This window comes from Anastrepha obliqua, chromosome 1 (assembly GCF_027943255.1).
Source record: "Anastrepha obliqua isolate idAnaObli1 chromosome 1, idAnaObli1_1.0, whole genome shotgun sequence".
In the NCBI taxonomy this organism is placed as follows: Eukaryota; Metazoa; Arthropoda; class Insecta; order Diptera; family Tephritidae; genus Anastrepha; species Anastrepha obliqua.
In genome coordinates, this window is record NC_072892.1 from 146763301 (window position 1) to 146901685 (window position 138385).

Consider the following 138385-nt stretch of genomic DNA (forward strand, 5'->3'; position numbering starts at 1 on the left):
CAAGCATAACAAAATTAATTATAAATCGCTGTTTGAAAGTGTTTAAATTAGCAATAATAAATTCTGTGGGTAAAAACATAAATCGATAATTGAATAAACATATAAATAAAAAGGCGTTTATTGGATAATTGCATACAATCTATATGGAAATGTTTCTATGCAATTAATTGCACCCAGTTTTTATTTTTAAGTTTTGTTTTATTTATTTTATTTCATTGCAAGATCAAATCACTTGTAATTTTGAAGTCGAGGTTATATATAATTTACTAAATAAGAGAAAACATGCAATAAAGCACTTTTTTATAATTTTTACTTATATTAAAATTTTTAAACAACCTCGATTATTTATAATATTAAGATGATAACATTTATGTAAATATATCACTCAGCAACAACATGGCATCAAAATTAAGAAAAAGAAATATGTGTGTGATACGACAAATGTATGACAAATGCTGACGAAGCAGAATACAGATTTGTAGTATGTACGTTGTTCAGTGAGCGCGCGAGCAAGTTGGTTGATTTTATCGGTCGAATGCTACGTCAGCGACTTCCGCAGAACTTCACACAAAGTAAATCCCAAAATATTATTAAAATAATTTTTAGAAGCAGCAAACTAATAAACAACTACAGTATCAATTGGTCAAGAAAAGTACAAACTCAATGCGCGAAAATGATAAAGTGAATCAACCGCTTATGAAATCGCAATAACCACATCAATCCAATTTTAACCATTCGCTGTTGACATTCCTTCACAATATTAATTACCTATAGCGTGCATATATACAAACAAGTTAATACGATATAATAATAGCTTAATGTACAATAACTAACTAATGAATTTGTTGAGGTAGACTTAGTGTCAATATGTGCATACACGGGTATGTACAGTGGTCGTCCGAAATAACGAATATAAAATATTATATTTTGTGCGTATAGTTCATAAAATGTAAAATTTTCGTAAAGCGCATGTTTTTTTCTGCGTAGGGTAATGCAAGGGCTGTCTTTTATATTTTACGCCCAATAATGAAAAACGAAAATAATAATATTAGATGCGCAACTAAGTTCTCGCTGTTTTTTTTTTTTGATGAAAATACAACTTTATTTTGAAAAAATGGTTAGAAGTGAATCATTGAAAGTATTGCCCATCGCTGGCTACTACTTTTTCCCACCTTTTTGGTAGATCTCGTATACCGTCACGGTAAAACTGTTCATCTTTAGAGGCTATCCACGGATCAAGCCATTGTTTGATGTCTTCATATGAATGGAACTGCTGGCCAGCTAGACCATGTGCCATTGATCGGAGCAGGTGATAATTGGGCGGGGCAATATCTAGAGATCTGGAGAATATAGCGGGTGGGGTAGGATTTCCCATTTCAGTGTTTCCAGGTAGGTTTTAACGGGTTTGGCAACGTTAGGCCGAGCGTTGGCATGCTGTAGAATCCCCTTTTCATGCCTCTCCGTGTATTGCGGGCGCTTCTCGCGCTGTGCTCGGCTGAATCGCATCAATTGAAGTCGATACCGATCCCCAGTGATGGTTTCGCTTGATTTTAACAGTTCATAATAAATAACATCAACTTGGTCCCACCAAATACATAGCATAATCTTCGCAGCGTCAATATTCGGGCGAGGCGACGACGTAGAAGCATGACTTTCTTTTCTTTGGATTGCTCTAATGAATCCATTTTTCATCACCCGTCACGATGCGATGAAGAAAACTACTCCTTTTTTGCCGCTGGAGCAGTTGTTCACAGGCGAAAAAACGACGTTCAACATCTCTTGGTTTTAACTCATAAGGAACCCAAGTCCCCTGTTTCTGAATCATTCTCAAAGCATGCAACCGCTTGGAAATGGATTGACGGGTAACTCCTAATACTGAGGCAAGCTTTTCTTGCGTTTGACACGGATCCTCATTGAGCAATGCCTCCAAGGTTTTTGGCCCTCCTTCACGCGGACGGTCGTCAATGTTAAAATCCCCGTCTTTGAAGCGACGAAACCAATCTCGGCACGTTGTCTCACTTAAAGCAGCATCTCCATAAACTTTTTGTAGCTCTCGATGCGCTTCAGCCGCCGTATTTTTCGAATGAAAGAGGAAAATCAACACTTCCCGCAAGTGATGATTATTAGGTACAAAATCAGACATTTTCACAAAACCAAAAGTATTGGTGCTTACACTTCTGTTATGTGTTTGACCGAGCTCTTCCTTCTCTTTGTGGTGTGCATCTTGGTGTTAATCCACAAATGGAGGAACCTAAAGTTTTAAGCCGTCAAATGGTTTTTGTCGGGATTTTTTCATGGCAGAAATACTCGCGGAGGTTTGCCATTGCCTTCCGAGAAGCGATCGCTATAAGAAAAAACTATTTCTATTATTCTATTATTTGATGTTCATGCATGGCGCTAAAACCCATTAAACTATTAATGAAAATCACTTTATTGTTTTTCGAAATATTCTTCTCGGAAGTCAAAGGAAACTTCTGCAATCGCTTGAACCAATTTTCAAAGCACTTTTACCACTCAGAAGTGGATACCTCAAAAACAAACTTTTGAAAGGCTGGACACTCAGTGAGCATTTAAAAAACGTTGGCCTCGCATTTTATTTTTAATGTGAATTCGATGAAAAATCATGGCTGTAAGGCGGATGACCCATTAATTCGATCTTATGAGGAGTCAAAAACTCACTTGTGCGACCCGATACGTGAGAGATCGCATTGTCTTGGTGAAGAATGATTCGTCTTCTCCGAAAACTTCTGGCAGACAAATGGTTGTGTACCACTCAGAATTAACTATTTCAAGTTCGTCTAGTGCTAAAGTTGCGACATGACCAGATTTGCCGGAAAAACATGAGACCATTTGCTTTAAGGTGCTTCTTCCGCGAACAACTTTTGTTAGATTAAGCTCGCCTTGGAACAGCCATACTGTAGATTGCTGTTTTGTTTCCGGTTTATATGCTAAGATCCAAGACTCGGCACTTTTTACGATGTCATAGACGTGCTTTGAACCATCGCGGCTGAATTTCTTTAACATTTCTTTACAACAATCGACATTTTGTACTTTTTTGGGCAACTTTCAAATTATGCGGTATGTAACGAGAACAAATCTTCTCCACCAAATGTGCATGTTATATTAAATTTATGTTGATCTCACTAATGCTTCACACCTCGCGATATGTAACATTGTGATTTTGCGTTACCAATTCACGTAGAGCATCGATTGTTTCTGGCACTACAACCATTTTTGGACGGCCCTCACGAAATTCATCTTGCACGAATCGACGGTCACGTAAGAACTTGTTGTACCAGCGTTTAATAGTGGCTTCAGTGTGGTGCCTCAGCACAAGAAAGTCAAAGTAAGTTGATTAATGTACCCTTGTCCCGATAAGCCACGTCGAAAATCGTAAAAAAGCATGGCACAGAAATTCTCCCAACTTAATTCCATCTCATGGACAAGATGAACTTTTCAACTCACTGAAAAAAAAAAAAAATAAAGCTCGTCAGTGAAAACGTTATTTGTAAGTTTATCCTAAAAAATAAAAGTTTTCTGATAAAAATATCGAATTCCAGCTCATCACAGGTAGTGAAATATTCAATGCAACCCTCGAAATAACACCATTTTTTCAATTAAACAAATCTGTTTGTAGAGAACCTGCTTTATTCCAGGAATTCCACTTTTGTTTATAGATCTGCGCAATTTCGTTTGAGTGTACAAATTACCAGTACACCTCGCTTCTGTAAACAAATTGGAATAGACAAGTTGTTTTTCCTTTATCGTGAGGTTTCTCGCTCTATTTCCTAAGATCCAGAGTCCTCGTAACTACGATTAAGGAATCGACACGTGTTCGGAAAATGTTAGGAGAAGATTCCCAGCACTTCCATTTCTATTAATTTAAGACTCTCATAACATTGAAGAGATAAAGGAAGGTATAATATATTGTATGTGATAATAATTAAATATATAAATACTTAGTCTTGCCATAAATTCTGTGACAAATTTTACAATGCATACGGTGAGAAAAAATTCGCAGATATAAAGAAGAAAGAAGAATTCGTATGAAAGAAACATAAAATATTTCATATCACCTGTCTCTTATTTAATAGCCAAATCTCGAATTCCTCGATTTGAAAAGACGTATGCAACTAAGAGTCTTTGGTATGTTATAGTATTGGTATGTATATATGTATATAGTAAAAGTAGTGGTGATACCCAAACACTCCAGTAGTCTCCATCAGAAGAAAGTTCTTCAAAAAATGTTGGAAAAAGACTCAAATGAAAGGAAAATGAAAGCTAAAAATACGGATACTACGCGAACTTGATATAAGAAGGAGTCAGTTTTTAGAGATCACATAATTGAGGCTTAGATTGATAAATGTCATGTTCTACAACTGAGAAAGTAAGGAAAATTGTGAATTCTGCAGACTGCTACTCCGCCAATAATCGGAATCAGTTCTGGAGGAATCATGAATTGGATCAGCGATTATGTATACAATTTACATAAAGGGCGATGGTCCGGTCTAGAACGCTGCAAAACTGCAAAGTGTTTTGTGACAAGTCCGAAAACTGTAAAACTTTCCACTAAAACTTGGAAGGAAAGACGTTCGGTTAATAATCGGTATTATTACAGGACACAACCTATGGGGTGAGCATATCACCACCATTGAAATTATTAAGGACCCAATGTGCCTGTCTTGCTTAGAGGAGGTGGATAGCACTAAACACTTTTTCTGTAAGTGTCCTGCCTTTGCTAGAGCAAGACAACGAGTTTTGGGTTCCAATGTCGGGAGAATGAGTAATATTCCTTCTCTAAAACTGGAGTATATTTACAGATTTGACAAAGAATCTGGAAAATTTTGAAAGGACTAACAACATTTATCTCTGTCTCTTTCCTATCTCTTTCTCTGATACTTTTCTCCTTCCGTCCTTGACCCTCTTTTCAGAGCTCTTAATACAATGGGATTTTAGCCTGAGTGTTTTAGGAGCCACCAAATCTCTTGGTACTCCTTGGCTCGACCTATTCAAATTTCAATTCCAATTTGAAGTTTACCTAAATTACTACTTAAATTTTCATTTCTCCCTACAAATATCCACTATTTTGACACTCTCTTCTTAGTTCTCTCACGCACCTCTTTTACTATACATTCTCGTTAGAAAAATTTAAAGCTATTTTTTCTACTTCAATCTGTATAATCTTTTATTTTACTATTCTTGGTTAAGATCAGGGGAACAGAACCGATCTCACGAAAAATATTTAAAGTGACTAAATAATTTTAAATTGGTGTAAGATCAAACTTTTTTATACAGATAAAACATAAAAATTGAGCTACCGCTGGCTTAGCTCAAGTAGTGTTCGTTATATCGAATACTAAAAATCATTAGCGTTCGTGCGAGGAAACATCACTTTAATTGTTTGTAAAATCCGTAATTTTTCAAATCGATAATTCGTTATATCGAAAGTTCGTTATGCTAGGCGTTCACTGTACTTGATAGTGGTAATTAGTGTTGATTGATTTTGTCGTTAGCGGGGACAATATTGGAGTATAAACATACAACTACATGTAGAAATCTTAGACTAATTGACGTCTGTGTACAGATGTAGGCATATTTATGTGGTTAACAGAATAAACGTTGATAAAATGTTAATGAATTCTAAAGATATCTTAGAATTCTTTTAATTTGACTGATTATATGACATCCATTTAAGGGGCATCCCTAAATGTGTAGGTGAAAAATAGAACTCATTAACACAGGGTGTTAAAAAGTGTAAAATGTGGACAAGAAGAAGCCAAAACGGTCGTAAACTAACTGTTTTAGAGATAGGGCAAGTTATTCTTTTCTGATAGAAAATCGAAGTAAAAAAGGAGTAATGCAAATTCGAGTATACAAGTAACATAACTATTTATCTTATCCATAATATTAACTCCTTAAATATTTTACGTTTTTTGTTTACTTTTTATCGAGCTTCATTATTCAAAAAAAACAAAAGTTCCAGAAAACGGCTTCAAATTCTTAATTTACTGAGAATTCCAACATAAAGTACGGCCCTATTTTCAGGTTTTGCGATACTATCATATTAATAGAATAGTCATGAATCGCTCTACATGAAAGAGCCTGAGCTATTTCTGCAAACTTCAAAAGAAAAATGTGGGTGCATTGCACTGACTGCATGGCAAAAGAGTGACAAAAGTGCAAGTGAGATTTACGAATTGCTGAAAAAACTTAATATTTCGAGAATGTTTGTTTGCTGCACGATCAATCGTTTTTCCCAAACGTCTGAGGTGACAGAAAAAAAAGAAGTGGTCGGCCGTTCGAGAAAGAATTCGCAAAAATTTCCTTAGAAAGCAGAAAACCATGAATGTATCAACCAAATCCATGTCAAGACTAATTAGAGTTGATCTCCACCTGAAAGTCTTCCGTCGCTCAACTAGTCATATTTTGACAATGTGTTTGCAGAAAATTAGACTCGACAGATGGAAGCAGCTTCTTCGGTGGCACGCGGTCAACGGCCATGAAAATATTATTTTCACAGATGAGAAAACTTTCACTGTTGAATAAGTTTTTAACAAGCAAAACGACAAAATCTATGCTAAAACTTCTAAAGATGCAAAAAATGTTGTACCAAGAGTTCAGCGTGGCCACCATCCAGCCTACGTAATGGTTTGGTGAGGAATGTCTTGTAAAGGCGTTAAGACCGGGACGAAAGTGCACCAAGAGGATGCCTTGGAAGGCGTGATGAAGCAGTTGAGCAGAACTTACTTCAATGGGAGCATTAAATCTTCCAGCAAGATTCCGCTTCAGCTCATAAGGCAAAAGCCACCCAGCAGTGACTAAAAAACAATACTCCTGGGTTCATAGCCGCAGAAGATTAACCGACTGGAAGTCCAGATTTGAATCCATTGGACTACAGTTTGTGATTAGAATTGGAGAAATTTGGAGAGTCTCAAACAATCTTTGGTTCAAGCAGCGACGCCAATATCCATGGAAACCGTGATTGCTGCAATAGCTGAATAGCCTAATGGCTTCAAGGCGTGAGCAAAAACGTCACGCAAAAAATTTAAATTTTTTTTCTAGTATTTACATCATTAAATAAAAATATGTAACTTCATTAAAAAAAGTAATATTTCATATCTATAACGGACTTAACTTGTAACAGAGCTTATGGCAGGACTAAGTATATAAAGAGTTACCGGGAAAATCGTTCTAAATACTTTGAAAATGTTGATGTTGTTCCATAAATTCTATAGGCATGATAGATACTTTAGGACGCGATTATTTATATATTTTCTGATTACTTTCGTTATATGACATGATGTCCAAAGAAAATTAAGATTAGGGGGTCCCGGTGGTCTACAATTTTCCAAAGAGAATAAGAATATACTGTTAAATTTTTGAAAGGATATTCCCAGTATTTTATATTCTGCAGCCGGTTTAACAAGTAGAGTCAGATTGGTCACACAGCTAACAGAATTTTATTATGATTTTAATTATTTCGTATTTTTTTTATTAAAAAACTGAAAAACCCCCAATTTTTAAATGTCAAAATGAAAACCGCGCCATTTTGTCAAATCCTTTTTTTATTCTAGTATCGGGAGCTAGCTACAATTATACTGATTAATAACACCGTCCAGGTCCAACTTTTCGGAAGCGTCAACTTCAGCGCTATTTCTTATATTATTATAATTAAAAAAAAAAAAAAATGTTCATTATTTATGTAAAAAAGCTAAAAAATTTAAAAATCGTTTTTCATGTTTTCTATTGTAAAAAAAAATTCCTGAAAATACCCTCAATTTTCGAACTCTAGACCACAGGGACCCCTTAAGATGTTAAAAACAAAAAAAATAAAATATTTTTTGAATTTACGATTTTTAATTAAGTGATTCCTACTTCACATAACTATAAAGAATTTTTTTTGCAAGGAAACTATTTTGCAAATTATTTTTAAAACGAAATATCGATTCCAAGCACTACCTCTTTGGTACTTGACAAAATTTAAACCATCGAAAGAGGTCGAGTAAAATTTCTTTACGGTCGGATTACCGTACATTGGACATCATGACATAGATATTACCAAGTTAATCAGAAATCCCCGAAATAATAATGCTCTGAAGTATCTAGGATGACTCTCCCGGTAACCCTGTAAGTCCCATATGGGATATTAAATGCAAAAAGGTCAGTTTACTGAATATGAGGCAAACTATACTACTAAAGAAATGCATATTTTGAAATACACTCCAACAAAAAAACCAATTTTTAGCATTTTTTATGCTCAGGTAGAAACATTTACAAAATATGTGGCTTGAATTTAGGTTAGGTTATATGGCTGCCCTGGCTTGGGGCCCAATTGGACAAATATTCAAAATTCTCCCCTTGTGATGCCATACAGGGGCAAGGAGAAACGAGAAGGGAACGAAGAAGGAGCCTTGGGATTAGAGGATGATGACCATGCACTTGCGACGACGCCGACAGTGGCTGATTTACGTTCGTAATTAGCCGCAACAAGCTGCTGATGAACTTCACAAGATGTGTGATATTTAAACCTGCAATATCCTCAGGTGTAGCTAAATATGTGAGCCCAGATGTTTAAACCTTAGCCCAACGAGAGCAGAGCCGCTGAGAAGAAGGTGCTGAGATGATTCCATCTCGCCTTCCAGACAGCTTCTGCAGAAAGAGCTTAAGGCAATCCCAAGTCTCACCGCATGGACACCTAACGGACAATGCCCGATAAGAATACACACCAAATTCGAGAGCTGGGGCTTTATTAGCCTTAGAAGTTCTCTCGAGCGCCCTCGATCTACCCGCGGCCAGAAGGATCTCGCGACCTTGCACGTTTGCGCACTAGCCCAGCGCTCGCTGAGTTGACTCGAGGCCCAACTTTCCAGGAGCAGACCACAGGTTCTTAAGGGAACCCCAATCCTCTCATTTCGCGACGAAACCGTATCCAAAGATCCATGTCTAGCCAGCTCATCAGCTTAGCAGTTTCCCTCTATGCCGCTGTGACCGGGAACCCAAATGAGCCTGATATCGAAGTATTCGGATGCAATCGAGAGAGAAGCCAGACATTCCCCGACCAATCTCGAAAGCACAAACAACGAGCCCAAGGCCCTAATTGTCGCTTGGCTATCGGAGTAAATATTTGCTTCCTTAACGGTAATTACCGAAGTAAGCAACCAATCCACGGCTTCCTTGATTACGGATATCTCCGCTTGGAAAACACTAGAGTGGTCCGGAAGCCCGAATTTGAGCTTGATGGGGAGCTCCTTACAGAATACTCCCCCACCAACCTTTCCATTCAACTTCGAGCCATCTGTGAACATGTTTGCGATGCTTTGCTGCCAAATGTATGGCTTGAATGCATCAACGGCTTTCGTGGACATCAAAAACTTTTGGTCATGAAATCTTTAACGGAGTGCGTGAATAAAAAGAAGTTCTTTGGTACCGAAGTAGTTAAGTAAGCAATTCAATATTTTGGTCCATCAAACTCATAATTGTTTAACTAATGCGTAAGAGTCTATTTTTCATATTTCAACAACTTTTCTGTGGTTGCGTATCATTTAAAATTGACCCTTCTTCATTGCTCTAATGGTACAGTTGCTACATATCATGCTAACCCAATGAAAGAGGTAACCGAAGTACTTTTTATGTAAGCTAGTTTTTTTGTAGTTGGGAACCTGGGAAGGCCCACTAGTAGATTTTTGTTTTGTATCGCATTTATAGGCATAGTCATGATTGATTATCTGTGCGGCAGTAGTAGAATCAACAAAAAAGAGGTACATTTGGGATAAATGTGATGGGTTTTTGATTTAATTAAGTTGCTGAAATAAATACATACAATATTTACATATGACTTCAGTAAATATATTAACATAAAAACATGTATTCATAAATGAAGGGAAACAAGTTTTTGTATTTTTGAAAGTAATGAAAAAAGATATGCCATAGATAAAGTTTCTCCTTTTTTGAATAGCAGCTATTCGTAGCTAAGTCGATAAAAGGTAAGTTACAAATACAAACTTTGCCAAAAAAAAAAATGGTTTTAAAGAAAATATAAAGCCACTTCAAAAATACAACTATGTATAAAATATGTTTCACACTAACTGATGAAGTAAAGCACTTCTCCACTTCACCCTTCCACCCTCTTCTTCCGTTGCTACTTCATATCCATTCGTACGACATGAGTTAATATTAAAAGTCTTTGAAATCAGCAAAGATATAATCTGAAGTCCAATAAGTGCATGGAATGTCGGCTCCCCCAAAATATGTTCGATAGGACTCGCGATGCTCAGAAGACTAATTTCGCGATATTTAGCACACATTGCAGATCCACCTCATTTACGGATTGGGCAGAACTCACTTTTAATCAATAAACTAAATTACTCTTCCAGGATCACATGGCTATTTCGTCACAAGTATTTTTTGCGCCATAAATTTGAAAAAAATGTGCTCTTCATCTTGTGATGTTTAATCAAAAAAACGGATATGTGCATACAAGCTGTACTCGTAGAACGTTTCTGTCAAAAGTCGATACAAATTTTGAATATAATGACATCACATGGATTCAATCCTAACAGCTCACTCAAAGAAACAAAAAATTGTTCTGTAAATTTTAATCGACAAAGTGTAGAACAGTGAGAGAAATGGTATGACAATCGACAAGGAATGTTTGAAATCAAGTCAACAAGTCATATGGCTGTGAACTGCGGACGCTGAAAGCTAGCGAGACAGCTAATGTGGTTTGAAAGAAGAGTGCTATAGATGTGCTGGCAGATGGCACTTACCGCATTAGGCACAATGCCGAACTGAAAGACAGAGTTAAGAAAGAAACTATAATAAGATTTATTAAGTCTCAACGACTTAGATGGCTGGGGCATGTGGCTATAATGCCAAGGGAACGATCAACGAGAAAGGCACTAGAACTTCGCCCAATTGGAGAAAGAAAAAGGGGACGCCCGAGGAAAAAGTGGTTAGAAGATGCGGAAGCTGATCTTAGGAAAAAACGTGTGCAATGCTTCAGGGAAGTGGCTGTAAATCGAGATCGATGGCAAGAAGCTGTGAACGGTGCAATGGTTCACCTATGACTGTGACATTAAGAAGAAGAACATTCGATCAGTGGCAACGTACGGATGCGAAACGTGGTCATTGAAAGCGAATACAATTAAACAATCTGGAAAGAAGAATACTGAGGAGAAAACTGGGTCCAGGACGAGAAGAATATGGGGTATATCGCATCAGATATAACAGCGAGATAGAGGAATTCGTGCAACCCGAAATCGTTGTGCGGCTTGCCAAATAGCAGAGCATTCGATGGCTAGGGCACGTTTGCATAATGCAAGATGAAAGAATACCTCGCAAAGTTCTAGATGCGCGCATGATTGATAAAAAGCGAAGAAGACGGTCGCGGAAACGGTGGTTAGACGGCGTTGAGGATGATCTCAGAAGCATAGGAGTGACCAACTATCGTAGTCTGGCTATGGACCGAGATGCATGGAGAAGAATTGTGGAGGAAGCTAACGCTCACAACGAGCTGTGATGCTATGAATGATGATGATGGCACGGTGGCCTTCTCAACAAAATAAAAGAGCTATTACAAACTCAATAATAAAATATTTTAAAATCCTATTTATCCGATCGCTTCTTTCGAATTAAATACGGCGCCACGTATTCTGACCTGAACGAAATTAAAGCTGGTGTCCCACAGGTATCCCATCATAACTGCGTCACAGCAACGTTTGCGGACCACACCGCTATCTTGTCAGTTGGAAATACACAGATTGAGTCAATTGCAGATCTTCAAAGACATTTGAACAGAATCAATGAGTGGAGAGTTACTTGACACATGAAGTTAAATTAAACAAATTTCGTTCATATTGACTTCACGTACAATAAAATGGGATATCTTACACTAAATAGAAAAAAAAACAGAAATGGAAATTGGATGATCCCAATTTACGCAAAGAAGTCGATAACATAGCGCAGAAGGCTATGGAATGGAACCCACTAACAGTGAGAGGAACAGTGCCTGGCAGGTCAAAGGAAACCTGGAAAAGAGCTGGGCGCGCAAGACGGCCACGGAACAACTCGGGTTAAGCTGGAAGCAGCTCAAGACATTATCCAGTAATCGGACTAGATGGCGCGTAGGTTGTTGGTGCCCTATGTCCCGCTAGGAATTTAAATGCAATGCAAGTCCGGTATTATATATATATATATATGTATATATATTATATATAATTGGCGCGTACACCCTTTTTGGGTATTTTACCGAGCTCCTCCTCCTATTTGTGGTGTGCGTCTCGATGTTGTTACACAAATGGAGGGACCTACATTTTCAAGCCGACTCCGAACGGCAAATATTTTTATGAGGAGCTTTTTTAATGGCAGAAATACACTCGGAGGTTTGCTATTGCCTGCCAAGGGGCGACCGCTATTAGAAAAATGTTTTTCTTAATTTTGGTGTTTCACCGAGATTCGAACCAACGTTCTCTCTGTGAATTCCGAATGGTAATCACGCACCAACCCATTCGGCTACGGCGGCCACAGTCCGGTATCATAAGACGGTTAAATATATGGGTATGACACCAAGCTCAGAAGAAGTGCTCACGTAGAGAAGACAAGGGAAGCATTTGATATGAAATTCAGAAACATGTATTGACTTATGGGTAATCGATCCGCTTTATCCACTTACAATAAAATACTCCTCTATAAGCATATGCTAAAACCAATTTGGGCGTATGGTATCTAACTAAGGGGGTGCTCCAGCTCCAGAAACATACTTCAAATCCAAAGGCTCCACAATAACGTCTTGCCGTGCGATGCTAATGCATCAGCGACCTTGAACGTGATCGTAATTAGAAAAAATATCTTATGTCATATGAATAGGCTATATCAGTATGTCAACAGCGAAGTCGAGCGCTGGTTTGAAATGTTTAAACGCAAAAAGCCGCACCACCTCATGCAGTAATCAACTCCTTTGCAAGTCTTGTGCAAAGCATCATCATATTAATTGCATTATAAAAAACCAAAGCTAATAGTTCGTTATTTAATTTATTGTTATTTAGTTACAATGTAAACAAAATGCATATTTGAAATTTAGTTAAACATGAGTTTTTTTTACCACAATAGTCAATAGTCAGCAAGCAAGTTCTTTACAATCTAACAATAAAATATTCACTTATGTATATATTACAGTTATACATGTGTGTATGCTATGCATATATACATACATATATTAACATCAACTCTGACGTTTATCGTATTCAAATAGTAATAAATACTTAATACTAATAATTATGTATTTATGCATCACAAAATACAGAAAAAATTGAATCAAATTAACTTAATATTTATTGTCACCACCTCAAAGCCAAGTGAGAACAATAATCGACAATATTTCACTTCATTTGGTTACAGAAACCCCTTCAACCGAGTATTCGTACTGAAATGGAATGGAACTCGCCAGTTGGCTACGCTTGACGGTTGACTTTTGTCGATCAATTTGACTTTTTTTATAATTTCTTTTAGTTTTTGCAGAAACGCAACAAGTGTGAGTGGCGTCATTGTGTCATCAAATCGACTATTTCAGTCGAAGACTTGATCGAGAATGATTATAGAAACGGACTACAGATCAGACAATTTACAATGGTAGCCATTTTTCCAAAACTCTTTTGCGAAAAAGCTGAGATAAACTACTACTTAAGGAGAATCATTGTGGAGATGTGGAGATTACAATCCAGGTTATCATAACTACGGTCAAACAACCGCCTTTTGACCAACCAATAGGGGTTAGATCCAAATGAGTTTATATTTGTTTTGAGGGGTAAAAATACTACGGCACTGAATTCAAACACAGTCGCGAAGGTGTTACGTGTGGCGTATTTTTAGAAGAAAAATTATAAACCACTTGATAAATATTAATTTCATTACTTTGTCGTAAAAGTCTGATACATAAATACTTGTTCGCGTTATAAATAAAAACATCTTAGCGTCACCGTCACCGAACGAAAGAGTTGTTTTGTGCAAGTTTTTATAAATAAGTTGAGGATGTGTGTTTTTTCAGTTGCATTCATACAATGTAATAAAGAATTTAACATAATAAAAAAAGTAAAATATGCAAGAAAATCCACTAGTGCTAAACTGCTTCTCTTCTAAGCAGAACCAACACTAGTACGCGCCCGTTTTCCCTTCCATGCAGACAAAAGCTGAATGTTACGCGATGAAGCCGCAATAAATTCGAATTATTCACCACTACGTCCCTTTCTCAATAATTGGGCAATGGTAATAATTTTGGCATATAGTTTGTCAAGAATGACTTTTGACACACAAAATAAATTTAATTTTTCAACTTCATAAGCACTCTTCAAAAAATAGCACTCTTTATTTATCTTTCACTTCTTTTTTGTACTGATTCATATTTATTCACAGCATCTAAAGGGAATTAATAACAAAAAACTTCAAATTCTTTGTGAAAACAACAACTAAAGAAACAAAAACAAAGAACGCAGTATTTCGACACTGTCGCTTTCATCTTCATATTCGATATCTTTATCAAAAGGAAGTTACAATACTACTTTATTCGAACCATTTTTTTTTTTAACTAGGGACTTTAGATAAAGACGATATCACGATATCAGACTAATTGTCGAAGCAACTAAAAAGAAAGCTATCTAACCCACACAACACTTGTTATGATAGAAAGCTCACAGCTGTGCGAATATGCAAAGTAAAAAATAGGCAGCGCCAATCCCTGCAGTTTAATATTTTTGTTAGGAAAGGAAAAACAATTTTGGCGGCATTTCACTCATCATCACTCATTTCGACCACTGTGCAGGGTAGCTACATATCATCGTTTAAAGTACAAAACCGCGTATGTGAGGTTACCAAAATTTCGCAGAAGAGCGTAAAAACTGTCTTATTTCAAAATTGGTGTCTGCTTTATAAATTATTTCTTATGAACAAATGAATAAGATTGGATGCCAGGATCTTCCAAGAAGCAAATCTCTTTTTTGACACAAATACTATTTACGAGGCTTTGCTTTTTAAGGAGTTAGGGGTACTCAAAGGCCCGAAAAAATGATGATTTTCAATAATTTTGTTTTGATTTTGATCAATTGCTTTATTTTACAAAAATAAAGACACAGCATTAACACATCATGTTTCGACTTGACTTTAGCAAAATTTCAAAAAAAAAAAAAGAATTAATAATTGGAAAAGTTATCACTGTTTGTGTGGAGCCAGCTTCTCCAGAAGTCCGTTGCGGTGATCCTCACAAGTCCTTGGAGATTCATCCAAAATCAGTCGGAAAAGAGAAATTAGTTTTACTAATAGATAATCTTGTGCCTGATCGTTCGATCAGGCACGAGTTTTTTATGTTTTCCAAAAGCAGTATAAATTTTATTGAAATCTACCAAGCGGTTTTTAAGTTACTGTGATCACCAGTTCAACAAACATAGTTTTGCAAAAGACGCATTTAAAGTTTTGGTATCGATTTATAGTATGTAGAGTTATACGAATTATTTAATTATCATTCTTACACTGTGTCACCCATTCCTGGGCCATATAATAGTTCTTCAGCCGTCATAACTGCTTCCAAAATATCGATTTGCTGTTGCCTACGTAACACTCTACATTCATAACAATAAAACCCGAGAAGTCGGTTGCTTGTAGCTGCTGCTAGCTACCTGCTCTCGAACGCTCCGGAGTGCCCGAGCGTCCTTTGTTAATTGTTCAATAACTCGAAAAGTATTTGTCGGATTCACTTCAAATTTTCACACAATACTTTATATTTTAAGAAAATGCAAAAACAAAAACAAAATTTTGGAAAAGTCTGATTACCTCTAACCAGGGCCGTAGAGAGAGTATTCGGGCCCCGGGGGAAACTTGAGATGCGAGCCCCTTCAAGTTTTTTTATTTATCAAAATGCGTATTATGTTATAGTGATATAACATTTAAACATTGAAAAACTCATTGATAAAATTTTTGATAGAATTAATTATGAAATATTGATTAAAATGAATTTTAGAAAACTCTTCAGTAGATCGGAAATAAGAAACGCAGCTGAAAAAAGTTAAAATTTTTTATTCATTTTGTGAGCCTTACAAATATTTGAAAATGACTGCCACGATGCTTAGAATTTTACTGTTCTTGCTTTAGCTGAGGCAAAAGCTCTTATAATATCATCGAAGTCGAGTTTCCTTGCTAACTCAGATTCCAAATACAAAGTTGCCAATCCTGTTACTCGACTCTGAGTGCAGATATTCGGGAATACAGTATCCAAGTTTTTAGCTGTGATGGCATTCAACAAGTCGAACGGAGGCATACAACATTCCGAATTTCCAGTAAAATTCGCCTTGTACACACTCTTCAAGTGACCATCTCAATTGAGATTTCTTCCAACACATCAGAAGGGTCTTTTTTAGCAAAATTAAGAGCTGCTTTTTCAAATTTAGGAAATAGCCACAGGAATGAGAAAATGTTGTTTATGTTTTTAATTCCAGTAAACCGATTTTCAATACTAGTGATAACTGAGTCCATGATGACGAGAAATGTGTTCCTCTTGAAATCAATGTTCAAAATAACTTGTTTTATGAAGTATCTAAAATGCGAAAAGTGTTCACTTGTTCAGAAAGTATATGTTTTAAACTCAAAATAATTGACAAGATTACCAGAATGTAACGTTATTTCACACAGCAAACTTTTCTTGAAAGGGGCCACGCATTAGTTGCCGAAACATACAAAAATAAAATAAAAGTGTGAAATTGACTGGGGAAACGAATTTAAAAAATTATTTATATAACAACATACCCAGCGAAAAATCAAAAATTTCTAGTCTATAAAAAGTATTATTGCTATCTCTACATTTAATTCTTTATCAACGTAAGGACAAATTGCTTTAAGGAATAACTACGTTTCAAAATCGGTCTTCATTTAAAACACAACTATCTAAATTTAATCTAATCATCACTATAATTATTAATTACCTTATAAATCAGTAGCATAAAATGTTCCATTTCAATAAGAGCTCAATAATATACACTTTTGTATCACTATATTATATTTATTCTTCGTAATCGTGATCATAACATTCGATATGGTGACACCAAAAAAAGTCTGTGACGGAACTCTGGTAGAAGTATTATTTACTATATATTTTCAAGCAGGAAATTTCTTGGAATTACCCTCGAGTCCGGGCCCCTCTGAAAACTCCGGGCCCGGGGGAAAAAGTAACCGATCCCCCCCCTCTAGTCGGGCCTGCCTCTAACCCCTTAACCGACGGCATGTATGTTTGTATATATATACGCAGTGAGTTTTGTTGTGTGCATACAACTACTTTCATACGCGTATTTAAAGGGTGTTTTTTTAGAGGTTAGGTTTTCAAGATGAAATAAAACGTATATAATTTAATGTTATGGCCAAGAATTTAGCTTTATTATAAAGATAAGGGTTTGCCATTATGTTTTAAAAATGATTTCGGGCAAGTGGCCGCCGCGGCTGGCTCGAATAAATTCCAGCCGAGAGGCCCAATTTTCGACCACTTTTTGCAGCAATTGGGGCCGTATGTCAGCAATAACGCGCCGAATATTCTCTTCCAAGACGTCAATCGTCTCGGGCTTATCTGCGTAGACAAGCGACTTCACATAGCCCCACAAGAAATAGTCCAGCGGTGTTATATCGCACGATCTTGGAGGCCACGCCACAGGTCCACGGCGCGAGATAATGCGCTCACCAAAAGATTCCTTCAATAAATCGATTGTTGCGTTGGCTGTATGGCATGTAGCGCCGTCTTGTTGGAACCAAAGGTCGTCCACATCAACATCGTCCAATTCAGGCACGAAAAAGTCATTAATCATGGCTCTATAGCGCTCTCCATTGACTGTAACATTATGGCCGTCTTCATTTTTAAAGAAATATGGACCAATGATTCCCTCTGCCCATAGAGCACACCAAACAGTGACTTTTTGAGGATGTAATGGCGTCTCAGCAATGGCTTGTGGATTATGTTCACTCCAAATGCGACAATTTTGCTTATTGACATACCCATTCAACCAAAAGTGAGCTTCATCGCTGAACAAAATTTTCTTCGATGCGTCGCGCGAACCGAACCATTATTTTCGTAATAAATTTGCACGATTTGCAAACGTTGTTCAGGTGTAAATCTATTCATTATGAAATGGCAAACCAAACTGAGCATAAATCAAGTGGCAGCTGTCAAAAAGACCATCTACGAAAAAAGTAGTGCCAACTTGAAAACCTAACCTCTAAAAAAAACACCCTTTACTATATTTCACGTGCTGCATGTGAGTCGAAGCAACAATCTCAAATATTGGAGCACTAAAGAGAAATTTGTTGACGATGAGCCATGTAAACCGTAAGTTCTGTTTAAACTCATTCATTTTCCGGTTTTTGTTTTGGTTTTTGTTTTCATCAATCAAGAAAGATTTGCCGGGGGAATTCCAATTTGTGGCTGCTTGCGTAGAAAGATGAGTACGATTTCGCGAAACTCGTTGCTCACACTTATTCGGCAGCAGGTGGTTCACGCGCTCAGACACAAAAAAAAGAATTACAATGCGAGAACAAATATACTCGTATAGAAACATATGTACATACATATGCCGATTATTTATAAACAACAAGTGTTGCCTTAGCGATTCTTTCATTATAAATATGCAAATTAAATACTGCGGATGCATACGAGTAAGTATGTATGCAGGCACAAATGCAAAAAAGTTGAAAATACAAATGCAAATCGTGCTAATGAATTCATACAGACATACATTTTACGCATGAAAGAAAATAAGTATATTACACAACTATAAGTTTGTTGAACTTTATTGTTTAAGCGTTTCAAATTATTTCCTTCAACACGACCTAAATTCAATTAAGGAGTGGTTATTTGCGAATTAAAAAAAATAAAGTTCGTACTTATTGACAGATGCAACAAAGTAAGTATTTAATGGGAAAATTTTCCAATACAGACAATCTGAAGGAGAAAGTTGGCCAAGAAATTTTCCCATTAACAAATACGTATATATATATATTTATCAACATTATATATACAGCTGTTGTCAGCTAATTAGAAACGCTCCCTTTTGATAAACGCTTGATGAGCATAATATTAAACTGTTTAAATTTACCGTTATTTTTTCTCTTAAAATCATTTGCATTGCTTTTGTTACTCTTGTTACTACCCAATGCGCCTAGTTTTGTAGTTGTGTAATTGAAGTACCGTTAATATATACTATCCAACGCAGTGCATGGGTTACTTAGTTCCAAGAATGATGGAAACAAGATTGCGCCCATCAGAGCGTAGGTGACGTCACGTTTGCTGAGTTGTGCAGTATTGCCAACCATTTGCTCTTCGCAATAAATTTAGTGCTTTTTTATACCGAAAATGCGACAATTTTTAAGTTTGGTGTTTGTTTCTTTTTGTTTTTAATTTAAGGCTAGCGAAACTTTAGGTTAAAAAAAAACTGTATTATTATACAAAAGAAATTTAAAAAAGGCCACTCTGAGAAGATTTTAGTGCTAATGAAAATTTTTTTACTCCTATAAAATTTGATAATTTGAAAGTGCAAATTTAATTTTTAATTTAAAGTTATGCAAGAATATTAAATACCCCTCTCTCAACTCTTCTTAAGATTGAAAACCTTTTTACACATTTTAAAAAGCCTTTGAATTTATTGAATGCGAATTAAAACCATAGAGGTGTAATCGTTTCTTCCGGTCATCAATCCTTAGTGAGACATAGAGCATTAAGAGGTGTATTCATAGTAAAAATAAGCAACAAAATACCAGAAAATACTAAAGAAACCATACTGATATTTTTACAAAAAGAGTACCTTATCTAGTTACATAACTTCAAATATAGTAAAAAAGTCGTTCCCTTAATAAAAGAGTCTCGCTTAACAAAAAAAACTCATAAATTAAATTCTACATAAGCATAAAACATTTATTTAAAAAAAAAACGCACATTCTACAGACAATTTGTCACGCATACAAAGTTCTTTAAGTAACACAATAAAAATTTCGTGTTTTATTTTCTTTAAATGGGCATTTAGTGCGTTTTTATATCCAAAGCTAGGCAACTCTGCAGTAGCGAGAGAGCGATTTGACTGCCGAAAGCAGAAGAACACCAACAACACCGGCAATCGCGGGCAATGCCACCAGATGTTAAAAAAAAGTAAAGCTAAATAAAACTGAGTGAATTATTTAAATAATTATTAAAAAATGTATATTTTACAAAATTCTATGGATAAGTTCGTGCGGTTTTACAACAGATGGCGTAACTTGATTATTATTCCATCGATCCACATTTCCAAACATTCATTGGAGAGCTACTGTCGTAAGGCACAAACGTCAGTATAAGTTTTTTATTTGAAGCGTAAACAACAATATTTTTACCACACTTGAAAATGTCGAATTTCGTGCCAAATAATGTGTTTTTGCGGGGAATTCTTCTTCATTATTTTAATATGAAGAAAAAAGCAGCCGAAAGTCATCGTATCTTGGTGGAAGTTTATGGTGAGCATGCTCTAGCTGAGCGAACGTGCCAGAAGTGGTTTGCACGCTTTAAAAGTGGTGATTTTGGCCGCGCCGCCAAAGTTCATGGATACCGAATTGGAGGAATTGCTCGATCAAGATCCGGCTCAAACGCAAGAAGAGGTTGCAAAAACTTTGGGAGTTGATCAATCAACCATTTCCAAACGTTTAAAAGCCATGGGAATGATCCGAAATTCAAATTTCGAAAAAAAACCGCACGAACTTATTCATAGACCTATTATAAACATTACTTTTAATTAGAATAGGCCAGAAAAATGTCATGTGGAATGAACTAAAATTCCGAGACAAAAAATAATAAAAATAACAAAAAAAAAATGCTAAATCAAGTTACGAAAATGGTAATCTGGCCATACTGGAGCTAAATCAACATCTAATCCACGAGTAACAGCAAGCCAAATTTCAAAAGACATAGAAGTAAAATACCAAAAGGAAGTACATCCAGATACAGTAAGAAAAATTCTAAAAAGAATCGAATTTCACGGCAGAGTGGCCCGAAAAAAACCCTTCATATCGCGAGTAAATCGACTTAAGCGGATGGCTTTCGCCAAGGAATACGTAAACAAGCCACCTGGAATAGTGTGATTTTTTCAGATGAAAGCAAGTTTTGCATTTTCGGGATAAAAGGTCGTAAAATTATTTGGAGGAAAAACGGAACGGCACTTGGAAAGCAAAATCTGGTACCTACGGTAAAGCATGGGGGAGGAGGTGCCATGATATGGGGGTGTATGGCTAGTTCGGGCGTTGGAAATATACAGTTTATTGAGTCGATAATGAACAGACATGATTATCTCGATATTTTAGGTTGTGGTTGTTGTATAATGTTCCAAAACAACTTCGCACACCCCCACAATCACCTGACCTTAACCCCATTGAGCTCTTATGGGACGTTCTAGAAAAAAAAAATACGAGAGCGTACAATAACTAGCAAGGAAATGCTTAAGAACGCGCTTAAAGAGGAATGGGAAGCCATAAGTCCAGAAATAACAGCCAAACTAGTTGGAACAATGAAAAGACGCCTTCTAGAAGACGTAAAAAGGCGTGGATATCCAACTAGCTATTAATTTTAAAACATTTCTATGATCTTAAGCCTTTTATTTTATTATTATTGAAGTGAACGCAAACTTTTTCCGTTTAGTTTGAATGGCCTTTTTAATTTTATGTGATCTCATTTTAAATTTGATTTTGTTATTGGTAGCGAAATATGTGTGATAGTTACATTTAAGTGAACTAAATAAAACTCGTTAAAAAAAATTTCTGAAATATTTATTGTTTTGAACTTTTTCTAATGCAAAGTATATTTGCATAGGTGAACGCAGACTTTTTCTACTATGTGTATATATTTTAAATTGGTTGTTTAAAAGCAACTAAAATACTCGTCTTCAAGATGTGTAATGGGAAAAAGCAGCAGCTGTACACCTGCCCTGCGCAGCTCCATTTTTGACCTTCGTAAAGCTGGAAAGTCGTTCAGTGAAATTTCTAAGCAAGTCAAATGCTCAAAAAAAAATGGGTTTTAACGCCTTAAAGCATATCCAACTTTTTAAGACTGTTGACAATGTTCCACGTAAGAAAAGGCCCCGGAAAACTTCAACAGAAATTGACCGCAAGATAGCAATCATCTCCAAAAGAGACCCAAAAAAGACTTCCATTGACATCCAACGGGAAATTCAGGATCAATATAATTTCGAAATATCCAAGAGGACAATTGCTCGGCGTCTGGTCGAATCTGGACTGCATGGCAGAGCAGCACGCAAGAAGCCCCTTCTAACCAAGATACAAAGGAGACGGCGAGTAGTCTTTGCGAGATCCCATTGGTCATGGACTCCAAATCAATGGAAATATATCGTTTGGAGTGATGAAACTAAGATAAATCGCATAGGCCCAGATGGTAGAAGGTATGTTCGATGGCCAATCAACCAAGAATTCAATCCTCGCTACGTTTCACGGGTAGTGAAGCATTGTGGAGGATCAATCATGGTGTGGGGATGTTTCTGGTAGAATGGTGTTGGCCCAATCCATAGGATTTATGGAATTCTAAATAAGGAGAAATACGTCGATATACTAAAAAATGTAATGTTACCGTAGGCTGAGGAAAATTTGCCTGTTATATGGAAGTTTCAACAGGATATTGATCCAAGGCACACGGCAAAGTTGACGAAACAGTTTTTCGACGAAAATTCCATCAATGTTTTGGAATGGCCATCATCCAGTCCGGACTTAAACAAAATAGAGCAGCTCTGGGGTGACGTTAAAAAAGCCGTGAGTGCCAAAAATATCCCAAATATGGATGTCCTTTTTGCCGAAGTAAAAACGGCATGGCAAGCAATACCTGTGGCGCGCTGTCAGAATCTCATTACATCAATGCGCAATCGATGTGAGGCAGTGTTGAAGCAAAAGGGTTATGGAACCAAATACTAACATAATCTTTATGTTGATCTGATAATACATTACTGTTTCTAATTAGTTGCCCTATCCAAATCGTGCATTTCACATGTTTTAAAAAAAAAATATATATTTAATAAAGAATTGCGATTAAATTGTTTTCCACTAGTTTTTAAAGTTATCATATGTTTAAATAAAATTGGCAAAAAGTTATGAAAATACGTGTTTAAAAGGAAAATGGAAAATTTATTTTGAAATAAGTGTCGTTTCTAATTAGCTGTCAACAGCTGTATATATATAGTATATATGCGCTTACACGTTTTATTGGATTTTTGGAGTATAATGCGTTTTTTGTTTTGTTTTTAATTGAATTTATTTGTGGCAGCAAGGATGAGGGCCCCTTTTGTGTTTATGTGTTCACTCAGTATCTCTTTATAATAATTGGCTATCTTCTTTATTGTATCTGTAACTGAGGCAAGTGCAAGGTCACATTCGGGATCAGCGCTACGAATGAGGAGCAAGGAGCACCAACGGCACATTCTAGCACTTTACTCTGAAATCTTTGAATTAATTGAATATTGCTTTGGCTGGAACAACCCCATATCTGAGCACCGGTACAAAATTATCTTGTTTCGGGTAAATAGTAGTAATTGCTTACGCATAAGCCAATACATAATTCTATATTTAAATTCAAACTCTTCTTTTTTTTCTTTACTGTATTTGAGTACGGAATTTGTATCCTATTTACGTATTGTAACGGATGATCAGACTACAGGCACTTTTCCCAATAGGGATTTTTGACAGATCACGCATGACTACTGTCAAACCAAATACATATTTTTTCAGTATTCATAGCATTTCATGATCTGGGTTCCAGGACACAGGAGCATAGAGAGAAATGAAATTGCTGATGAGCTTGGCAAGAAGGGTACTGAATTTGTCTCAGAGACTACCTACTTCGTTATCGGCATCCCCTTTACAACAGTCAGGGGAATTGCAGGAAAGCATAGGAAAGATGGAGCTACATTTCTTCATGTGCTATTTCGAAAACCCTTTGGCCCCAATACGATATACGAAGGACTCAAAAAGTCCTTTGGACTCCTCGCCATTTAATTTCCAAACTCGCAGCTGTGTTTACCAGTCACTATACGATCGGCACACTCGCGGAAAAGCTAGGGTTACCATTTAACCCCCATTGCAGAAGCTGTGCAGACCTTTCAGAGAAGGAGGCTGTAGCGGATTTTCTCTGTAAATGTCCGGGTTTGGCAGTTAGACGACTAAGGTCACTGGGCACTTCTTTCTTCGACAGCCTGGGGCAGTGCGCCAACCTAAATCCAATCAATCTCCTTCATTATATCAACAGCTCTGGCTGGGTGTAGATATCTGCCTGTTAGAGGTCTCATAATGGTATCAAAAGGACGCTTTAGTGCTACTTGAATAGTGCCAGACCGGCAGTTCAACCATTTCACCTACCTACCTACCATAGCATTTCATCATGGAAATACTTACGCCTCAACAACGCTTACATTTCGGACAATTATGTTACGGTAATCGACGCTCTGCGAAAAAAGAGTTCATTGCGCGCTCACGCCAACTTGTGGTGTACAACGATGAGGCCCATTTCTGGCTTAATAACTACGTCAATAAGTAAAATTGCCGTATTTGGGCCGAAGAGCAACCCGAAGCCATTCAAAAACCAACCGACGACTATTACATCCATTGAAAACAACCGTTTGGTACGGCCTATGGGCTGGAGGAATCATTGGCCCATATTTCTTCAGAGACGAGGCTGGCACCAGTGTAACAGTGAATGGCGAACCCTTTAAAAATATGTTGGCCGAGAATAATTAGCAACGAGCAACTCTGAAGAAGAAATAGGAAGGAAGGAGAAATAGGGGTCGGCCGAAAACAGCATGGAGAAGGACAATCAACAGAGAGATAAGCAAATCATTCTAAAAGCAAACAACTAAAAGCTTTAGCACTCGATAGAAATAGTTGGAAATCATTTGTGACCAGACTAAGTTCCTAAATAAGTAACAGTTTATATTTTTTGGAAATGTTAATAATAATCTCTACTAATATTATAAAGAGGAAAACCTTGGTTTGTTTGTTTGTTTGTTTTTTTTTTTGCTTGTTTGGTTGTAATGAATAGGCTCAAAAACTACTTGACCGATTTTAAAAATTCTTTCACCATTCGAAAGCTACATCATCCACGAGTAACATGGATTATATTTTATTTTGGAAATAGGGTTCGAGATATAGGTCAAAACGTGAACCCGGGTAACCTTCGGATGTGTATGTACAATATGGGTATCAAATGGAAGCTGTTGGTGAATGCTTTAGTCCAGAGTATTTTTCATGCCGCTCCGTGACTAGGGTCTCGAGATATAGACCAAAACGTGGACCCTAGAATGTGTTTGTACAATATGGATATCAAATTGTAGCTGTTGGTGAATGCTTTAATACAGAGTATTTTTCATGCCGCTCCGTGACTGGGGTCTCGAGATATAGGTCAAAACGTGGACCCGGGTAACCTTTGGTTGTGTATATACAATATGGGTATCAAATGAAAGTGCTTTAATACGGGGTAATTTTCATACCTATTGATGACTAGGGTCTGGAAATATATGCCAAAACGTGGACCCGCCGTGTCTTTGCACCGAATTAAACCAAACTTACACACATTGTTAAGTAGGTATTGAAGATGGTTTACGTATAGTTTGGATACCTATTGGTAGATATGGTCTCGAGATATAGGTCAAAACGTGGACCCGGGTAACCTTCGGATGTGTATGTACAATATGGGTATCAAATGGAAGCTGTTGGTGAATGCTTTAGTTCAGAGTATTTCCATCCGCTCCGTGACTAGGGTCTCGAGATAGAGACCAAAACGTGGACCCTAGAATGTGTTTGTACAATATGGATATCGAATGAAAGCTGTTGATAAGTGCTTTAATACGGGGTAATTTTCATACCTATTGATGACTAGGGTCTCGAAATATATGCCAAAACGTGGACCCGCCGTGTCTTTGAACCGAATTAAACCAAACTTACACACATTGTTAAGTAGGTATTGAAGATGATTTCCGTATAGTTTGAATACTTATTGGTAGATAGGGTCTCGAGATATAGGTCAAAACGTGGACCCGGGTAACCTTCGGATGTGTATGTACAATATGGGTATCAAATGGAAGCTGTTGGTGAATGCTTTAGTTCAGAGTATTTCCATCCGCTCCGTGACTAGGGTCTCTAGATAGGGACCAAAACGTGGACCCTAGAATGTGTTTGTACAATATGGATATCAAATGAAAGCTGTTGGTGAATGCTTTAGTACAGAGTATTTTTCATGCCGCTCCGTGACTGGGGTCTCGAGATATAGGTCAAAACGTGGACCCGGGTAACCTTTGGTTGTGTATGTACAATATGGGTATCAAATGAAAGCTGTTGATAAGTGCTTTAATACGGGGTAATTCTCATACCTATTGATGACTAGGGTCTCGAAATATATGCCAAAACGTGGACCCGCCGTGTCTTTGCACCGAATTAAACCAAACTTACGCACATTGTTAAGTAAGTATTGAAAATGGGTTTTGTAAAGTTTGGTTGTAATTCGGAGCACTGGCAACGGATACAGCGTTCTTTTGAACCAGCCATAATGTCGCTTACTTTTTCAACGCTTTGGGCGGAACTGAACTGTCAAATTGACAGTGTGAGTTACAATGTGTCAATATTTCTTTCTGATTTGGATGCCATAAGGAAAAAACGTAAATGCAACATGTAAAAATTGTTTGTGAATTTTTTTGGAGTGGATTTAGGAACAGTGAATAATTTCTTACGAAATTTGAGAATTTAATGTGAAATCCGAATGAAATTATGTGTTCGTGTAAAAAAAATTTTTTTTCGTTTTTTTTTTTTTGAAAAATATAAGTGGATATAATGGACATAAATTGAAACGAAAAATTCATGGATGATCAGGAAAAAAGACGATTGTTTCTTAGTTATTCATATGCGTTGATTTGAAATTTAAAAACAATCTTCTTTTTTCCTGATTTTCAATTTATATTTTATATTTACTCAAAAACAAATAGAAAAACAAAATATATTGTTTATGCCAAAGCGCTTGAATAAAGAATAAAGAAAAAATAATATGAAAATCATATATTTTCTGTTCTAAACCATATCTATTCTATTTTAGTGTGCCCAGCGAAGGGGGCCGGGTTTGCTAGTAAATAATAATTTTATAAAATGGAATAATTTCATAGCCTAATAAAAAAACACCATGAAAACGTAAAACTGTAATGTTTTGTAATTTTTTTAGATCCGGACATGTAAAGTGTTGACTTTATCAAATCATTTATGTTTTATTACTGCAAACACCCGTTAAATTAACACTTGCATGATACCGGTTTAAAATTACAACTGACAAATCTGGCAAGAAAACTAGAAAGCTCAAGTGGCTGTCTTATTAGGAAATAAAAAGTGTATTCCAAGAAAGTTTGTTACATATATTTAGGCTATTTAATGCAAGGTCTGTACAAATTAAAACTGATTTATGAATATTGAATAGGAACTAACGGCATTGTTTGAATGCACCTTACTTTACATTGCAGCTCATTCTTTAATCAGTTGAGCTGTAAAATTGATTACATTCAAAGAACATGAAAGTGACACGAGGAAGTGAATAAATTAAATAATAACTACGTATTTTGTGCTAAAAACTAATATTGCACTAATTAAATGTTGACTCATGTAAGCAGTTTCATTTTGAGTTCACTTGTTTTTAGTAAATTGTGCAAATGAGATAATTTTTTTCTCATAAAATTGATGCAAACAAAAAATTTACAACCGAATAGCGAGCGAACCTTACCGTTTGTGATTTAAACTAGAACAAAAAGCAAAAAACTATAAATGGGCTAAAACGATCTTGAAATCAAGCAAGCGTAATTGTGTTTTCTTAAAATGTTTTTTATAACGAATGCAGCAACAACAATGCATTGTTACTAGAATACATACATTTTGACATTATCCCAATTTATAACACCTTGTATTTGTACGAGTACCATAATATTATTAATATTTTTTCTTTTTTTCTTTTCGAATACCATAACCGGTTTTCGTTTTTATTTATTTATTTTTTTTTTTTTTTGGTACTATAAAGTGTACAAGTGTAAACTGTGCAAGAAGTAGTTCTTTTTTATCATGTAAAACGAGTTCCGGTATTAATGTTGACCAAAGTGCTTTTAGTTGTGCTAATGTAAGAGTTAGTACACAACCATTCAAACTAAAGCATTTCCTGCAACATAAATATGGTGCGCACTGACCCCCGAATGGAACAATAAATAATGTCAAATGTGATTATAGTTGTTAAAACACAGCACACATATATTGGAAAAATTGCTATAAATGCTTGTAAGCTATAGCAGCCAAATTATCTAATATTCCAGCAATGGCAGTTTTTTACCAAAATGTTAAAATGAATGCTTAGGTTTTGATATAACAGCAACAATCACACTGTGCGACCAAATCACACTTTTTGGCTCGATATTGAGCCTATAATACTAGGCTAATGGCTTTTTTCGAGTTTAGCTCAAATAGGAAAGATATCATGAATTTAATTTTGCCACACTACTTATTACTTAATTAGATATTCTCAAAAAATACTTATGTGTCTCTTTATATGTCATGTCTACGCTCAATGGCGTTTCGGCTAATTTTATGGAATTTTATAATTTTGGCGATTTTTGTTCTTTCAAATTAGTACTGGGTAAGACTCCGTCAGAAAATATGAGATTTGCAAGTGGTCTTTCGATTACTTTGAAACTTTGGGCCAGTTTTTTAGATTTTCTGTTATACACGTAACGATTCCTTATGATTTAAGCGTTATTTTGAAAAAAAAAAATTATGGTGTCTATAATAGTTCTCGAGATATTGCGATTTTAGTGGAAGCGCGCACGCACGGTTCGCGCTGCGTTATATGTTCCTGTATGAAGTGACTGGAGCAGACTGCTGCAGGTCTGTGCGCGTTTTTCTGCTCCCGCGCTGCGTAACCGCGAACTTCACGGTACGCGCTTCCACTAAAATCGCAATATCTCGAGAACTATTATAGACACCATAAAATTTTTTTTTTTCTAAAAAACTGGCCAAATCAACTAAAAATTGATTAAAAAAATTTTTTTGACTTTTTTTTGGTCAAAATTTCGAATTTTTTTTTTTAACATAATACTTATTTAAACTACTTATTTGTTTCTATATTGTCTGTAAATTGCATTGAAATCCATCCAACGGTTCAAGAAATATTGATTTTTGAAAAAAACACGGTCCCGATTTTCAACATGGCGTAGATGACTCAATTTTGAAAACTTTTCAAAATCCTTTTAGGCTCGAATGTATCTTACCTAGAACTAATATTTCCCAAAGTTTCAAAGAAATCGAAAGACCACTTGCAAATCTCATATTTTCTGACGGAGTCTTACCCTACTATAAATTATTACTGGTTTTTAGTAAAAAAAATCAGTGGCGATGTTAAATTTATATTAGTCGTATTGCAAATCGTAATCGTAATACACTCCGGCAGGCAATGGCAAAACTCCGAGTGCATTTCTGCCTTGAAGAAACTCCTCATAAAAAAATATCTGCCGTCGGAGTCGGCTTGAAGCTGTAGGTCCCTCCATTTGTGGAACTACATCAAGACGCACGCCACAAATAGGAGGAGGAGCTCGGCCAAGCACCCAAAAAGGGTGTAAGCGTCAATTATATATACAAGGTGAAGACCAAAATAAACAAGAGTGGCGTCATAGAAATATTTTTGATGGTGCCATCTTTTTAATGAGTTTGTGCGATGGAAGTTACATCCCTAGCTGAAAGCTTGGTGACACTCGGTTCAGTGGAAGCGAAATTATTGCGTCTGAAGTGTCAGTATGTTTGTGTCATCGGTACAAAAATGAGTTTCAAACAAACAGCAAATATCGAATTTTGTTTTAAAATCGGTAAAACGTTTACCGAAGCATTTGAATTGATGAAAAAAGTTTATGGCGATGATTGTATATTTCGTGCCAGAGTTCATGAGAGGTTTACACGTTGCAGAGATGGTTGTGAGGACATAAATGACAATGAACATACGGACCGCCCAAAATCAGTAATCACCGAAAATTCCATAGTAATTGTTCGTCAATTTATCAAAAAAGAACCGAAATCATCGTTGAAATTTATCGAATTGGAATTGAATATCTCCAAAACATCGATTTATCGCATTTTAACTGATAATTTGGGTCTGTACACATTTCATTCCGCACAACTTAACTGAGAACCAAAAATTGCTTAGAATTCAATATTCGAAAGAACTCATTAAAGAGGCGAGAAAAGACGAGAACTTCCTTTATAACATTGTAACTGGTGGTGAAACGTGGTGTTTCCAACATGAACCTGAAACTCAGCGACAAAGTGCGGAATGGAAGGCGCAGCCGAGCCACCACCCAAAAAATCGCGTTTGGAGAAGTCAAAAATCAAGTCGACGTTCATTTGTTTTTTCCATTCCAGGGAATTGTCAACAAGGAGTTCATGCCAATGGGGCTATGCAATTTTCTATATTCTATATTCTTCATCGATTCACTCTACTGATTGATTTTTTGACTAGAAATCGCAGTTCAATCATCAATCACTGATCGTATTCGCCTGATATGCCTCCCTGCGATTTCTACCTATTCGGAAAATTGCATTTGGTCATGGAAGGAAAACATTTTGCGTCCACAGAGGCCATCCAAGAGGCTTATATCGACATCCTGAAGCACATTCCGGTCAATGACCTGAAACACTCTTTCGAAAAGCATGTAGATCGCGCAAAACAGTGTATCGAGGCTAGAGGAAACTATTTTGAATAAATAAACTCTAAGTTATCAGAACACAACTCCTGTCATTCCTATTTTAGCTCAGACTTGTTTATTTTGGACTTCACCTTGTATATACATATATAATCGATATTGATTGTGCGGGCCGCAGAACTAAATCGATCAGGCAACAAGTATTTTATGAGCGTACAATTGCAGGCATTTGCCGATAATATTGACTAATGCACAGTTAGTTCTGACTTTTTTAAGATGGATTAAGAAACAAATCGAGCGTGGTCTAATTAAACATTAAAGGCATATTTCCTGTGAAATATCCTTTTTAGTAAGCAAATTCAATACTTTATAGGTAGCTCTTAGAAGAGCTGAATTGGTGTTTTAATTTTCAACCTTAAAAAGACACGAAAGTTACATAAGCCAACCAATTATAGGCATGTTTGCCGCTTTTTTAGCTAGCCTTGTCATGTCCTTCGTGTCCAAAAATCGAACCTAATATTGTGTTAAAGTTCTCTAACATATTGATAAGGTTCAGGCAGTCAAGTATCATTTTTGGGATGATTGTAGTTGACAGAAGGATTTTCAAAGCCGCCTGACTTTCTGAAAGTATGTATGGCATGTATTTCTGCCTTGAAAGATTGTTGGGTAGAGACCCATTGGAATCGATTTTTGGAATTAGGCCCATTGATTACCGCTCTTCTACCATATCCTTATTTCGACCCATCAGTATACGATATCTTGGATCCAGGTTTGAAGGTGATAGAATTATTTATCCAGGTCGTACGTTAATTAATAAGAACTAACTTAAAAGTTCCTGAAGAGAATGGGTTTGATAAATAATGTATCCACCCTATAAAGAATAGGAGTATGTTGGAAGTCTTCTAAGATCTTTAAATGTCCCTTTACATCTCCATATTTAGATCGGAGATGGCTTTTAGTCTTAAAGCGCTCAAACGAGCTTCTTTTTCAATTATAATGGGAGGCGGTGGTATGCATAGGAGCACACCTAATGCGTCAGCTGGGCTTGTTTTCATTGCTCCTGTTATACAGACACGGATAAGATGGTGCCATTTGTTGAGATCATTTACGGCGTTTCGTTGCTTAATTTTAGGTCACCATGCTTTGGAAGCGTAAGTGACTATAGGTTTAACAACTGTAATGAATGTCCAATAAATCATTAAGTCAAAAACATTAGTTAGACTAGGCATTCATGAATCGCTGTGCTCAGGGTGGGCATTTAAATGGTGTAGGTTAGGTTAGGTTGGAGTGGTTGTCCTGTGGACACGCTCAGGCTTATAGCACATTGTGATGCCGCGCGGGGAGCTTGTCCCTATCTGTCCTAAAACCAGTGTGTGCTTTTCAAAAATTTTAAAAATCTGTGATTTCTGCAGATCTCAGATCTTCCAACTCATCAAAAAATTGCTCACCCAGAATAGTAAACCTGCGTTGGACAGTAGGTGCGAGACTGTCTCTTCCTCGTCCTCATCTAGACAACTTCTACAGAAGTCATGTGTGTGCACACCCATCCTTTGGGCGTGTCTACCTATTAGGCAGTGCCCCGTTATGGCTGAGATAAATGTGCTAAGACTGTGTTTATTTTGGCTTAGCAGAGATTCTGTGCGTTTTGCATTTAGAGTCGGCCACAGTTGACGGTCGATTTTGCAGGTGACTTTATTATGCCATCTTTCGTTTGCTTTCCTTACAATTTCTTCAAGGATGAGTAGCTTACATTGCATTACATAAGGGTATCCCTATACCTATAGATAATAACATCTATGTACTCATCGGTCAATTTGGTGCCGAGTCTCGCTTCGGTAGTTCATCGGCTCTACAGTTACCCTCAATGTCGCAATGGCCAGGAACACATGTTACCTTTAGGTGAAATGACTCACCCATCTCTTTAAGAGATGTGCGGCATTTCATGGCTACCTTGGAGGTTGTCGACTGCTTTGTGAAGGATTTTATCGCCGCTTGGCTATCAGTGAAAATGTAGATACCATTTCCGGATATCGCATCACACTGTATCAGTGTCGCGGCTTTTATTATTGCCATCAGTTCAGCCTGAAAGACACTACAGTAGTCGGCAAGCCGAAAACTGAAGGCGGTCCACAGATGTTCGGAGTATACACCTCCGCCCACCCTTCCCTCGAGCTTTGAGCCATCTGTGTATATATGGATGGACTCGCCCTGTCTTACACCGCCCCGTTCTCACTCTTCCCTTGAGCGTTGGAGGGTCGTAAACGCTGTTATGGCAAGTATAGGCAGGAGTGCATAGTCCACCAGTCCAGGAAGCCCCAAAGTGCCAGCCAGGATTTACCGTGACCATAATCCGTGTTTGACCACTTAGGGGGCGTCCATAAATTACGTGAGGTGTTTTTTTTAATTTTCTGTACCCCCCTCGCCCCCTGGTGAGATGTCGTGAGATTTTATTCAACCCCCTCCCCCATCCCCCAATCTCACGTGAGATTTTTCAAAATTTGGGTTTCTTATGTAAAGGCGTTGGATTGTTATTGTAAAAAGAAAGAAAAATTGCTCCGTGCTTTTATTTACGACTAGATAAGACTAGTAATCAATATTGCTGAGAGTTATAAGTGTAATAAAAATTTAACAATAGAAGATTTAAATCGTAACTACTGCGATTAAAAAAAAGAATATCTACTCTAATTCAGTCCATGGAGAATCATGCGCGGTTTCAAGAGAGACTATTGGGACCAACATGTCCATATGATTTTCAGTAAAATCATCTGCTCCTTCAACTTCGTTCTGATCTAGCCACTCTAAGCCGCCACGTATACTTGGGCAATAGAGAATCATAAGGCGTGCTGACGAAGGCATTCAGCGGTTGAATCGGTACGCGTATTAGAAATGGAGCAAATGACTTTCCGTCATGTTCTTTAAAGTCCAGAATTGTCAAACGTCCATCAACCTGAGTGATAGGGTATGGAGGTGGCAGAAAACGGTCGTGAAGAATCATAAGCAGATTACTCCGGCGTGGGCTGCAGCACTTCTGGTCATCGCATTTCACAACCTAAAAAAAATTAAAAACAATTTCCCTTTGTAACTCTTAATAAAAATTTGTTGACATTCGCGCTCGTTAAAAAACTAAAAAAAAAATAAAATAGGCACGCATAAAAATTTGATATGAATCAACTGTACTGGAGTAAATATTCGCTCTCTCTAACGTGCTCAGTGTACCATTCTTCGGCAGGCAGGTCTGGAACGCTGGAAGTGTCATTATTCGGGTCTATATATTTAGCGACTACTTTGTGTCCGTCAATGCACACTGCAGACCATATTTCAGCCAAAATATCTCCTGCCTTTTTGAAATTATGCTTTTCCAGACTTTCGTCTAATGTTCTGCCGCTGGAGTCAAGATGTGTCCCAAAAGAATCATGGGGAAGAACAACGCCTGTTAGCTCTCGACTGAGTGGAGCCATGCGATTAAATTGAGATATTTGGTATAAAACAAATATGGTTGTAATGTAATGTATAACGTCGAAGTATGATTGAAATTATTTTCTTTCGAACGAATTAGTGAATGATCTTAATCATACTACGATTACGCTTAAGATTAAATCTTAAGCGTGTACAATCTGGATAATGGACCAAAATAGTTAATTTTTTTTTTGTTTCAATCAGAAAAAAAATTGCGTGATATTTGCCGAGACCCCCCTCTCTCCAACGTGAGATTAGATGAGATTTGACTAGACCCCCTCCCCCCTTAAACATCTCACGTAATTTATGGACGCCCCCTTACTTAGAGTGCTCAACCTTATTGCCGCACTGCGTGTGTTATATATTGCCTGCAGATCTACCGGAAGGAAATTTAATGTCACATATAATGCTTTCGATGGTGTGGTTGACATCTCACCGGTTATCGGCCTTTGAACGTTTTCCAGTTGTTTGATGTTCACACCCTTCTCAAGGTCATTCCACCATTTTACAATACCATAATAGAGAATTGGCTTACCACTGCTGTGTAGAGCCAATGTATCATTCTGGGTTCCAATCCCCATGTTAAGAGCCGTATTTGCAATATAAATTGTGAAACTTCAAAGAATTTAAATTTGTTGCTTTTTTCAACATCTAGACGCGTCTTTTGAAAGCCCCTTTATATTTATATATTTATCATGTAAGTTTATACCACAAATATCGTACATACAACAAATTTGAATGCTTACATACATACATAGAATCCAGTCTTGAAAATTGCCAAATTATATTGTAGTAATGTTTACAACAAAGTTGGCGTTGAGATGACAGCGAATGTTAAAAAAGCGAACTACACACAAAAAACCTAGTAATAAGTAAAAGAACGTATTGAGGCTTAAAGCAACAAGACGCACTAACATACAAACCAACGCATTATATTTATTCACTAAAAAGTCGTGAGCATTAATTCATGCGCTCGCATATACACATATACATATACATACACTTGTGTACATACATATGTATATATAAGTATTACATGCTTACCTGAATTCCATTCAAGTTCACTGCAATTAAATTCCACAAAAATGAAGGTACGTTGCTGCTGCAGCTGCTGCCAATTGGCAGCGATATCTGGCAGCCACTATGCGTTAAAAAATTATTAACGGATTAACGTATACAAATGTAGCTAAGTAAATTTATTGCTATGTACTAGGCTGTTCAATAAGTTTTGTGGTTTGATGAGAAAAATTGTGTTTTTCTGGTTATCGTTTGAAATACACTTCATTATTCAGTATAGTATCCTTCAACATCAATACTCTTGATCCAACGAGATTTCAATTTATAAATTCCATTCCTGAAGTAAGAATCAGGAAGGGCTGCAAAATACGGTTCCACAGCAGTTACGAGCTGATTATTTGATGAAAAACATTTTCCACGCATTTTTTTCTTAGGTCTGGAAACAGACTGAAGTCGGTATGAGCCAAATCTGGCCAATACGGTGGATACTTATAATTCATTGTTTTTTAAATCATTTTCAAAATGCTCTTGTGACACGGGCATTGTCTTGATGTAAAATGATTTTTTTTCTTAGCAAACCGGGTCTTTTTTCACGAATTTGTTCCTTCAACTGGTCTAAAAGATTACAATAATACTCAAAATTTATTGTTTTACCAGTTTGTAAGTAATACACAAATAAAATTCCTTTCGCATCCCAAAAACTGATACTAACACCTTCTTGACAGATTTGTGGACACGAACTCGCTTCGGAGCCGAAGAACCAGGCTCACACCACTCTTCAACCGCTTGTTTTAATTTAGAATCATGGTGATGGGAAGCCATAGAGAGACCAGCCGCAGACAGACGGCTGCATCTCTATTGGGTACCCGGACATAAGGGCATTGCAGAAAATGAAATTGTAGATTAGATTGCCAAAATCGCTGTTTACATACAAGAAAACGACATACTGAAACCTTTAAATACGGTATACAATGGCATGGCTGTAAACAAAGAATGAATTGACATATTGTAATGAGACTTCACATATGTACATTCATATGAAGAGTGTACCAACATAACAAAAAATTGAGGCTAGTAGCAACGCCCTCTGTCACCGAGCCGCAAATCTAATTGAACAACCTGGTATGTATATATATTATACATAACTATGTAAATATGTATGCAAATAAGTATGGTGTTGTAAAAAATGGAATAAATTATTATTATCTATTGTTTAAGAACGTTGATGTGTGAATTCGCATAATTATTTATCTGTTGGTAAATTTTACAGACATACACATATTTACAGACATGCATATATTTGCATATATTACGTATATATAATCATACAGCTGCAGTGATAACAATCATATTATGCCTAGAGGAAAGCTAAAGAAGCAGAAATAAATGCATCTATTAAACTTTTTGAAAAATTAATTTAGATGAAAATAAAATAACCGATTTATTGATATGCATCTAAACTTTTTAAAATTACATGGCAGCAAAACACAAAAATAAAAACAAAAAAAAAAATTGGAGAGGTAAAACTATTTAAAAATTTCGAAAACAAAAAAACTCATTTCAAGGTGACACTCATTATATTACTCATTTATTACAGCAACTGTACACACATACGAGGTGTGTTCAAGAAGTATCCCGAATTTTGTGTTTTTTCACAAATTATTTATTTATTCATTAATACCTATCTATTTTGTCTCCTTCAAAGTAATCCCCATGAGATATTATGCATTTGTGCCAACGTTTTTTCCAGTCTTCGAAGCACTTCAAAAAATCATTTTGTTTATCTTGTTCAGCTCCTCCTTCGATGCCGTCTCTATCTCGTCAATCGTAGCGTAGCGTCGTTCTTTCATGGGCCTCTTCAGTTTGGAAAACAAGAAAAAGTCACGGGGGTGCAGATCTGGGGAATACGAGTACGGTGGCTGTGGCATCATTAGTGTGTTGTTTTTGGCCAAAAAGTCGCGCACAAGCAACGACGCACAGGGGCGTTATCGTAATGCAAGAGCCAATTTTTGTTCTTCCACAAATCCGGGCGTTTCTGGCGAATTACGGGGGGTGCCTTTTATATGTCGGGATTTGGCAACCCTGGTGTTGCAATCTGGCAACTGACAGCTGTATCGCAAAGTTTGACATTTTTTGGCTTTTACGTACTCAGAACGTTTTGAAATACCAGCGCTATTTGTGTTGTTTACAGTAACTTAAAAGATTCATCTCGGTCCAAAAATGGAATTAAATCGTGAACATTTTCGTGCGATTATTTTTTACAACTTTCGACGTGGATTAACTCAGCAACATTGCATGGATGAACTTAATTCATTTTTTGAAGCTCCATCAAGGACCAGTGTTTATCGATGGTATGGTGAATTCAATCGTGGTCGTAGTTCACTCCAAGACGAATTTCGTGAAGGTCGTCCAAAATCAGATGTTGTTCCGAAAACCATTGACGCTGTGCGCGAACTGATATTGCAAGATCGTCATGTGACCTATCGTGAGATTGAGACAATCTTAGGCATTAGTGGGACCAGCTTACATTCAATATTGCATAAACATTTGACTGTCAAAAAAATTTGTTCGCGTTGGATCCCACACAATTTGTCAATCGCTCAAAAAAAGGCTCGGGTCGATTGGTCGAAGGAAATGCTCAAAAAATACGATCGCGGTGCTTCGAAACACGTCTATGACATCGTGACAAGTGATGAATCATGGATTTACGCGTATGAGCCCAAAAGCAAACAGCAGTCGACTGTATGGGTGTTTCAAGATGAGCCAAATCCAACAAAAGTTGTTCGCGCACGAAACACTTCCAAGCAAATGGTCGCCTGTTTTTTCGGAAAAACTGGACATGTCGCAACCGTACCACTAGAACAGCGTAGAACAGTAAATTCTGAGTGGTACACAACCATTTGTTTGCCAGTTGTCTTCCAAGAAATTAAGAAAACCAATCGCCAAAGACGGATCACTCTTCACCAGGACAATGCGAGCTCTCACACATCGGCTCAAACAACTGCATTTTTGAGCACCCAAAAAATCGAATTAATGGGTCATCCACCGTATAGTCGAGACTTGGCACCGAATGACTTCTTTTTATTCCCGTACGTAAAAAACAAACTGAGAGGCCAACGTTTTTCGACACCTAAGAAAGCGGTTGCGGCATTCAGAATGCATGTTTTGGAGGTACCTCATTCAGAGTGGCAAAAGTGCTTCGACAATTGCTTCAAACGCATGCAAAAGTGTATAGATCTTCATGAAGAATGTTTTGAAAAACAATAAAGTGATTTTCGATGATTAAAATTTGTTTTTGTTCTCTAATCCCGACATATATAATAATATAAAAGGCACCCCTCGTACTTTGCGTTAATTGCACATAACTTGCAGGTAATATTCCTTATTGAGCGTTTTACCCTGTGGCAAGAACGGTAAGCAAAACTTTTACATTCGACCGAACGTGGCATACTTTTTTCGGTCTTGGTTCGTGCGGCAGCTTCCATTGAGATGATTGAGCTTTGGTTTCCACGGCATAACAATAAACCCACGATTCGTCACCAGTTATGACCCTCTGGAGCAAATTTGGGTCGTCGCGGACAGAGTCCAACATCTCATTAGCAATGTCATGCGATGCTGTTTTTGGTCGAAATTGAGCAGTTTTGATACGAGTTTTGCGGTGACCCGTCTCATGCACAAATCATTGAAAAAAATCGAATGGCACGAGCCAATCGATATGTCTAGGTCCTCAGCAATTTATCTAACGGTGATTCGACGATTGGCCAATACCATTTTCTTCACTTCGTAAAATTTTTCGTCTGTTATTGAAGTGCTCGGGCGTCCGGCACACTTTTCGTCGTTCACATCTTCTCGGCCTTCTGAGAACATTTTGTACCGCCGATAAAGGTTGCTTTGGTCCAAAGTAGCTTCTCCGTATGACACAGTCAACATTCGGAATGCATCCGCGCACTTAATTTCGTTTTTCACACAAAATTTGATACAGGTTCTTCGATCCATCTTTTTGAAAAGGTAAAAATCGAAGACGAGCCGAAACACGAGCAAGCAAAGCAGCTATCAACAATTAACTGAACTCGTCGGCATTAGTGAGAGACATGAGTACCAACATATCGCCACAGAAAAATCGAAATTCGAATATACGTAACCTGCGAAAATTCAAAATTCGCGATACTTTTTGAACACACCTCGTTCATGCATGTCATATATCAGGTGTACGTATATTTTTGAGTATTTATTCCACAGTTTCTTCTTCTTCTTCTTAATTGGCGCGATAACCGCTTACGCGATTTTGGCCGAGTTTAACAAAGCGCGCCAGTCGTTTCTTTCTCGTGCTAACCGGCGCCAATTGGACACACCAAGTGAAGCCAAGTCCTTCTCCACCTGATCTTTCCAACGCAGAGGAGGCCTTCCTCTTCCTCTACTACCACCAGCTGGTACCGCATCGAATACTTTCAAAGCCGGAGCGTTTGTATCCATTCGGACGACATGACCCAGCCAACGTAGCCGCTGGATCTTTATTCGCTGCGCTATGTCTATGTCGTCGTAAAGCTCATACAGCTCATCGTTCCATCGTCTACGATATTCGCCGTTGCCAACGTGCAAAGGTCCAAAAATCTTACGCAGAATCTTTCTCTCGAACACTCCAAGCGTCGCTTCATCGGATGTTGTCATCGTCCAAGCTTCTGCGCCATACGTCAGGACGGGCATGATGAGAGCCTTGTAGAGTGTTAGTTTTGTTCGTCGAGAGAGGACTTTACTGCTCAGTTGCCTACTTAGTCCGAAGTAGCACTTGTTGGCAAGAGAGATTCTACGTTGGATTTCAAGGCTGACATTGTTATCGGTGTTAATGCTGGTTCCTAAATAAACGAAGTCTTTTACAACCTCGAAATTATAACTGTCTACAGTGACGTGGGAGCCGATACGCGAGTGCGCCGACTGTTTGTTTGAAGACAGGAGGTACTTCGTTTTGTCCTCGTTCACCACCAAACCCATTCGCTTTGCCTCTTTATCCAGTTTGGAGAAGGCAGAACTAACAGCGCGGTTGTTAAGGCCGATGATGTCAATATCATCGGCATACGCCAACAATTGTACGCTCTTATAAAAAATTGTGCCTGAGCGATTAAGTTCTGCGGCTCGTACGATGCTCTCCAACATCAGGTTAAAGAAGTCACACGACAGCGAGTCACCCTGTCTGAAACCTCGTTTGGTATCAAACGGCTCGGAGAGGTCCTTCCCAATTCTGACGGCGCTGCTGGTGTTGAGCAACGTCATCTTACATAGCCGTATTAGTTTTGCGGGGATACCAAATTCAGACATCGCGGCATACAGGTAACTCCTTTCCGTACTGTCGAATGCAGCTTTGAAGTCGACGAAAAGATGGTGTGTGTCGATTCTCCTTTCATGGGTCTTCTCCAAGATTTGGCGTATTGTGAATATTTGGTCGATGGTAGACTTTCCAGGTCTGAAGCCACACTGATAAGGTCCAATCAGTTGGTTGACGGTGGGCTTCAGCCTTTCACACAATACGCTCGCTAGAACCTTATAGGCGATATTTAGAAGACTTATCCCGCGGTAATTGGCACAAATTGCAGGATCGCCCTTCTTATGGATTGGGCAGAGCACACTTAAATTCCAATCGGCAGGCATGCTTTCATCCGACCATATTTTGCATAGGAGCTGATGCATGCACCTTACCAGCTCCTCGCCGCCATGTTTGAATAGCTCAGCCGGCAGTCCGTCGGCGCCCGCGGCTTTGTTGTTCTTTAGCCGTGATATTGCTATTCTCACCTCGTCATGGTCGGGTAACGGAACTACAATTCCGTCGTCATCGATTGGGGTATCGGGATCTTCACATTCTCTACGACATGCGCAGCTGTCACTGTTTAACAGGTTCGAGAAGTGTTCCCTCCATAATTTAAGATTGCTCTGTACGTCAGTCACCAGATCGCCGTCTTTGTTCTTACAGGAAAACGCCCCGGTCTTAAAACCTACTGTAAGCCGCCGAACTTTCTGGTAGAATTTTCGTGCGTTGTTCCTGTTGGCCAGCATCTCAAGCTCTTCGCACTCACGTATTTCGGCCTCTCGTTTCTTCTGTCGGATAATACGTCTCTCTTCCTTTTTCAGCTCTCTGTAGCGATCCCACATGGCTCGCGTTGCGCCCGATCGCAGCGTAGCTCTATAGGCGGCATCCTTTCTTTCTGCGGCAGCATGACATTCCTCGTCGTACCAATTGTTTTTTCGGGCTCGCCGGAATCCGATTTCTTCTTCGGCGGCGGTACGTAGGGAACGAGAAATGTTGCTCCATTGCTCGTGCATGCCGGTTTGTTGGGAAGTGCTCTCTGAGAGCAGGAGTGAGAGTCGAGTGGCGAATCTTCTGGCTGTCTGTTGTGATTGCAGCTTTTCGATGTCGAACATTCTTTGCGTAGGTAGATGTACGTTTTTTGCTGCACAGAGGCGTGTGCGCAGTTTGGCTGCAACAAGGTAATGATCCGAGTCAATGTTGGGTCCTCGGATCGTACGTACATCTAATACACTAGAAGCGTGTCTTCCATCTATCACAACATGATCGATCTGGTTTCGCGTTTTTCGATCAGGAGACAGCCAGGTAACTTGGTGTATCTTTTTATGCTGGAATCTGGTGCTGCAGACTACCATGTTTCGGGCCCCGGCGAAGTCGATCAGCCTCTGTCCGTTACCGGATGTTTCATTGTGCAGGCTGAATTTTCCGACTGTGGGACCAAAAATTCCTTCCTTGCCCACCCTGGCGTTGAAGTCGCCAATCACGATTTTTATGTCGTGGCGGGGGCAGTGCTCATACGAACGCTCCAAGCGCTCATAGAAGGAATCTTTGGTCGCATCGTCCTTCTCTTCCGTCGGGGCGTGGGCGCAAATTAGCGATATGTTAAAAAAACGTGCTTTGATGCGGATTATTGCGAGACGCTCGTCCACCGGAGTGAACGACAGTACTTGGCGACGAAGTCTCTCTCCCACAACAAATCCGACACCGAATTTGCGCTCCTTTACATGGCAGCTGTAGTAGACGTCGCAAGGTCCTATGGTTTTCTTGCCTTGCCCCGTCCATCGCATCTCTTGGATGGCAGTGATGTCAGCCTTTGCTCTTACGAGGACATCAACCAGCCGGGCAGAGGCACCTTCCCCATTAAGGGACCGGACATTCCAGGTGCATGCCCTCAAATCGTATTCCTTATTTCGTTTGCAGGGGTCGTCATCAGTGTTGGAAGTTCTCATCCGAGGCTTTGTTGCTGTTTTCATTGGGGGGGATTTTTAAGTGGCGGGTCCCAAACCCAGCGCACAACCAGCTATGCTGGGATGCTTCGCCTTCTCACGTTAGCTCACTCCCGAACGGGTGTTCGAAAGCTAACCAGAGGATACGTGGGCTAATCCCGGACGTTGTGAGCTGCTTGAACCATATGTAGAAGAATCGTCCTGGCCACTCCCAAGTGAATGGCGATCAGTAACTTTCCCCACTTGCGTGGACTTCTACACATGGAACCATCCTCCTTATTCCACAGTTTACCATATGCAAATTTACGTAATCTAAGCATTTTTTTGCCATTCCAATAGTTTTACATTGTGAGCTTGCGCAGCATCATCCCAGTGCATTGCAATGCATTCAAGCACTACACCACTCACATCCGTAACTTAGATGGATTGGATTAATGAAATCCACACTGGTTTAATTTACGAGGGGTGCCTTTTATATGTCGGGATTAGAGAACAAAAACGAATTTTAATCATCGAAAATCACTTTATTGTTTTTCAAAACATTCTCCATGAAGATCTATACACTTTTGCATGCGTTTGAACTAATTTTCGAAGCACTTTTGCCACTCTGAATGAGGTACCTCCAAAACATGCATTCTGAATGCCGCAACCGCTTCTTCAGGTGTCGAAAAACGTTGACCTCTCAGTTTGTTTTTTACGTACAGGAATAAAAAGAAGTCATTCGGTGCCAAGTCAGGACTATACGGCGGATGACTCATTAATTCGATGTTTTGGGTGCTCAAAAATGCAGTTGTTTGAGCCGATATGTGAGAGCTCGCATTGTCCTGGTGAAGAGTGATCCGTCTTTGGCGATTGGTTTTCCTAATTTCTTGGACAACTTGCAAGCAAATGGTTGTGTACCAATCAGAATTTTCTGTCCTGCGTTGTTCTAGTGGTACGGTTGCGACATGTCCAGTTTTTCCGAAAAAACAGGCGACCATTTGCTTGGAAGTGCTTCGTGCGCGAACAACTTTTGTTGGATTTGGCTCATCTTGAAACACCCATACAGTCGACTGCTGTTTACTTTCGGGCTCATACGCGTAAATCCATGATTCATAACCTGTCACGATGTCATAGACGTGTTTCGAAGCACCGCGATCGTATTTTTTGAGCATTTCCTTCGACCAATCGACACGAGCCTTTTTTTGAGCGATTCACAAATTGTGAGGGATCCAACGCGAACAAATTTTTTGACAGTCAAATGTTTATGCAATATTGAATGTATGCTGGTCCCACTAATGCCTAAGATTGTCTCAATCTCACGATAGGTCACCTGACGATCTTGCAATATCAGTTCGCGCACAGCATCAATGGTTTTCGGAACAACATCTGATTTTGGACGACCTTCACGAAATTCGTCTTGGTGTGAACTACGACCACGATTGAATTCACTACACCATCGATAAATACATCGCCAAAAAATGAATTAAGTTCATCCATGCAATGTTGCTGAGTTAATCCACGTCGAAAGTTGTAAAAAATAATCGCACGAAAATGTTCACGATTTAATTCCATTTTTGGACCGAGATGAATCTTTTAAGTTACTGTAAACAACACAAATAGCGCTGGTATTTCAAAACGTTCTGAGTACGTAAAAGCCAAAAAATGTCAAACTTTGCGATACAGCTGTCAGTTGCCAGATTGCAACACCAGGGTTGCCAAATCCCGACATATAAAAGGCACCCCTCGTATTGCTGCGTGCAAAGTGTGCTTTGTAGTGTAATGCGCATGCGTAACAAGTAGCACCGGCAGGTGTACAGGGGAATGTGAATAAACTGCGAGATTAGCATACATTAAGGCGGGTAAATTTTTTTAGTGATTAGGTGAATACGGTGCTTGCGATGGTATTTACTTGGTGTTTGATCAAATAGCACAATTTGGGCCCGATGGAAGGTACTCATGGTGCACTACGCCTCGACAATCGAAGAAAACAGTCAATTAAAAATTCCGGGTGGTTTTTGATCATAGGGTGTAGGTTAATATATTTACTTGAGTACCCTAAGCGAAATATCTCTTTTCTAAAATAGCTGCAAAGTATTTTCTTGAGCTGCCCTTTAATGTGTTTAAAATTTAAACTTGGCTTATATATGTGTATTAGAAATTCTCGAATCTGCACTTCAAATAAACTAAAAATATATGATGACTGCTCAAGGTCAAAATTGGCGTGTCTAAAAAAATTAATTTTTTTGCCACCAAATACTCCGAATTATAATATATGATTCACATCGAAACAAATTTTCTTCCGCAATATCTGCACACACTCCGAGCACATACATTGCGTGAAAAAAATATCGGGAACTGTTCATTTAAAAGCGCGCGTTACACTTACATACATATGTCTAAATTTTTTTTGCTAGAATGTTAGTACAACTGTCCACTATAATGTCGCAGAGTCTGAGGGTGACCTGTCAATTAGCTTGTTTTTGGCACTTAATTATATCAGTCAACCGCAGGTGTGCTTTGCGATTTTCACTATGGATAAAAATTTCGAACAAAGAATTTGTCTTAAATTTTTGTGTGTTTGGGCGGGATTTCGTATGCCGAATCGTAGAAAATGTTGCAGAAAGCCTATGGCGAGTGTGCTTTATCAAGAACACGGTACACGGATCTACTAGTGGTATAAGGATTTTGCAGAGGTCCGAGAATTCATGGAAGATTTACCCCAATCCGGTCGCCCATCAACGTCTTCAACGAATGAAAACGTCGACAAAGTCAAGGAAATGGTGCTGGAAAAACATAATTTAAGTTTGAGGGAGATATCTCGTGACCTAAGCGTGTCTCATGAATCAATGAGCAACATTTTACACCATCAATTGGGCATGAGACGTGTGGCTGCTCGACCCGTTCCAAGAGACTGGAATTTGTTTCAAAAAAATCATCGGAAGAAGGTGGCTCAAGACATGCTTGAGCAAGTGAATTCGGATCCAACGTTTATCCGGCGCATCATAACAGGTTATGAGACGTAGGTATAAGAGTTTGACATGCAAACCAGTCAACAGGTGACTGAATGGCGCTGTCCACATGAGTCGAAACCCAAAAAACCACGTCAAAGTCGGTCAAAAGTGAAAGTCATGCTACTTGTTTTCTTTGATTATCATGGTGTTGTACATTCGAAATTCATTCCAAATGGCTCTACGGTAAATAAAGAATATTATTTGGAAATTACGCGACGTTTGAGAGAGAATGTGCGTAGGAAACGACCCAATTTGTGGAAAGAAAACTCATGGATTTTGCACCATGATAAGACACCGTCTCACAAGGCTCATATTGTGAACACTTTTTTGACCAAAAACTCGAGAAATATCATCGAACAACCACCGTATTCACCGGATTTAGCCCCCTGTGATTTTTTCCTTTTCCCAAAACTCAAATTCCTGCTGCGCGGACACCGCTTTGAGACGATTGAGGCCATTAAGGGGAATTCGCTGAAGGAGCTGAAGAAGGTCTCTTCAAACGCGTTAAAAAGGTACTTTGATGTCTAGACATATGTGGGTCGTTGGCATATGTGTATTGCTTCGAATGGAGTCTATTTTAAAGGCGACAAAATAAATTTTGATGATTAAACAATTATTTTGATGTTTTATTGAACAATTCCCTGTACTTTTTTGACAGAATTTGTATACTTTGTCTCGCCGTGTTTTATTCCGCCAAGTCACAAGTGCACGCCTTGGCGCTTATTGGGTAAAAGAGTGGAAGGATTATCACTGCCGTTAAATATGGAGCCTCTTAATGCTTTTACTTCTGACTCCTTATCTGTGTTCATATAGTATCTTCGTTTTTAGATATAATCTTAAGAATAAAAAACTTTCGACTTTTCTGGGCTCTGCTGTCAAATAGAATCACACGATTTAGAGATATTAAATATTTCAGTGATGATTATTCTGCCTACTCTAAATTTTTACATTAAAAGATTGAAAAAAAATGCTTTAACATGTTTTATTCTAACGGTTGTTCTCTTTCCCTTATTCTGAAAGGTGAAAAGACTTAACCTCTGTTTATTTTATCCAGTGTCCATATAGTTATTTCGCTTAGTGTATGTACTATGAATGTTATTTTGTTTCAACAAACTTGTACTTGGGGGTTGTTTGTTACAAAAAATTTACTTTTAATTTATTTATTTTTTATTTATTTATTTAGGTGGCCATAACAACCCGTTACCGAGTTACAGCCGAACTCACTAGCTCTCTCCAGGCGCCTCTGCTCCGCGCGCGCCTTCTCCAATTCTGTACACCAAGCGAGCATAGGGTTTCCTCCACCTGGTCTTTCCACCGGAGCAATGGTCTTCCTCTGCGTCGGCTCCCTTGGACTTCGCCCTCGAACACCTTTGTGACACTACCCATGCCTCTGCGCCATAAAGCAACACGGGTATGATGAGCGTCTTGTAAAGTGTCAGTTTGGTCATGCGAGAGAGGGCTCGACTACTCAATTTCTTACTTAGCCCATAGCAACACCTATTAGCAAGAGTGATTCTCCGTTTGATCTCCAGGCTGATATCGTTGTTGCTGTTAACGGCGGTGCCAAGATAAATAAATTCTGGCACAACTTCGAAAGTATAGTTGTCCGCAATGACGGCAATGAGGCATATACTTCGTTTTACAAGGGATTTATGGGATTTAGCAATACATGGCAACGGCCTTGACTGGGTTTAACATGGCAAACTCCAGGGATCTATCCTTGTCACTTGCTTTATCCAAGTCGACACACAGCCCCCTGGATTTGATCCTGTCTTTTCCTTGGCCATCCTGGATAGCTGCTGAGCACCCGCCGGGCAGTGAACAAATGTGTGAGACGAATGTCCCCCCAGGACATTAAATTTGGGTTGTGCGCTGGGGTTTTAAAGCTGCCCACTTTTGTTGCGTTGAATACATACAATTCTGGACCTCCAACTATTCCAACTTGCTTTTCAACTCTGTAAATTTTCCACTCCACAAAGCTTTACTTTTTAAATCAATCAACTACAATTCTAAAGATCCAGTATCAATTCCAAATGACTCAATGTGAGTAGATTTTCTACGAACGCTAGAGTGGTTTTTTGGTTTTGAATTGCTCAAATTGTCAGCAAATTCATCTTTAATTCTATTTTATAACTGTGCTGAAGTGATTCGAGTCAATAGTTGCACTGATTTTATTTCGTTATTGCTTTAGAAATTGGAAATATCTGAATTTCTTCTGCAAAAAGAATTAATTTGTTTTCAAAACCAACCAATTCCTCTAGAAAAACGTAGGCTAGGTTTCCCTTTCCTTGCAGTTTTAGATTCAGCTCATTTAATTTCGCTATGATATCCATCATAAAGTAAAATTTTTGCATTTTTTATTTATTTCATTGAAGCCTAAAACAAAACATTTCAACACCTTAGCTTTGGAGAGCCATGTCACTTTAATGTGAAGAAGAAGGTCGGAACGCTGAGTCTCCATTTCGTTTAAGTATTATTTAACGTCAGCGAGAACAAGTGGCTGAGAGATAAAATCGATGTATAATCCTTATTAATCGATTCAAACCGATTTTTAATTTTTTTGTTTTTATAAAATAAATAATATTTGCGTATGGATTCAAAGCGCCCCAGCTTCACGCTAGAGCCGCTACAAGTTGCTACAAGTCGCCGACCACTGTCTCAGATCGAAGAGGGTCAGAAGCAATACTGAGCATAAATTGGATTTAGAGGAATAAAATATTGAAGTAATATATAATATACTACTTGTCTAGTTGCCTGATCTCCCATCGGGCGCGCCCCAGGTGGTGGATAGGGAAGCCCTGGCATCACAAGAGTGTCCTTCCCTGTTGGGGTGGGTTCAACACTCGTGTGATGACTCAAAGTTGGCATAGAATCAGGGTGCCATCCGCGAACCAAACTGGCTAGGGAGGAGTCCCGAAAAAAACCAAAAAAGGTAATGGAAAACAAAGGAAGAAGCAAGGAAATCGAAGAAGCAGGGAAATCGAAGAGCGCGGCAAGGAGGAAGAGAAGAAAGCGACGGGCAAGGCTCATGCGGGAGAAATCCTCATGTGGCTCTGCCGGCCCTTCTGCGTCTGTGTCTTCCAAAAGACCTCGGTCAGCGGAAGTGACACCCACGGAAGCTACCGAATTCTCGGTGGGCACGGGCACTCCCAAGTTGTCTCGCTCTCGAGGTAAGCGGAGAAAGACGGTGGCTGAAAGCGGCACACCTCCCTGCCCTGCGGTTGCCGCCAATGGCCGAGCCACGACCCCCCAAGGTACGAGCGCGGTCTTGGCGCCAGTCAATGTGGCGGGAAAAGGTTCTGCTGAGCCACGTCCCTATCGGCGCCTCGACAAAATGTCCAGCACAGTTGTCTGCCCGGCGAAATCTTCGTCAGTGGAGGATAGGGAGCGGGACCTTCGCCCAAGCACATCCATCCAAGGGTGCGGCCAAGCCATCCTATAGCGAGAAGGCTGCAGAAGGAGAAAGCTTGATGGACTCGCTCTGCCAAAGCTAAAAGGAGTCACAATCCAGCTATCCAAGGAAATTAAATACCTTGGAGTAATCCTCGATAGTAAGCTCCTATGGAAATCACACGTTGAAACAAAGGCATACAAAGCGCTAACAGCTTTCTGACAGTGCAAAGGTGTCTTTGGGAAAACGTGGGGTCTCTCTCCTAGCAAGGTCCTATGGATCTACACGGCTATGATAAGACCCATTATCACCTATGCATCAGTGGTCTGAATGAGTAGACTCTCTCTAGTGGGAGTCAGCAGGACCTTATCGAGACTACAACGCACTGTGGCCATCTGTTGCACCGGAGCTTTTCCGACTACTTCAGGCCCGGCACTAGATGCTCTGATTGGTTTACCACCACTTGATGCTTTCATCCAAGGAGAGGCCTTGAAGGCCATCTGCAGACTGAAACACAGTGGGAACTGGTACGGCCCTTGTCCGGCATTGGAACACAGAGAAGGCATGGGCATCGATCCAACGATTCTCTTCATGCCCCTTGACTCCATGCCATCAAGGGTCGTACTTGAAAAGAGATACAGTGTAGTGTTACCAGAGGCTCAGTTGTGGGGAGACTCAGAAAATGAGCCCGGCAAACACTGTTTTCGTATTTTTACGGATGGCTCCAGGACCGAGCATGGCTCCGGCTCTGGGGTCTACGTGGAATCCAGCGGGACAAAACTGCACTTTGCTCTTGGAATGCATGCATCTGTGTTTCAAGCGGAGGTGTATGCAGTTCAAGAAGCGATGAACTTTGTTGTGGAAAAACGATGGAGAGGCAGATCTATATGTGTCTGCAGCGACAGCCAAGCTGCGCTTATGGCCTTAGACAGCCCTCCAACCACATCAGGGGTAGTCAAGTCCTGTAAATCCAGGCTGAACCAAGTCGGCAGACATAATAGCCTGATGCTAACATGGGTCCCGGGACACGTGGATATCGCGGGTAACGAGACCTCTGACTCCGCAGCTAAGATGGGCTCTGAGGCCAACTTCTTTGGCCCAGAGCCCGTTTTGCCACTCCCCTCTGCGGCCATCACGGCCACGGTTAGCAAATGGGTAACTACCACCCACAAGCGAGCTTGGAGAGAGGCTGCAGATGGACAAAACTGATGTTACCTGTCATGTCCGATCGACTGTCGCAAACCCTTCTGTCATTAGGCAGAGGGAAGTGTAGACGGCTGGTTGGACTGATGACGGGCCACTTTCTGTGGGCAAAGCACATGGAAAGGTTGGGCATCTCAGACAGAAAGATAGAAAGAAAATTAAAAGGGAATCCAAGTGTAGTACAATGGACTCAATTAATGTCTGAGTGCTGCACTTGCTAGTTGTCCCGACAAAAAAAAAAAAAACTACTTGTCTAACCTTATATTGGAAGTTCTATCGATGTTAAAAAACATTTCTGATTCAAAATCCTTTATTCAGTGATTGATGTGATATTCTTGAATGTTCTAAGAATATTTTCTCTTTTAAACCATATATGGGTAAACAGCAAATAAAAAAGAATTATAAAACACCGAAGTCTCTCGAAGCTGATGAAACCTGCGTCCTATAAATCTAAGCGAATGGTTAAATTGGGGGCGGAAGACAGGCTCAAAACATCATTCATTACCTTTCTGATGAGGTCCGAGAAATGTTGCAGGCTGGCAGATAACCCTCTAACCACCGAAACAGCAGGAATGAATTTACCAGAACGCAAAGCTAATACAATGCAAAGTCACTGAGGCGTATATTCGTATTAAATTCTCCACCACACCCATCCACTTCGGATATTCAAGTAATCTTAATAATTCTGTTTCTCTACTCTATAGTTTCTCATATATTAAAGCATTCATTAGAGTTATTCAAGGGTTACACATTTTTATTTTATTTACTCATTCTTATAATGTGTATTTCTGGAAGAAGCGTATGTGCCTAATTATCGCCCAATCGCAATCGGCTATTAAGGCTTGCACGCAAGCATATTTACATAGTGGAATTTATACGTAGTTTCAATTATTTTGTATTGTGTATATTTGTGAGACGAGTACTTTTACATTATGGGAATATTCATATTCCACTCCGCTTTGGCTAATAAATATAAACTAAATACATCTAATGATTATCCATACAATTTTGAAATTCAAAGCAATTAAAATTGAAGTGTTCACACATCGAGTGAATGTTGGATGCTGCCGGCCTTGCCGATTGCACTACTCGTACATACTTAAATATATACCTATGTATGTATGTATATATTCGCCAGCACACTTCCATTAACGTCGAAGTATAGGGGTTTCCTATAGGGCCATAACATAACTTTTGCAGAGCTTGAACGAAGAACTTTCGGCGCTTCAGATATTCATCGATTCTGTGGACGGCATGAAATCGGCTAATCGACCAATACTCGAGCTTGTCTGCTATGTGACTCTAGGGTCAAGATAGTTCAAAAAATATTTTGGTTCTTGCGATTCTTACTTTACTCTTTACGAGGAGTAAAAACAATTACGTCTGGAGGCTGTCGTGCACAATAAGCTCAATCATCATTTACATTTGTCCGCTGTTCGTCTTGCTGCATTTTATCAATACGTCAGTTATTCTTGCTGCTGCGTTCCAATCAATGTTGCGAAGTTCCACGATAATTCGTGTTGCAAACGCTTGCACCGCTCTGTACTTTTCATCCGACTCCAACATTTGTGGGAGTAGATTATTGGACGTTAAAGACTCAACAGTTGTGCTTGCTAAGTCGTCGCGTTCCTTATTGAACCTGCTATAAGAAAAGGCAAAATTGCCCGGCAGTCTCCGCTTCGTCCAAGCATTCTGGGCAATAAGGTCTACCAGCAAAGTTTAGGCAATGCAGATATTTTTGGAAGCATCCGTGTGCGCTTAAAACCTGCGTCTGGAAAAAATAAACGCCTCCGTACAAAGCTTGCGTGTTGATTGCAAGCATTGGGGTGACAATCTGACTAAAGTAAGTATTAGTGTCTGTCTACGTCACTTGGTGGCTATTCTAAATTTTCCAGCCATAAATGGAAAGCGAATACATCAAAAGAGAAGGAAGTAAACCTTAGCTTGCGTGCAACTTGCAAATGGTGTGTCCGAAATGTAATGGAAAAAAATTGCAACTAATCATAAACAAAGCACATGACTGGCCTTGCATGTTACGCGTATGAACTTTCCGCACAGTTGCTTTTCACACAGCCTGCGCTACCTGGCTCTTTCCCGCGTTAGTAAGACGAAAAATTTAATTTCTTAATATCTCAAATAATTATGCATCAAACACAATATAGAAAGAAAGATAAAGAATTAATAAATTTTCTTTTACTAAACCTGTAATCTATTAGCTTTCTTATAATCTGTATTGCAACATCTTCTATATATCTATCTACACTAAAGGGAGTCAGTCAGTCGCTTCCTCAGAATATTACTTAATGGGATTTATGTATGATCTATATTTCATAAAGTGTCATAAAATAAGAAGTTTTGGTGTGTAAATGTTTCAAAACACAAATTTTCACACTCAGCAGCGCTGTTTCCATTTTTGTTAGAAGCAGTGCAACATTTAAATGCTGAGAACCCATATGTAATTTTTCACAACAAAAAGTGTCACACATGGTTTGTGAATCTCGCCTTTGACACTGCCAGATAATTACAAAAGAAAGCAACAAAAACAATAAGGATGCAATTATATTTAAATACAAAATTGCTTTGTCCTTATTTGAAAACCCCTTTCTATCGTTCGTAATGCATTGCAATCTGGAGTTGCCGAATGAGGAATTCTCAACATTAAAAAAAAAAATGAGTAATAGACTCGGACAAATTACTGACTAACTTGTTTTTTCTTTTGCCGGCTGGTGTTAAATACATACATATCTATGAATGAATGTAGTTAGATCATAGACATTAGGAATACTAATGAAACTGGTTACATAACTTTCATAATTGCTAAGTGCTTTATTTATGTGCTAATTAGCCATTTTTTCTGCTGCTGCATTTAATAATTATATTGTGAAAAGTTTTTATAAAAACAAGTTCCAGATTAGTGAGATGTCTTATTCTATTGTTTTAAAGGACTTGAGAAAATTTTTATAATTTCAAATGTGCACTCAAACCTAATATAACAAAGGAGATGCTAGAATGGCTAATATATTTTAATAACCCAAGCTTCCTACGGTTTTTGAAAACACTGCATAAATGTAATTATACAAAATGATAGGAAAATAGATAAATGGGTGAATTAAATGTATATAAAGTTCATTAAAATAATTAATAAAAAGAGGTTGTCTGTAAAGTCGGTTTACTGCCGATAGTTTAACGTGACTACGTTATTAGAAAATATTGATGGAATGGTTGCAATTTTCAAAACAAAATTTTAATTTTATTTGTTTGATAGATATTTTGTATGGATATAAAGGAGGAGGTCAAGTTACATTTACACAAACGTGAAAAATAACGAAACATTTATCAAATTCATGAAGGATTTCTTCAATTTCGATTGTGCATCAGACGTTAATAAGTCAACAACACTAAGAGGCACCATCATCGATTTGTCTTTTTCAAGACACTTTACACTCGAAACACTCCCTCTCATTTCCTACTTTTTCTATCATCGTCCTATTCTCAACAGAGAAATGGTTCATTACCATGCACACAGCAAGAAGGCATATGCAAATACAAGTATGTGAATTTATATACAAATGCGCATATACATACATATACATACATATATATGCTCACTCAAGTAGAACAGAGCCAGATGTCGAACGTTGCCGAACGCGGGGGCCGATTCGCGCTCTCGCTTGCAGTTCAAGCACATTAGCTTACATTTGCTTGCGTACGGAATAGATTCGTATATTTGATATGTCCATATGACTTGTATGCATCTTTACATATAGATTTGTTCTTTTTGAAAATTGCGCGAAATTGTATAATATATGTATATGCATGTTTATATACATATATTAGTATACAACATATCTTATTATATAAGGTATATGGTAAATATTACCATACATTTTTTCCTTCATATATAATAAAAAAATTAATAACAATAACATTAAAACAACAGGTATTATTAACAAACTTGGTTTTATTTTAAATTCTTCAAGTAAACCAAATTAATAATAATCAATAAGAAGCCATATGCAAATACAAATACGTGAATTTATATATGTACGTATGCGCATATACATACATATATACGCTCACTTAAGTAGGAGAGAGCAAGATGTCGAACGTTGCCGTTCGTTTGCTTTGTTTGCTTTGTCGTTCGTTCCGCGCTTTCGCTTGCAGTTCATTCAAGGTAACGACAATGAGCAAGGTAACGGCAAATAAGCAAGGTAACGACAAATGAGCAAGGTAACGACAAGTGAGCAAGGTAACACTAATGAGCAAGGTAACACTAATGAGCAAGGTAACGACACATTTTTTCGTGCGTGCAGCCGGCTAAATCGAATTATAAGACGTTATCACGTCAAAAACATATTAAAAAATTTAGATAATGCTTGCATATCAATTCAATTCGAAAAAAGAAAACATTTGCCGGTATCGAATGTCAAATTGAGCAAACACATTTTAGACAGTTTTATAATCTGTTTTTGTATTTTGTATTGTATTTGTATGATAATGTGAAAGTGATAATATTTTTCTCGTACGCCTTGGCAAATAAAACAAGAAGCAAAGTATGAAATTTGCCAAACACCTCCAAAATCTTGCTTTAAGGTAGTCGTGAAATTTCGCCAGCAACAAGCAGGGTGCGGCACGCGAACTGTAACCAATTAAAAAGGACATAAATTTAGTTTGGAAAATTACTTTTATTCAATTCAAAGTAAAAAAATGTGTGAACATAATGCAAAATTAAGAATCAATTTACTTTTACTCGATATGACCACCTTTCGCCCTGACTCATGGCCATCATGAGGCGGTCCAGAAATGAATCGCAAGCTGCCCGAATATGAGTTGCAGGTATTTTGGCTCACTCGCGAACAATGGCTTTTTTCAGCGCTTCGAGACTGGTAAATCATTTAGTTCGGACCTTGCGCTCCATAATGGCTCAAAGAAAATAATTTGCGTGTAGGGAATTTGACAGCCATTGTGCGGATGTTATGAAGTTCGGAACGTTGTTTTTTAGTCATTCTTGGTTCACTCGAGCTTTGTGAGATGGTGCCGAGTCCTGTTGAAACGTCCATGGTCTGCCACCAAAATATTTGTCTGCCCATGGCTTCGAAACAACCACCAGAATTCTTTCCCAATAATACGTCGCATTTACCTTGACGCCAGGCTCGATGAAAACGATTGGAGAGCGCCCATCTGCGGTTAGAGCAGCCCAAGCCATTACCTGTGACGGGTGCTGCCTCCTGGTGGTCAATCAATGACTCAAATTCTCGTATGAATGGTCGGTCAAATAAACCTCGTCGTTTTGGGAGTTTACGAATTGCTCAATTTGAAAAATTTCTTCCTCAGAAAACACAATGTGCGGAAATTGAATCGGCCAAGCAAAGGAAATCCTACGCTCTCTCAAGTCTGACTTGTTGCTGTTTTAGCGTGAGATCATGCGTATTTTGGATCTTGTAAGGCTTGACTTTGAGATCATTTTTCAGTATGCGGTGGATACTGCGGTCAGATATTTTCAGTTCTTTCGCCATTTGATTGACACTTCGTCGGGGATTTCGCTGAGTCGCTTCTTTATTTTTTGAACTATTTCACGAGGCGTTGCAGTCTTTTGATGACGTTTCGCAATGTTACCAACATCATTGTAACGAGTAATGGTGCGATAAACCAAAACCTTTGCATGCATCAGCTGTGCGAGCGGTCTGAAGTTGGTTACACTTCTTACTTTGCTCCCCTTGGATACTTAATATACAGCACCAATCAATAAAAGCAATGTGAAGACTCCATAAATATGGTTTCGGAACAGAGATAAATCTTTAAGATGCTATCTGAGGAGTACCATAACTTCATTTGGAAGAAAATTCAATGTAAAATTTGGAGTAATCCAGAGTACATTCAAAGAAATTTGACAGATATTTCCGATGGGTTCAAGAATGAAATAGGTTCTGGAGCCGGATGTTACTTAAACGATAGTAATAAGTATTACTACGCTATGGGAGGAATGGCAACTGTTTTCCGAACGGAAATTTTTCCCATTCTCAAAGTAGCAGAATAGATAATTGAAAGGAGATTGAGTTTTTTGTGGCAGTCAGGCTGCACTGAAGGCCCTGGAGAGCGCAAAACAAACCTCAAAGGTTGTTCAAAAATGTACCCTATGATCAAAAGGTACCGGGAATATTTAATTTAAACAAATTGCGCACGTGGGAACCGGTTAATATTTTTTTCTTATGTTGATAGAGACATACATCTGTCATTTTTTAGCGCCATCGGATCATTAGTGTCTGCCTGGCCGACCGGAAATGTGGGCAAACAGTTCTTGAATTTTGCATGATGATAGCGCCATCGCACCGAGCCCAGGATTATTTGACCAAACACCAAGTAAATATCATCGTGCAAGCACCATGCTCACCTGATATGGCCACGTGCGACTTCTTTTTGTATCCCAAGTTGAAGTTGCCACTTCGAGGAACGAAATTTCTGTCGATAGAGGAGATCAAAGAGAATGCGACGAGGGAGCTGAAGGTCATCCCTTCGTCGGCCTACCAGGGGTGCATGGAGGACTGGGTTAAACGTTGGGGCATGCCAGTTGCTTCAGACGGGTCATATTTTGAAGGAGATAAAATAAATTTGCCTGAAATTTAACTCTACTTTGAATATTTAAACATTTCCGGTACTTTCAGATCATCGGGTAAGAACGCAAAAGTACGCAAAACCCATTTTATAACTGTGAGTCAATATTTTTGAGATGTTTGGCAAATTTCTTATTTTAGTTCTTGTTTTACTCCATAAGACCTACAATAAATTTAACATCACTTTTCAAGTATTTCGACTTCATACTTTTTTGTATAACTGTGCAGTTTATTTAGATTTGGTCACAGTAGTGGCGGAAAAAATTTATTGAATTTATTTATATAATTCTTTTTATTTTTCAAAGACCTATGAGAGAAAATGTTCCATTTGTGGAACAACATCAAGACACACGCCGCAAGTAGGTATTAATAACAAGTTTATTTAACTTTTTTACACATTAAATACATTTTATGGGAATGAAGGCATTGCATACCTGGATGTGAATCCCAAAGCGGCCATAAAAGTTCATCAAATTTTTCTAATAACGATAATTCATCGCCTTTTATTAAATAACTGCTTTCGATTCACCGCTTCTCTGCTAACTAGAGAATTCCGTTGCTTGCCAAGCCGAACATTTGTGAAAAACAACACCAGCTTAGCGATATTTAAGCAACCTTGTTTTTAGCCTCTTAGTTCGTACTTAGGCCAGTGCTAAGTAAAAGTAGGGATGTGCATGTGCAAAAACTCATTAAACAATCGATCCTAGGGGCACGAATATAGGTATCGATAATCGAAGCGCTGAAATCAGACCCCGTTAGACTTTTGGGAACTGTCTTCTGTTTCATAGCCAATCCAGAAACTAGTCAAACTCTTGTGATGAATATAAAGCTTCTCGTGAGATAGATTCAGAAACCGTCAAAATGGTATTGAAAAATTTGACGGGCAGAACTGTTGCTGGAACAGCCGGGATAGTTATTTGAATAAAGTTATAAAAAAAAATTAGTTTGGGGAAAAATAAACCCATTAGTTTTGCGTAAATGTTTTATGGTAGATCTTTAGCTCCTGGGAGATGCCACGACTACTAGCACGCCGGTCAACTGCGATTATTTTTGTGATTTTATCGACGTTTTCGACATTATCGATATTTTTTTTTAACTTCAAAAATCCCATCATTCACAATTTCAGCAGCCTGGCTTGCATTTTCGCCTTTATCAAAGAAAAACTGTATAATGTACAGAATTTTTTATTTGTTGACTTCCATTCTTAATACCCTGTAACTCACAACTGAATAGAACAAACAAAAAACAGCAAACGAATTTTTTAGTGTGAAATGCCATCTTGACAAAGAGCATAAACTTTAAAATGTTCGATCGATACTTTAGGTGCTATCGATCACTACAGCCTTCTACAGAGAAAATAATATAAAGCAAATATCATTGCGAACTTTCCACCGGCATTTTACAGCATTTTTAAACAGAGCTCAGGCATTAGAGTTTTATGGATTCGCTACTTGTTTACTTACATACGTCAATAAATATTTGTTTTGCGCGAGAAACTCATTCCAATTTTACTGCCTTTTAATTGCTGCATAAAATATTTAATTTAGTCCTCTTTAATTTAAGACTTGCACCTTAAGTTGATAAAACTCGAATGATTAATTGAATTTTTCTGATTATCACTATAACTTTCTTCGATGTATCACAGTGCCATAGAAAATATTTACTAACAAAAATAATAATTAAAAACACGTGCATATAGAGCCGGCGTTCCAAGCAAAAATTACCCACACGTAAATAGTAGTGTAAATAATATTAATGCGTCATCTTGTCGTTATGAATTATATTCCCTAGTATTTGTGTGATTTTTTATTACTGCATGCACATCAAATTGATTCGCAAAGAAACTTTGGCAGGGATTTCCATGTGCATACATACATACATCATTAAAAGCCATTTCACACAAATTCCCTTCTATCATACTTCGACTAAGCGGTCCAACAATCGTGCATACATACTTGCGTAGGTGCATGAATACTTAAGTTAAATTAATATGGGAATGTTCATAGGTATGTATGTGTGTGCTCGTATTTGTCACTCGTCATACACAAGCAAGCCTCTCTGTGAGGGCGAATCAGAGCCATCAGCTTTATATTTACAATCATAAGTGCACGCGAACTTATTGGCACGTATTTTTTTATATTTATAGCACTGGGCATTTCTTAAAAAACAAGTTAAAAATAAACCAACAAATTAAAACAAAAAGAGATCCTTTTCGTTAATGTGTTTTACGCTTCCTGTTCAAGTATTTTCGAAACAAACGTGGACTCTGTTGCGGAGCATTGAGTGAGAAAACCTGCCCCCTTTTCACTCAGACCGCTCACGTTTCACTCTCTTGCTCTTGCCCTTAGAAATGTTAACTGTGGTATTGTGGTAATCTGGCGTTTACGAACCTGCTTACTCACTTAGAGACATACACACGTTCATATAATACTCATATTCATACCTGACATACTCGTATACGTCACGGATTGAGTAAGCGCCAGTTTCAAACCGCACACATCACAGCAGAGCATAGCGATGTACAATGGAGCAAAATAACGATCTCGTACGATGAATTAAAAAATTAAAATGAAAGTTTTATAAAAAATGTTCGTCATTTTAAAATTTCATCTTTCATATGAAAACACAAAAATTTTATTGCGAACTATCACTATCGCGGCCTCGGCGGCACACCTCCAAAACCATCAAATGCAAATAGTTACTTATCTAAAGGGTGGTTAAGTTGTAAGGGCCGGTGTTGATTTTGAATAAAATTCAAGTTTTTTAAGAAATTATTGTCATTTCTCTTTATTATGATAATATTGGTGTAGCTCAATTACGTGTGGAAGAAAATATTGGCAAAATAGCCGCCGCGGCTTCGGCGACACACCTCCAAATTTTCGATGACGCTGAGGCATAATTGAAGTTCTATGCCGTTAATGTGCCGAATTAGCTCATCCTTTAGCTCTTGAACTGTTGCTGACTTATCGACGTACACCTTTTCTTTCAAATAACCCCAAAGAAAAAAGTCCAACGGTGTCGTTGACGTTTAGGTGTGGTTCACATTCAACATCGGCCCTTGAAATTTAACCACCCTTTATAAACAATTTAAGGCCGAAAGTTTGGTCAAAAATCGATTTCTTTTTAAGAAACCGCAATTTTGTCCTTGTTTTTGCTTATTCCCTGGATTAATAACTAGATTTAACGTTACTTTTACGAAATCTGTCTGCTTTTTTATAGTCATAATTTTTAATTTCAAAGAGCCTAGTTCAGAGATTTTGTGGTTACCGTAAAACGTCTTTTTTGAGAGGAGCTCCCGCAGAAATAAATAATTTTTTGCCACTAAAACTCTTATCTGGAAAATATAGTTAAACATTTTGCCCTTCAAGTTCCATTGTGCAACACCTGAAACAGCTCCAAGCCCCACCAACAACAATAACAATACGTGGCGAAGAAGAGACTTAAGCGCAGCCTTGCCTCGCTCTAATCAATTAAATGAAATGAAATCAATTCAAAGGCAAAAAACCATCGGCCTGCTTGTATGAGAGCATCCAATGGTTAATTGCACTCTCTTGTGCTCACTGGTCACTTCCAGCAGCGATTGCTTCCACCATGGCTCCCTGCTCGCTGCAGCAGTTAAAAATGGTTAATTGACAGTTCGTCTGGCTATTAATCGTTTGTTTTTCTTTCCGAATTGCGTATACGAGTACAGGCTTGAAACACATACAAACTAACATACAGCTGCCACTGCTATTGGTGCTGTTGCTGTGACTGTTGCTGTTGCTGCTGCTGCTGCTGCGAATAATATTCGGTTCGGCGATCCATTCTTCATCCTCACGAATTGCCGTTTCTGCTACTGCTGCTGCTGATGTTTGTGTTGCTGATATTGTTGGTTGTTGTCTTTTTATGCGGTGCGCTGCTGGGCTCACAATTGACGGCTCTTGTGGATTCTAGCTTTTATAACTGCTGTGGTCGTTGTCATGCTGATCGTGTATAAAAGTTGATTCGCGTTCGACGTTCTGATTAGTATTTGCGCGTCGTCGACTTTGTAACGTTCGGAAAACCTTTTGGAAGAATTCCAAGTTCGCTTGAAAATTTAAAAATTGCAATTTTGCAAGAGCAACAATTTAGTGTACACAACTACAGCAAATAAACTGAGTTGAAAATTTTTATTGTGAAAGTGTGCAAACCGATATAAGGAAACGCTATTGAACAGGAAAAACCACGCCAACAATAACAGCAGACAAGTCTTAAAGTAAACTCGCATTCAGTTGATAAAGCAAATAGAAAAGTACGTAACGATTTAAAAAGAATTTAAATTAGCTAATATTTTGTGTGTGATAACATAACATTTTTTTCATAACATTTTTAACACTCAACCTTAAAGAAGTGAATGAAAATGAAAAAATTAAAATATTGGCAAATATGAACTATCAGATAAAAATATTTGTGAAATGTTATATACTCGTATAAATGCATAATTAGAAATTTATTGTATTATATAGTCATAATTTTGCTTTATTTGCACTTTTTGGAATATTCGTACTCGTTGGATTGAATGCTTTTTCAAGAACAATAAACCTAACAAATCAAAAGCTTAAAAGCAAAATATTATTGCAGGCTTAGTAAGCAACTAATTTGGTGTTCGATTTTCAAATAGAGTGTCTCTTCGTATGCTTTTCGTATGAAAAGCACTAGATTCCCAACTCTTAAATAAAAAGAAGTACTCATATGTAGAATTTTTAAAATTAAATTTTGTTGTGCAATAATAAGAATGATTTAGTTAAGCGTTAATTTGGTGCTTTAAATGCCTTCAGCACATACTAATTTGCCTTCCGAGGGCTGCATAAAACTGGAAGCTCCCTTTTGTGAAAATTTTGAAACTTTCTGTTTACAGTGCGCCTCAAAAGCAAAAAAAAAATAACGTTCTAAAACTATTTTTACGGCAATCTTTTTAAATTTTTTCTGTCGAAGCTTTTGCGATAAATTTATGAAATGAATAAAATTGTACTACATTTTTTAGAAAATTTTCGTCAAATTTTTTTTGCATAAAATAACATAATAAAATAAAAAGAGATTTCTCAAAAAAAATTACAAAATTCAGACTTTTATAAAGATTAGTTTATATTAAATTAAAAAAAAAAAAATTTATTTTTCAAAAATGTTAGACAACGTCAAAAGCAAACATCCCACAGATTAAATAAAAACTGGTTATTCTTTTACAATATTTTATTTTATGAAGGTTGTGTTAAAAATAAAATCAACTTCTATTTTTAATTCCGCTTTGATTGAAAAACTCAGATAATATATGTGTAAGACCCACGAAGATTTTTTTATTATAAAAATATGTACAAATGTTGGAAAATTTTCAGTGTAATCAGTCATTCATGATTTTTTTACTAAGTGAAAGTACTAAAGCCTCAAAAGTAATTATTGTGCACAATATGTGGACGGAAGTAAATTGAAAGAGAAATAATACTTGGAATAGTTATTGAGACAAATTCAAACTTTGTAAGCAAATATTTCAAAATTCAAGCAATAAATCCGCTTAAAATATTATTCTAAAAGAATGGAAAAATTTTCAACTAGAATAATTGAAAAGTTTTAGTGCAAAAAGATTTTGAAAATTATATTTCCAGAAAAAGTGCTTTGAGGAGGAGCAGCTGGAAGTCCCATTGAGTTAACCTTTTAATTTTATGCGAAAGTAATGGATTTGCTTTTCTCCAACCCAATATATAATATACAACATATGTCATATATAAGTATATTATTTTTTATAAATCCGTAAACGCAATCAAAGTCTTGAGCCATCAGTTAGGTACTTCTCAAACCTTAAAAATATCCAAATACTTGTACATTATTTTTTATTTTTATTTTAATAAAATTATTATAATTACATATTTTTTTTATTAACCACATACATATTTCGTCTCTAAATGTCATTTAATCCTATTTTACTTTTGTTTTAATTTTAAATATAATTTAATTTCGTTTAATTTTATTTTTGTTTAAATTTGTTGATTTATTTTAGTTTTTCAAAAGTTTTTGTTTTTTGCTATTTTTTTATTTTATTTATACTATTTGTTTTATTTTATTTTGTTTTGTTTTTCATGAAAATCAACGAAGCGCAATAAAAATTAAGAGTTATTTATATTTATTATTCACATGTTTATTTCGATTGATCTTATTTTATTCTAATTTTCTTTTTATTTACTTGTTTTATTTTAATTATTTAAATTTAGTTTTACTTTTATTTTCATTTTATTTATTTATTTGATTTTATTAATCGTTTTATTTCATTTTAATTTTATTTTATTTTTGTTTTCATTTTATTTACTTTTTTATTGTATTGTGGCCTTTATTTGCAAAAACTGAACTTGAACTGAACTGCGATTTCATAGCCTCGTCATTGCCGAAAGTTTTACCATTTAAAGAGTTCTGCAAAGACCGAAACAAACAAATGGTAGTCTGACGGTGCAAGGTCAGGGTTATATGCTGGATGCATCGAAAGTTCCCAGCCAAGCTCTCTCAGTTTTTGGCGAGTGACCAAAAACGTATGCGGTCTAGCGTTGTCCTGAAGGAATATGACATCTTCACCGCAATTCTGGTCGCTTCTCGTTGATGGCAATTGTTGGCAGTAGACATCCATATAATCGTTTAGTTCCTCTAAAGCAGCTCAAAATATACCACATCCTTCCAGCCCCACCAAACTGACAGCATAATCTTCTTTTGGTGAATGTCAGCCTTTAAAGTGGTTTGTGGTCGGGCCATGATCGTTTTCGATTGACGTTATTGTAAACAATCCATTTTTCATTACCAGTGATAATCCGTTTCAAAAACGGACCGACTTCATTGCGTTTAAGATGCATATCAGCAGGCGTTGATTCGATTTGTTAAATGAATTTCTTTGAATCATGTCATTTTTACCAGTCCAAGACTCTTTATACGCTCATGAACGGTTGATTTTGGTGTATTTAACTTCTTTTCGACCTCACGCAAAGTTACATGACGATCCAATTCGATTAAAGCCTTGATAACGTCTTCAACGACATCACTTGGCCGACCTGAACGTAGCTTATCTTTAAGTGAAAAATCTCCAGAACGGAATTTGATAAACCAATTTCGACACTGTCTTCCTTTTAGGGCTTTATCATCATACAAATCACGCAACGTTTTAGCAACCTTCTCTGCGCTTTTTCCTTTGTGGAAATAATACAGTAAAATATGGCCAAAATGCTCATTTGTGGGCTCCAATTATCATCGCCGTCTATATGTAAAATCAGCGATTAATTTCCGGGCAACCCAATATTTATTCATCTTTTTATTTAATTTTAATTGTATTTTATTTTTATTTTCATTTTATTTACTTTTTATTGTATTTTATAAATATTTTTATTTTATTTTATTTTATTTCAAAATAATTTTTCTTTGCTTCATTTAGTTTATTTGGTGTTATTTTATTTATTTTTTATTTATTTATTTATATGAAATATAATTATAAGTTATTACATTACAGTAGTAAGGCATCTGGGGCAAAAAAATGCAGAGGATATAATCCTTTTATTTATTATTCATTATTTTTATCTCAATCATATTTATTCAAATATAAATTTGGTCTATGAAAAAACAAGTTCTCACAGATTATAGACAAATAAAAGGTTTATTACTCAAAGCACTAAAAACTACAAATCGCAGAAACTTAGAAAAGTAAAAGATTAAAAATAAGAGTTCAAAGATTTAGCAAATTCATATTTCCCTAAAAAAAATCAATTGATATAGAACTCGAGATCTTATTTAAGTCCTTAAGTGCACGCACATTTGGGGCACTACATGCACACTCAGCATTCAAATTGGCAACATAAAAAGAGCGTAATGCACTTTTTCGAAAGAAAAAATGTTCACATTTGAAAGGGAGAATAAAAATGTATCTTTTCGTTTCTGACTCAAACATTTGCGTATCTGATAATATTAATGTTTATACATACAAGTTGGCGCAAATTAAATCACCATATCGGCAGATTTATAATTTTTGCAAATGGCATCGTATGTCAGTCATATTTTACGCTTGCGCACTGGACAGCTGCAGTATACAAACAGACAAGCAATGGAGTGCGTAAAAGTCAAAATAGAGATTTCCATCACTCAAAATAATAATTTTTTTATTAAGCAAAAAGCAAGGCGCATTTATTAAAGGTGATGGCACTAAACCAACAACAATATTTATATATATATATATATAATTGGCGCGTACACTTCTGTTAGGTGTTTGGCCGAGCTCCTCCTCCTATTTGTGGTGTGCGTCTTGATGTTGTTCCACAAATGGAGGGACCTACAGTTCCAAGCCGACTCCGAACGGCAGATATTTTTATGAGGAGCTTTTTCATGGCAGAAATACACTCGGAGGTTTGCCATTGCCTGCCGAGGGGCGACCGCTATTAGAAAAATGTTTTTATTAATTTTGCTTTCACCGAGATTCGAACCAACGACCTCTCTGTGAATTCCGAATGGTAATCACGCACCAACCCATTCGGCTACGGCGGCCGCCATAACAACAATATTTAGAAAACAAAAAATTCATTCAGCTTTTTTTATACTATTCTAACAACCTCATGGACACCGTGAAAGAAAAAAAAACAAATCAGCTGATTTACCAACACCACCTCTAATAGATTCGCCTTGGTAAAAAGTTATAAAAAATTAAATTGGCTGATTAATTTTGCGTCACCTTTGAATTTGATTGGTATTTAAAGTTAAAGTTATTCAAAAGCTAATTTTTGTGCCAGCTACTAATATATTAAGACAGAACTTAAACTTCATGCTTCTCATTTTTACTTAATATAAAAAATTCAAAGCAACTTTCCTTAAATCGCTTGAGCGCAAAAACAATTGATCTATCATACTTCTAAAAGGAATAAGTATTATCAATTAAGAGTTCGCAAATTTTTATGAAAACTAAGAATTCGGAATATCTTTAAAATTTAAAATTTCCAGCACCAACCAGAAATTTGTTTCAAATCTACTGTCTTTTCTTTTTTTTGGTGATGCTGCTCAAAATTATGCCAGCATTTGATTGCTGCTATGCGATTTTAAACTATTCATTATCCAACAAGAAGTTACATGACTAGAATCTATAACATTTGAGGCCCTATGTTGCACACAGGAATAAAAGGATTACATATATTCAGCATGACCTTTTAAAGCCCACATACTATGTACCTATATTCTTAGTACTTGTATATAAGTAAATATAGACCTAAGCATATTTTTTGTTGTGCATTTTACAATTTGTTTTGGGGAGAATATTTCAATGTTTTAGGAAGAATATTTCAATTAACTCCATAGTCATTTCTGCACAATTTACTTTTACGACTTACATCATAGCTGTCCAGCGCGTGAGCTTTGAAAACTTGAATGAAAATTAATAGTGGGATTAAACAAGTTTATGTCAATATTTTTAATTAGTAGATACAATCGGAATAAATTCTTTTGATCGTTGACAGTGATCTAGGAAATCTGATGTCTAGACTTGATTTACTAATTTTATTTTTTATAGCTTATATGTAAATGTACATTGCATGTCTCAAATTTATACGGACATAATTATTACGCTTAATCGCAGAATCTTGACTAAATAGTAAAAGAGGAAAGTATAAGATTTTACACTCAATACCCTTAAACCCACCAAATCGATATGAAGTAAACAATAAGAGTTGTTGCGAATACAAAGAAATTAATCTCGGAAGCAAAAAATATGTACATATGTATGTACAATAAAAAACCGCGAAAGAAATGTTTGGGTCTAGAAATTATGATGACTGGATTCAACAACTTGAAAAAGCGGAAATAAACACAAAAATATTTTGTTTGTGTATTTTTGGAAAACTTCAAATTTTATTTATTTAAATATACTATCTTTTATATTTTAAGCTTATTTATCGATTTTGTATGCCGAATATCTTTAGGAAATGTAATAACTTTCCAATGATGTGCTTAAATCTATTGCTCAAGGGCTTAGGGGTAGTCAAATGCCCGAAAAATGATGATTTTCAATAGTTATTTTTGCTAGTTGATTTCTTTATTTTACAAAAATAAAACCACAGCATTAACACACCATGTTTCGACTTGACTTAAGCAAAATTTCAAAAAAAAAAAAGAATTAATAATTGTAAAAGTTATCGCTAATTATGTGGAGTCCGTTTCTCAAGAAGTGCTTTCCGGTGATCATCACAAATCCTTGGAGATTCATACAAAATCAATCGGACAAGAGAAATTAGTTTTATTAATAGATAATCTTGTACCTGATCGCAGCTTTTTTTTTCAAAATGAACAATATGGCGGCCTCAGGAAATATTTTTCAGATATTCGAGAAAAACCGACAATTAATTGTTTAAAAAAAATCGAAATATTTGAAAAAAAAAAAACAAATTCTTCGATCAGGCACGAAATTTTTATGTTTTTCAAAAGCAGTAAAAATTTTATTGAAATCTACCAAACGGTTTTTAAGTTACCGTGATCACCAGTTCAAAAAACATAGTTTTGAGAAAAACGCATTTAAAGTTTTGCTATCGATTTATGTAGAGTTATACGAATTATTTAATTACTTACATTGTGTCAACTATTCCTGGGCAATATAATAGTTTTTCAGCCGTCATAGCAGCTTACTACGTAGCATTCTACCTTCTCGAGTGTGATCGTTAGCGCGCTTATCTGCCACTTTCATACGTGCAGCATCCAGCTACTTGCTCTCGAATGTTGCGGAGCGCCTGTGCGCCCTTGTTAATTGTTGAATAACTCGAAAAGAATTTGTCGGATTCACTTCTAATTTTCACACATTATTTTTAAGGTATTATGCTTTAAGAAAATGCAAAAAAAATCAAATTTTTTGAAAATTCTGACTACCCCTTGCCTCTTAAACTAGCTTGTTGTGAGTTTTCATTGGGAAAAGCTATTCTTCTATTTTTATTATTTTTTAATTTGAACCCATTTTTATTGGAAAATTTCTGTAATAATATTCTGATGTGTGATAACACTTTAAATTTGTAAAGTAATTCATTATTTTTTTAATAAAACCATACAAGAATTTTCTAAGTTAAGTAATTTTTTCATAAGTAAGAATGCAGTCTTGGATTCATATTTGATTTCCAGACTTGATATTCAATGTGATTCATATATTAGTTTGGCGAAAAATTAATCCATTATTTTTATTTTTTATTTTGCGCAAATGGCTTAAAACTGTCTTATGGTCAATCGACTACTAACATCCCGATCAACATCGATTATTTCTGTGATTTTATTGACATTACCAACATTTTCTTTAACATCAAAAATACCTAAACGGAATCGATGAAAACAAAATTGCCGAGGTGGGGGATTGTTATAGTAATAGTAGGAGCGTGCCCCACATACCCTTGGTATGACGGCACCTCTAAGATGTTTCTGACATTTTGATTTAAGCCTCCTTCCAAAAAAAAATTCGATTTTTCACTTTGTTGACTTCCATTCTTAATACCCTGTAACTCACAACTGAATGGAACAAACAAAAAAACAGCAAAATAATTTTGTACCTCGACAACGAGCATAAACTTCAAATTGTTTAATCGATACTTTACAATTTATCGATCACTACAGTCAACTACCGAGAAAAGAATGGATTTAATTTTTCCCAAACTAATATTTCTCTGCGGAAATTGATGCCGCGGCCAAAAAAAAGTTCATAATTCTTTTATGATAGTTGTAGAAAGAAATATTTCTTGAGGGAAAATCGAATGGGTTTAGGAATCGGAGTGTGTGAGTGATTATGAATAGGAAAACCCCTAATCATACTTATGATTCATAAAATACTTCCTCCTACATACAAAAAGAATGCACTGATACACTTATAAACTTATAGCCTACTCACGAACTCTGCTCTTTTTTATTGTACTATTCATTCCGTTTGCTGGTGAAGTGAATGTTCACATGGAGGTGGTTTTTGAGAATGATTCATTTAGTAAAATATGAATAAAAAATATTGCAGACTTAATTTTAATAATATAAGAAAAATACTTTTATGTTGCAAATATTCAGCTTGTGGTCACGAAATGTTCAATTATTTTATACGTCTTCAAAATTATTCCAAAATATGCAATACATTCACGGTAGTATTATAATTTCTTTATTAAACAAGTAGAGAAGGCTAAACTCAGTCTAGACCGAACTTTATAAGCCCGCACAAATTTAATTTGGACAATTTATAGACAATGAGAGTTGTAGCTTGTAACATCAGACACACGGACGGAAATTTAGTCTGAGTGAACGTGCTTTTTATCCGATCTCAATCATATTTATGTCTACTCTAACTGATGGCTATATACCCAAGCCAACACCCTTCGCATCATAGTAGAACAATTAGTAAAGTGGCGTTCCCCGCTTTGCATGTTGTTCGTTGACTTTATGAAGGCATTCGACACAATCAAACGAGACGCAATATGGCTGGCGTTGAGTAGAAAGACAGCCCCTGCTAAGATAGTCTGCCTGCTCAGAGCCCTTTATGAGAGCTCTGAACTGGCAGTGCTTCACAACGAGCACATCAGCAAATGGGCCACCAACGTGGGCATAGACAAGGTTACCCCTGCCACCTCTTCTCTTCGCCATCGTCCTAGACAACGTCATGGGCCAAAAAAGGTATGGTATGAAGTGTCACCAGACATCTTGAGGATCTAGACTTCGCCGATGATATCTCCCTCCTCTCCCATAAACTCACTGGCATTCAAGCGAATGCAGGTAGACTAGTCCCGCTGGCACGAACTGTCGAACTGGAGGTCAACATCGCCAAGACCCAGGCTATGAGAGTAAACCAGAATAAAGTCGAAAGCTTTTTGCTACCTCGACTACACTATCTTGGCAGACGACGCAGATGAAGACGTCAACTGCGACTAAACAAAGCAAGGGCGGCATTCGAGCGAATGTACATAAATTGGGTGACTTCCCAAATCTCCAGGCACACTAAACAGCGAATATTCGGCTCACGTGTGAAATCTGTATTGTTGCACGGAAGTGAAACATGGATGGTCTCTAACACCATCACACAAAAGCTACAATTTTTCCTCAACAAAAGCATCCGCATCATCTGCAGAATATTCTGGCCGAGAACATCAGCAACGATGTGCTGAGGAGTTCAATGAATGAGGAACCCATTCTACATAGGGCAAATCAAATACGGAAAGTGGCGATGGATAGAAAACCACCAGATAGCATCACGATATAGGCACCGGACTTGAATTCGCAAGGGAGCAGAGATCGCGGTCGACCAAAGAATACTTGGAGAAGGTCAATGTTGCGCGAGCTAGCAGATGCCGACATCACATGGGACAGCGCAAAAACAACAGCTCAGAATTGTATACAATGGAAGAGTCTTGTTGATGGTATATGTTCCCGAGCGGAGTGATTGAGGAAGAAAATAAGAGAGACATTCTTTTTTTTTTAATTTTTGAAAATTAAATTAATTTTTTAGAATTAAATTAATTTTTTCAAATTAAATTAATCTTTTTAAATTAAATTAATTTTTTAAAATTAAATTAATTTTTTAAAATGAAAGTTTTAAGGAATAATTATTGACCGAATTCGCCCATATTTAATACCGAACTACATTGGACAAAAAAAGAACTCCTCTCACCATCATCCTCTGAGCCTATTCGTATGCTCTTACATACAACCGTTATAACCGTGCGCGGATATAAAAATCAATAATGAATGCAAATAATTATATTTAAAAGTAGGTTTCCTCGTTGCAGTTTACAAAAAACCTTGCCAAGTGCAGTCTAAGTAGGACATTTGCGTGTTGAAAATATTTGTCTTCAATATCTACCGCATAACTTTGACTAATTGGTTGAACCTCGCCTTGGAATATTTTTATTCAAAATTTATCTCTTTTGTAATGCCTAAATTAGCAATTTTTCGCTTTGTGTTAAGAGGCGATCACTTTTACTAATCATTATAAATAAAAGCATTCCGTTTAATGGAAAAATTATATTCGATTGTAAAAAGTATATTTGAATTGAGTTGCCTTAACTTTGAAATTGCTCCATATTATGCAGTTCATAGCTCTTGTATAAATTTACAAAACTTTGCACCTATACACTTACACATTGCATATGATAAAACGTCTGCGGCATTCTTTTAAATTTATGTAGGTAGTATGCATTTCAAAGAAAAATCAACTCAAAGTGGTACAAAACGGTTTGCAAATGAATGCTACTACTGTTATTAACTGCAATTTCAAACTTACAAGCTACTTGAGTTATTTATTAGTTTCATTTGCGATAGTGAGCTGCTAAACCAGTAGTACTTGGACTTATGCCTAAATTAGGCGGTTCGCAAAATGATAAACAGCAAAGGCAGCTGCTTAGTACATTTGAAATTCAAAAATGAATACATTTAAATGCATTAATTAATGTTTGCTGACAAAATTTGCAACATTTTACATTTTCAGTTCAATATCAAATGATAGCCTTTAATTGCCCTCGCGTGCTATGGGGCGTATACGCAACCATTTTTGTGAAGAAACAAATTGTAGAGTGAAATGTAGGAATTGTTGTACGAGTTGTACGTGATTTTTTTTAAGTTATTAATTGTGATTATTTTCGATTATTATTAATGCAGATTTTCGAGTAAATGTAATTGAACTTTTCATAAATACCGAATTGCAAATTTGTATTTACTTTGTTTTGATTTTATTGTTGTGTATAAAAATATATCAGCTATCAGTATGTGTTTGAACATTTGTGTATCTAAGAATTAGCTAAGGGGATTTTTCAATAAAAAATTTTTGAATTTAAATATATAATCCACCTGTTGTATAATCTTGACCTGCATTCTTACGAGATCAAATAAAAGAAATTTGGAACACTGATAGGCCTCCGCAATTAAATAGGAAAATCAACCTTGGCTGATTTTGCTTGCAAATAAGCTGTATTTGTTTTTGTTTTCGTTCATCACTGTATCAACGTTTTTTGTACAAATTATTTCGAAATTAGTTTTAGTGTTTTACTAAACCGGAGCCTCATAATCAATGAGAACACCAAGACAGAGTTCACGGAGCAGTTGGATTCTTATGTATGTACTTCACAATTGGAATAAGGTTAAGAAAGTGCAGCAATTGTCGGATAAACTGTGCCAGTTCGTAGTATTTTTTGAACCTTTTGTATCATGCAGGATCTTTACTATGCCTTTTTACTTTATTTATATTTACTGAATTTTTTTCCAATTCGTTTTATTTCCTCAATGAACTTTATTTTGCTTCATTTGCGCCAAATCTATATCTAATCACCAAGTTATTTGCTCATATTTGGAAATAGAAAATAGTTTCAGATCCAGTTTTAAGAGTAAGTGACGTAGGAAGCAACTCGTAAGCGAATTCAATCAATTCTACCATTACAATTGCAAACTTTAGTTCTGCAGCAAATGAAGCCAATTTTGGCGAGACAGTGCCAGTTTCTGGCTTCTGGTGTATTTTAATGAATTTATGCTTCACTCACAATTATGAAACGTTGCAAAAATGTCTTCAGATTACGTTTGAATATTCAAAATATCCATTGAAATTTTCAAACTATTGCTGTGGCTCTTAGCAGTTGGTGATCATTCGATACCACCTTTATTTTCTTGACTTCCTGAAATAGTAAAGTAAATAGATATCAATACTAAATAAAACGTAAATAGATATCGATACTTTTACTTGTTTCTGGTATCTGAACGAAGTATCGATTAATGAATAAATATCAGTAAGAAGTATCACTTATATTCAAGTACCCAATAGAAAATTTTAATTATATGAGTCAGACAATTTTTTTTTTCATTTTTGTTACTGAACGGAAACTAATTTTTCTGTGTTTTGTACAAATTTTACAAATGCAAAATTTTTATTTAGTTTTTTTTCATTTATTCCTCGATGTGGCAAAGGCATTCGATAAAGTTTGTCACACAGGCTTGCTTTTTAAACTAAAATTAATACTTCCTAAGCAATACTACGAAATCTTGGAGTCGTACTTATCAGATCGCTATTTTCGAGTCAAGCAAGATGATGCTTATTCAAGTCTTCGACAAATAAATGCAGGAGTACCTCAAGGCAGCGTTCTTGGGCCTCTGCTGTACCTTATCTTTACACATGACCTACCGTCTGATCCTAATTACGTCACAGCAACGTTTGCAGATGACACCGCATTGATTGCAGTTGGTAAAACTGAAAACGAATCGACAGCCACATTACAAACCGCGTTAAATAAGATCTGCCAGTGGACTAATACATGGAAAATTAAACTTAACCAAACAAAATCTGTACACGAAGTTTTCACAAACACTAAAATACAACATATACCACTATACATAGATGATCAACAAGTCCCATACTCAAACTATGCGAAATACCTAGGTATGACACTTGACTGCAAACTTCGATGGAAAGAGCATGTCAAGAAAAAGAGGCAAGAATTGGACATCAAACTCAAAAACATGCAATGGCTCATGGGTAGCAGATCAGCTCTCACGATAGAAAACAAGCTGTTAATTTACAAGCAGATACTAAGGCCAGTATGGAGTTATGGTGCGCAGCTATGGGGGTGCGCCAGTCAAAGTACGAAAAACGAAATCCAACACTTCCAAAATAAGGTCCTTAGGTGCATTGTCAAAGCACCATGGTACTGCAGAAGTTCCGACATTGAGCGCGACCTTAAAATAAACTCCGTTAACACTGAAATCGCAAAGATTGCAGTTGCCCACAAAGAAGGACTATTAAACCACATCAATGAAGAAGCACTTAATTTAATTGAAACCAACGGATTAATACGAAGGCTCAGACGCACTAAACCTAGCGATCTCATACCTCCATAGAAATGCTTTATGTCATGTAGAGTGTAAATTGTGTAATGTTATCATAATTAAGTTGCTTGTTAGTCATTTGTAAATATTTATGAACTAGTTGCAATAATAAAAAAAAAAAAAAAAAAAAAAATTTAATTAATTACTTTTTTTAATAATAATTAAAATTACAAAAAAAATTATATTAAAATGTTCATATTTGGTATTACATATTAAGCAAAACCATCATCCTCACTAGCTGAGAAACAACAAAAGCAATTTCTATAAATATTTACTTGATAAGCGGTTTCTTTTCTGTGTATTTATATTTTTTCCTTTCCAGAAGAGCCTTTCGCCCTTTTATTAAATATTTTTAGATGAATGAGATATGGTTGACAGTTCAGAATGGCAAACTGTGTTGACATTTCTGCTCAGTAAAATTTGGCAAGTCATCAGAACACCTCTTCCAAATTGTTGAGATTTACACACTTTGAAAAAACAAAAAAAAAACAAGCGCCAAAAAGTAGGCAGTTTTATTTCTCATTAGAAATTAGCAACCACAAGGAAAACTCAGGAAAAATAGCCTAAAGTGTATCTAAGATATATATAAAGTACAGCTCTCTCTCTCTTTTTCCGTTATATCTTCTTTTCTCTCTCGCGGCACGAAAATGCCCAAAACGTTGCATGGCCTTGACATTTTTCTCTCTATTCTTGCTCGTCCATCGACGCCTAAGAAGTTTCCCTTCAAAAAATAAGCCTGTTCGCGAAGTTCATTGCATTGGCGGCTTCATCGGCCTTTATTTCTTTCGAATTCTTCCTGCCGTTACGGTGAATGGCGCGCGCAATCGAGAAATGCTCACTGAATTTTGGTTTCCAAAAATGAATGAGTTATACATCGGCGACATTTGGTGCCAACAAGACAGCACAACTTGCCATACAGCTCACTTAATAATCGATTTATTACAATATTCACGCAACCATTGACGACACACGGTCAGATTTATTAGAATTATTAGAAAAGTAATAAAAAATTGGACTGATCGAATGGACCATGTAAGTGTTGACACGACGGACATATTCCTGACATCATATTAAAAAATCAATGCCTTGAAACTATCTACCAGATTATAATACGACAAAAACTGATTCCAACAATTTTTCCTTGTTTGTATTATCATTTTAAATTCTCAAGCTCTGAAAAAAAAACACTTAATATTTGATTTTTTCAAAGTTTTTTCAATCGGTAGATATGAGAGATTATCAAATCAGGTATACGCAGAAGTTACAAGAAAGTGAACACAAAAAAATAACGGTAAATTTATATTCACATGAATAGGCCATGTGATGACATGATGGAGTGAATTTGTGATGCATAGTTGCATAGTTAGCTATTTTATATCGTTTTAGCTATTTTATATCGATAGCCCTGGTTATCGATACCAAGTACCAAACTCGAAAAAAGCATCGATTAAAAAATGACTTGGTTCGGGAAAAAAGTATCGACTACTTACTTGAGGGGATTTACTATTTTTAAGCCGACTTCGAACGGCAGATGGTTTTTATGAGCAGTTTTTTCATGGCAGAAATACTTGCGTAGGTTTGCCATTGCCTGCCGAGGAGCGACTGCTATTAAAACCAGCTTTTTATATTATTCGAACCTGTGCGTTACAGAATGTAATCACTGTAAGCTGTGGACAAAAATGGCACCCATCTTGTGGCTAATTTTTGTACATCCAATTGTTTATCCAAAACTAAAATCACTGATCTACATACGTAGTAAATCTGTAGCTCCTTCAGATAGTGAATTTTATCAAAAATTTCTGGTGTGGTGACCTTGATTAGGCGACCAGAAGGTACGGTGTCAATTGTGTGGAATTAAATGTCCCGATGCACAGTAGTGCAGAGTAACGAAAATATTTTCAAACTTTAATTTTGGTTTACTTAATATTTTTTTATAGAAAAATATTGCTTAGTCAGAATAAGTAGGTAGGTGAAATGATTGCAGTACCAGTCGAGCACTCCTCAAGCAGCACTACCATTGTAGCCGTTTTGATATCACTATGAGACCTTCAACAGGCAGATATCTACAGCCAACCAGAGCTGTTGATGTAATGGAGAAAATTGATGGGATTTAGGTTGGCGCACTGCCCCAGGTTATCAAAGAAAGGAGTACCTAGTTATCTTAATCGTTAAGCTGCCAAACTTGTACATTTACAAAGAAAGAGTTCAACAGTCTCCTTCTCTGAAAGGTCTCTGGATTATTTGTAAACATAGCTTTTTCGCGTGTGCGCCGATCGTCCCACGACCGGTAAGCATAGCTACGAGTTTGGAAATTGAATAGCGAGGAGTCCCGAGGACTTTCTAAGTCCTGCGTCAGTTGTACTGGGGCCAGAGGGTTTTCAAAATAGCACACGAAAGAATGGAGCTCCATCTCTTCTGCGCCTTCTTGAGAAATATGTTGTGCAATTCTCCTTTAGCAAACCTAGTTTTTCGAAGTTATTCGTAGTCGACTTTTTCAAATAAATGCCACAACAAAACTTTTGAACAGATCAACCAAAAATTCTTTTGAAAGATGTTACCTGACAAGCAAAATGTTGGTTTAGAGGTCATTTGTTTGATTTTCGGTGGCTTAATGGTTCCCCCTCGTGCGTAAATTAGTTTGTAGAGTGGTCGGCCTGCGTTTGATACCAAGTCATCTTGCCTATTTATTGTCATTTTAAAAAACTCACAAAGTGTCAAGTCGCTCAGCTGATGCCCGAATTGCTAAAAAATCTATACTGGTATAATTTGTTCTAAACAATACACTTAAGAATTTAATAAAATACGATTTTCCTGGCTGAATGTCATTTTATTTAACAAATAAATAGTACAGATTCGTCTTTACAAATTAGTTGAATCATACGGGTAATCCGTTTCGATTGTCCGCCTGAATAGTCGCTTACTTTCGCTCACATTTGAACAGTTTTCGTAGGAATTTCATATGAAAAAGGTAAAAGGGCGCACACACATGTTCGATATGTAGCTGCTAATGGTTTATAGAAAGAAAACAACTTAAATATATTCACCCAATCACAATTAGCTAGAAATTACTGCTACACTACTTTTCAATCGAGAAATCGCATTGCACTTACATCTGCGCATTATTAAATAAAAATTCCTCTACATACTTATATAAGATATTATTTAACACATTTCGAATGACGTAAGTCTGAAGTAAATATGTAAGTGGGAAGTTTACACCTGCATATACATACATATTCACTGCAATTAAACCAGCTCACAAACTAATTCGTTGACATAGTCTTATTGAACTTCTATCAACATGGACAACCAGCGTGCAATAGAAGCTATAACAACAAATCAGCGAGAACATTATATTATATGTAAACATCGAAAATGCGGCAGTTGTAAGATCTATTAGACGTAGACAGACTACGGTGCGTTGGTATAGAGGAAGGCGGTTAACACGACATCCCAACTCCTCAGCTTGCAAAGAGTCCAATGACTGGCATGTCTGTATGTAATAAGAGCAATTTGCTCAACAGCTTACGTGGCAGTGGGGACAGCCCTTAGCATTCCACGTACTTGTGAAAACAAACACTTGAAAGACTATACGTCTATAAGTACCTTAAAACTTAGAAGCATCTACTCACAGCAACACCCGTTGAGAGAAGCTTACAAACTTCCTGACTGCTGTAGTAATCTTTTGGCTGAAATCCATGTAGAACCGTGGTCCGCATTAGCACTACATCGAGGATGGACCCGTGATGATGTCTATCAGCCACAAAAGAAAACTGCGTTTAAGCTCTCTACTCTTGACGTATGGAGGTTATACGTCGCTGATAGTCTCCATTACTTTATGAAGCAGATGGAACTTCGAAAGAGTACAATAATATTATGTGCCTTACCGTCTTCTCTGCGTATGTTATGGTCGTGAGTCGTTAACTCAAGCGTCTGTAATTGTCGTCGGTACGTCTAAGTCTACATCCTCTGGAACAATGTTTCATATTCAATTCAGCACTTGCCGAGAAGTTCGCTGTAATCAGACGCGGCACAGGGCGTTGATATTATTTAGTTCTAGCTTCCGCTGCTGAAACAGCTCTATTGTTCGCCTTGCGTAATGGAGGCAGCATTTGCTTGGCAAATATGCATGCAACATCCCAGCAATGTTTTTAATTGCACTTCTGCCAGTTAAATTTGTCTCACTTGGCTGTCTCTCGAAGATCGTGGCTAACTCCTCACGTTCTTTTGCGAACCTTGGACAGTAGAGAAGTATCTATCGCGCGTCTTCAAACTCCTCTGGACAGGTAAGACATTGTGGTGAAGCGGAGAGTCGAAACTTATGCAGATATTACTGCAAGCAGTCGGGTCCGCTCACCATCTGAGGGGGGAAGTAATCCACTTCTCTGTGTATTCTTTGTAACCACGTAGCAAGTTAGGGATGAGTTCGTGCGCCCAGCGGCCATTACAAGCAAGATATAATCTTCGCTGCCATTCGTTAAGTAACGCAATTCGATGTTTCAATTTTTCCTTGTTAGGATGACACCTTGCATGGATAGAGACGGTTTAGTTCTCGTGCTAAGCGTGATGAACTTCGCTCCTTCAAAACATACCTTAGTTGTAGACAGTCAAACAGTCAAGTGATCAAGGTCCCTAGGTTGGCAATAACTTACTCAATATGCATTCCAGAATGCCGTAGATCTTTACAATCTCTTCGACAGCATATCGTCAATTTATATTGGATCACGGGATATAATGGTATTCTGGAAAATAAGGAAGCAGAGGCATTCGTGAAGACATGGTCTAAGATAGGACTTAAGAAACCGTGTCGAAGCATGCAAGCATCACTAAGAATCTTGCTCTCGCAAGTTGGACAAAAGGCTGTGGCAAATATTAACAAAATATTAGTTTGTGGGAAAATAAATCAATTATTTTTATTTTTTATTTCGAGCAAATAGTTTCAAACTGTCTTATGGTCGATCTTTACCTCCTGGGAGATACTACGGGTATAACTACTGACATTCCGGTCAACTTCGATTATTTCGGTGATTTTATCGACATTTTCTTTAACGTTAAAAATGCCTGAACGGAATCGACGAAACCAAAATTGACTTCCATTTTTAACACCCTGTAACTTACTACTGAATAGAACAAACGAAAATATTTGTTCTACTATTTGGTGTTTCATGCACGGAGATTCGAAACTGCGCACTTCCGAAAGGTAGTCACGCACCACCGCAACAATAGGTGGACGAATTTAGACAGTTGGTTATCGCTCTATGAACGAAAAGCGCTGAGCTGGCTGTGATACTCAAATACTGACCATATGACCGCCACTAAGGGAACCACGCATAACGACATCTATCGAAGCTTTAGAGATGAGGAAGAAGTAAAATTCATTTAGCATTTCTTCTGTGAAAACTCGGCAATTCATATTTAGATTTTTAGGCGGCCTAGACAGTTTAGATCCAATTGTACTTAAATGAGTAATGGGATGGATTAAGGACACTTAAGGACAAGTCTGGGGAAGTCTAGTTCCTGGCATTGCATTGAGCCACCGAGTGCAAGTACGTAGGCTAGATAGCAAGAGTACCACCAGAGTGCCATTTTGCTACCACCCAGTGCACGCGCAAAAAACAAAACAGCGAATCAAGCCCAGGCTAAATACAAAATTACTTGCATAAATTTCTTTTTCTATATGACAAGTATATGTTGTGACAATTTACATTGGTATCTTAATAAGCACTTGACCTATTGCTTTGACTCATTCCACACGCAGCTGCATGTTTCATGCTTCCGGTGATACAAATTTTGCGAATCAATTAATTTTTTTATAACTCACTAATAATCATGTCTAATTGAGGCGAAAATTAATTAATCAGTTTTGCACCTTACAGTTATGAAGGTGTCACATAACTGCTGTGACCGTTAACTGATTGATTTGTAGGCACAAACCAGCATCTGAAACAATTTGCCAGATCAACAGGTCGTCACATGTTAGCTACGTGGTGGTATGCCATTTTCATGCTTGTTATGCGCATAAACATATAAACATGCTAACATACTTAAGTATGTAATTATATATTTATGTATTGTACATGCTATTTATTACATGTATGTATGTGCGTGTGGAGTGCATATGCATACATGTACGGCGGTATTTGTGTGTATGTATGCAATTACGTTTAATGATTTGGCGTTCTACAGCTTGATTGGCCGTTTAAATCAGTAAATTTATGCATATGTTTATATGTACAAATGTATATACATACACACAAGTGTAAGAACTGTGCTGACATCTCGCTGTGCAATTGCAATTTTTTTCTTCAACGCTTTATTGCTTTAGAATACCGCAAACAAAACATTCTAACAACACTTCTTACAATTGTTGTTGTTGTTTTTTAATACTTTTCTACATCTGCAGCATAATTAAATTTACGTGCGCTTATGCATTTGCAAGTAAGCAATTAAATGAATAGAATAGCTCTAAAAATGGAAAGGAAGGGAAAAAGTATTTTTTGTTTTCAATTTTGTTTGGCAGATAATTAGGGTTATTTTTCGAAAAATATCAGTATGCATAGACACAAGTACGTTTAACAATATTTTAATGATTGTCGGCAGGTTTTGTAATTCGCCTATGAGTGAAAATTTCAATGAAACTCACTGGGTAATGAATTACAGAATCCGCCCGAACATCTACGAAAAGGTGTAGAAAGGGTGCGCAAATTTGAACAACGCTTTTAGGTAAATCACTAACTTTTCCCCGCTTCTTCTATTCTCTAAATCAACACAAAAAGGAAGAGCTGTGTAATATTGCACCATCTGCCATTTTGCCCCTAAACCTCACAATTTTCGATTTTATTCCCTTGATAATGAATTGAATACAAAAAAAAATTAATTTAACATTGAAATTAAGTGTCGTTTCTAGTCGGAACATATGGGGAAGTCTAACGCATTCCACTATAACGATGTTGTGCAATTCCCCGCATGTAACGCCAGCTACCCATTTGTTGACATTCAGTTCTTATCCATGTACTTCTGGGTAGTACTCTCGTTCGTGAAACTTGGCGGTTCCACTCGAGTGCCATTTTAGCGATGTCGTTATTTTTCTTTCGCAAAGTGTGCCCAATCCAACGCCATTTCCGGCGTTTAATATCGACATCAACAGGTTCTAACATTGTTAGTGCTAGTAGATCGTCATGCGTTATAACTCTGGGCCAGAAAATTCGACAAAATCGTCAAAGACATTTGTTTACAAAGGAATGCATACTCTGGCAGATTCTGTTAGTGGCTTTCTAGATTTCACAGTCGGTTCTAAGTTACCGAAACGACTCGGATTTATATCCGGCCAAGGAAATTCTCCAGCCACATCCCTTTTCTCTCCTCCACTACATCAACAGTACTGGATGGCTGTAGGCGGTTTTCTCTGCCCAAAATTTTTCTTTTCCACATTATGGTATCAAAACAGCACGTAAGTGCTACTTGAAGTGTGCCTGGGGTACTCTTGCCATTTTACTTACCTACCTACCTAAGTATGGGGAATGTTTATGCTGATTCAAGAACAACAACAACAATCGTTTTTATTATTAAATCAATTATTACTTTGTAATGAAATGAGCTAATCAAGCTCCGAGACTCTAGAGCAAATACTTGCTCATAATATGCAAACTGTGCAAAGTAACTGGCTTAAAAAACTTGGCTGCTTATTTTGATAATTAAAAATTAAAAAAAAAGTATAATTGTTTCTATTTTGTATCGAAATTGCATAGCTGATATGTGACTACTGACCAACATATGAACTAAAAATAGTTGTTAACTAAAAATATAACTCAGAAACTGGGAGAATTCTCTCATACACATACATGCAAATGCAAAGAAAAATAATTTATTTCTACCGTATATGCGGTTGCTGAGCTAATAACTGACCCATAAATATTTTAATTGACTATTAAATACACAATCCAAATGTTATAGGTATTATGCAAAATCTTGTCCTTTCACAAATTCATACTAAAGAAATATGGTACGTGACCGATTTCACAAACGCAATTTGGTTACTTGGTTGAAAAACCGTGAGCCTGCGTTCTTGTATGTGGATTCGAACTGTATGGATTGGAATTGGATTGGATTGGGAATCGAAATTTATTGAATTAAAAGGAAACAAATTTTAGAAAACAATTAATCTTTATTGGGTTCTTATTGATCTTTTCTTCTAAAGAGTATTTTTTAACTTCGTTGAGATCTTGTCGCCTTGTATTTTGCAGGGCTTTTATCGACTTCGTAGCTGAGTCGTGCATTGTCATTTGTTTTCCACCTCTGACGCAGACGTAGTTCTTTACAACTGCAACCACTAACTGAGCCATTTTGGTGGTTTATTGAAGCATGGAGGCAAGTGTACAAGACACGAGGACACATACGAGGACTGCTATTATATTTCTGACCTAGCAATGGAAAAACAAATATTGATGGTTTTATTTTTTTTTTTTTTTCAAAATACATATTCTCCAAGATGGTGAATACACTTTTGCATTCGTTCGAACCAATTTTCGTAGTAATTCATTCAGCTTTTTTTATGAAGGATGTTTTTTTAGAGGTTAGGTTTTCAAGTTGGCACTACTTTTTTCGTAGATGGTCTTTTTGACAGCTGTCACTTGATTTATGCTCAGTTTGGTTTGACATTTCATAATGAATAGATTTATACCTGAACAACGTTTGCAAATCGTGCAAATTTGGGCCCAAAACGAGATGGCCACCGATCCCGATTTTCACAAGAAAATTTTGTTCAGCGATGAAGCTCACTTTTGGTTGAATGGGTATGTCAATAAGCAAAATTGTCGCATTTGGAGTGAACATAATCCACAAGCCATTGCTGAGACGCCGTTACATCCTCAAAAAGTCACTGTTTGGTGTGCTCTATGGGCAGAGGGAATCATTGGTCCATATTTCTTTAAAAATGAAGCCGGCCATAATGTTACAGTCAATGGAGAGCGCTATAGATCCATGATTAATGACTTTTTCGTGCCTGAATTGGACGATGTTGATGTGGACGACCTTTGGTTCCAACAAGACGGCGTTACATGCCATACAGCCAACGCAACAATCGATTTATTGAAAGAAACTTTTGGTGAGCGCATTATCTCGCGCCGTGGACCTGTGGCGTGGCCTCCAAGATCGTGCGATATAACACCGCTGGACTATTTCTTGTGGGGCTATGTGAAGTCGCTTGTCTATGCAGATAAGCCCGAGACGATTGACGTCTTGGAAGAGAATATTCGGCGCGTTATTGCTGACATACGGCCCCAATTGCTGCAAAAAGTGGTCGAAAATTGGGCCTCTCGGCTGGAATTCATTCGAGCCAGCCGCGGCGGCCACTTGCCCGAAATCATTTTTAAAACATAATGGCAAACCCTTATCTTTATAATAAAGCTAAATTCTTGCCATAACATTAAATTATATACGTTTTATTTCATCTTGAAAACCTAACCTCTAAAAAAAACACCCTTTATTTTATCTAGTTACGATTCCATTGTGTTTTTTAATTTGTGTGGTATCCAACTTGAATACACATTCTTTACCACAAAATGCTCATGCAAAATCTTATTGATTCATGCCTCTACCTTACGGTGACAGAAGGCAAAGAACCAAACAGGTGGGAAAGGGAAGAAGCAGCTTTGAATTACAGGGTGACGACCAACAGTGGCTAACTACGTTTGTATTAACCGCTTCAAACTACTTATTAAATTCAATAGGTGTGTGATATTTAAGCCCGCGTTATCCTCAAGTATAGCGAAAAAGTGAGAGCCCAGTTATATAAATCTTTGCCCGGCTAGAGCAGGGCAGCTGAGAAGAAGGTGCTGAGATAATTCCACCTCATCCTCCAGACAGCTTTTCCATAAAGGACTTGAAACGATCCCAAGTCTCACCGCATGGCTAACAGATAATGATATCCAGTAAGGGTACCCCTACGAAATTCGCGGCTTTGTTAGTCTTAGAAGTCCCCTTGAGCGCACCGATCTATGCGTGGTCAGAAGCATCTCGCAACTTTGCACGTTTGTGCACTAGCCCAGCGTTCGCTGTGTTGACGCGAGGCCTATCTTTCACGGAGTAGACCACAGGTTTTCAAGGAAACCTCAATTCTCTCGTTTTGCGATAAAACCATCTCCATGGTTCCCTGTCCAACCAGCTCATCAGCCCAGCAGTTTTCCTCTATGCCGCTGTGACCGGAAACCCATATGAGCCTAATATCGAACTATTCGGATGCAGTCGAGAGAGAAGTCAGGCATACCCCGACTAATTTCGAACGCTTTACTTTACAATAATTACAGAAGTAAGCGACCAATCCACTGCAGCCGTAATTGCGGCTATCTCCGCTGCTCCAATAGGAATTAAAGGAAAAAATTCATACCCAGTCCAAATTAAATTTTACTAAAATATGCGTCGGCTTATCAAGTTCGGTCAGGAATGAATTTAGTTTCTTCACGTGTTTATTTTTATTTTTTCGGAAGAAGTTCATTTTTTACTAAAATTTGTCGATAATGTTTTCTATTTCAGTCTCTGTTGAACGATTATAACGAACGGGAATATACACAATTTTGTGAAATGTAGTTTTAAAAGACGGGCCATGCTCGTTGAAGGTTTCATTAATTTTTCAATGTTTTTTTTTTTTGTTTTTTTTTAATTTTCTGCTAAACATCCGTCAAAAGAAACATTATTGAACAATACCAGCTAACAAAACAAAGCATTGCTTAAAGAGATACTCGAACTGGAGTTATTGTTTTCGCTTACTTAACCTGTGTAGTTTCAGAATACGATCAGTAATTATTTAACAAAAATATAGAAATCTTTCAGAGCACACAGTTAAAAAAAACTCAATTACTGCCTGAATTATTCAGAATGAGAATGAAAAAACACCTATTGAATTCTTTTGTTCAAAATAGCTGAAATTTATTGTTTTTGCTCTCTTAAAGTTACACTAAACAATAAAGTTATTAAGCCTTTTAAAGGAACTGCACTTATTGCCTTTCGCTTATTGCGCATTAAAAATCAGTTTTTAAAAGAACATTTTTTATCGCATTTGCATGCAAAATGAAACACTAGAAATTCTTTACTAACTGACGGTACATTTTGCTGCCCATACAAATGTGTATGTGCTCATGCATTCGTTAAAATGCGTTGCCCGTGTTTCCATCCATTCATAACAAATTATGTCCGCTTAACTAAATTAAACAAATCAAAACGTATTAGATTTGCGCACAGCTGGAACACTTAGCGCAAAAAATGTACACACACTCGAACTCGCTTATGTTTATACCTATACCTGTATGCATTCAATTGCGCTGCTGACGACTGCCATAGCTTGGGTAGACAATTTTACAGCAGCATCGCTTGTAGGAAAAAAATGTCTGTAGTCATACAACCTTTGAATGCTGGCAATTCGGAAGTACTTGTTTGCATTTTTTTGTTTTTTCTGCATGTTTTAATGAATTTATCGCATAGTTTTTACTTGATTATTTTGGATGATGGGCCCGTTATGAAAGCGGCGCCACTGTTAATATTGCCCATTTGCGCAAGAATGTGAGCATCCGAAGTGCCGTGGCGTATGATAAACACGTTGAGTTCCTCTCAGGGTGCCTAATTAATGGCTTTTTAAATGAGCAAAGGGGTGAAACCTATTTAATAACAATGGCTGAGGCAGTAGCTAAATGACACTGTGGAGTGTTTAAGCGAGTGCTTATTTTACGTGCTCCTAACATATGTCCACAATTCGCCACAGACTATTGACTTATGCACTTGAAAATTAAACAAACGCTAACATTAAAGTTTATATAGTCAGTCTGATTCATTGACAGTGACGGAAAATGTTGATGCATTGTAGTTTTTTCAGTGGATGTATTTTCAGTACACTTGAGGGGACAAGCAAAACAACTGCATGCACTTGCATTTTTTTACTTTGACTGGCAATACTCAAAACGAAACTAACTATGTATCATCTCTAAAGCTTCTCATTTATTAACTTCTTCTTGTCTGGATGTGGAAGTGGTCTGGATGAGTGAACTCTCTCTCTTGAGTGTCAGAAGGACCTTATCGAGACTACAACACACTGCGGCCATCTGTTGCACCGGAGCTTTTCCGACTACTTCAAGCCCGGCATTAGATACTTTAGTTAGTCTACCACCACTTGATGTTTTCATCCAAGGAGAGGTCTTGAAAGCCATCTGCAGGCTGAAATACAATGCAAACCGGTGCGGCGTCTGTCCAGTATTGGACAACAGAGCAGATATAGACTTCGATCCAACGATTCTCTCTTGACAAGAAATACAGTGTGGTGCTGACAGAGGCTCAATTGTGGTCAAACTCTGAAAATTAGTCCGGCAATCACTGTTTTCGCATTTCACGGATGGCTCCAGAAACGAGCACGGTTCCGGTTCTGGTCTCTACGTGCAATCCAGCGGGATAAAACTACACTTTTCTCTTGGAATGTACGCATCTGTGTTTCAAGCGGAGGTGTAGCTCTTCAAGAAGCAATGAACTTTGTTGTGGAAAACAGATGGAGAAGCAGATCTGTATGTGTCTGCAGCGACAGCAAAGCTGTGCTCATGACCTTAGACAGCCCTCCAACAACTTTAAGTGTAGTGAAGACTTGTAAATCTAGGCTGGACTATGTTCGTAGACTTAATATCCTGATACTAACATGGTACCCGGAACACGTGAATATCGCGCGTAACGAGGCCTCTGACTCTTTAGCTGGGTTTGGCTCTGAGGCCACCTTCTTTGGCCCGAAAATTAAAAAGGGAACCCAAGTGCAGTACAATGGGCTTAAGTTGCCTGGGTGCTGTACTTGCTAGTTGTCCCGAGGAAACAAAAACAAATTCTTTATTTACCAACTCGATTTCAAATATTGGCGATCATATAATTTTACATACATTACATTGATTTACTTCCGTAAGTTACATTTAAATATCAGTTTATATCAGTCACAATTTCTTTATATATATCTCGCTGTCTCAATAAAGTTTCTTATTACAAATTCCAGTCCCCATTGCCTTATGTTTCTTAGCCATAGCTGCTTTTTACCTATGCCACGTTTCCCATCTAGTTTTCCTTGCAGAATTAGTTGAAGTTCATATTATTTATTGTTCTTCATAGTATGACCTATAACACAGTTCTTCTTCATTTGTTACTGTACCAATCGAGGGTATTTTCTGAAGTCTTCTATATAAGTATAACTACGCCTCAAATGCTTCTATTTTATTTATGTCAGTGATTTTAATAGTCTATATCTATTCATAGCAAAGATAATGCAGGCAACACGTAACACTGAAGTCCCGATTATCGAGAACTTTTTTGTACTTAATGAATACTGCCCTGGCAGCTTTAACTCGGGCTTTTATTTTATTTTATTTTATTTTTGTAGGGTTGTATTGTCAACGTATCTGACGTTGTTAATATTGATCCCATTTACCAGCTTCTAACCCTTGTAGTGCTTCTTGCAAGAGTCTTTCAGAGTAGATGTTAAACAGTAATGGCGAGAGAATACACCCTAGTCTGACTCCTCTTTGAATAGGAATTGCGTCAGAACTCTAATTGCTTACGCTTACTTCTGAGGCTTGCTGCCAATAAAGGTATATCTGGAATATCTTTAGTATCGATATCCATTCTTTTATCATGCTGAACAGTCTCAAATGTGTTTTCATAATCAATGAAACACATAAACACATCTTTGTGGACGTCTCTGCAATTTTCAACTAATACATGAATGAAAAATAGTGTTTATGTGCTCCCATTCCTTCTTTAAATCCGCATTGAGTTTCTTCCATTGCCGATTCATACTTCTTGTAAATTCTTTTATGTATAATTTTCAAAAATATTTTCAACGACTACTTGAAAAATTTCGTTCTATCTCCATTGACTATAGATCGATCGCAGAATTGAAAGAGTTAAAGTGTTTAAAAAACTGAGGAATCTGCGAGGTTTTGGTAAATATTTTAAATATAAAAAATTAACTGAATGAGCCACTGTTCAAAAATTTACCATCAATTCTGTCAGTGCACACTCTTCAACGTGTATTTTCAATGCAAAACTTGACAAAAATTAAATTTCGAAATCGCGTGCAAGTTAGCACAGTTGCATCCCTAATTCAAACGAAATATTAGGCGCCTACGATTAGCCACATGCCTGCTCGCCATCTCTGGGCTCTGTACGCTTTACGAAAAATTTGCTTGTGACAGCAACAACAAAGTTATCGGGCGAAATTCGCCGCTAGCGAATACCATAAAACTAGTATAACTCACTATTTTACAAACAACTGTAATTTTAGGCAGTTGTTTTCCAGCACTGCCAAGATATACTTATTATATATAGCAATAATCTTCGAGGTTTATGTACTCAATTATCACTTAATTACTTTATTGCAAATTAGAAAATAAAACAGTTTTATTAGATTTAATTTCGAAAAAATTTTTTTTTTTTTTTTTTCAATTATAAATACCTATTTAATTTTTAAGTATCACGTTCGACTGTAAATTCCGCGCATTTTCAGAAACCAAATATGGATGAATCATATCGTAAAAATGGTCTCTTCTCAACAAGGCTGTGATTACTAAATATTATACAAAGCGTAGCAAAAAATAGCTGAAGTTAAGTTCGGTTTGGCACAAAACATTGTAAATACTTAACTATGTAGGCATGGAATAAATTAAGTCTGCATTTATGCAAATGCAAAAACAAAAACAGAAAAACGAATGGAAAAACTGTAAAAGCAAAAATAATAAAAAGGCGCCATATGGCCCGCTGCTCAATTGGCGAAAAATCAAAACGACCTTGAATCGTGGTTACGAGTTTGTAAAACCGCCGCCAATCTATATGTATTTGAATTTTTTGTGCCTAAGTCAACAACAAGCATGCATAGGTACGTACAGTAGCAGTAGCAACAACAGCTTTTATTTTACGGTTACAGCTTAATTCAATGACAAGTCAAGATTTCACCTCATCATCGGAGGCAGTGAACAGTGAACACCACAAAATTCAATTTGTTGCCCTTTTCCATTTTTAATGCTAGCATTCAAGTTTATCCAATTCGAACGGTAGTTTCCATTACGAAGCGGCACACACTAATATAGGAACACACACGCATATGTATACGTGTGTATGTATACGATATTCGTGCAGGCATAAGCATACTGCCAGTTATCTCATTCACAAATGCCCAGAAGGTATGCAGCAGTTAGTGCTAAATACGAAGTTTAAATTATTGTAATAAAAAAATACCTACTGCAAAATACAAAACCAAATAAAAAAATTAACAGAAAAATTGCAGCAAACTCCGTCATAGGTGTAACACAAACGAGCGAAAAGGGGTTAGGGCTTCATGTGTCACATATTCTTAGTCCTGCCATAAATTCTGTGACAAATTTTAGAATGCATACGGCGAGAAAAAATACGTCGGAAAAAGTCCCGCTAAGGAAAATCGCATTGCAGGGAGATTGCAAGTGAGATTTACGAATTGCTGAAAAAACTTAATATTTCGAGAATGTTTGTTTACCGTACGATCAATGGTTTTTCTCAAACGTCTGAAGTGGCAGACAGAAAAAGAAGTGGTCGTCCTCGCGCGGCTCGCACCAGTGTAGCCATAAAAGCCGTTCGAGAAGGAATTCGAGAAACCCGCTTAGAAAGCAGAAAATCATGTTCAGGAAAATAAAAGTATCGACTAAATCCATGTCAAGACTAATTAGAGTTGATCTCCACCTGAAAGTCTTCCGTCGCTCAACTAGTCATATTTTGACAATGTGTTTGCAGAAAATTAGACTCGACAGATGGAAGCGGCTTCTTCGGTGGCACGCGGTCAACGGCCATAAAAATATTATTTTCACAGATGAGAGAATTTTCACTGTTGAATAAGTTTTTAACAAACAAAACGACAAAATCTAAAAACGCAAAAACTTTTGTTCCAAAGGTTCAGCGTGGCCACCATCCAGCCTACGTTATGGTTTGGTGGGGTGTCTCTTGTAAGGGCGTTACATCTCTACATTTCTACGAAAAATGGGTTAAGACCGGGGTAAAAGTGTAAGGCGTGGGGAAGCAGTTGAGAGTACTTCATAAATTTGGAGAGTCTCAAACAATCTTTGGTTCAAGCAGCGACATCAATATCCATGGAAACCGTGCGTGCTGCAATAGTTGAATGACCTAATCATATAAAAAGTTGTGTAAAAGTAAATGGTAACCATTTCAAATGAATATTTACAACTTTTTTTAATATTTACATCATTAAATGAAAATAGTTTCATTAAAAAAAAGTATTATAATTTCATATCTATAGCGGAACTTAACTTGTAACAGAACTTATGGCAGGACTAAGTACATATCTCTATATATAAAAAGAATAAATGTTTATATTATATTTCTTTGTAGTACAAAGGGTAGTTTCGAATAGTACAAGGTGACACTTTCGAAAGATGCATAATTTTTGGAAATGGCGTCGTAAGTCAATCATATTTGACACTTGTGAACTAGAAAGCTGCAGTATACAATGCAGCAAGCACTCCATTGTAAGCTCAAAATAAAGATTTCCTTGTCTCAAAATCATGTTTTTGTTTTTATTTAGTAAAAAAGTTATTCAAAAACAAAATTGGATGATCAATTCTGCGCCTGTATAAATATACACTTCGCTATGGGTCTCTATTTTTTATATTCGCACATTACGATATTAACAAAAATCTTTACATGACGTGAAAGTTTTAAAATTACTATTAAAACAACACTTAAACTTTTTTTTTTAATTTTTTTTAAGCACTTTTGACAAGTTTAACAAAGCGCGCCAGTCGTTTCTTTTTCATGCTAACCGGTGCCAGTTGGAAGCACCAAGTGAAGCCAAGTCCTTCTCCAAGTCCTGTGCTACCACCAACCGGTACCAGTTACAATCCAGTCGAATAATTTCAGAGCTGGAGCGTTTCCATTCGGACGGCATGGCCCAGCGAACCACGCCGCGTCTTAAGGTTTTTCCGCAAATGGAGGGACCTACAGTTTTAAACCGACTCCGAACGCCAAATGTTTTTTTATGGGAGGAATACACTCGGAGGTTTGTCATTGCCTGATGAAAAGCGACCGCAATTAGAAAAAATATTATGATTTAGAAATGTTCCGCCTTCGTTAGGTTTTTCCTGCAAGGCATACACACAACAGTTCATATGTATATATCTGCTCTAAGTTATGGAACTCATGCGCAGAAACTTGCCCGTTATTATGAAAAATTTTCAACAAAATCCGCCGCTCATGTTTTTTGCTTTATCAATGGCTAATTTTCCAGCAACTCAAATTATTTATAATATTTTCCACGCAACTGCTGATGTCGGTTGCATTTATGAACGAGTATTTAATTTGCAGCATGAAATTCGTTCAGCCTTGTGCCAACACCATTTTGCATTGCATTTCTTTTTGTATATACAACAAATTTGGCAAATAATTGCAACAATATTGGCTTCAAAATGTTGTCAAAAATAATACAAGAATTTATAACACAAATTAATTGCGCCAGGTGAACGAGCCAAAGCAGTGGTATATGACCATACGAGTAGATATATGTATACATATATACAATAGTAGATATCCACACAAATTCATATATGAGTGTCCACTAACGTAGATATAAAAAACGAAGGAAAATATTATTGGGTAGTCAAAAAAGTGCTGTAACAAATTTTCGATGTACGGTTTTAAAACAAAATATTATATCTCTTTTAATATATCTTCTGCTCAAATATGAACGAGACGTTATCAATAAAACGGTCCGCGGATGACATATGGAAAAAATAAATTTTTTGTTTTTTCGTAGGACTGTTATAAGCTTACATGGCAAATTTCAGCGTGATATGTCACATAGTTTGTTTTCTGTGCTACTGTAAACAAGTCAAGCTCGAGTGTGTTCTTTGAATTCTCTTTTATGACTTCAATTGTCTCAAAATGTTTTCCACGGAATTTATATAGCTACATGATCACCCTATATACGTATATACCTATTCCTATATTATACCTACTCTTAATTCTAACTTAATCTTACTCTTATATTTAATTACTTACGCTAACTGTTTTACATACTTTCTCACACTCTACACCCACACGCTTACTCACGCACTCAACATACACTCAACATACTTTCTCCGATTCTCATAAATGTTAAATATTAGTTAAGCTTTAGGTTAAGAAGAGTTTTTGTTAAACTGGGAGTGAAATAAAGTTCTTTGACTAAAGAAGACGTGTTTCACTTCATTATTATATACAAAAATTTATTTTTGCCATATGTCATCCGCGGACCGTTTTATTGATAACGTCTCGTTCATATTTGAGCAGAAGGTACAACGTAACTGACAACTCTATAGAGCCTTTAAAAATTGATATTTTGTAGGTTCAAGTTAAAAAATTACTTAATGAAGAGTTATTTGCATTTGAAAATGACAGCAGCACAGAAGTTTAGACAAAAGAGTAAACCGCGTTTCGATAGACCAACCAACCACTGAAAAGGCGAATAAAATCATTGAAAAATGGACGTTTGAATCGAAGCCTGTTCAGGCAATCCAGTTTAACAATTGTTAGTAGAATGGAAAAAAACGCTGGCACAACTTTATATTATCGGGAATGGATTATTCTGTAGGAAAGGTTATATATGTAAAAGTAAATAAATTTTATGAAAAGAGTTGATGGCGTTGCAAAAACTGTGAGAGCTTAGCTGGGAAGCTTTATGTCCCATGGCAGCCGGTTCTACGTTACCGGAATGACTTGGGTTTTTCCCGGCCAAGGGCTGCTGCCCCAGTAAACTAGCCCTGTCTAGTGAACAGCATGTCCGAGTTTTGCAACCCCGGACTATAATTTTTTGGAGTATGTACAAAGCCTTTATAATCAGGTAAAGTTGAGCTAAATATAAGTTTTTCATTCGGAAAACTCAAAAACACTAATTATCGTTCATAACTGCAAATTACTATTTGGGTTAATACAGAGTACTAAAAAAACTCCAAATAAACATTTTATCTTTGCACAAATTTGTTTCCGAACCTTTTGTACCACCCGTATTTGAATTGGTGAAGTTTTGCTGCACTCATAAAAGACAAATTTTGGCTTCTATTGGCAAAATTCTTCATACCAAAGTTTTATTTAGTGTCACATTTGCCATTTCCATAGTTTTTGATCTAACGTAAATGGATTTAAGTGAAGTAGTAGTGAAAGGAATCAACGGGTGAGCAATCTTGGATCTATGCATATGAGCTGGAAACAAAACAGCAATCGACAGTATGGGTGTTCCAAGACATGCTTAATCCAACAAAAGCCGTTCGTCTGTATTACAAGAAAAACTTAAAGCAGCCAATGCTGAATGGTAAAGAACCATTTGGCTGCCAGTGGTCTTCGGAGAATTAAGGAAAGCCAGCCGCCGAAGGCGAATCATCACTCTCCCCGCTGTCACGTATTGGCTCACATAAGAGAGTTTTTGAGCACTCAAAGGATCAAATTAATGGGTCATCCACCTTACAGCCACCTGAAATGAGAGGTCATCGTTTTTCAACGCCTGAAGCTTTTACACATCTCGCTTGGAGGTATCCATTTCTGAGCGGCAAAAGTGCTTTGAAAATTGGTGCAAGCGAACAAGCATAGTCTATTGGCTTCCAAGTAGAATATTTTGAAAAACAATAAGGCCATTTTCTGTATTATTTTACTGTGTTTTCATTATTAGGCGGAAAATATAAAGACAGCCCTCTTATTCTCCTTACTCTAACGCCTTTCAAAGATGTGGCAATGGTATTATTTTTCTATTTTAATATAAGGTTGTCAAAAAAGTCTTGCGGTATTTTTATTGAATTTTCAATTGTTCATAAAATTGGTTATAATAATGCGATTTAAGTCAAATATGCGCCGTTTTGTTCGATGACGAGTTCCCAACGAGATGCCAACTTCATAATGCCCCTCTTATAGAAGCTCGCTTCCCTATCGTCAGAAAACTCGGAGAGCCAATTTTCACAGGACTCTCTTGAGGACAACTTCCGACTACCAAGCTCGTTGGACAGAAATAGGTGGTAATCACTTGGTGCGAGATCCGGACTATACGGTGGATGCAAAAGAACCTCCCATCCGAGCTCCCGGAGCTTCTGGCGCATCACCAAAGATGTGTGTGGCCTGGCGTTGTCCTGATGGAAGACAATTCGGCCTCTGTTGATCAAAGATGGCCTCTTCTGCATGAGTGCTGCATTCAAGCGGTCCAGTTGTTGGCAGTACAGGTCCGAATTGAGCGTTTGGCCATAGGGGAGCAGCTCATAGTGGATGATTCCCTGCCAATCCCACCAAACACACAGAAGAACCTTCCTGGCCATCAATCCAGGCTTGGGCCGTCTGGGCAGCTTCACCGCTTTTCGACCAAGGCCGTTTGCGCTTCACGTTGTCGTAAGTGACCCACTTTTCATCGCCAGTCACCATCCGCTTCAAAAACGGGTCGATTTTGTTGCGATTCAGAAGCGATTCGCATGCATCCATATGGGCAAAAATGTTTTTTTGCGTCAAGTCGTGTGGCACCCATTCATCGAGCTTCTTTTTGAATCCAAGCTTCTTCAAATGGTTTATAACGGTTTGATGACTCATGCCCCGCTCTTGGCCGATGCTACGGCTGCTACTATGCCGGTCTCTTTCGATCAATTCAGCGATTTTATCGCAATTTTTAACGACAGGCCTTCCGGACCGTGGCGCATCTTCGATCACCTCTGCACCAGAACGAAAACGTTGAACGTTGGAAATGGAAACTGTATCGGGTCCATAAACTGCACACATTTTATTGGCAGCATGAGATGCATTTTTGCCTTTATCGTAGTAGTACTGTAAAATATGCCGCATTTTCTCTTTATTTTGCTCCATGTTTGCGACGCTATAACTCACGAACGACTAAAAGCAAACAACAATTAATCAAACACGTGTTAGCACGTGAAAAGAGCTTTCCAAAAAGCTCTAGCGTGAACCGATGCGACGAATACAACTAGAACTACGCGCTTGCAAAGACAACCTTATATTTTTTATTCAGTCTACTTTCCTCTTTTGTTATCGTTACATACGAAGTGTGTTCAAAGAGTATCGCGAATTTTGTGTTTTTTTCAAAAATTATTTATTTATTCATCAATAACTATTTTGTCCCCTTCAAAGTAATCCTCATGAGATATTATGCACTTGTGCCAACGAAGCACTTCAAAAAATCATTTTTTTATCTTTTTCCGCTCCTCCTTCGATGCCGTCTTTATCTCGCCAATCGTAGCGTAGCGTCGTCCTTTCTTGGGCCTCTTCAGTTTCGGGAACAAGAAAAAGTCACAGGGGGCCAGATCTGGGGAATACGGTAACTGTGGCATCATTAGTGTGTTGTTTTTGGCCAAAAAGTCGCGCACAAGCAACGATGTATGAGCAGGGACGTCACCACCACGATTCGTCTCCAGTTATGACCCTCAGGAGAAAATTGTGGTCGTCGCGGACAGAGTCCAATGTCTCATTAGCACTATTCATGCGAAAAAAATCGAATGAAGCGAGCCAATCGATATGTCTAGGTCTTCAGCAACTTCTCTAACGGTGATTCGACAATTGGCCAATGCCATTTTCTTCACTTCATCAATTTTTTCGTCTGTTGTTGAAGTGCTCGGACGTCCGGCACCCTTTTCGTCGTTCACATCTTCTCGGCCTTCTGAGAACATTTTGTACCATCGATAAATGTTGCTTTGGTCAACATTCAGAACGCATCCGCGCACTTAATTTCGTTTTTCACACAAAATTTGATACAGGTTCTTTGATCCATCTTTTTGAATAGGTAAAAATCGAAGACGAGTCGAAACACGAGCAAGCAAACCAGCTGTTAGCAATTAACTGAACATTCAAAATGGCCGAACTCGTCGGCATGAGTGAGAGACATGAGTATCAACATATCGCCACAAAAAAATCGAAATTCGAATATACGTAACCTGCGAAAATTCAAAATTCGCTATACTTTTTGAACACACATCGTAAATAAGAGCAAATCGCTCGCCTCTAAGAAGAACGTTTTAACTCTAAAAATTGGGGGAAAACAGCTTCAAAATTTTCAACTTACGCCGTGCTTTACTTAATTAAAGTAAAGACGCATTTTAATCCAATGAAATGCTGTTAGTATGGGCATATCGATTACATTTTTTACACATAGAGGAGCGTTCTGGTTTAACATTTTTTTCTTTTATTATTTTAACACTCCTGAATCAAATAAGCGTTTTATTCTTCTACATAACTCCTCTTCGATGACGATGTAATAAATTTCATTACATTACATTTCCACTCACTGGATTTGTTTTCAAAAACCAGTGAAATATTAAAACAAAGAACATTTTTTGCACACCTTAGCCATTAACCTCCAAAATTAAATTATAAGAAACGATTTGATTTTCATTGTTTTTCAATGCAGCAGACTGAGCAAAAACCAGAACTTTTAAATTCTGAATAAATATGAAAACAATATCCCAAATTTTTTATCATGCGTATTTTGTCTTACCTACTAAGATTTAAAATAATAAATATAGAATGCAATAAGCACTAACAACAAGAAAATATCCAACTAACAAATGTGCGCAAGCATGTACATACAGGGTGTTATAATGATCTGCTGAGTGATCGCATTTTAAGTTATAATTATTTATGTCTATGATTCATTGACATAACACAGTGCTACAAAAAAAAAAAAAACGAAATACACCTGACATATTACACACTGTAGGTTGTTTATATGGTCGAATAATGCATAAAAATATTTTTGTTATTTTTGTTGTACCCTTCAATTTTTATTTATTTATAAAAAACCGTTTTTTCAGACTTTGCGGGGTAATCTACGGATATCTCGGTCATTTTTTCACCGATTTTCAATATTTTATATGTTTTGAAAATGATATTGTCGACCTTTCAAATGATGTACAACAAGTAATTATTCAAACTAGTTAGTTCTGATTTTTATTTGATTAAACCTGGAGAAAGTGTTTTTTTATCATTTTTTTAACTTTAACAATTTTTTATTGCATAATTTTACTACAAAATTAAAGATGTTTGTTAATATTCTTTGAGTGCATTTATTAACCAAGAAAGTAATGTATTACTTTCAATAATCGGACAAAAATTGCGTAAACTACGCTAGTTTTCCGTAAATAGAAAAAAATGCCTTGAATATCTATCCATTTGTGGAACCATAGTTTTTGTCTTTAATGATTATTTACTTGGAAAAATCACTGCATTCTTTCGTAAAATCGATGAAATACTCACTTTTGCACGATCCATCGATGAATAATCGCCAATTTTTCGATTGATGTTCCGTGTTAAAGCATTGAAACAATTTTTCAACATCTTTACAATAAGCAAGGTTTTGGTCATCGCCATCAATTTCAAAATTGTCCGCTCAGAGTTTTTCCTTGTTAATGTTATTTTGAAATCATTTTCTACAAGATTCCATTGTTTTAATCGTGATGCCAAAACCTGAGCATGTCTGTATGAGAGTTCTAGATCACGTACTAAATCGTTCATATCTGAATTCGAAACAAAATGCCGCTATTTTGATTCTAACGCAGCTGTGATAAAAGGTTCATCACCTGAACTATTAGATGAACTGTTATCACCGCTTCTTGAATCATCTACTTTTTTTACTTCAGTTAGCTTGTTTTCATTTTCTCTTAAAGATGGTTTCGTAGCAGTTAGCACTTCGGGATACTTATACTGTTACGTGTTTTGAAGCGCTGACCTTGGAGGTTGGTTTGGCAAAAGTAGCAGTCTTCTGGTCTGTGAATGACTTGAGGATGCCAAACCATTGGGCTCGAAAATGGCAAACGATCTTGAAAACACTGACTAGATTTCCACTTTTTTAGTGATATGGAGCACGTGGAACATATATATTCTGGTTCATACCAGCGACTTTCACTATAATTGCGCTCAAAGTGAAGATTGTATGCTTCAACCACGATAGTATTTGTTTTTAATTCACGGCGATGTTGTTTATCAACAAATAAACCGCAAACGTAGCAGAAATTATTGCGTTTGCCACACATCTTTAACTAACTTATAAATAATTTTAACAAAAAAACACACTTGAGAAAAACGCGATTTTGGAAGAAGGAGATAAAAAGTCACTGCCAACGAAAGACTGGTCTAATAGCTGTTTCAGACTATGGTGCGTTTCATAACTATAGGACACATAACATGAATATTTAATCTTTACTCCAAAAATATGTAGGTACTCTGTAAAAATAAATGAATATATGGAATAATACCGTTATTCTTCTTAATTAATTTAAATCGTTTTTTAAGTAAATAAATATCAATATGCCACGCGGTTCAAAATTTACCGAATTAGACAGAGGTAAAGTTACTGCGTGGGAGGAAATCGCGCGAAAATTATGTCGCAAAATTATATAGAAACACGTAAACCTTTCATTTGTAATTTATGATAAATTGTCATTGCCAAACATTTATTGTCAATACATAAAGAATGCAGTGATTTTTCCAAGTAAATAATCATTAAAGACAAAAACTATGGTTCCACAAATGGATAGATATTCAAGGCATTTTTTTCTATTTACGGAAAACTAGCGTAGTTTATTAAAAGTAATACATTAATTTCTTCGTTAATAAATGCACTCAAAGAATATTAACAAACATCTTTAATTTTGTAGTAAAATTATGCAATAAAAAATTGTTAAAGTTAAAAAAATGATAAAAAAACACTTTCTCCAGGTTTAATCAAATAAAAATCAGAACTAACTAGTTTGAATAATTACTTGTTGTACATCATTTGAAAGGTCGACAATATCATTTTCAAAACATATAAAATATTGAAAATCGGTGAAAAAATGACCGAGATATCCGTAGATTACCCCGCAAAGTCTGAAAAAACGGTTTTTTATAAATAAATAAAAATTGAAGGGTACAACAAAAATAACAAAAATATTTTTATGCATTATTCGACCATATAAACAACCTACAGTGTGTAATTTGTCAGGTGTATTTTCAGTGTTGCACCGTGTAATTTATTTTGGAGGAATAAAAGAAAAAATTCCATCTTTTCCAGTTAAATTCGATAAGTTTTTGCTATGACATAGTAAAGGGTGAACAATTTAGAGGTATCGCATTTTAAATAAAATAATGAAATAAAACAACGAAAGTTAAAATTGATTGGGCAATATTTATTATGTTTGTGTAGAACCATTCATGATATTTATTTTTTAAAGATAATCCCTTTCAAATGTTCGCCGCAATTGCGCTGTAATTAACACCAATTTTGAATGACTCACTGGAGTACATACTTCAGACGGTATCTCGTGAATAGCTTTAGTAATGTTGACTTTGAATGCCTCAATCGAAGCTGGTTTAACCACAAAGCAATTGAACTTTACATAACCCTACAAATAAAAGTCCAAAGTTGTGATATTACATGATCTTGGTGGCCAATCCACTTGCCCGAGGCGTGAGATTAATTTTTCACCGAAACTACGACGCAGTAAATCCATTGTTTCACGGGCTGTATGGCAAGTAGCGCCGCCCGCCGTCTTGTTGGAACGTGCCCGGTACCACGTCATCAAAAAGTCGTTTATCATAGCGCGATAACGTTCGCCGTTCACCTGTACATTAACGCCAATCTCGACTTTGAAGAAATATAGGCCGATGATTTCTCCAGCCCATAAGCCGCACCAAACGGTTGTTTTCAATGGATGTAATGGCTATCGATTGGTTCTTGAATGCTTCAGATTGCTCTGCAGCCCAAATACGGCAGATTTGCTTATTGACCTAGCCATTAAGCCAAAAATTGGCCTAAGCGCTACACACCATTAGTTGGCGTGAGCGCGCGATGAACACTTTTCGCAGAACCTCGATTTTCGTAATACAATTGAACGATTTGTGAACGTTGTTCAGACGCAAATCTTTCCATCTTTCCATTATGAAATATCAATAAGCACTGAAACAAATTATGTATTTGGTTTGGAAGTAGTCACGGGTATTCTGTCAAAAAAGTCCTATTGGAAAAGTACCTCCAATCTGATCATTCTTTATTCTAAACTGAAATGTTCACATACTCGTTAGGCTTTTCCCTACAGGGTATTACATACAATATTTTGACAATAATCGGATAAACGAATAAAACTTCTTTGTTCTATCTGCATTGTGTGTATGAATGTACATATAGTATGTGTGTATATGTGTATAATTTGGTCGTATGAAAATGAAGCCCATTCTATAGTGCAGCCATAAGCCAAGTAAGAAGGTCAGTGTCGATGTCATAACAATCAGTTTTATAAATACATACATTATATGCAAATAAAGAGGCAGCTTGGAAACATTAGAAATAAAAAATCATATAATTCACTTTTAATTGGCCTTTAAAGTCTATCACAATCAACTGAGGCCAACGATATGCCAAGAGGAAACCCAGAAGAGAAAATCAAGTATTTATATCATGTTTATATAACAAGCGATTAGAAGTCAGACACATACGTTTTGTACAGACATACCTACCTACATACCTTCACATATGGCATATACATACATACATACGAACAGCCCATATGCGTTCAAGTAAATCGCAATGCTTATGCGCATGCGTATGGCTTGTGGCGCATTCAAAATACAATTCAACTACACACATGCGAATGTACGATTTATACTAAAATGCTATGCGTTCAGACATACCTATATACGTTCATAGTACGTATGTTTATATAAATGCTTGCATATCGGCGAAATCATGTAACGTAACGCTGGATTGAAAATTACCTTCGCGAACAATAAGATGCTAAGTCTTTCTTGCCTCAGTTGCGGGGCAATAAACTGAACAAGTGCACATACATTAGTATTTATGTATATATGCACATTTTATTTCATACATACATACACATGTATATGTTTTCCTTAATGCGTCATTAAAACGAATATGGCAGTTGTGTAAGTGTGCCACCTGTCTGTTAGATCGATGGACAGGAAAATGAGGAATATACAATAAATTTTAATTGCATAAATTTAAATACCTTCGAGGCTTCACATCCGTTTTTAGCACTCATTCAGTAAATCATAGTAACGTCGTTCTTTGTCTATTGACACATTCAATAATTACGAACGCACTTGCATATTTACATACTTATCTATGTATGTCAGTAGCAGTTAATGCTGAAGGTTGATGCTGTACCTAAATGAAAAAAACTTTTAATTTTAATAAATCAATTTTTATATGTGCAATTATTTAATACTGAAATACAGAAATTTGATCAGGCCCGATCCTCTCTATCTCCTTGATTTCCTCTCTCACCACCAAAGCTATTTGAGAAAAGTTAAACAAAGTATGAAATAGTCTGCATGTAAAACTTGCCCCAGTGCAGCCCTCTATTACGTTTTTCCTGTACTTCCCATCGACTTTTACGTTATTTCCATAGCTGCTCAAAGTACAATCAGGTTAAAGGAGGCTGGCCTCTGCAGGCAATCCCTCAAGGGACATGGTAGCATTTTTAAGGAGTTAACACCGCATTTCTCTGAGCTTCGGACAGATCTCTCTATCCCCAAACTTCAGTTTGGTGGTTGTTCCAGGGCAATCTTTCCAAGAAGGCAGTATTGAAATACGGGTAAGATCTGTACCGATGCGAGTGCCTCTGCCTTCACGCACGACACCCAGATGGAATCGGGAAGCGGAGCAGCGGCTTTCTCTAAATCAGCCAAAAATTGCCGAAAACTGCTAGTGTTTTTCAGACAGAAGCCTCTGCGATCTTGCAGGCATGCAAAATCCTTGGGGAACGTGGGAGCGAGGGAGATATTAAGATTTTTTTTCCGATAGTCAACTTGCGATCAAGGCACTGACGACGCTATGGTGCAGATCCAAACTAGTCAACTCCTGTAAGGAGGAGTTTAAATCTTCTGGGTGTGCAGGTAACATTCCTCTGATTAGGGTTCGAGGACATAGGAACATAGAGGGAAATGAAATTGCTGATGAGATTGCCACGAAGGATACTGAATTGGTTTCAGAGACCGCATATACGGTCATGGGCCTCCCCCTGACTCTTGTTAGTGTAGAATTGCACAACTTATTTTTCAAGAAAGCATAGAAAAAATAGAGCTCCATTCCGAAAATCTTTGGCCCCAGTACAATAGACTCAGGCCTCAGAAAGTCCTGGGGACGCCACGCTATTCAATTTTCAAATTCGTAGCTGTGTTCACCGGTCATGGGACGCTCGGCACACAGGCGGAAAAACTATGGTTTAGTCCCTATTGCAAAAGCTGTGGGGACCTTTCAGAGAAGGATACTGTTGAGCACTTTCTCTGTAAATGCCCAGGCTTGGCAGCTAGACGATTAAGGTCACTGGGTGTCGCTTTTGATATCCTGAGGTACTGCACCAACCTAAATACCATCAATCCCTCCATTATATCAACAGCTCTGGCGGGCTGGAGGTCTCATAATGCTATCAAAAAGCGAGGTTAGTGCTACTTTGGGAGTGCCAGACTAGTACTTCAATTTCTATTTTATTTCGTACATCGTTTGTTTTCTACAAGGGCTTTTCATCGTATAACAGGCAACCCCTTCACCACCACAATTCAATCACTCTGGTAAAGATGGCATCTCTCATTTTCTACAGAGAACTGGAATCAATAACCGTCCACTCCTGCCTACGCAAAATCTTAAGGATCTGGTGGCTCATATCATTTCTAATACTGACTTATTGGAATCGATCAATGAAATCCCTATCGAGCTAATCATCAAATGCAGACAGTTTGGTTGGATAGGTCATACAATGCGCAAAAATGCCGGCAAAGTATGCAGTGCTGTCCTTTCTTGGGATGCGCAAGTCGCAAGAAGTAGTGGGAAACGAAAGACCTCCTGGCGATGTTTAGTAGATGCAGACGTAAGGAACTCTAATATATATATATATAATTGGCGCTTACACCCATTTCAAGTATTTGGCCGAGCTCCTCCTACTATTTGTAGCGTCTTGTTGTTATTCCACAAATGGAGGGACCTACTGTTTTAAGCCGGTTCCTTTTTGTAATCGATGATATTAATATCATCGGCACATTCACCCTAAATTGAAGAAGTTACCCAAAAAAGATCTTTTGTCTAAACTGTACCTTCAAAATAAATTAAATTTTTCGAAGCCACACTTGTGTAAGGCAGACATTGCAACATAGGCACCACTCTCCCCTTTTTTTCGTATTACTATCTTTCAGTTTTTCCGCAATAGAGAAACGATTTCTTTTGAATTATTACCAATTATAATTTCGAACTTTTTAAGTGGTTTATATATTTCAAACTTTTTAATTGGTTCGGCACTTTTTCTGTGCCACTGCATTGGCTCCAGCTTCGATTTAGGTTCCTAGTGATGAACTCAAGTTTCGCCTTCAGTAACGATCAGGTGCATACAAGTAGATTCATGCGAACACTTGACATGTTGTTGCTTCTGCAGTGGTGTGAGCTTTTTCGCCACCTATCGTACGCCCACCTGAGATATTTCAAGGTCGTATTACTCGATCATTTGAACCTCATCTTTACGAATTTTTATATTCTCTTTCATGTGAACTTCTTAAGTGATAAGAACTCGAAAACAACTATCCCCAGACTAGTAGCATAATCTGCCGCTTGAACAATTTTCGACACAATTTTCTTTTTATTTGTATGCGCCTCAAGTGCTCGAACATATCTACTACTTATGCAAATTTCTTATTGGGGGCTTAGTTGTCCTCATTACACAATCAAATTGACTTACACGTCAATCCATTTGGTAACGTAAAAGTTAATTGAAATTGCGTAAGAATTTGTGGTGGTATTTTATAGATCAGCTTAGCATTAGTAGATTAGCATAAAAAGCATATAATACTCGTTTTATATATGAACTAGCAAACCCGGCCCCATTCGCTGGGCACACTAAAATAGAATAGATATGGTTTAGAACAGAAAATATATGGTTTTCATATTATTTATTTCTTTATTCTTTATTCAAGCGCTTTGGCATAAACAATATTTTTTGTTTTTCTATTTGTTTTTGAGTAAATATAAAATATAAATTGAAAATCAGGAAAAAAGAAGATTATTTTTAAATTTCAAATCAACGCATATGAATAAACAATCGTCTTTTCTCCTGATCATCCATGAATTTTTCATTTCAATTTATATGTTTTATTAAGCATTGGAGCTTTTTTAACCATTATCCATTTATATTTTTCAAAAAAAAAAAACGAAAAAAATTGTTTTTTCCACGAACACATAATTTCATTCGGATTTCACATTAAATTCTCAAATTTCGTAAGAAATTATTCACTGTTCCAAAATCCACTCCAAAAAAATTCACAAACAATTTTTACATGTTGCACTTACGTTTTTTCCTTATGGCATCCAAATCAGAAAGAAATATTGACACATTGTAACTCACACTGTCAATTTGACAGTTCAGTTCCGCCCCAAGCGTTAAAAAAGTAAGCGACATTATGGCTGGCTCAAAAGAACGCTGTACCCGTTGCCACTGCTCCGAATTACAACCAAACTTTACGAAACCCATTTTCAATACTTACTTAACAATGTGCATAAGTTTGGTTTAATTCGGTGCAAAGACACGGCGGGTCCACGTTTTGGCATATATTTCGAGACCCTAGTCATCAATAGGTATGAAAATTACCCCATATTAAAGCACTTATCAACAGCTTTCATTTGATACCCATATTGTACATACACAACCAAAGGTTACCCGGGTCCACGTTTTGACCTATATCTCGAGACCCCAGTCACGTAGCGGCATGAAAAATACTCTGTACTAAGGCATTCACCAACAGCTTCAATTTGATATCCATATTGTACAAACACATTCTAGGCTCCACGTTTTGGTCTCTATCTCGAGACCTTAGTCACGGAGCGGCATTAAAAATACTCTGAACTAAAGTATTCACCAACAGCTTCCATTTGATACCCATATTGTACATACACGTCCGAAGATTACCCGGGTCCACGTTTTGACCTATATCTCGAGACCCTATCTACCAATAGGTATTCAAACTACACGGAAATCATATTCAATACCTACTTAACAATGTGTGTAAGTTTGGTTTAATTCGGTTCAAAGACACGGCGGGTCCACGTTTTGGCATATATTTCGAGACCCTAGTCATCAATAGGTATGAAAATTACCCCGTATTAAAGCACTTATCAACAGCTTTCATTTGATATCCATATTGTACAAACACATTCTAGGGTCCACGTTTGGGTCTCTATCTCGAGACCCTAGTCACGGAGCGGATGGAAATACTCTGAACTAAAGCATTCACCAACAGCTTCCATTTGATACCCATATTGTACATACACATCCGAAGGTTACCCGGGTCCACGTTTTGACCTATATCTCGAGATCCTATCTACCAATAGGTATTCAAACTATACGGCAACCATCTTCAATACCTCCTTAACAATGTGTGTAAGTTTGGTTTAATTCGGTGCAAAGACACGGCGGGTCCACGTTTTGGCATATATTTCCAGACCCTAGTCATCAATAGGTATGAAAATTACCCCGTATTAAAGCACTTATCAACAGCTTTCATTTGATACCCATATTGTACATACACAACGAAAGGTTACCCGGGTCCGCGTTTTGACCTATACCTCGAGACCCCAGTCACGGAGTGGCATGAAAAATACTCTGTACTAAGGCATTCACCAACAGCTTCAATTTGATATCCATATTGTACAAACACATTCTAGGCTCCACGTTTTGGTCTCTATCTCGAGACCTTAGTCACGGAGCGGCATGAAAAATACTCTGAACTAAAGCATTCACCAAAAGCTTCCATTTGATACCCATATTGTACATACACGTCCGAAGGTTACCCTAAAGTATTCACCAACAGCTTCCATTTGATACCCATATTGTACATACACGTCCGAAGATTACCCGGGTCCACGTTTTGACCTATATCTCGAGACCCTATCTACCAATAGGTATTCAAACTACACGGAAATCATCTTCAATACCTTCTTAACATTGTGTGTAAGTTTGGTTTAATTCGGTGCAGACACGGCCGGTTAGCGAACACACACAAAAAGTTGACTTTATTTTATATATAAGATTTTTTTCAGTTTGTGTCCGAAAAATCCAAATATCTTACGAAACGCTATTTTTTCCAAAATAAAATGTAATCCATGTTACTTTTGGATAATGTAGTTTTCGAATGGTGAAAGAATTTTTAAAATTGGTCCAGTAGTTTTTGAGCCTATTCGTTACAAACAAACAAACAAACAAACAAAGTTTTCCTCTTTATAATATTAGTATAGATATAAAATATATCTTTTGTGAAAGTTGCTTCGGTTTATACAAAATTTCCTTGATTGAGGCATTTATAAATATACTACAGTAAATTCCTTCATTACTACGTACATATTTGGATAACATATTTATATACAACCTGATTCGCAACATATTCCGAAGTCAAATATATAGGGTGATCAATTAAGAGGAGCTTTTTTCATTTGCGTTTTTTTTACAGATCGCGCGCGAGTTGTGGCAAACTGTCATCGTGGATTTGTTGAACAGCGTTTGGCATTTCATCATGGAAAGACTCACACCGCAACAACGTCTACAAATTGTTCAACTGTATTATGAAAATCAGCGTTCTGTTGCCATACAGCTCGTGAAACAATGACTTTATTGAGAAGTCATTTCGGAGAGCAGCTGATTTCACGTTTAGGACCTGTGAGTTGGCCACCAAGATCTTGTGATATCACACCTTTGGACTTTTTTCTTTGGGGATTCGTGAAGTCCAAGGTCTATGCTGATAAACCAGCTACGATTGAAGCTCTGGAAGCCAACATTACGCGTGTTATTCACGACATACCAGTCGAAATGCTCGAACGAGTGATTGAAAATTGGACCTTCAGAATGGACCACCTTAAGCGTAGTTGCGGCCAACATTTGAATGAAGTCATATTCAAAAAGTAAATGTCAAAGAATGTCCTTTCAAATGATAAATAAAGGTTTTGAACATAATTTACATTTTTGTTTTTTTTAACTATTGAAAAAAGCACCTCATGATTGATCACCCTATATTTGCGATATAGCTACATAATGAATGGGAGATTTACCGAAGCGGGGCTTCCTACGCACACTATTTCGTAGAGCAGTTGATTTTTCAGGCCCTTATTTTTTGATTTCAGACTATAGAAAGATGACTTACAGACTAATACAGTTAGTTAAATTTTACAAAAAAATTAAGTTTAAATTTCTTAATATTAACATTAAAATCTATAATAATGATGTAATCGCGTAATAGACTCATTCACTGAATAGTTGGTTTTGTTAGATGAATGAACAAACAAGAGACTAATTCTTTGTCTATAAGGCGATAATTTATTTGTATAAATTAACACATGGAATAAAAACTAAATCAACCAAAACATACCTATATTAGTTCCTGTGCATGCATGTGCAACTTGAGCTCGTGGCAGACTTGTTTTTCGACTATGGCACAAACTTTACATTCGCCGAGACAGAGCTGGCCATCGATTTATAACATTGAATGGCAGATAAAAAGCTACGTTTTCTCTTCAACAACTTAAGAATCGATAAGCGTTTTAACCCCTCCGCCGCGCTATATACAGATGGATACTGGAAGATTGGCATAAAACGAATAATGTACCACTTAAAACCTGCATTTGATGATAATTTCCTGCCATACGAAGAGTTCAACTCATTATTGACTGAAGTTGACGGCGGCCACCATAGCCGAATGGGTTTGTGTGTGACTATCATTCGGGAGTGCGTAGGTTCGAATATCTGTGCATGAGACAGCAAAATTTTAGAAACAGTATTTTTTTTTGTGATAGCAGTCACCCCACGGTAGGCAATGGCAAACCTTCGAGTATATTTCTGCCCTGAAAAAGCTCCTCATAAAAAACCATTTGCTTTTCGGAGTCGGCTTAATACTTCGTATTAACTAAGGACTATTTCTTTTGAAATTTGGGGGCACAAAATTTGCTTTAAATAGACTTTTTTCTTGGAACTTTACATGAAATTCGAAACTGTTAGCGAAGATGTCGAAAAAAATCATTGAATGCATATGAACCCGCCCTAATGTACCTATATGGTACGGGGGTTGTATGAAATGCAATAATAAAAACTTACTTCCTCGACATAGTTTCCTTTTAGACTTATGCACTTCATCGAATGCGTAGTATGTTAATCCCTTCCGAATAATAGTATTTGTCCAAGTCTGAAAAATAGTCATTCGTTTCTACAATCGCCTACTCGTTTGCATAAAATGTTTTTCTCCCAGCCATTTCGTCAAACAAATAGTAGTCCGAGGGAGCCAAGTCTTGAGAATAGGTGCGATATGAAATGAGATAGGAGATCCATCTCCCCTTTAATTTTGCGACCACAACTGGTGAGGGTTGAGCTGATGCGTAGTCGTGATGGTAAAGGAAAATATCTGTATCTCGGCTTCCAAGATTTATATGCATGCCAAACACAAAGAAATATACCGATCTGACTGAAACTTGGTGTATGTTCTTCAAAAAGATGGTACTATATTAACTAAACATAAGCTCGATACGTGCCAGTAATTTCATCTCTCTACTTTGCACATATAGTATGTAGAAGTTTACTACATACATCTATGCCAAAAATTGTGAATAACTAGTATTTAAATGATAAAAACTTGTGCGAGTAAGTGGGTTAATGCTTTTGTACTGTGTAAAACAGATGTAAATTTTATTTAGGTTATTATTAAATTAACTAAAATTGGAAGCTAGACTCTACTAAATGTTGTTGATTTCTAGTTTGAGTAGCCTTCAATTTAATTAATTTAAAATCTAATGCGTTTAACTAACTATTTACTATTTAGACCTTCAAAATAAGAACGGTTTTGATTGACTGCTCGTAAGTAGTCACCTTTTACCTCTATATAATTATTTTCAATTTTCTTTATGAACAAATAGCTACGTATCTACATTAATGAAATCACTAAAGGTGTTAAATGAAAAAATAAAATATGTGATAAAAATTAATTAAATTTACCCAAAGCTAAGTGCATACATTGTGTTAAAAGTATTACTTTGCTATATGTAGCCAATGTGCTGAACGTTACGTATGTATAGGATATAGTGAGCAAGTTCATTATTAAATATTCATGCATAATTTCGAAAATGCATATTAACTAACCTAATCTTGTCTCCAGAGGGCAACACACAAAAACAGTAATAGTAAACTTACAGTTAGTTATAATATATTGATTATCAAGCACTTCCACATTTTACAAATTTAGCATAATCTGACTAATACACACACACATACATACATACATGCATAATAAAATATGCACTCAAACTGATATTCACACTCACAAACGCCACTTAGCCATAACGACAATTGGCATTCAATAATACGATTAACTAAATAGCTGGCACAACAACAAAAAAATAAAGCAAAATGCATTCATTAAGTGCTCTTAAATTATAAATATACAAACAGCAATGTTTAATAGACAGTAGTAAACGACACTCCATATTTGGTATTGCATCTAATTTACCAGCCTGCATTTACTTTTCACACACAGTCGCCCTACTAGACGTATACGCAACTTGTTGAATATATGGAATAGTAATAATGCAACTTTGTATGAACGTGTCAACATATGACATATTTGGATATGTGAGAGACTAATAAATCACATATGAAAGCGAAGGAAATAATAAATTTTAATAGATGTATTATATGTTAATAAGTTTAAGTTTATTAAGTCGGGCTTATATTTCGTAAAAAAATGCTACATTCGAGTGTATGTTTGTATTTATATATCTGCAAATAAAGGGTGATCAATCATGAGGTGCTTTTTTCAATAGTTAAAAAAAAACAAAAATGTAAATTATGTTCAAAACCTTTATTTATCATTTGAAAGGACATTCTTTGACATTTACTTTTTGAATATGACTTCATTCAAATGTTGGCCGCAACTACGCTTAAGGTGGTCCATTCTGAAGGTCCAATTTTCAATCACTCGTTCGATCATTTCGACTGGTATGTCGTGAATAACACGCGTAATGTTGGCTTCCAGAGCTTCAATCGTAGCTGGTTTATCAGCATAGACCTTGGACTTCACGAATCCCCAAAGAAAAAAGTCCAAAGGTGTGATATCACAAGATCTTGGTGGCCAACTCACAGGTCCTAAACGTGAAATCAGCGGCTCTCCGAAATGACTTCTCAATAAAGTCATTGTTTCACGAGCTGTATGGCAAGTGGCTCCGTCTTGTTGAAACCAAATGTCGTAGAGATCATTAGATTCAATTTCAGGTAGCAAAAAGTCCGATATCATGGTACGGTAGCGAGCACCATTCACAGTTACGTTGCGGCCATCATCATTTTTGAAAAAATATGGACCGATGATTCCACCAGCAAATAAACCACACCAGACCGTTGTTTTCTCTGGGTGTAAAGGTAGCTCTTGAACCTGTTCTGGTTGCTCTTCATCCCAAATACGGCAATTTTGCTTAGTGACGTAACCATTGAGCCAGAAATACGCCTCATCGCTGAACAAAATTTTGCTCGAAAACAGCGGATCTTCTTCAATCTTTTCAAGAGCCCAATCAGCAAAACGGTGACGTGCAGGAAGGTCATTTGGCTTTAGTTCTTGTACGAGCTGTATTTTGTATGCTTTTAAATGAAGATCCTTCCGTAAAATTGACCAAATTGTTCCATACGACAGTCCAAGTTGCTGAGAACGGTGCCGAATCGATTCATCGCGGTTTTCACGTACACTCTCTGCTACTGCCGCTATATTCTCAATGCTTCTTCTTGGACGTGGTCTATTCGGTCGAGAATTATCCACCAATGAATATTCGGATTCAAATTTGTTGATGGTATGTCGAATAGTGTTTAAGGCAGGCCGATTATGTTGACCATAATGCGGTCTAAGCGCACGAAAAACATTTGTCACAGAACGCTGATTTTCATAATACAGTTGAACAATTTGTAGACGTTGTTGCGGTGTGAGTCTTACCATGATGAAATGCCAAACGCTGTTCAACAAATCCACGATGACAGTTTGCCACAACTCGCGCGCGATCTGTAAAAAAACGCAAATGGAAAAAACTCCTCTTAATTGATCACCCGTTATAAGTACAATATGATCAGGAATGAGTTTGGAGGCGAACGAGGGGATACGAAGTATCAAGTTACTGTTGGCAGTTATAATTTTGAAGTAGTAGAGTATATTTTTTTGCTAAGAGTGGTCGCCCCTCGGCAGGCAAAGGCAAACATCCGAGTGTATTTCTGCCATGAAAAAGCTCCTCATAAAAATATCTGCCGTTCGGAGTCGGCTTGAAAGTGTAGGTCCCTCTATTTGTGGAACAACATCAAGACGCACGCCACAAATAGGAGGAGGAGCTCAGCCAAACACCCAAAAAGGGTGTATGCGCCAATCATATATATATATATATAGAGGATAATGTTTACTTGGGAATCAGTATTCATATGGTTAATGATGTCAGCCTTGAAACTCATCAGATGATCTTTTTTGACAACATTGCGTTAAATAGATCTGTGTCTGGTAGTGGCGAATTTCTTGGGTTTTATTACATATTATACTAAAATGCTGAGCTAAGCTAAACAATTTATTTAAATTTTGCCTTCTCGTTTGAAATTTTATAAGGCCAAATTTTCAAAGGAAATTTAGCTGGTGTTGCAGTGTGCCGGCAAATATATAAAGATGAATGTTTGTCTGTCTATCCCATGGCGAAGAAATTTTTGTGTATTTGTTGTTCTATATTTAAGTCTATGAGTTTCAATTATTATATACCTATTATGTCAATGATACAAAAGTGACTCAGATTAAACTATTGATATTTTAATTTAACAACACATTTCAAAACAACTATAAAATAGATTTTGAAAGATTTAAAAAGCAACTCATGAAAGCGAAATATGGAATTTAATTCACGTATATCGCGAGTAATGTGAGCATTAGTATATATATATATAATTGGCGCGTACACCCTTTTTGGGTGTTTGGCTGAGCTCCTCCTACTATTTGTAGCGTCTTGTTGTTATTCCACAAATGGAGGGACCTACTGTTTTAAGCCGACTCCGAACGGCAGATATTTGTATAAGGAGCTTTTTCATGGCAGAAATGCATACAAAAAAATGTTTTTCTTAACGACGTTCTCTCTGTCAATTCCGAATGATAGTCACGCACCAATCCATTCGGCTACGGCGGTCGCATTAGTACACATAGCTTTAAAGTAAAGACAATCAATGGCTCCAGTAATGATATTATGAGTAAAGGACAGGTCCACTATAGGCCTACGATTTTCTAAGGACTTGAGATTTATAAACATGGGACAAGCAAAATATGATGGCATGAGATCAATACAGTTCAGAGACTAAAAGACGCGCAGATATATAAGTATACAAGCACCCAATAGGGCGACTATTTTCGATGCATAGCGTCACTATTTCAGCGCGCTGTTTCGGTGTAAAGCGATCCATGGTTGAAATTGTACTGAATTGACGTCTCGAAAACATGTATATGAAGTCGAACTGTTGGTAAATGACATAGATATTCAGCGTTTGCATACCGACATAAAAGATGACGCACCCTGTACTACACAAAGACTATAAAAAACTGCATATTACGATTAGTCTCCGAGAAGAATTGATTTTATATTTCTGCCAAGATTGCAGAATAGATATACCTGTGACTTTCCAATAGAATTACGCAGCCAAGTTTATGTGCAACACCTGGAATTAGTGCAGTATTTCACTTAAATTAGCTAAGCCGCATCGGAGATACATCTGGGGACTGGCAGCACAATTAAATGTGTTGTATAAATCATGGCAGTCAAGAAAAACGCCGACGGCAATTTTTTTCCTGTTACGGTACTTTTCCTGTCATTTCAAATACGTATTTTCATTTCATTTTCTTAATAGTGTTGTTTTAATTTGACCTTATTCTGTGATATTTGGTGCCTGTGTGTTTACTAAGTGTGTGAAAAAAACACGACTAGCGAGGTGTGAAAAAAACGAAGTCTAAAAAAACAATGATTTTATTCAAGAAGCAGCAAATTTATATAAATGCCTATAAGCGGCAAAACCTATCAAATGTCGAGTTATTCAAAATAAGTTATTCATAACAAGCATTTCATTTACTGCTGTTGAATTATTCTCACCTCATGAATATGATTATTATAGGGTGTTTCTTTAACTGCATGGGAACTATCCATATCGAAAGCTATTGTTTGTCAGTTGAGAATCGCAAACTGTGATGATTTTTCTGTTCAGTGCCGTTTGGCAAGTAATTGTCAGTAATAATCAATCACTTTGGAAAACAAAATCTGTTTGCGAAGTTCCTTATTTCTTTGGTAATAGAAAGGGAGCTTCCGTTACGTTGAATGGCGAGCTCTATTGAGCCATGCTGGCTCGATTTTCTTTCCAAATTTCCTCAATATTCCAAATTCTTTCCATTCGCAACTTGCCATACAGCACGCTCAAGAATCAATTTATTGCAATAATCAAGCCATCATTGATGCCATACAGCCAGATTGATTTTAAAAAGTTGTCAAAAGTTTGGCTGAACGAATGGACCATTTAACTTGTAGCCGCGGTGGACATCCGGCATATATCAAATTCAATAAATAAATGCAAAGAAATTATCTACCTGATTATATTTCTGTTTTTCATTATAATTTTAAGTTCTCAAACTCTAAAAAAGCACCCTTTGCAAGTGCATTTGCCTTTTAACTGAATAGGGGTATATCGTTTGCCTATTACATGCAACCTACCTCAACCAATTCAATATTAGGTTTCTATTTTTCTAAAGATATCTATACTAATATTATAAAGAGGAAAACTTTGTTTGTTTGTTTGGTTGTAATGAATAGGCTCAAAAACTACTGGACCGATTTTAAAAATTCTTTCACCATTCGAAAGCTACATCATTCACGAGTAACATGGATTATATTTTATTTTGGAAATAGGGCTCGAGATATAGGTCAAAACGTGGACCCGGGTAACCTTCGGATGTGTATGTACAATATGGATATCAAATGCAAGCTGTTGGTGAATGCTTTAGTACAGAGTATTTTTCATGCCGCTCCGTGACTAGGGTCTCGAGATAGAGACCAAAACGTGGACCCTAGAATGTGTTTGTACAATATGGATATCAAATTGAAGCTGTTGGTGAATGCTTTAGTACAGAGTATTTTTCATGCCACTCCGTGACTGGGGTCACGAGATATAGGTCAAAACGTGGACCCGGGTAACCTTTGGTTGTGTATGTACAATATGGGTATCAAATGAAAGCTGTTGATAAGTGCTTTAATACGGGGTAATTTTCATACCTATTGATGACTAGGGTCTGGAAATATATGCCAAAACGTGGACCCGCCGTGTCTTTGCACCGAATTAAACCAAACTTACACACATTGTTAAGGAGGTATTGAAGATGGTTTCCGTATAGTTTGGATACCTATTGGTAGATAGGGTCTCGAGATATAGGTCAAAACGTGGACCCGGGTAACCTTCGGATGTGTATGTACAATATGGGTATCAAATGGAAGCTGTTGGTGAATGCTTTAGTTCAGAGTATTCCCATCCGCTCCGTGACTACGGTCTCGAGATAGAGACCAAAACGTGGACCCTATAATGTGTTTGTACAATATGAATATCAAATGAAAGCTGTTGATAAGTGCTTTAATACGGGGTAATTTTCATACCTATTGATGACTAGGGTCTCGAAATATATGCCAAAACGTGGACCCGCCGTGTCTTTGCACCGATTTAAACCAAACTTACACACATTGTTAAGGAGGTATTGAAGATGGTTGCCGTATAGTTTGGATACCTATTGGTAGATACGGTCTCGAGATATAGGTCAAAACGTGGACCCGGGTAACCTTCGGACGTGTATGTACAATATGGGTATCAAATGAAATCTGTTGATAAGTGCTTTAATACGGGGTAATTTTCATACCTATTGATGACTAGGGTCTGGAAATATATGCCAAAACGTGGACCCGCCGTGTCTTTGCGCCGAATTAAACCAAACTTACGCACATTGTTAAGTAAGTATTGAAAATGGGTTTCGTAAAGTTTGGTTGTAATTTGGAGCACTGGCAACGGGTACAGCGTTCTTTTGAACCAGCTATAATGTCGTTTACTTTTTTAACGCTTGGGGCGGAACTGAACTGTCAAATTGACAGTGTGAGTTACAATGTGTCAATATTTCTTTCTGATTTGGATGCCATAAGGAAAAAACGTAAGTGCAGCATGTAAAAATTGTTTGTGAATTTTTTTGGAGTGGATTTTGGAACAGTGAATAATTTCTTACGAAATTTGAGAATTTAATGTGAAATCCGAATGAAATTATGTGTTCGTGGAAAAAACAATTTTTTTCGTTTTTTTTTTTTAAATATAAATGGATAATGGTTAAAAAAGCTCCAATGCTTAATAAAACATATAAATTGAAACGAAAAATTCATGGATGATCAGGAAAAAAGACGATTGTTTATTCATATGCGTTGATTTGAAATTTAAAAACAATCTTCTTTTTTCCTGATTTTCAATTTATATTTTATATTTACTCAAAAACAAATAGAAAAACAAAAAATATTGTTTATGCCAAAGCGCTTGAATAAAGAATAAAGAAATAAATAATATGAAAACCATATATTTTCTGTTCTAAACCATATCTATTCTATTTTAGTGTGCCCAGCGAAGGGGGCAGTCTTAAATATAACAATCTTAGTTCATCACTATACATTTTTTTCATTAGTTTCTGTGATATTATTTATGTCATCTTACACCTTTTTCATCCACTTCCAGACACAACAATGGGGTCTATACCAAAACTATCAATTGTTAAAGGCCAACAACAGGATATAACGCCCCGTCCGTTGCATCGCCTTTTTGAGGCAAATCTGTTGCATCACTCGCACAAAACTGCTCTGATAACGCACAGCAATGGCGGTTCAATCGCATCTGAAGCCACGCAATGCACTTACAAACAATTGAATCAGCGCTCCAACCAATGTGCACGTCTACTAGCGGCTGACATAAACCGTAACTGTTTGCAACCTAACACCGATGGCGATTATATTATAGCAGTATGCATGGAACCATCAGATGTGCTCATCAATACGCTGCTCTCCATCTGGAAAGCGGGAGCCGCCTATCTTCCAATTGACCCTACCTTCCCGATCACACGCATACAACATATCCTACGAGAAGCGCGTCCGGTTATGGTAATATGTGATGACAATATTGATCAACAACGCTTTAGCGGCACACTCACCATTACAAGCTCGGAACTCGTTCGCCGTTCCACCGAGTTAAGTAACGCAAACTTAATTGCAGCCGAGATGCTGGCCGACGGTAGTAATCATTTGGCGATTGTGCTCTACACATCGGGCAGTACTGGTGTGCCAAAAGGCGTGCGCCTACCACATCACGTAATCTTGAACCGTCTGCAATGGCAATGGCACAAATTGCCTTACGCGCCAACTGAGTCTGTGAGCGTTTTCAAGACAGCACTCACATTCGTCGACTCAGTGTCCGAACTGTGGGGGCCGCTGATGTGTGGACTTTCTATTTTAGTTGTACCCAAAGTTATAACTAAAGATCCGGAGCGTTTGGTCGATTTGCTAGAGAAATATAAAATACGTCGTTTAGTTTTGGTGCCAACACTTTTGCGTTCGATTTTGATGTATTTGAAGTTGAACGATGGCAATTCAAGGTATCAACTGGTGCAACGCGACCGACTTTTGTATAATTTGAAGATTTGGGTTTGTTCTGGAGAACCTTTGCCGGTAGCATTGGCTGAAAGTTTCTTTGACTACTTCGCTGAGGGCATACATATGCTATATAACTTTTACGGTTCCACCGAAGTGATAGGTGATGTTACGTACTTTGCTTGTGAAAGCAAAAAGCAATTGAGCCAGTTCGATCATGTACCGATTGGTGAGTCGAAACTTTGAGTCATTCAAGCTTTTCCAATAAACGTCTTACTATAAATTTATATAAATTTAACTGCTGGTTTAATTCATAATAAAAGCATGGGCGGCGATGAGTGCCGTGAACTGTTTGTACTTAACAGTTTTCTAACAGTTTACGTTTTCACCCGTCATAGGCATTCCACTTTCCAACACTGTTATCTACTTACTTGATGGAGACTTCCGCCCAGTCAAATATGGCGAAATAGGTGAAATATTCGTTTCGGGCCTGAATCTTGCCGAGGGTTATGTAAATGGTAGAGATCCGGAAAAGTTTGTCGAAAATCCATTGGCTGTGGAATTAAGTAAGTTCAAACAAATCATCCCTCTACGTAAGTACGTAAATGAATACAATTCCTCTTCGTCACAAACAGAATACTCACGTCTATATCGCACTGGTGATTATGGCTCTATACGCGATGGCAATGTGATGTACGAAGGCCGCACCGATTCGCAAATAAAGATTCGTGGTCATCGTGTCGATCTTAGCGAAGTTGAAAAGAACGTTTCAGAGTTGCCGTTCGTCGATAAAGCGATCGTACTTTGCTATCATGCCGGCAAAATTGATCAGGCGATTCTAGCTTTTGTTAAGCTACGCGACGATTCACCGCTAATCAACGAACTACAAATCGAGGCTAAATTGAGAGATAAGCTCGCGGAGTACATGTCGCCACAAGTTGTGCTTATTGATCAAGTTCCATACCTTGTCAATGGGAAAGTAGATCGGCAGGCACTTCTCAAAACTTACGAAACAGCCAATAATAACGAAGGCGATTCCAGTATTGTGCTGGACTATGATTATACACTCGTACCCGAAGAGGTAAAGCACATTGCCTGTGATCTCTTTGAGACCGTGGGTGGCGTAATCGGTCGTTCTACACGCGCCACTCTATCGCCTCGCAGCAACTTTTACGATTTGGGCGGAAATTCGTTGAATTCGATTTACACAGTCACACTGTTGAGAGAAAAGGGTTACAATGTAGGTATATCTGAATTTATTGCCGCAAAGGACTTGGGTGAAATATTAGAGAAAATGATAAATAATCGTAACGCCACCCCAATGGTCGAGGACTGGACAAATGCTGCGCCACATCTTGATATGGTGGCTGAGCAGCTCAATGATTCCCACAGGCAGCAAGTGGTGGAGTAAGTAAAGCGATGAATGCATTAATTGCGTATGCATATCTATATTAATTTAATTCTCTTTTTTACAAAGCATCATAGTTGACAGCTTTTATGGCAAGGCGGATCTGGAACAATGGCTCAAACCAGATATATTCCCGAATGACTACAGTGATCTTATTAATGTAATATTTGATTGAATTCCTTCTACTTATGTATTTATAAGTGAATTTGTTCTTTTCCTTGCTATAGGATATGTGGGATGTTTTAGTAGAGAAAAATCTCAGTTTGGTGGTGCGTGACAGGCGTACACATCGCATCATTGGAACGGCCCTAAATTTTGACGCACGCGCTGAACCCGAAGTTGAGGTTAAGTCAAAACTTATTATAGTATTTGAGTTTTTAGAGTTTGTTGAAGGCCCCATACGGTAAGTTTACTACTTATATATAGGCATATGTATATTTACTACATAAACTTATGCACATTCATACACATAAGTACGTATATATGTACAGGGTGATCAATTTAGAGGTATCGGATTTTAAATTGAAATAAAACAACGAAATTTCAAATTGATTAGGCAATCTTTATTATGTTTGTGTAGAACCGTAGAACCATTAGCCGCAACTGCGCCTTAATCCGCAAACCCCAATTTTGAAAGACTCGTTGGAGCACTTCGGTCGGTATCTCGTGAATAACTTTAGTAATGTTGGTTCCAATCCCTCAGCCGAATCTAGTTTATCCACAAAGCACTTAGACTTTACATGCCCCTACAAATTAAAGTGCAAAATTGTGATATATCACGATTTTGATAGCCAATCCACTTGTCCAAGACGAGATGTAAATTGTTCACTGAAACGGCGTCGCAGTAAATCCATTGTTTCACGGGCCGTTTGGCAAGTAGCGCCCTCCGCCGTCTTGTTGGAACGGGCTTCAATTTCCGGCACCACGGCATCACAAAGTCGTTTTGGCGCGATAGCGTTCGCCACTCACTGTTACATTGGCGCCAACCTCGTCTTTGAAGAAATATGGGACGATGATTTCTCCTGCCCATAAGCCGCACTAAACGGAGGTTTTCAATGGATGTAATAGCTGTTGGTTCTTGAATGGCTTCGGGTTGCTCTTCAGCCCAAATACGGCAAATTTACTTATTAACGTAGTTATTAAGCCAGAAATGGGCCTCATCGTTATGCACCACAAGTTGGCGTGAGCGCGCAATGAACAATTTTCACAGAGCTCGATTTTCGTAATACAATTAAACGTAAAACAATTAAATGTTGTGGTGAAGTAAGACTCTCCATGAGGAAATGTCATGAATACTGAAAAAAATTATGTATTTAGTTTGACAGTAGTCAGGCGTGATCTGTCAAAAAAAACCCTATTGAAAAAAACACCTCGAATCTGATGACCCTTTATAATGTTTTGATTGTTTTGAAAATGCTGTCTGAACAAGATTTCATTGAGTGCAAATATATAGTATCAGGTGGCGCAAAATTAGTCATCGTATTGAAAGACATATTTGACACTTGAAAGCTAGACTGCTGCAGTAAACAAACACACAAGCTATGGAGCGCGTGAAGGTCAAAATAAAGATTTCCACTCAAAACCATTTAAAAAATCAGGTTAATTTTTTTGTATTTTAAAAAGTTTGCTGTTGATGTTATTTAAAAAGTTATTCAAAACCAAAATTTGGTGATGCGCAAACTTTTCTTTACTCACGAAAATAGTTCTATATTTTTGGGTCAGCATATTTGAGGAAGGCGTATTAGAAATCCAGCTTAATTTATTATCCTTTTTTTTTTGTTGTTTCATGCACGGAGACTCAAACCTACATACTCGGAATGGTATACGTTTATAGCTTGACAATATTGAGCCAGTGCCATGAGTAACCATTCCGAGTACGTAGGTTCGAATCTCCGTGCATGAAACACCAAAATGAAGAAAAAGTTGTTTCTAATGGCGGTCGCCCCTCGGCAGGCAATGGCAAACCTCCGAGTGTATTTCTGCCTTGAAAAGGCTTCTCATTCCATGTGTGGAACAACATCAAAACACATGCCAGAAATAGGAGGAGGTGCTTGGTCAAACACCTTTCGGAAGTGTGCGCGCAAATTTATTTATTTTTTTTTTCAATCGAGGGAAGCTCCAAGTAGCTCATTGTATTCATATTGAATGAACTTGAAAATTAGAAATTAAAGAATTATTTAATGGAGAGACAAAAACAAAAAAGTTGTATACAATTTATTTATTTTTATTTTATTTATAAAATTTATTCAGACTAAAAGTCTATGCAAAACTCAGTTTGCAGTTTTATAATTTTTTTGTATTATTTGCTTTAATTTAATTTAAAATAAAGGGACAACCAACTTCCCAAGGGGCTCAACAAAATACTCCACTCATTCATGATGGGCACCAGCTCCGAATTGAATCCACAAGAGAATATCGCCTGCATGTATTTCATGGAAAACGAAGTGCTCCGCGTTGCTAGAGAGAAACAATTTGCCGGAATTTTAACAACCAATACGAGTCCCTTAACGCAGGTAAAACAAAGGAACCAAAAATTTCCACGTTTTGCAATATGAGCGATTTCTTATACTTTTCTCTGTACAATTACAGCAACTGGGTAACGATGTCTACCACTACAAGACATTGCTGGACTATCAGGTCAATCAATACGTATACATCGATGGCACTAAACCATTCGGAAAAGCTCCCGATTCACAACGTTCCATTGTTCATTGGCGCGAAGTTACCGACTAAAGTATGACGGGCCACAAACAATTCTTGTTGATTGATTTCGAAAGAAAGCAAATTTTTTAAAATATTAGTTATTTAGCATATCATTTTTTCACCACTTCATAATTTATTTTCGCTGCATCTACAAAAGAATAGATTTCCATTTTAATTCTACGCTATAAATGGCATACAAACATTTAAGTATGTATGTGTTTATATGTATTACCCAAGGCTTGTGTTGATAAAGTCGGAATTTTCGTAAATTCAAGTGATGTATAAAAAAGCAAATAACAAAAACAAAAACATGTGTACATTTGTAGAAAATTTGGCGAACTTTTGTATTTCTTAACGAGTCCCCCACCAACTCGGAAACCGCACAAAATTAGAATATAAAACTGGAAATCGGCAAATCTCATACTTCCATTATTTTTTATGTATGTGTAGTATTATTTTCTTTGTTGCATACGCGTTTATTATTATCTTAGTTTTTGTGCATCTCTCCAAATATTAGATTTTTCGTAATGCATGTACCTGTTGAATACATAAACAATCATCTATTTATAAATCTAAGCTAAAATAAATTAAATAAATACAAGAATATGTCAAAAATACCAGACATAAGAAAATTAATTGTTTTATTTTAATGAATGCATTCAGTGATTGCAAAAAAATAAACGCATTAACAGAGAACTTGAGCCTTGGAGTCATTAGGAGACCTTGCGACCAACTTTCGATAAATACAGATTGAACAATATGAAGTGTTACCTATTCAGAACACCACAACTTTTTTGTGTGAAATTAATTTTTATTGATTTCAAAAACAAAATTGTTCAAAAATGATTACAATTTTAACATACAGGGTGGCGCACGAATCGTGCTACAAAAACAAAACGTAATAACTTTTTTTCTAATCAATGTATTTAACTTTTTGTTTTTTTATTGTATAGATAATTCAATTTTATTTTATGTAACTAATTAGTTTTGAAAATTATAGAACGTAAATGACCTCCATGCTCATTCACGCATATGCGACACCTGATGAGAAAATTGTTCATTGCGCACTGAAGGGTTGAAGTCGGGATCGCCTCAATTATTGTTGTGATGGACTGCTTCAATTCAGTCAAATTACTTGGTTTTGCTTTATACACCTCTTGTTTGAGATAACCCCATAAAAAAAAATCTGGTGCAGTGAGGTCAGGTGACCTTGGGGGCCAGCGGAAAGTGAAATTTCTGGATATCAATTTATTTCTAAATTTTCGTTGGAGCTCCTCCATAACCGGTCTGGCTATATGTGCAGTTGCTCCATCTTGCTGGAACCAAATGCTGTTAAAAGGGATGCGTCTTCGCCGCAGTTCTGGATAAAAAAACTCCTTCAACATGTTTAAATAACGGTCCCCATTTACAGTCGCTGTTACACCGTTTTCTTCGAAGAAGTATGGCCCGACAATGCACCTTGATGAAACTGCGCACCACACTGTGACTCGTTCTGGGTGCAGTTCCATCTCATGGAGTATTTGCGGATTTGGTTGACTCCATATACGGCAATTTTGCTTCTTTACATTGCCGTTTAGATCAAAATGGGCCTCATCAGACATAAACAAGCAATTTATGAAGTTGTTGTCTTGTTCGGCCATTTCAATAATTTTTTGGCAAAATTCCAGGCGAATAGGCAAATCCAGAGGGTTTAATTTGCTTGTGATTTGAACTTTGTACGGAAACAAGTTTAAGTCATCATGAACTATCCGCTGAAATGACCGTCTGCTAACTCCGATTTGCGCCGACAAGTTACGAGTCGAAACTCTTGGATTTGCCTGAATTGACGATGCTACAGCCTCGATTGTGGCTTCGACCCGAACATGGAGATCTCGATGGTACGGTCTGCGTGCGATGCTTCCAGATTCAGCAAACATGTTCACCAGCCTCATAATGGTCCATCTGCTCGGGGGAGTGCCGCCAAACTCCCGCCTAAATTCCCTTTGGACGGAAATGATGGACTGCAAAGCATGGTACCGCTGCACTATCCAAATCCTCTTTTCGGTATCCCAAGCCTCCATTTTTTATAAATCTAAATACTAATCTGCAAAATAAAAAAAAAAGCCGATTACTCACACAGAAAAAAAGTTATTACGTTTTGTTTTTGTAGCACGATTCGTGCGCCACCCTGTACATATATTATATTCAATTTAGCTCGATATGACCACCTTTTGCTTTAACTATAACCTTCAAACGATCAAAAAATAAGTTGCATGCTGCACGAATGTGATCTTGAGGTGTTTTGGCCCATTGTCGTATAACGCTTTTTTCAGCGCATCCATGCTCTCCTTGCTCTCCAAAATGGACCAGATCGAATAGTCCATCGGATTTCCGTCTGGCGAATTCGAAAGCCATTGTGTAGACGAAATGAAGTGTGGAACATGATTTTTTAACCATTCTTGGTTCACACGAGCTTTATGAGACGGTGCCGAGTCCTGTTGGAACGTCCATGGTCTACGACCGAAGAGTTTGCGGGTCCACGGCTCTAAAGCAGCTTCTAAAACATTTTCCCGATAATAAGTCGCATTCACTTTGACACCAGGCTCGATAAAAACGATTGGAGCGCGTCCATCAGCGCTCATCGCGGCCCAAACCATTACTTGCGATGGGAAATTGCTTCGAGTGGCCATACGTAGGCTCAAATTCTCGTATGAGCGTTCGGTCAAGTAAACACGATCGTTTTGAGTGTTTATGAACTGCTCAATTGGGAAATTTTTTTCATCAGAAAACACAATGTTACGAAATTCGCCACGTTCGTGCAAGCGCAACAACTCCTTTGCTCTTTCGCATGAAACTTTTTTTTGCTGGGGTGAAAGATCGTGTGATTTTTGGAACTTGTAAGCCTTGACCTTGAGCTCATTTTTCAATATGCGTCGAATGCTGTTTTGCGATATTTTCAGTTCTTTGGCCATTTTTCTTCCACTTCGACATGAATTTCGCTCAAGTTGAGCCTTCACTTTCCGAACCATTTCTGGCGTTGTTGCGGTTTCTTTTGATCCACCTCCATAGCGTTTTGCAATGCTACCAGTATCATTGTAACGTTTTATAGTGCGATACACAAACATTTTATTCACTTTGAGGTGACTGAGCTCACGAACAATGGCTGGTTGTGATTTTCCAGCCAAATATAACGCAATCACAATATTACGTTTGAATTCCATCACAGAAAAAAAAAATCAACAAAACTGAGATGCAAATGCTTTTGATGGCTTATAAACAATATATTGAACAGTCATTAGAACAATTTTAACGTTGGTGTCATCAGCTGTTTTACAGATACAAGCAGTGTGAAATTGGTTTTCTTGGATTTCTGAGGCGCACCTGTTCCATCCTATAATTCTCTTCTTCTTTATTTGCAAATTCTTAATACATGTAAGCGATCACAGTAATAAATTGTTCATTAATTTTAATAATTACAAAAGTGATAAATAACACTAGTTTACGAATTTTCACTTTCAAATATGGTCCTCGACCAAAAAGCGTTTTTTAAACTAATTTGAGGTCGCTGAAACCAAAAATGACTTTTTTTTTTTCAAAGAACGGTTTCCGAGATATTCTCAAAAAAACTGTTTTTTGGGCAATAGTGCAGTTATTACCTGCAATCTCGAAAACAGTGCGCGCAATTTCTTTGAAGTGCATAAATTTCGAAACGCACACATATAACCTACATGGCAATATATAATTCGTGTCAATGGAAGTCGTAGTTTTCGCAAAACAGCTGTTGAAAGTTAAAAAAAAGGCAATTTTGACGTTTTTTACTAAATTATCAAAGTTTATTAACTTTTTTCTGGAACAAAACATTTTTTATATCGACATAAGATGGGCTTTCTGAAAGACAATTTTGTCACCTACATTTCAAGCCTAAGTTTGTCTGAATCGACGAAAAATTGTAGAAGTTATGACCCATAAAGTCAACACGTGTGATTTTGCAGCTTTTGACTTGGCTATGTTTGAGGTCGAAAATACGCTTTTACTCTCAAACTTCTTCTTTTATGTTGCACGGAATCTTCACGAAGTTGCATCCAGCAGTAGTCGCTCATCATTCCTTGATGCCAAAAGCCCTCATAACGCTTTTCAATCGTAGCAATATCTTGATGAAATCGCTCGCCTTGTTCATCACTTTCAGCCCGCAAATTCGGAGCAAAAAAATCCAAATGACTGTGAAGTAGGTGCATTTTTAACGACATGCGAGCACCTGTTAACAAAAACAAAGTTAATTGTAAATTTTCCAATAATTTTCCAATCAATTTATATGATAAATATATTTTGGAGTATGTACGTTTTACAATACTAACCAATAGTTTTAAAGTATTTCATCATTGTATGAATCAATTGACGGTCGTTGTTGCTCCTGTTGTTTCCCAAGAATCCATGAACAACTTTTTGGAAAGCTTTCCAAGCTTTAGCTTCGGAACTGTCAAGGCATTGTTGAAATTCTGTGTCCGTAAACAATTTCTTTATCTGTGGACCGACGAGTATACCCGCTTTGATTTTCTCTGGGAACTTGGTTTTCAAGTATTTAAGGGCTGTGTTTTCCGGTTTTTTTGCCAAAGCTTCCACAAAATTCTTCATTAACCCTTTGTCGTCGTGCACAAATTTATACTTGCAGAAATATGGCGCCACCGAAAAATATACACAGACGTACAATGTTCATACCTAGCTCTTATTTAGCTGGAATTGGTACAATGGGCAAATAAGCCTATTCAGCGACATATATATACATATATTAGGGCGGGTCGATTTAAAAATCACTCATTGCTCTGTGAAAATCGTATTCTAGGGATCAAAATAAGAAACTTTGCCGAAGGAACCATACCTCTAAAACGAATTCTGATGTCCCCCAATTTGGGTCGAACTTTTTTGTAGTCTCGCAGTTGGAAATGCATTTGCCTTGAAATGTCAAATAGTTTTGTATGCAGTACCTTATCAAAAACCATTCATAGTCTATGAAGCATATAAAAATATTTTCTGAACGTCTTTATTATAATTCTCGGCTAAAGCTAATTAATCTAGAATCTCTAGAAAAGAGAAGAATAGGCCTTTCTCTTTCGTTTATTTGCAGCGTCTTCGCATTGTTTACCCTTTTTATAGAGAAAAGTTTAAGACTAAATTTGCGAGTAATGAATCCATTGCATCCTCTCTTAGACTCTCCTTTAGACTCTCTTATGAAGCGTGGGATAGGTTCTATCCCAACAACTATAATGCATTAACCAATTCCAGCCTGCTTTATTTCGCTTTAACTAAATCGAATGTTGTAAAAATTTTAAATTTAGTTACATGACACTTTATGTACGGGAAATATATTAATAGGCTTTTCAGTTGCAGTAATTTTATAAAGGCGTCAAATGCATAAAAGTGCATCCGCAGTAGCCATAATTTTACTGTGAGTGAGTATAGTTATAGGGGTATGTCCATGTACTTAAAATTTTAAGAAAGAGTCTCGGAACTCAAAATCGTTGTTTGGTTCGACCTGTCATAAACAGGAAACTAAACTATCATTCGCCTTTAAGATCCTACCAGCTGAGTGCGGGAGAGAAATAAAATAATTAAACCGTACCATTGTATGATAGGATAAAGGTGTCGCGATGATGAGTGGCCGAACGGAATGTTTTCGTTAGATTATGAAATGTAGATAACGAAATGCATCCTAATTACCTGTTGAGTAATATGTAGAAAACGGTAGGGTATAAACAGTGGTATAATCTCTCAAGGCGCCATTTGTGAATTGCTTGTCGTTAGTGCAATAGTGTGCTAGTGGAATTTGTGAAAAGAAAAGTGGTTATTGAAAAGACTCGATATCTTTATCTGATTTTATAATAAATATAATAGTATTAGCTATGTTTTACAGTGCATTTATGGACTTTCAAATCTTAATCCTTTAAAATGGATTTAACTAGCGAAAACGAAGAAGTACAGGGTAGCTGATGAGTTTTGCTACATTAAGAAACTCAAATAACTTTTTTTTTAGTGTATGGAATTCATTTATTTTTTTTTTCAAGTTGAAGGTCATTAAATTTTATTAAATGTAGCTTAACTATTGTAGTTTTAAAAATAATTGAATTTAAGTACACCCCCTACTCTAAGGGTGCATGCGAACAATTTGGGTTTGGGCTTATTTCAAAGAGCAAAGTTCAACCTTCAATTATTGACAATAACGAAGATCGTAGAACGTCAGGGTTCTGATCCACAATTTTTGAAAAATGGCCAAATACGCTATTTTTAGGGGTTTCAACCCCCTTTTTCTCGAAAACCTGACGTGATGGAAAATTTTTGAACTCGGATTCGTGCTTAGCGCGAAAATTCCATTCGGGATCACTAGGTCCCATCTTATTATCGCAAGGCAAACATTAAGAAAGCTGAACGAGCTCGGATGGGAGCTAATGCCGCATCCACCATACTCTCCGGATATTGCGCCTTGTGATTATTACCTTTTCCGTGAACTTTAATCCCATATGAGTAACAAGAACTACTCATCAAAGGAAGCTATAAAAAGGGATATCGATACGTATTTTGGCTCCAAGGACAAACAATTTTTTGAGCAGGGAATTAAATTAATTAAATTATCAAAATAAAATTAATAAATAAGCAGATACTCGGGCACCTTTTTTAACTTAAAATGCTCGAATCTCTTCAATTTAGATATGGTCATGGAACTGACGACCACCTCAATCGAATGGTTTTCATATGACCGCTATTCTGTAGAGTGCGGGCTGTGGGCACGAAACACAAAACATTATAAAAAGGTTATTTTAATAGCGGTAGCCCTGCGGCAGGCAATGGCAAAACCTCTGCCATGAAAAAACTCCTTGTAAAAAAACTCTCTGCCATTCGGGTGCGGCATAAAACTGCACGTCTTTCCATATGTGGAAAAACAAAACGCACACCACATATTGAAGGATGAGCTCGGCCAAACACCCGCCTAAGGGTGTAAGCGCCAATTATAAAGTATGCATATGCAGATATATGAACAGTTACTCACAGGTCTACGCGGATACATGCAACATCGACTTTGAAACCATTCAATCTTAATAGAAAAATTTAAAAATGAATAGCAATGATACATAAAATTAAAGGAAATATTTTCTACTTTATTCCTGTAAGAAAAAAGTAAAAATAAATCAATTCAATAAGTGCAAAAATTAAAAACAAAACAGAAAACATACAAAATTCGTTCCGTACAATTAACCGGATAGTTACAAAAAGTACGATTTTGCAAGTAATAGTAACTTCGATTGTTGTGAAATTATGTTTGACTATTTTGTTTTGAACATTAATTTTTAAACCTTAACCCTCGGTTAGACACCTTTTTAAAACCTTCGGTTGGGCACCCCGGTCTGGCCTTTTTTCTTGCAGTTCGAGGATACTTTTTAAAAGGTTATATCGATAAATCGATACAAAATTAAAATTTAGGAAGCTCTGAAAGCTCAAACCGTTAGCTATAATGGAAATGTGTTAAATTAGTCTGATCAAAGTCGAAAATGTCTAGCCTGACCCGAGTGCTCAACGGAGGGTTAATATGGCGCCCTCATACTTCTATTGAAATTCGAAAGCAGTGCACATATCTTGGTAACGCTGAAATAGAGCTGCCTAAAATTACATTTGTTTGTAAAAGAGTGAGTTATACGAGTTTTATGAGGTGTAACCATACTCGCTAGTGGCGAATTTTGCTTGATAACTTTGTTGCTCCTTTCACATGCAAATTTTTCGACAAGTTAAAAGAGCATAGAGATAGCAAGCAGAGAAGTGGTTAATAGAAGAGGCCTATTTTTTTCCTTGTTCACACCTCTCGGGAGCATAGCGCCTCGATCAGACTCAGTCTTGCGTTACCAGTCCGAAGTAGTGGGAATACCCACCTGTCGTGCTTAGGAACAACGCCTTCTTACTGCTTGGAGCGCCATCTATGAAGAGGTCTATAGTTTTCCATCAAGCCTTGTCGGTATCCAATGCAACCATCAAAACAAATTTGGGGTATTCACAAGGGTGGTAACTTTGGGTTGTAAACTTTAAACAGCAAAAAATACATTTAAGGAAGCTTATAATTATTATTCTTTTAATAAATAAATAAAAATATTTAGTGAGCTCGTAAAGTACCGTTGAAGTCATATAATGAACTTCCACAAAGTTTAAAAGTTGATTGTGGTTTCGAACTCTCTAAATGACACTTTGCGAACCACTTCATTGTTTAACAGAAATATTGCATTGCATTAAGGCGAATTGATACTTAACAAATTTAGTAAAAATAAAATCAATTAATTACTGCATGTTGTATTAAGATCACCCATTGCGGGCTTAGAGCAATTTTTCTTGTGTGAATCTTGCGGGGTTATTGTTTAACAGCCGTACGGCAATGCGAAAGCGACCCACGATGTACAGAATACAGAGGTGTGGCCAACATCACACATTTAACCGGCTTTCGGCGGTTTTGAAAGAATAAGCTGATTTGCAGACGTAACCGGCATTAAGACAGCGGTTTGTTTCCGAAGAAAAATCAGCAGTCTCCACTCATGTTACGACTGATTGGACGTGTGTGTGAATACGCGTGAAATGAGCGGACAGAATTCTGCTGCCGCACAGTTTTGCTTTCTCACGGACGACTTTCTTGAATTTATTTTATGAGAAGAACAACTACAATCGATTAAATTCATTTGGTATGTAATAACTAACACCAACCAGTCACTCGCCGACACGTCGACCCTGGTTGGCAGTTTAACCGGTACTCTCCTCTGTCCGCGATAGCTTCGAATGGCCAAAACTGAGTAATCTATTATCCTTGAATGTCACTTGACTACCAAAGTCATGGGAGTTCATGCCGTCGGATTGATGTATGCCAATCCAAGGACAATAATACCTGAACTGAAAGACGTGGTTCGACGTGTCTTTGATGAAATTGAACTGGCAATATGCTCGAACGTATTGTCTTCTGCACAATTACAAAAAGAACAAAAGTTGTTTTTCGGTGAATTCAGTGGACCTCCCAACATACGAAATTTGACCGAAAAAACGAATTATCAAAATCGTTAGTTTATAATATTTTAACATTAAGCCATCATAATAATGTATGTTATTTATTCTATATCTTAATTTCATTTCCGAATTCATGTATCTTTGTAACTACATACAATTCAACTTCTCAACTAATACAGATTTAAATGTATAATAATTTCTTATGATCAGTATTATGTCCACGGCTAAGCATTTTTTCTTTGTTTTTTTTTCAATATAATATGCTATCCGCTAAAATATTTATTGTTTTCATTTTAAGAGCTAATACATACTTATGCAGCAGCAAATTTATGCAGTTTAACTTATATGCGCTTCTCGGTGTACATTTGCGATAGGCGTGTTCATATTATACATAGTACATAGTATGTATGTATGTATGTATGGATAGATATAACTTAAATTACGTTACGCAAGTATTAAACATTTAAACTACTTCCTTTTGTACAGCTAAGTATTTATATATTTAGGTTAATTAATTAGGTAGTGTATATCAATTGAAAAGTTGCAATGTAAGAGTACTGATGTTTCCAGGCCTAGCTTGCCACGTATCTGAGTTGGTCAAAATATACGGCACAAAAGATGAAAGATGAAACACAATTTTAAAAAGCGCATTTTCTTTGTTTTTTGCTACACTACTCTTGGTTTCCCCACCTTTGTATTTGCCAATTTTCCGTCGTATTTTTCTAATAATTTTTCTAACTGAAAAACGTGTTTCAAACAACTCTGATGTTTCTCGATTTTAGTTCCACATTTGCTTATAGAAATATGAAGCGAGTACATAATCGCGATGTATTAAATGGAGTAGTGTACAACTCTAACATGTGTGTGTATGTATTTATACATGATTATATATAAAACTAGTTCAAATTTTTCATTTCGATTTCAAATCATTAGGAACGACAAATCGTCATTCTCTGTTAGTTTAGCGCGGCCAACATTAAACGATTTGGTTCTAGTTGTGTGTATAAATGCTATACTGCCCAAAGATCATGGTCCTTTGGATGCACCTCAGCATTTGCACACGAATTGCACCTGGTTATAATTATTTTAATTTTGTTTTCACATTTTTTAAAAGCGCTCTTCCACAACGCTATTCGTCACACGTGCACGCAATAGTGGTCATTAAAATGACAGCCATAACACCAGCGAGGGCACGCACCATGACATTCACGTCATCAATGACTGCACTAACCTAAAAGCTATGCACACTTCATTTAAATGACAACGGAATTTTGTGCTTGCATAATACCGCCAGCGCCTCCGGTCCCACTATTGGCATTGCCGTCCACCCCTTGGCCTTGTACACTTTGATCGAGGCGCCGATAGTTTTGGAATGTCTTCCACTCGCCTGAATTGTAATCCAGCCTTATGTGTGATTCAACCAAGCAGAGCGCTGTACTTCCGTCCTCTTGTTGCACTTTTTCCTACAAAAACAAACAAAAACAATGAGTGTTTCTTGCACTAAAAGTGATTTAGTTTTTTTCTACCTCAGTTTCGCCCAATTTTATGACAATTACATTCTCAGAGTTGGGACGTGGATTTTCACGCATTCCCGCCATGAAACCCAATATGAGTGCCTTGTCGGGACGTGAAACTCGATTCGCTTTGCGGAACATTTCGTGCGCTTTATGAACATGTTCGTTCTATAAATTGGAAATTAATATTAATTAGGAAGCGCACCAAGGCATGCGGTTGTAAGAGTGTGCAAAATGTCACTATGTTCATAACCTGCCGCTTACCGATAGTGAGAGTCCCTTACGCTGCGGTGCCTGTTGAGTCTGAGGTTGCTGCTGTTGCTGCTGCGCCTGTTGTGCCACTTGAACGATGTGTGTGGTGCGTGAAATGCCACCCGTCGGTGTGCCTTGTTGAATTTGTATCTGCTGCGGCTGGCCTGTCCCCGTTTGCGCAGTCGTAATTATGCGTTGTTGCGGCTGCGACTTGTGCTGCAATACAATCTGCTGTGGCCGCATTTGTTGTTGCTGCGTTGGCTGTGTTATAATAGTTCGCTGAATCTGGGTCGGCTGCTGCTGGCCTACCGCTGTTGAACTGCCGGCTGTTTGCACCTGTACTAACTGTGGCTGTTGACCAGGACGCTGGATCAGGGTCAGACCTTGTGGTAATGTCGTTAAGCTGTTACCCTGCACGTTAGATATAACAGGTCGGATAATAGTTTGCTGAGTAGGCTGAAAAGTTAATAAAATAAAATATTAACTCTAAGTGAACTGTAGCGATAATATCGGCAATACTCACTGTACTAATGAGGTTCGTTTGAGTTGGCTGTTGAACAATCATGTGTTGGGATGTCAACGTGTTTGTGGGTATAAGCGTTGGTATGTGTTGTTGTTGCTTCGCTTGCGTTACACTTTGCTGCTGTTGCAACTGTATAGTTTGACCTTGCTGGACGCCAGAGCCCGTCGCCTTTACTAGGCTGGGTGGGCCTGCCGCTGTAGTCATCAACGTAGCACCGGTGTTAGTGCTTAGACCCTGTAATCCACTCATATTGCTTATCGGTATCTGTTGGTACATATCACCGCCTATATTACGCAGTATGACACCCTTTTGTGTGAGTATGATGGTTTTGTTCTTCATGTTTGCGTTCGGATTTGCAACACCAACATTTCCAATAGAACCGCCAACACCTGAAGGATTCGTTGACTGCACCAAGACTTGGGTAAGTTTAGGCTGTTGCGTTGCACTAGTGTTCGACACGATCGTATGCTGCGGCTGCTGTTGCTGCAGCTGCGCTTGAAGGTGCTGCTGCTGGGCTGCCTGGGAGGCCGGTTGTATGGTGACTGGCCGATTCGGCAGCTGCACATTTTGAATATTCAGCAAAGTAGGTTGTTGTTGTTGCGCTGTGGAAGTCGCTATTAACGGTGGTGGATTACCGCCAGTATTGGTCGCGCCCTGTTGTTGTCGTACAGGTGTCATCATTACACCTGAAGGGGATGTTTTCAATAAAATCTTCGTTGGAGTTTGCGTGTTAGATGAAGCCGCTGTCTGGTATAGCGTGGTGGTAGTTTGCTGAGTGGGACGAGAATGTGCGAACGAAGTCAGTGTGGGCATTGTAGCTGTTTGAAGCTGTTGCTGTTGTTGTGGCGTTGACGTGGTCAAAATGTACTGAGCAGATGTTGTAGATGTACTAACCGACTGTGGTATATTTTGTTGCTGCTGTTGTTGTTGTTGTTGTTGTTGTTGATGGGCCTGTTGTTGTTGATGATGCTGGAGACCTGTCACAGAATTAGCTGTGCGTTTCGCTGGTTGTATGATTGTCTGAGATATGATAACTGGACCACTGTTGGCAGCACTCTTTAATTGGCTCAGTGGCATAGACTTAATTGATTGTGCCGTTGTTGTTGTCGAGGTTCCAGACGAGATAAGTTGTTTCTATAAATATTAATACATACATATTGACTTGTATTGATTACCAATAGGGGAATGAAATTAAAATCTTACCGGTCTTGAAACAGGCGCATTAGAGGATGAAATTATCACCGGTGTTGAGCTGTTAATTAATATTGGCTGCTGCTGTTGTTGCTGTTGCTGTGGCAGTGAATTTTGCTGAGGTAATGATTGAACCTTTGATGATTTCGTTGACGTTATTTTCACGGAAATATTATTTGGCAAATTCGCCAACGGATTGTTTGTTTGACGCAACTGTTGTTGAGTGTAAATGTTAGAGGGCACAGTGTTAGTGACAGGGCTCTTTGTTACCATCGGTTTTATATCTAATTTCTCCATTTTTATCATTGTATTGGAATTAGTGGGCGATGTGGTTGTTGCATTTATCTTTTGCCTTGTGACTGTTGTTCCGCCAGCGCCCAATGTTAAACCACTAAGGGTTTGCTTCTGTTGTTGCGGCGCAGTTCTTATCAGGACATGTTGAGTTGTTGGCTGCTGAATTGTTTGTGGAGTTTGGTGTGGTTTTTGTTGTGGTTGCTTTTGTTGCTGGATAATTATTCGCTGTTGCAGCCGTGACGGTGTTGATGGTAATTGCTGCGTTAGCATAGGCGGCTGGATCTGTGGCTCTATTTTTTCCACCTTAATATTAGGTGGCATTAAAATCTCTTCGCTCTTTATTTCAATCTCCTGTTTGATGCGTTTGTGGCTGTGATTCAAGTTATTGTTACTAGTACTGCCTTGTGTCTGAGTAGTTGTACGGATTTGCGTTTGAGTTTGTGTCTGCGTGGACATGCTGCTCATTTTGGTGGGTGTAACAACTATGGCAGCAGTGGTAGATGTTAAAGCAGTACTGGCCGCACATGTGGATGGCAAATCCAATGACTTTATTTGCGGTTTGCTATCCAGCACTTTTGGAGAAGTTGGTTGGGTGTAGCTTAAAGATGGTGCATATTCAGGCGTTGGAGGTTCAATCTTTGCCGTCAGAACATTGTCTTTATTATCCGTTAGAATATCATCACTATTGCCACTTTGATTTAAGTGTGAAATCGTTTCCGTCTTGATTTCAAATGTACTATTTGTACCCGCTCCTGATGAAGTCGGAGGTGTTGTTGTAGCAACCGTGCCTGTTGCATTGCTAACACTACTTGCTTGCGTTGGTGATGTGGCTACTGGCGAAGCGCTCTCTGCAGCAGCTGCAGTTGCGATTTGCTTCTGCTCCTGTTTCTTCTGCTGTTCCTCTAATTGTTGTTCTCGTTTACGTTTCTTAGCCGCAGCATAACCCAATGGTTGCTCTGTAAACTCGATCAATTTGATACCGCCGTCCTTTCGACCCGCTGGCGTACGACTTAAGTTGGGACGTTGTGGTGTCCCAGATACATTTGGAGAACGGAAACCTAAAGAAGGCACGCGGGAAGGTATTCCTTTGAGGGGCGTTGTGTCCGTCATTTTTCGCGGCATGCCACGCGAGCGCAATGGTATAGTCGGAGCAGAAGACTTTTTTAAGGATGATTGCGCATCAGCCGATTTATGGAGTAACTCTGTGCGCAAATTGGCACTTTTAGGTTTACGCTTTATAGTGAAATGTTTTACCGGATTCGGTTGCTGGCCGACCTAATGGAATAGAAAAATAAATCTGTTATGCAAACAATTTTATTTTAATTACTAAAAGCATTATTTTGTCAACTTACCACCGAAACAAGAGCATTTTTGTTTAGATATAAACATTCAAGAGGAAGCATACCAAGATCACAATGCTTACTAACCAATTTGCGCAAGTCATTCACCATATCAGTGAAGATAGGTCGAGTATCTTCATACTCCGAGATTTCGGTATTCAGTGAACTTGTCGCGGGAAAAGTTTTCATAGTCTCAGCTAACATAGATACCCAAAGCTCCGAATCTAATCCTGCCACTTCAATAACTTCCTCCAACTCAGCTTTCCACTGTAATACAAAAAAAATCTTGTTTTTGTAGATTCTATCGATATTCAAAACAATACTTTCACATTTAACTAGAAAATAAACTATATTTTCATGTAACATCATGTCATATTATATGTATGTATGTATCTTTAGACATATTCTCTGAAACAATTGTTTGTAGTGATTTCTACTGATATAAGACACATACGCAACCGCAATAGCTAAATTCATTAACTAGATCAAGTGGCGGGAAAAAGATCAGCCGCAAAGTATTCATTAAAACAACAAATGAATAAATGCATCACACATACTCGAACACTAAATATCAACATATTTTCATACGACGATAATTTATGTTTGGAAGAAAAATCTGTTCAAATCAAAACGACCAAGCTTTGTAGAAAAACTAATGACGGGGCAGTGGCGCTTAGCGGGCATGGAGCGATGTCGCCAACGCATGCACGCATACAATCATAAAAATGCTAAACACTGGGCACCCGTAAACGCTTGTACAAGCATACGTTCTTTACATGCATGTGAGTATTGATGTGTGATCTATCTTAAGTTTTCATAATTCACACCATACACAGTCCCTTCCAACAAGACATTCTCAACAAGCAAAAGCAGCAACGTACCTCTTCTACCAATCGCCGAGGTATATGGAAAAAACTTAGCAATAATTTCAGCTTCACTTGGGTCTGTAAATCTGGAAAACACTCCTTTATGTTGCGCAGCACTTCCTTGTTAAGTTGCGAGCATATCGACCCACTTATCCACGAATCGTTCGAAGTGCCGAGTTTGTTATGCAGCCACAATGATGTGTCGCTGTCCCGCACATTCGCCATATTTTCACTTCTTTTGGCTTTTTCACTTAAACAAAACCACAATAAACGTATTTGTTGCAACTCACAATATGGGCTTGCTTTGCAAACCTCCTCTGCGACAATATTTTATATTAAAACGCGTTTACTTCACCCAACCAAAAAATTTGACACGAAATCCCGAAACGAAAATATAAATGGCGGCGTCGAACACGGTTGCATTAATGCGTGACAGCAACGTCAAGGGTTACCTGTAGTCAAAAATGATATAATGCAAGATTGCTCCTTTCCCAGTATCGTGCCCTGAGTACAGAAAATAAACAAACAAAAAGAAAAAGAGCAATAAGAGAATGTGAGTAATAACCCCAGAATATGGAATAATCTCAAGATTTATTTATTTTTGTGCTAAATATACCCAGTTCAATAAATATTTTTCTTTGTTGTATATGTGTAAATAATTTTAGTATAAAATGTAAGCTGTTCTTATTGGATTATATTATATACCCAACCGTAAACCACTTCCTATTTTGAAAATCGTGTTTTCTTTCAACCAACTTGCTTTCTAATAATCACAATCTTCTTTTGGTTTCTATCTTTGCCTTCTTTTTATGTAGCATTTCACTACAACAAACTTTGTGTTGAGAGCGCAACCTCATGTCTAGAATTGTTTTTTTTTCTTTCTCATCCGAATACGTAATCTTATTTATTTTGTTCATAGCATTCTTCGTAAATTAAACCTGATTTACCTCAAAAAATTTAATTTATTAATTGCTCAATAAATATTGAATTGAAGATAAATTGACAAAAATTTCAATGCAACTCTGTCAAGTCTACTCAACGAAATGTCACGAAAACAAAAAAAGAAAACAAATAGAAAGCAAAGTTAGTGATGATGCTTTAAAAATTTGTTTCTTTTTTTGTCTGCATGCGTCAGCTTATATAAATATCATTCTTAACTATTTTATTCTTTTTCTAAAACTTGAATTATTTTGATTGCTCGCTGGTTTTGTAACTAGATATGAAAACGACTTTAAAAATTAATTTTCGTTTTTTTCGTAATTTTATTAATTTTTTTTTTAACATAGATCACTGATTTAAGATACTGAACTCCCTAAAACATAAATTAATATTAATAAAATATAGTTTAAAATATTAGGCTTAACAAGCCATTATAATACCTAAATTCTCAATTGAAACAGTGTATAAGCCATACGAAACTCCACCTTCGATAATCCTCGATTTAATAAAAATTTGTTACCGATTATTCTCAATCATTTATCGATTAGTTTTTTGGAGCAAAGGAGAAACGTCAATAGGAAATGAAAATGGACGCCATCAAAGAAAAATGGTTAATAAACAAATATGATACACCGTGGTGGCTTCCGCTTACAGTGGTTAGTAGAGATACTACCATTACCAAAAACTTCCCGGAATCCATAATTTTCAGAAAATTAAAAATACAAAGTACTCCCCACTAAATGCAACGCACTAGCGTTTTATCCAGTGCTCGAAACATTTTTGGAACTCTATTTTCGACTCAATCAAACAGAAAGAAATCACGGATAATGATGGCACTGTGCGACGGTACGTTATCATGGTGTAATATCCATGACTTGTCTTCCCACAAATCCTTTCTTTTTCAGTAAACATTGCTTTATTTTTTTACTGTAACGACGGGGTTTTTTGGTTTTGGCTCATTCGGATCTCTCCACTCACTCGCATGATGCCTGGATTGCGTATCGGACTACTAAACCCACGTATCGTCTCCAGTAAAGACGCGTTTGATGAATGTTGCGTCGGATTCAGGCTTTGAAATCATGTGTTATCAACACGGTAAATTTTTCATCAGTTTTCGAAGTCGATGGCATACCACTCGCAAACGGCTGTTTTCTTTAGAGTATCATTACTGAAACAGTTTCTTAACATTTCTACGCTTTCATATAAATGAATCCATTTTTAACGCAAAATTTAATATACACTCGTAGTTACAAAATCAAATCCATTTTTAAGACTGCAAAAAAAAAAAACGAAAACACGTTCAGAGGTAGATCAAGACGTAATAACTTTTACAACTGTCAAGCCATGGCGATAAAAGGTGGGTAAGAATGTTAACACAGATTTGGCAACCTACCAAAAAGCGAACTCAAATCAGTTGCCTTAGAACGTCCCTGGCGGTTCCTCTGGAAACTTTTTGATTAAGTTAGTATTTAAAACAAAAAAATTAGCAAAATATTTTTTATAAATTATGCATTTTTCTCAGGATGCTAGAATACAAGGTTACGCCTTCTGAACTCGCTGTGTCGTCAGGGACCAAGAGGTTTTATGTTAATTTAGGCCTTCACAATTTAATTCGTTTCCATTAGGTTATTTAGTTTAAATCTCACAAATCACAATATTGCCAAGGCATTCACTGGGTTTTCAAAAACATGTAATTTCTCTTCCCTTTATTATTAATTACTTATTATTAAAGTCAAACATAAAACCATGGGTTACTTTTACAATGATTAACCATATGAATAATTTACATAATAAAATTAACAATAAAATCAAAATTAAAATTATAGGTAAATTATAAATAAATTGGTAAAGAAATTGAAGTTGGAGAAGGTATTAAAAAAGGGAAGTAAGATAAAAATAGTAGTAGTAGGAGTAAGGACCAATGGAATAGATTAAAATAATGAGAAAGCATTTGAGTACATTCAGCAATACTCGGCAAGGTAACGAAGCAATTTACATTTGAAGCGCGAGTTTTCTTTTATATATTTAATTTTGACTGACATCAGACTTGCCAAAATCGCGAAAAATTAAGTAACTGTTTTGGGAACACGCCACCTTCAATATTCAATTCGCTTTTCTTCGGTGACGTAATTTATACTACCCAAAGCCGAATTGCTG

The 138385-nt window shown here is 37.2% G+C and overlaps 2 protein-coding genes across 2 annotated transcripts; one reads left to right on the forward strand and one right to left on the reverse strand.

Annotated features, from left to right (window-relative positions):
* The first annotated feature begins 60641 nt into the window (after positions 1-60641).
* On the forward strand, positions 60642-120932 carry LOC129236414 (beta-alanyl-bioamine nonribosomal peptide synthetase ebony). Its single transcript, XM_054870789.1, has 8 exons — positions 60642-60920; positions 115291-116424; positions 116594-116761; positions 116831-117602; positions 117673-117763; positions 117831-118006; positions 119933-120116; positions 120193-120932. Exons 2-8 carry the CDS (start codon positions 115299-115301, stop codon positions 120334-120336), a joined length of 2661 nt encoding a protein of 886 aa, XP_054726764.1. The 5' UTR covers positions 60642-60920; positions 115291-115298; the 3' UTR covers positions 120337-120932.
* Positions 120933-129350: 8418 nt separating this feature from the next.
* Positions 129351-135702, reverse strand: LOC129236415 (negative elongation factor A). Its single transcript, XM_054870790.1, has 7 exons — positions 135305-135702; positions 134436-134690; positions 132802-134358; positions 131599-132732; positions 131088-131531; positions 130836-130991; positions 129351-130772 (listed from the first exon to the last, which is right to left on the reverse strand). The coding sequence occupies exons 1-7, from the start codon at positions 135512-135514 to the stop codon at positions 130563-130565; spliced, it is 3966 nt and encodes a 1321-aa protein (XP_054726765.1). The 5' UTR covers positions 135515-135702; the 3' UTR covers positions 129351-130562.
* Positions 135703-138385: the final 2683 nt, after the last annotated feature.

What these genes read in the sequence shown, in the direction of transcription:
- LOC129236414 (XM_054870789.1), top strand. Translation starts at nt 115,299, where the DNA reads ATGGGGTCTATACCAAAACTATCAATTGTTAAAGGCCAACAACAGGAT. An exon ending in GTTCGATCATGTACCGATTG is followed by an intron (nt 116,425 to 116,593) that starts GTGAGTCGAAAC and finishes CACCCGTCATAG; the next exon opens with GCATTCCACTTTCCAACACT. An exon ending in ACTACAGTGATCTTATTAAT is followed by an intron (nt 117,764 to 117,830) that starts GTAATATTTGAT and finishes TCCTTGCTATAG; the next exon opens with GATATGTGGGATGTTTTAGT.
- LOC129236415 (XM_054870790.1), bottom strand. Translation starts at nt 135,514, where the DNA reads ATGGCGAATGTGCGGGACAGCGACACATCATTGTGGCTGCATAACAAA. An exon ending in CTCGGCGATTGGTAGAAGAG is followed by an intron (nt 134,691 to 135,304) that starts GTACGTTGCTGC and finishes TTTGTATTACAG; the next exon opens with TGGAAAGCTGAGTTGGAGGA. An exon ending in AAACGAACCTCATTAGTACA is followed by an intron (nt 131,532 to 131,598) that starts GTGAGTATTGCC and finishes TTAACTTTTCAG; the next exon opens with CCTACTCAGCAAACTATTAT.